Source organism: Takifugu flavidus, chromosome 6, assembly GCF_003711565.1.
Source record: "Takifugu flavidus isolate HTHZ2018 chromosome 6, ASM371156v2, whole genome shotgun sequence".
In the NCBI taxonomy this organism is placed as follows: domain Eukaryota; kingdom Metazoa; phylum Chordata; class Actinopteri; order Tetraodontiformes; family Tetraodontidae; genus Takifugu; species Takifugu flavidus.
The window spans coordinates 5,587,664-5,726,150 of record NC_079525.1 but is presented as its reverse complement, the minus strand read 5'-3'; the positions used below and the strand labels follow the sequence as shown (position 1 = coordinate 5,726,150).

General features: G+C 44.6%; 11 protein-coding genes and 3 long non-coding RNA genes across 18 annotated transcripts; 7 read left to right on the top strand and 7 right to left on the bottom strand.

The window, feature by feature from the left end:
- Positions 1-8,479: 8,479 nt before the first annotated feature.
- LOC130526927 (uncharacterized) lies at positions 8,480-9,662 on the top strand. 2 transcript variants are annotated; one of them, XR_008950893.1, is made up of 4 exons: positions 8,480-8,941; positions 9,092-9,301; positions 9,373-9,439; positions 9,541-9,662. It is a non-coding gene; the product is annotated as an uncharacterized LOC130526927 (long non-coding RNA). The 2 variants fall into 2 exon arrangements; XR_008950892.1 differs by having other exon boundaries at positions 9,092-9,662.
- Positions 9,663-12,631: 2,969 nt separating this feature from the next.
- On the bottom strand, positions 12,632-18,160 carry LOC130526836 (neuropeptide Y receptor type 2-like). Its single transcript, XM_057034806.1, has 3 exons — positions 17,911-18,160; positions 16,292-17,598; positions 12,632-14,236 (listed from the first exon to the last, which is right to left on the bottom strand). Exons 2-3 carry the CDS (start codon positions 17,152-17,154, stop codon positions 13,279-13,281), a joined length of 1,821 nt encoding a protein of 606 aa, XP_056890786.1. The 5' UTR covers positions 17,155-17,598; positions 17,911-18,160; the 3' UTR covers positions 12,632-13,278.
- Positions 18,161-35,666: 17,506 nt separating this feature from the next.
- LOC130526900 (beta-1,3-N-acetylglucosaminyltransferase lunatic fringe-like) lies at positions 35,667-41,204 on the top strand. Its single transcript, XM_057034905.1, has 8 exons — positions 35,667-36,136; positions 38,114-38,162; positions 38,762-38,864; positions 38,943-39,096; positions 39,191-39,270; positions 39,353-39,512; positions 39,590-39,675; positions 40,024-41,204. Exons 2-8 carry the CDS (start codon positions 38,159-38,161, stop codon positions 40,082-40,084), a joined length of 648 nt encoding a protein of 215 aa, XP_056890885.1. The 5' UTR covers positions 35,667-36,136; positions 38,114-38,158; the 3' UTR covers positions 40,085-41,204.
- Positions 41,205-41,968: 764 nt separating this feature from the next.
- On the bottom strand, positions 41,969-58,366 carry ttyh3b (tweety family member 3b). Its single transcript, XM_057034813.1, has 15 exons — positions 57,857-58,366; positions 56,900-57,086; positions 51,977-52,173; positions 50,159-50,270; positions 49,867-50,087; positions 49,688-49,783; positions 49,521-49,593; positions 49,317-49,392; positions 48,828-48,883; positions 48,641-48,733; positions 48,346-48,438; positions 48,133-48,269; positions 46,454-46,627; positions 45,403-45,478; positions 41,969-44,238 (listed from the first exon to the last, which is right to left on the bottom strand). The coding sequence occupies exons 2-15, from the start codon at positions 57,023-57,025 to the stop codon at positions 44,104-44,106; spliced, it is 1,665 nt and encodes a 554-aa protein (XP_056890793.1). The 5' UTR covers positions 57,026-57,086; positions 57,857-58,366; the 3' UTR covers positions 41,969-44,103.
- A 723-nt stretch (positions 58,367-59,089) lies between these two features.
- iqce (IQ motif containing E) lies at positions 59,090-65,813 on the bottom strand. The gene is made up of 20 exons (XM_057034791.1): positions 65,304-65,813; positions 64,873-64,914; positions 64,717-64,771; positions 64,480-64,629; positions 64,053-64,151; positions 63,649-63,719; positions 63,411-63,524; positions 63,294-63,344; positions 63,141-63,211; positions 62,989-63,061; positions 62,823-62,863; positions 62,132-62,283; positions 61,947-62,002; positions 61,622-61,851; positions 61,319-61,426; positions 60,827-61,091; positions 60,660-60,746; positions 60,401-60,516; positions 60,234-60,319; positions 59,090-59,699 (listed from the first exon to the last, which is right to left on the bottom strand). The coding sequence occupies exons 1-20, from the start codon at positions 65,373-65,375 to the stop codon at positions 59,575-59,577; spliced, it is 2,064 nt and encodes a 687-aa protein (XP_056890771.1). The 5' UTR covers positions 65,376-65,813; the 3' UTR covers positions 59,090-59,574.
- A 1,643-nt stretch (positions 65,814-67,456) lies between these two features.
- LOC130526924 (uncharacterized) lies at positions 67,457-68,495 on the bottom strand. The gene is made up of 3 exons (XR_008950889.1): positions 68,356-68,495; positions 68,163-68,214; positions 67,457-67,526 (listed from the first exon to the last, which is right to left on the bottom strand). It is a non-coding gene; the product is annotated as an uncharacterized LOC130526924 (long non-coding RNA).
- LOC130526853 (fascin-like) lies at positions 68,495-72,676 on the top strand. Its single transcript, XM_057034833.1, has 5 exons — positions 68,495-69,478; positions 70,936-71,092; positions 71,186-71,307; positions 71,485-71,655; positions 71,794-72,676. Exons 1-5 carry the CDS (start codon positions 68,647-68,649, stop codon positions 71,997-71,999), a joined length of 1,488 nt encoding a protein of 495 aa, XP_056890813.1. The 5' UTR covers positions 68,495-68,646; the 3' UTR covers positions 72,000-72,676.
- A 50-nt stretch (positions 72,677-72,726) lies between these two features.
- On the top strand, positions 72,727-75,677 carry rasd3 (RASD family member 3). Its single transcript, XM_057034907.1, has one exon. The coding sequence runs from the start codon at positions 74,721-74,723 to the stop codon at positions 75,357-75,359; it is 639 nt and encodes a 212-aa protein (XP_056890887.1). The 5' UTR covers positions 72,727-74,720; the 3' UTR covers positions 75,360-75,677.
- Positions 75,678-76,720: 1,043 nt separating this feature from the next.
- plk1 (polo-like kinase 1 (Drosophila)) lies at positions 76,721-79,937 on the top strand. Of its 2 annotated transcripts, none has more exons than XM_057034811.1 (11): positions 76,721-77,420; positions 77,564-77,732; positions 77,861-78,005; positions 78,094-78,187; positions 78,281-78,506; positions 78,586-78,625; positions 78,727-78,824; positions 78,907-78,984; positions 79,058-79,212; positions 79,283-79,465; positions 79,546-79,937. In XM_057034811.1, exons 1-11 carry the CDS (start codon positions 77,058-77,060, stop codon positions 79,717-79,719), a joined length of 1,725 nt encoding a protein of 574 aa, XP_056890791.1. In that variant the 5' UTR covers positions 76,721-77,057; the 3' UTR covers positions 79,720-79,937. The 2 variants fall into 2 exon arrangements, with proteins under 2 accessions (XP_056890791.1, XP_056890790.1); XM_057034810.1 differs by having other exon boundaries at positions 76,722-77,420; positions 78,583-78,625.
- Positions 79,938-80,816: 879 nt separating this feature from the next.
- Positions 80,817-86,835, bottom strand: palb2 (partner and localizer of BRCA2). Its single transcript, XM_057034742.1, has 13 exons — positions 86,740-86,835; positions 86,374-86,457; positions 86,233-86,292; positions 85,977-86,151; positions 84,253-85,656; positions 82,904-84,075; positions 82,664-82,816; positions 82,469-82,551; positions 82,240-82,389; positions 82,019-82,135; positions 81,844-81,931; positions 81,591-81,769; positions 80,817-81,414 (listed from the first exon to the last, which is right to left on the bottom strand). The coding sequence occupies exons 2-13, from the start codon at positions 86,449-86,451 to the stop codon at positions 81,180-81,182; spliced, it is 3,894 nt and encodes a 1,297-aa protein (XP_056890722.1). The 5' UTR covers positions 86,452-86,457; positions 86,740-86,835; the 3' UTR covers positions 80,817-81,179.
- A 196-nt stretch (positions 86,836-87,031) lies between these two features.
- On the bottom strand, positions 87,032-90,079 carry LOC130526887 (retinol dehydrogenase 8-like). Its single transcript, XM_057034887.1, has 6 exons — positions 89,941-90,079; positions 88,814-88,975; positions 88,555-88,734; positions 88,259-88,352; positions 87,894-88,077; positions 87,032-87,823 (listed from the first exon to the last, which is right to left on the bottom strand). Exons 1-6 carry the CDS (start codon positions 90,044-90,046, stop codon positions 87,596-87,598), a joined length of 954 nt encoding a protein of 317 aa, XP_056890867.1. The 5' UTR covers positions 90,047-90,079; the 3' UTR covers positions 87,032-87,595.
- Positions 90,080-92,156: 2,077 nt separating this feature from the next.
- Positions 92,157-112,173, top strand: LOC130526799 (collagen alpha-1(XI) chain-like). 2 transcript variants are annotated; one of them, XM_057034726.1, is made up of 67 exons: positions 92,157-92,264; positions 92,336-92,538; positions 96,584-96,751; positions 96,841-96,932; positions 97,109-97,230; positions 97,327-97,489; positions 98,355-98,477; positions 99,034-99,153; positions 99,232-99,357; positions 99,443-99,490; positions 99,743-99,784; positions 99,853-99,915; positions 99,998-100,072; positions 100,545-100,628; positions 100,735-100,791; positions 100,923-100,976; positions 101,072-101,125; positions 101,239-101,292; positions 101,387-101,440; positions 101,510-101,563; positions 101,659-101,703; positions 101,850-101,903; positions 102,332-102,376; positions 102,454-102,507; positions 102,584-102,628; positions 102,704-102,757; positions 102,853-102,897; positions 103,047-103,100; positions 103,263-103,307; positions 103,436-103,597; positions 103,792-103,845; positions 103,936-103,989; positions 104,074-104,118; positions 104,413-104,466; positions 104,598-104,642; positions 104,722-104,775; positions 105,018-105,071; positions 105,167-105,220; positions 105,303-105,410; positions 105,504-105,593; positions 105,752-105,805; positions 105,961-106,068; positions 106,177-106,284; positions 106,371-106,424; positions 106,502-106,555; positions 106,738-106,845; positions 106,925-106,978; positions 107,057-107,110; positions 107,192-107,245; positions 107,332-107,385; positions 107,470-107,577; positions 107,747-107,800; positions 107,918-107,971; positions 108,053-108,106; positions 108,251-108,304; positions 108,378-108,485; positions 108,559-108,612; positions 108,814-108,867; positions 108,954-109,061; positions 109,162-109,215; positions 109,310-109,345; positions 109,665-109,718; positions 109,799-110,117; positions 110,248-110,360; positions 110,459-110,527; positions 111,108-111,341; positions 111,424-112,173. In XM_057034726.1, the coding sequence occupies exons 2-67, from the start codon at positions 92,475-92,477 to the stop codon at positions 111,568-111,570; spliced, it is 5,208 nt and encodes a 1,735-aa protein (XP_056890706.1). In that variant the 5' UTR covers positions 92,157-92,264; positions 92,336-92,474; the 3' UTR covers positions 111,571-112,173. The 2 variants fall into 2 exon arrangements, with proteins under 2 accessions (XP_056890706.1, XP_056890705.1); XM_057034725.1 differs by having other exon boundaries at positions 92,161-92,538.
- LOC130526932 (uncharacterized) lies at positions 105,610-108,460 on the bottom strand. Its single transcript, XR_008950897.1, has 3 exons — positions 108,327-108,460; positions 105,942-106,386; positions 105,610-105,826 (listed from the first exon to the last, which is right to left on the bottom strand). It is a non-coding gene; the product is annotated as an uncharacterized LOC130526932 (long non-coding RNA).
- Positions 112,174-114,115: 1,942 nt separating the features above from the next.
- On the top strand, positions 114,116-132,954 carry LOC130526854 (noelin-2-like). Of its 2 annotated transcripts, none has more exons than XM_057034834.1 (8): positions 114,116-114,330; positions 120,648-120,797; positions 122,044-122,199; positions 125,292-125,511; positions 126,427-126,533; positions 130,709-130,885; positions 130,956-131,129; positions 132,140-132,954. In XM_057034834.1, exons 1-8 carry the CDS (start codon positions 114,157-114,159, stop codon positions 132,458-132,460), a joined length of 1,479 nt encoding a protein of 492 aa, XP_056890814.1. In that variant the 5' UTR covers positions 114,116-114,156; the 3' UTR covers positions 132,461-132,954. The 2 variants fall into 2 exon arrangements, with proteins under 2 accessions (XP_056890814.1, XP_056890815.1); XM_057034835.1 differs by lacking the exon at positions 114,116-114,330 and adding an exon at positions 116,687-117,227.
- Positions 132,955-138,487: the final 5,533 nt, after the last annotated feature.

The following is a 138,487-nucleotide window of genomic DNA, read 5'->3' as shown; positions in this document are numbered from 1 at the left end:
CAGGGGACAGGATCTGTATTCCATCCACGCCAGCAAACAGTGGACCAGATCACTGCCTTGGACTCTTTGGCCATAAGTGAAGACCGGATTGTTGTGTAAAGCGTGTGTGTTGGAACCAAAGTTTCAACACACACGCCAGTTCCAGCAGACTGCCTGAATACCAGGATTTTAGCATCTTATAAGTGAACTGCATCACATTTGAGTGCGTGTGTGATGCGTGTGTGTGTGTGTGTGTGTGTGTGTGTGTGTGTGTGCAGGCCGTCAGACGATAAGGCAGCTCAGTAAATGACTTGGCTACATCTCGGCCATGCGGAGGTTGTATTCAGCAAATGTCGGAGCCTTGACCTTTGCAGGCACGTGTCCAGTTGCTGTTCTGAGAGCGTTGATGCTGTTTTCACACTCAGAGACTCACGTGGAACGCAGAAATGATGCTCTGGACGGAGGAATAGTGAACGCTCCTTTACATTGTGTGTGTGTATTAATGAGGTCATTTCTGCTGGGCCTCCACATTCATCACGTGTTTGCTGCCACTTTTGAACAGATGTGATTTATCATAATCCCATATGTGAATATTTAGAAGGCTTTGAAGTGCACGATAACGGAAGAGCCGTATAATTGGTGGCTAATTAGTAGGACAAAGCTTTTCTTGGAATGAGTTGATTGAGAGAGCGGCCATCTTAAACAATGAATTCTGTATTTAGCTTTTTTTTCCTAGCTCAGAAAAAGAAGGGATAAAATCTATGTAGGAGTAGAGTCTTGTTTATGTTCTTCATGCTGTCAAAGATAGAAATTTAAATTTAAATCAGATAAAGCAGGTCAGACTTGCTCAAATCATTGAAGTCCAACTGGGACAGAAAGTGCAGCGTTCTCTGTGCCTCAATAATCACAGACATAAAAGGTGGGACCTTGGGATTGTTGAGAAAAGGATGGAATTAATGTAGCGTAGCAGGAGATGATGGATGGCTTCTCGCTGTGGACTCAGGTCAGATTCACTCCACTGAAAAAGCCCAAAACTCTCGGCTGGAGCCCTAAAACATCTCTCACGCTGTTCCGATGAAAACACCATTTAAAGGTTTTCAGCAAACACGTTTCTGCTGAAGCTTTCGTCTCCAAATAATCAGCCACCTCCGAGGCTGAAAGCTCCCTAAGAGTTGAAAGCAAAATTATCTCCAGATTACAAAAGCTGCGACCGAGGCCCGATTTTGCAGCGTTTCGTCCAAGTCACCACCGAAAGGGACACAGAAAAGTCCCGTTCCTGCTTGCTTTCAAGCGCTGCAGTGCAGGCTGGTGACCCTTTGCAAATATTTAAGTTGCCATACTACTGTGGGTGAGGAGGCAGCAGAGTAAATATGCACAGTATGGCGTGTCCATGCGGAGGCGGTCAGGGGTAAAGACGCTTCCTAACAGGATAATCCAGCCCCACTGACTGACCAGGCTTCAGAGAGGTGAGGCATTCATCCGAACCCTGTCAGAGCAGGTTCAGTGTATAACCAGAAACCCGGATTATTCATTGTCATCGCTGTGTTGCAGGTTATCGCCTCGGCAACAAGAAGCTGCCATGTGTTGGCCGGTAATACATCCCCCCCCCATAGAGCATAAAAGTAATCTATGTGAATTTTGTCCAGAAAAAAGGCCACTTTATCACACTGGAAGGGCCTTAAAGAGAACAATTCATCTTGTTTAGTGAGACCCTGTGTGGCTACTGCAGTATCCACCAGGGCTGGTTGGCAAAGTTTTGTTTCTTTTTCCTCTGATTAGAAGGTTTCTGGTGATAGGAAAACATCCCCAACCCCTAATGTTTCTGCTCACTGCCATCATCGCCTTTTGTTCCCAGCTCCAGCCAAGCAGCCGCTTCCTGTAATCGGGCTCCCAGTTCAAAACACCTGACCCACGGCACAAGAACGGATCCAAGAACAATTCCTGCGCGAGCCGTAAGCCTTAGTTGTTTCCCTCTGAAGCAACACGAGGCGGAATTCTGTCAGGTGTGAGCCGTCCTTTATAGTGCCCAAACGGTTTATTTTCATTGTTCCCTCAGAGATGGGTGATAAATCTTGGGTTATGCCTCAAACCCCGCTGACCCAGTCAACTCCTACACCAGCACTTTGTTATAATTAATGTATTTCCTGATCTCTACCTACTCTCTCCTCTACCTGTCCTGCCCCTTCTCCTCTCTCCCTACCCAGCCGGCCATCAGCAGGAGGGTCCCCCTACATGAGCCTGGTCCTGCTCAAGGTTTCTTCCTGTTAAAGGGGAGTTTTTACTTGCAACTGTTGATTGTTGGGGTTCAGGCCCTGGGATTCTGGAAAGTGCCTAGAAACAATGTTGATTGTAACAGACGCTATATAAATAAAGATTAATTTGATTTGAAACCTCTTTCCTCTCATTCTTTCTTCCTTCCATAAACATTCTGACAGTTGTAGTGCACATCTGTGCTAAAAGAAAATCATAGTGTGTCATTTAATCGCCTAATTTGGGCTCAGTGAGGAAAAGACATGCGGCTGCTGTGATGTGCACTCACGCTGTGATGTCCTGATAGGCGATAATTAAATCTCAAGGTGGGATCCCTGCGTGAAACTGCAGGAACATTCACCTGATGGGGGAACAAAACCATTTTTTGTGTTGTTCAGAACTCAGTAAAACTGTCTCAGAACAGCAAGTTGTTGTGATGATCGCCAAAAGAATAGCCCAGATTCATCAATTTTCCCAACACCACTTCCTCCTAATCAAGGTCACAAAGAGTTCTGGAGTCTATCCCAGATTGCAGACAAACACAAACACACACACACACACACACACCCACTCCCACAGCAGAACAGATGTAACAAAATGTAGGTCCATCCATATAAAACAGCCTCTCCCACTCCAAAAGCTGCTGCTGGTTTCTCCTCCACAGCGCCATAATGGAAATGGTCTCACCTGCTGGGAATACTGGCCCAAGGTGTAAAATAAAGGAGTAAAAGTTGTCTCAGACTGTGATCAAAAAGCTCAGACTGCAGTTCCACCCACACCTACATCAACTTTAATGGTGCTATTTTTGTCCTGGCAGCAGTTCTGGGGAGAAGAGAGGAAGGCCAGAGGGCAGGCAGGGTGTAGACAGCTGTTGTCCCTCACTTCTGCAGCTAACACCAGCATAGGAGTGTGTGTGAAAAGCTTTCCATCAGAGAAAAGGACACATCACATCACATCACATCGCATCACATCACATCGCATAACATCACATAAGATCACATAACATCACATCACATCACATAACATTACATAACATCACATAACATCACATAACATCATATAACATTACATCACATAACATCACATAACATCATTTAACATAATATAGCATCACATAACATCACATCACATAACATCACATAACATCACATAAGATCACATAACATCATATAACATCACATAACATCACATAAGATCACATAACATCATATAACATCACATAACATTACATAACATCACATAACATCACATCGCATAACATCACATTGCATAACATCACATATGATCACATCACATAACATCACATCACGTAACATCATATAACATCACATAACATCACACAACACCACATCACATAATATAACATAACATTACACAATATAATGTCACACAATATAACATCCGTAAAGTCACATAACATCACATAAGATCACATAACATCACATAACATAATATCACATCACATAACAGCACATCACATAACATAATATAACCTAACATATCATAACATCACATAACATCATTTAACATAATATGGCATCACATAACATCACATAGCATAATATAACCTAACATGTCATAATATCACATGACATAATATAACTTAATATAATATAACATCACATAATATAACATAACATCACATCACACAACACCACACAACACAACATCACATAATATAACATAACATAAAATAATATATAATAACATAACATAATATCACATCACACAACACAACATCACATCACAAGATATAACATAACATCACATCACATAAGCATGTTCTCCGATGGATTATAAAGCATTTTTGGCTACATCAATAAGCTAACACCAATGGCCACTTTATCCTTGCTGTATTCGTTTTCCTATGCTTTTAGAAGCAAGAGGATTTGCACAGGAAGTGCAAACATCCATTCTTTTAGCACAGTTTAAACACAAGAGGAAGCAAGAAAGTAAAAGAGGATATAGATTTCTAGCAGCACCCAACGGGAGCCTGGGAATTGTGCCAGTTAGTGTCTCCGTCACTGTGTTTTTCCAATTGTTCCCATTATCAGATGAGGTGCTGAAAGATGTGTTAGCTTAATGAAATAAAAAACTATCAATGAACGGAATATAGGTTACAATTCAATGAGGCCATTTGAATCATGTGACCATGCAGGACGCGTGTTCTGTAATATACAATAAAGCTGCGCGCACATGCTTCGGTGACTGCGACCACGTGAGACGGGGAGGGACCCTTGTGACATCGTGTGATGTCACTGTAACAGGATAAATGGTCACGTCTGATCTGACCAATAAATACTCATAATTGCACGTACAGGCAACCTTGTTAGGGTCCAAATCCAATTGGCGATGGGAGCTCGCATGCCGTTCTCATGGCAACAGGGCTCCCTTGGCAGCCCTGGGAACTTTCATTCTTATTGTCCTACCTTTTAATTAATTTTAAGGTGCAGTTTCCACATGCAAAAACTTTTCTTTTGTGTGTTTGCTGAGGAAGAAAAACCTTTCAACCTGCGTAAGAGAAGCTCCTGAGTGTCACATTTGATTGTGAGCTCTACTGTTATCACGAGTTAGGGTGAAGCGAATCAGGCAGATTGATGACTGATGATGTCCTGGGTGTCTGAAAAGCTGAGCGGAGTTTGTTTGTGCACGACTGAATAATTGAAGGTCCCTAAATGCATCATTATGAAGCCTTTAAAAACAACCCGGTGCTACCACAGCGGAGAGCTCACGTCCCTCATCTGGCAATTAGCAATAAGCCAACAGAAGCTCTGCAATGAGCCACTAAATACAGAGAAATCCTCTGCTAACTGCAGCCATTCATCATTATACATCATTCTTTTCAGAATTGAAAAGTTCTGCAAGGCTCAAGGAGAGGTCCCATTAGATTTTTGTGCAGTTCGGCTCCCAACACTCTCGCGGACACATATATAATATTATATATTACATTTTTTTACACCTAACTTCATCTCAAGGCAAACAGATGGAACAACATGCTGAACGGCAGCACCGCCTGCTTTTGTGCTAATGTTACTCTGCTACAGTTTCTTTTAACCTGTTGCTAATATCTGATATATCGGGTCACGCTAGGGATGAAAGCCTTTATCTCTTATGTTCTCTAAGAACCCTGGAACATTCAAATATTCTACTGCAGAACAACTAATCACACCTGTGAAACTTGCAGGATTACAGTCATTCATCTGCAGCAAAGGGTACTTTATTCAATTTTTACCCAAAGAGAGGAAAAGGCTATTACTGAAGCTCATTAGTCTCTGTTAGCGGTTATATTCTGGGAGCAATTTTGTGACTGAGCCCGTTCCACCAGATTGCCTCCTTCTCTTGGCACAAAGTCAGAAGATACTGTGCTTTCCACTTCACTAGATTTGAACATTCTGCATCGGACATTGTTGATGAGGTGACACGCGGCGATGTTCTGCCAGAGCCTTTGCTGCCATGGGAGCTCTCTCCTCTGCTTCAAGCTAGACTGAGTCCATCAATAAGGAATATTTAAGTTTGCTGTCATCGGACGAGCCGCACACACATTTAACCTTGTGTAGCTATCTTTGTGGGGTCCTGTGATTTAAACAGCCTAAAACTAAAGCAAATTTATTTATGCTAATCCCTTAAACCTCGAATTGTGAGTTAGCTGAATCTTGACTCTGAAAGCTAATGTCTGCATTTTAATTTTGGCCTCACACAAACCAGGAAAAGGCAACATCGCAAACACAAACGTGGATGCAAATTCAGGCGCAAGAAGATTCAGACATTGGGTGAATTTACATTTAGATTTGTGTTCTGACACAGTAATTTCCTGTAGACCCCAAAACCCATAAGGAAAGTTCCTCCCCTAAATGAACCTCACATATGTAGAAAAACAGGCACGCACACACAAACACACACAGACACACATTGATTTTTCTATCTGACAAATGTTCTTACTTCCCAAAAATGGCCCTTCTTTGCTTATGGAAATTAATATTCCAGTACTCACTCTGTTGCATGTGGAAACACACGCACACACACACATACACACATACACATAGACATATACACATACAAAATGTGATAAATGTAGTTCCCATCTCTGCTGTACTGCTTCAGAAAATAAGAAAACCTTATCGGCTGCACCCATGCCTGCATTGAATTTTAGTTTATTTTAAGTGTATGTGTGAGTTTACAAGCTTGGCTGCCTGCTGGAATCATTTCAAATTCAGGAAGTCGACTCCGCGTGTTTTCCAGACTGTAAATGAGACAGATGGGAGGTGATGGTGTACTGATGGAGACAATTATAAAATGCGTGATGCTGCGTTATGCTAACATGTGCAGCTGGGGCCAAAAACAACTCAATTCCACCGTTTCTGGCTCCATCACAGCTTTGTTACCCTTTTTCTTTCCAGACTCACTGAAACTTCTGAATCGGTAACAAAGAGGTTGCTGCTTTAAGGAGTTCTTTGGAATGTTAGCATTCTCAGTGCTAACATTCTAGCTAGCAGGTTACAGTCCCCTGACTGCAGTACAAATCCAGGTTGGGACATTAGCATGTCATTTGCCTTTAATAAAAACTGAAAAAGCCCAAACATAAATCTTAAAAGAGGTTGATTAAAGGTAGCTTTGGCAGCATCATGTTATGCTTCCGTGGCTGCCTTAATTTGACCACTTGAGGCCAGAGGGAATCAGATGAAAGCCCCCTGCGTCTAATAACGGCGCCAAGGCAACGCTCTGCATCAAAACCTGACACCAAAGAGCCCCGATGGAAGTGATGAATCGAGAGTGGTTTTATAGGCTAAGCCTGCCGGCGTAGCTCCAGGCCTCAGGGGGTTTTTTTATTTTTCATTTCCACCTATTTGTTACGCACAGGAGGGATCCACTCTGCCGATTCTTGAGTGGATTAGCATTGGCGGATGCTGACATGGTGGTCCCACACGCTGAGGCTACAGTTCACAAGCTTGATCTAGTCCTTCAAATGAATTCATCTGCTGCCCTCAGGTTCCTCAACGACGAGGATCTGTTCGATAAGGTCAGGCAAGCCGCTGAGGTATAATTTGGAAGATAAATCACTATGACGCTAACGCGGATATTCCTGGAAATAGGACCAAAATCCTAAACAAATGCCCAGAGCTCCTTTAAAAAACAACTCCTAAAGGTAATTTTAGCCCACCTTTGAAAAAGTGGTGAAACGCGCTTCTGCGAGCAGCAGGAGGTTTGGCTCCCGGAGTCAAAACGCTAACCGCCAGGCTCACATTATCATCCTTAATTTAGCAGGATAATCCTGCTGGTTTGTTGAGCTAAATTAAATTTCGGACAATGACGTCCTGCTTGTCTGGTCCGATCTCATCATCTGATGGGGTCATGTTTTTTTTTTTGTTCGTTTGCTTTATTTTTTGCAAGGGAGGATGGGTTTAGGGAAAGTCGGATCGCGATTCTTACGGGAAAATACGAGGAGAAAAAGTCACTTTGCAGTGTCCTGCCAGGTATAATCCTCATAAAAACCCAATTTTTTACATCTGCAATCTCAGCATGGTAGCAGTCAGTGCCGCTGCCCTGAGATCAATATTCAGGGAAACCAGCAGAGCCAAAAGAACCAAACAGTCGGACCGCACTTGCCAGCAGGTCATCCCAACAGAACGCGGCTAGAGCACCAACAAAGCCACACAAAAGGCAAATTTATCATCACATCAAAGGATTCCGAGGAATCGTGGCCATCTCCAGGCCTCAATGCTAACATCAGTCACAATCACCTCCCAGCAGAATAATGAGCCCTAGCAGATGGAGCGTGATGATGATGCTGCATGACAAGTCAGGACTGTGTGGAAAGGGACAGACGCAGGTACTTGCTTTAAATGTTATTGGGTTTGGGTGTTTATTAGCCGTACCAAACTGGTTTTGTTTGTTCCAGATATCTAAAAGCATCCGGGGAACTTGCATTAGCACAGCTGCGGGTGAGGATTTGGGGGATAGCGTAACAAACACTGAGCATTTGGCTGGAATCTTCTAACTGATTAACTGTCCTCACTGATGCTTTGTTTTCTCGCTCAGCATCAACAACATCCACCGCTAATTTAGCATGGAAATGAGCTAGCGGCTATTACGAGCCCCAGATTAGCATCAGACGCGGAGTTTAAATGTCTCTAGGTCACAGTAAGCTGCTCTTACAAATGACCCGTGGTTTATTTTGTTGGCGGTCGGTCGCCACCCGGAGCATTCTGGGATATTTAGCACCATTTTTGTGCTGTGGGGGGGGGTGCGCGTGTATTGTCCCGGCCTTTCCTGCATTCTACAGAATAAAATGGCTCATCTGATGCTGTCAAAGGCTCTTGAAGGGGCTTTAATGCCTTTTTGCCGCCGCCTCCATTCACTGGAGCACTCGAGCAGAGTTTGTCTCTAAGCGTGCGTCATTGTGCTCGATAGTTTAGATCACGAACGGGCGAACTCCCTGAAATCCTGCGAGGAAACCCCAAGGTGAGACGCATCATCACACAGCCTGCAAGTAACGCCTCATTTAAAAACAGTTTGAATCATGTCAGAGGCAGAGGAAAATAAGATGGTACACACGGGTTTGCCAGCGTGTGTCGCATCTTTAACCTTTCGCATCATTTTACACCGCCTGCGTCTGTGCACGGAGCGTGCGCCCCGACCTAATGGTACACGGCCCTCATCTGGTTACCGGGAAACCAAAACAAGCAGGAAGAAGAAGAATATGGAGTGAAAGCAGGTGAAAGTCAGGAAACGAGTCTATAAACTTTAATGTATGATTATTTCTTCACTGGGAGCAAATTTTTGTTGAAAGGGCACTTAAGAACGTGGCCCTGACCTGGATTTCTCTTTGTTTAACTTATAATTGATCGCTTTTTCCACTTTGCAGTCATTGAATTCAGCGGCCTGTCACGTCTGGATTACAAACTCAGCAGAACATCTGCATCGCGAGCTGGCCGACGCGCGCTGGTTTATCTCTTCTGCATTCAGTTGGCGGAAAAATTACTCCCAGGTTTGGTTTAATTATGTCTCAGGAGGACTGTGCAGACGTGCAGAAGGCTGGGGAGCTCCGGAACCCGTGACCTTGAACATTAAAAATGTAGGATTACATTTCCATTTAATGGACCTCGTGCGCGCGTCTTATCTTTACTCGGTTTTCACGTTTTTAAGGGAACTCAGCGGCGTCATTGGCATAAGAAGCAACATGAAGACGGTCAGAAGAACTTGGGTCACATGGGTGGGTTCTGTGGTGGCGGAGCGGAACCTGCACCACTCAGAACTAAATTATTATGTTTACGGCCTGCGCCTCGCCCAGTCACATGACTAATGTGTTTACAGGTTCCCTAAGGACCACTGATTAAACCACCAATACAAATCTGCACCCAGGTAATTGCACATTTTATCAGATATCAAACCGCCTGAGTGGCCTTTAAAATGTGCTAAATAAATAGTAATTACTATTAGTGTTGTGGTGTCATGTTTGTTTACACGCACACACACACACTGTTGCTGTTCTGGCAGAGCTGATGGCAACACAATCCAGGGAGCAGCCAAAGACCTGGTTATATATAAGCGTTTATATAAATTGGCTTTCAATCGGCCAAGCCAAACAGGAAGTGAGGTCGTTGGCACGGGGATTCCCGGGGTGAAAATGGCCGGAGTCGAGGCCGCGAGCCATGACTCAGCCGTGGGCGGCGCCGAAGCCCCAGCATCATGTTCAGGCAGAGCTAATGAAGCCTGTCACGGTATTAAATCCATCGCAGTGAGCCTCGTTTTTGTTCACCATCTGATTACCCGTAATGGAACAGGAGCGACAGCCGGAACAGCTGGCTCAATCCGGCATAAACCGACGGTGGATTACATACCAGTAAAAATGTGCCAATATATTTATTACCATCTGTGCAAATGAGGAGATTTTTTTTGTAAACTAGCTTCATTTACCGTACATTATTTCCAGGCTGTAATAAAATTTCATTTTCATGATTTTTGGAGGGTTTAGCGGGAACATGCCGTTCTACACGGTGCTGCCAAAAGTTTAATATTCTTGGGTAGAAAAATCGGACCCCCGTCAGGGAGAGAGCTGGAACTCATAACTGCTGGACGGGCGGACTTGGAACAAACTTTCGGAGCGGACATGTCTGAAGTGGATCAGGTTCTGTAATCGTGGGTCTACTTGAGAGGACCCGACCGTCTCTGCTTCCTTCAACATTGCCGCAACTTATTCGGATGGGGAACAAGAGCCACTCATAACTTAATTCAAAAACCCCATTATGATTTAATCAGGCCTGAGAGGAGGAAAAAAAGAGGATTAGACAAATGATCCGAGGAGGTGCTGACATTTTCTTTTTCTTTTCCCTTCCTCTGTTCTTTACAACCTCTTTAGCTAAGTGCTTCCTCTATATTTAAAAAAACCTCCTTATTATTCAAGTGATTCTGGTCTTTCATAAGAATCAGGGACATTTTAAAAATGTGAGCAGATCTGACATTTCCTTTTTTTTTCATGAGACAGCAAATGCGATAATTTAAGTGAACGTATTGACTAAAACAGGTAGATGTCATGGAGAAAGCATCCTAGCACGATGATAGCTCGGAGGAGGAGCATTTCCACACATTCAGATGCCTTAAAGTGTTGCACCCTGTTTCATTTCGCTGCTAAAAAAGAGCGTGATTAGCTGCTTGATGTTCACACTGCTCGCCACCTTTGTCTGGTGCACAAGCGGGAGCAGCCCGCACATTAATTAGCACATGTGCACGCTTTAGCTGGTTCGCGCTATGCTGCGCGGTGTCTTTGTCGCCCTGTTTTAACTCAACAAGACGCGCTAATTAACAGGCAGCAATTCTGTCTTCAGATATGAACATTTCTGTGGATATTTTCCATAAATGCCTCAGGGCTCCACCATCCACAAATCAGCAGCTGTCTTCTGCAAATCCATACGTGTCAGGAGTGACATTCTTTGGAGAGAATGTTTGTGAAAAGCATTATTGCGTGCACCTTTAAGCTGAAAGGATTCTGGAGTGACCATGGTCACCATGGTGATGGGGTGGAGTTTGTTTTAAATATCCTTAACTTCACGTTTGTCTCCGCACGCTCCAACTAGCTTAATCTCCACGGCTGCTGTTTAATTGCTTTTACAAAGCAGTCGATGGAGTTTCTCGAGTCGTTCTCTGAGTCGCTCCAGGCAAACCCTGGTGATGTTTTTCTCGTCTGTGACCGAACGCTTCTCTAACCCACCCGAGGCCACGATCTTCACGGGGAATGGCCTGGCTTCTGCCGCCGACTTGGTGACACAAAACCGCCTTGTCTTCCAACTCAACAGGTCAGCCAACGTGCTAAAAAATGTGACCGGAGGGGGGTTTTATTGCTATTTTCCGCATTAATCTTCCCACCCAGGATCCTCCAAATGGGCATTGTTAAAGATATTGGGTAGTAGATGTTCTTGTCAGGAAGGGACAGAGCATCAAGGAAGCAAAGTAGCATTCCTCGTCTGTAGGGCTAGAAGGTCTGTCCTTCGGGCTTGACCTCAGGTGGGTCTGGACAAGAGCTGGAGAAGATGGAATTACTCTGCTAATCCACTTCTTTTTCCCTCTTTCTGTCCATGACATTTGCATTTGAACATACAGGGAGGACTGCAGATGAGAATCTCCACTTGCTTCAGAAGCATGCTCAAACACTCCGTGCCAGCAGGTGGCGCTATCGTAAGAGATTTGCAAACATTCAAAGAAATAAGAGAGGTTAGAGCAGCCTGTTGCTTCTATGCTTTGGATTGGAACATCGAAATGATTAGGGCTGACCTTGAGTCTCAGCAATGCCAGCTGTTTGACTGTCACTTGCTAGCAAACATGATAGTGCGTGCGACTTCCAAATGTTGGGTTAAAACATTCTTGTGTAAATATAAATTGGGCTGCATGTTGGTTCTGTTCTCTATTTCTACAGTTTTCTACATTCAGGTTCAGTTGAATCGGATCAAAACTGCCAGAGTCGCCGATAGCTCCAACTAAAACTGTCTAGCAGTGGTGGGCAAGTCCAATCCTCGAGGGCTAGTGCCGTGCCGTATTTTCTATCCTACAGGCACACAACGCTTCACCTGGGGTTCCGCCTTTGCGGATTGGACTTGCCCATCAGGGGAGGGCAAATCCAGTCCTTGAGGGTTGGATTCAAGCTGGCTTTTCTGTTTTACCAGGCAGAAGGTAAGGTAAATGGAACTCCATCGTCTACCTGGCTTGATTGTAGCCCTCGAGGACTGGATTTGCCCACCCCTGCTCTAGAGGGAAGAATCAGGGGCGGAAGTTTCTGTAAAACTTAACCTGATCTTGTTCAGTCTCTTTTTCATGGAGGTTTCAATGTCCTCAAGAACCAAAAAAAAAAGTGTTTACCAAGTGTAGGAGACACACAGAGTTTGGCGTAAGAATTCTATTGCTACAGAGAAGGTTGTTCATTTGTGTAACTGCTTTAATTTTAGGTTTTCATGACCACCAAAAAAACAACACGTTATTAAAGAACACATCAAGCTGTTAGCAGGGCATTCGGACCCCCTGTAAATTTTTTGTAAACAAACCCTGCTTGTTTTGAGTTTAGGCTAAACGCACCCATTAGCAACATGTGCAACATAAAGCCATTTACTGGATTTCGAGTTTTCTTTGCTGCTTCATATACATACATACAACAAACATTCCCTGATAAGTACCTGCGACTATAAACGCACCATCATTGCCCACATTATTCTGAAAAAGCCAGAACAAAAGGAAAATGAAGAATTTTACAAAGTGACCGAGTTGTCGGTTCAGTGTCTTAAATCGCTCTGTGGGAACAATAACCGGCCCTCTAACCTGGGGAGAAGCAATGTTCACCCCCCACAGGGGCCCACTCCATCAATGCCCCCACCATCTGTCTTGGAAAACCCGATCTTATTGCCGTTCTGGCTCATTTCCATCGCAGCGAGGGAATATCACAAGGACAAAGTCAGACCAGGCCACTTTGGTCCTGGGAAATTAAAAAAAAAACATATGAGTCTGCTGGCTGTGAGGATTTCAGGTTCTTCACGCCACATGAAGGATGTGCTGGTTTGTGTGCCACTCTCACAGGCTGGTCATATCTGTTCCTTCCTTCTGGTCTCCTACCAGTGAGGCTGCTTGTGATGTTTTATTTCTGCTCTGCCCAGAGTAACAGCGAGCATTTTTCCCTACGGTAATGATGTCTCTCTTATCAGCTGTCAGACCATATATCCTGTCCCCTGAATGCCTCCTTAAAGGCAACATGTTCATTTCAACCGACTTGACTCCTAAAAGTACAAAAGTTCTGGTATTGTCATTCACAGAGTGTCTTCTAGTGGGTGGGGCTCGCTTGCCGGACTGGACCGTGCGGAGCTGGCAGGAGAATAAGGTACCGTCACCAACGTTGGGACTGAACTGGCACCAGTCGGAGATGCTGTGGTCAGACCCAGAAGGCCCCACCTTCTGCCCCAGCACCTGACCGCTCGCGAGCCTCAGGAGCCCGGGGACCGTGACCATGGACGTGGACGCAGTGGCAGCGGAGATGTGATGGTGCTTGGCAGGAGTCACTTTGCTGTCCGCGATCACGGCGACTGGAGCAGCTGAGGTGGAAAAAGAGGAGGTGCCAAACAGAGCCGCCACTTTCTGGTAGTACCGCATCCGGATCACCTTCGCCGAGCGGTACAGGTCCCCTATGAAGCAGTAACAAATGGGGTTGAGGCTGGAGTTCGTCAGGCCGAGCCACTGCGCAAAAGGTCGGGTCTGCACGAGCCACGGCTGCGGGATCTGCTCGTGATCGATCCACAGGTCGGCCAGGTACAGAGGCAACCAGGACACGGCAAACAGCACCACCAGGCACACCACCATCTTGGCGATTTTCTGCCGCATCTTGAGGCGGGAGACGTGAAGAGCCTGGCTGCGGGGGTCGAGATCGGCGAAGGTGGATTTCTTTCCACCCCAAAGCCTCCTGCCGGTCAGGAAGCCGATGGTGAGGTTGAAGCTCACTGGTAGGCAGTAGAGCATAACAAAGAGCAGCACGTTATATCTGTGGAAACAGAAAATGTGGCCTGGTTACGTCCTCCAAACACAACTTCACTCAGGACTTTATTCCTCAACTACATCCTCTCTCCTTATTACTCTTTTATCGATTCATAATAGAATCAGGAGGCGAATTGTGTAATAAATAGTCGTCCAAGCTCAGCAATCAGTGCGGCATGTGCATCTTATTAATGTTTTCCCAGCAATCGATGCAGCAACCAGCGTCTAGCTACTCTGCAGCCCCTGATGCTCAGGGCTGATTTCCTGCTTAGTTTTTGTGGACTGTCTCCTAAAAGGCGACCTAAATCAGTCGACCTTGAAGCGACCTAAAGAAGAGCAATAACATCACGTGCAGCGCGGCGTGCAGGCAGAAGTAAACACGGCCGCCACCTCTTTGCGACGAGATGCGCAATGAGGCGTGAAAGTGGGACGAAAAATGGATGCTGTGAAAATGGAAATGCCGGACCTGCGTGGGACTTTTTTTTTTTTTTTTTTATCCGGTCTGAATCACAAACTGGTCAGCACAAACTGGATTCTGTATGGAGTCTAAACCTGTTACAGAACATACGATCTGATGGATTCTCTGGTGAATCGAGCCCGACACAGACAGTGATTGCATCTACGGTGAAGCAATAATGGCGCCATCAGTCACCTCTCAGAGTCCTCTCAGGATAGAAATCCAAGCACAAACCTTCAAGACGTGATATTATTGTATGCCGTTACTGTAGATCCTTGTGATTCATCTGTTACGATGGCTCGCTCTATATTCATAGACTCAAGGTAATAAAATTGGAATGATGCTGTAACATAAAACAAACAAGTGTCTTTTGCCTAAATCTGATGTGCACTTTCAGTTTATACTTTCTTTCATATTTGGGGGGGAGCTGCAAACATCTTTTATATCATCCATCTATAGAATGCAGAAAACAGTGTAAACAGTCGAAAAGGCCGACTGTAAGCTTGGTTTAGGTAAGTGCAAACAGTTGGAATGCCATAAAAAACAGGTTTCACTTGTAAATGGATATTTGTTTGGGATTTATAGCAAATCCGCCGCAGACACCATCTGACTGCAAGTCGTCTGTAGCTGCTCGTGTCCGTCAATGACTGCTGGGAGCTAACGGGCCGTGCGTGAGCTACGTCTGTTCCTGATGAAGAGAGGATATGCCGCCCGCATTTTTATGCTGCTGAAGAAAATCAGTGCTTTGCTGGATTTATTGGTATTTTATGAGAGTTCCTGTTGCTGTTTGTACAGATGAGCTCAAAATCTGCCCACAGGCAAAAGAGCTCCAGTCAAACAGGAGGAAGAGTTTGAACAGAGGGGTGGAACAGTCAAAAATAGACATGTGTGTGCTAAAACAGACCCTAGCCACTAGGGGGCGCCGCTGCAGGAAGCTTGGATGAGGGGTTGTTGAGCGTTTCACCCAGAATCTTCATTAGTTAAGGGCATTTCTTAAGTTCTAATAAGGTTTTAAACATCAACGGACCTGGCCACAGCAGAAATTACAAAATCTGGCAGACCATGGATGAAATCCTGGCTGAGAAATTGCACAACGTGCGGTTCTCCAGGCCATCAGCTGTCTTTGCCATTGCAGGTAGCCTGAAAGCGACCTATGAGTTTGATAGCGTGAACCCAGACGGCTCTGCTTCCATCTCGATCCGAACCAGAAAAACAACCTTCCTGATGTCACACAATCAGATAAATAATCAGATATCTGGCCACACTCCTCCGATCCCCGGGGAAGACTCAGGCCCAGAACGGCTTCAAATCATTCACAGTGCCAGCCTGCAGGTTCTACAAAAAACCAACGAGACGAGCGGTGGCTGCTGCAGTTTGAATTAGCTAATTATTCTGGGATGTAGCGGTGTTGAGAGCAGAATTAAGGGGATGACGGGTAGACGTGTAGGCAAACACTTCATAATTCATTGCAGTCTTTTTCCTTTCTCCTTCTGCCTATTTATGTTTGGAATGTTTGGGCTTTACAATCATGGATTATATGAGGGTTCCAAAAGTCCTGAAGAAGAAAGCAGATTAATGATGTCACACATTGTAGGAAGCGCCTACCCCTGTTTAAGGCGGTTCTGAGGCCACTCCTCCCGACAAACCAAAATGGCGAACGTCCCAAAGCTGATCTCTTGTCTCCGGTTCATCACTGCAATAGGTGCACACATGATGGAAGACACCATCCACACCACCACCACAGTGACCAGGATTCGCCGGCGGGTAAACATGGAGCGAGCTCTCAGCGGCGATCGAACGCTGTAGTAGCGATTCACACTGATCACCGTCAACGTTAGCACACTAGCGGAGACTGATACAGCCTGCGTGAACGGCACCGCCCGGCACAAGAGGTCGCCATACACCCAGGTGGTGTAGATCTGGTTCCCCAGAGTGATGGGCATGCACACGCACACCACAGCCAGGTCACACACCGCCAGGTTCACAAGGAGGTTGCGCGTGGCACTGACGGAGGCTAGTCGACGGCTGCGCCTGTTGGTGAGCACACGAAGGGACATTAGGTTCCCGACAAATCCCAGAATAAAGGATATAGAGTACATGATGGTCAGAGCGATAGTGCTGGGCTCGTGAAGAGTCCAGAGGAGCATGGCCCCAATGCCTGCCAAGTCATTTGGAGAAACGGTAGAGAGGGATAGTGGAGAAGAGGCAGGGGACTGCAAATGGAAGGTGAAGGCAGGTGGTTGTTGGAAAGTCAGGGTGGAGGTGACCAAAGGGGAGGAGATGAGGGAAGAGGGCAGAAGAGAAGGTAGAGGCTGGTTCAGGGAGCCAGTGGGCGAGCTGAAGGTGGAGGGCAGCATCACGGAGCTCTGGAAGCTGTGGTTGAGCCTCAGCTCGGCGTGGTCATTCTGCTGCAGCGGGGAGAAGCTGGCATCAGCTAAGCTCCGGTCCGACAGCTGGGACAGATCCATGCTCTATTCCCAGAGGCAGCAGTGACGATGGGTGAGAAGGTCTCTGGACTGTAACCTTTACTGCACCGGATACCTTTGGTCCTCATCAAAACCCATTCCCGATCCCAGAAAAAAAAAAATTAAAAGCCACAAACTCTGGAAGTCTTTAGCAAAAGCAACACGTTAGGCTCCATGTTCTATCCTTGCGGTCTCCACCTCTGCGCTAAAGTGTGTATACATCAGGGTTGCTCTTCTTCTGGCACATCCCATGAGTCAGCGAGATAATGACGTTGATCAACCTCTTCATGCAACATGGATCTCGTTAGTGCTCCTGGGAGGGACCGCCTATCCGATTATCCACCAGCAGCATTTAACAGACTTTTCCACCTCCAGGGAGAGAAACTAATGCAGACCTTCCTCAACTGTCATCACACCTTCGGTCCTATCGTGGGGGTGCAATTAGCTCTGTTTAAAGAAACACAGTTGACAGATAACATCAGCGAAATCTCTCCCGGGAACAACTGGATCGCAGTTCAGCATTAAAAAAGGTGAGAACTGATTTTCACACTCCAAATTTAAACGTTAAGCAGTTCACGAATCAGACAGTGTTGCTCTGAGCAAAAATAAAAATCAAATCTCATATTTACACGCTACAGAGAGTCATTTGCACCTTTAAAAGCCAAAACACCAAAGATTTACTGTTAAAAAGGAGCAAAGGAAACTTAACAGATCTGACACTCACTGGATAATAAGCTAATGGAGTCATTGTTTACTGACCGTCTCTTTAGTGCTGAAAGGCTGAACATGTTGGTGCTGATCAGCCAAATAAAAAACAGGGGGAAAAAGATGGTGAGGGAGTCAAAGTTGCTTCCAAAACGCCTTTTAAGCAGTTTCAGGGTTTCGTCCATCCACCTTTGTGGGATCTGATGCCGCGGGAGGCTCTTCTGTGTGTCTGTCAGCTTTTCTTTGACTGTAACGCTCCGCAGATGTCTCTGCTCCTGGGAGCGTCGAGAGGATCCACTGCTGCCACTGCAGGACTGGATATTATAGAGGGAGGGGGGCAGAGAGGGAGCGAGAGAGAGAGAGAGAGAGAGAGAGAGAGAGGAGAGAGAGAGAGAGAGAGAGAGAGAGAGAGAGAGAGAGGAGCACGCTCAACCACTCACTACCTATACATGTCGCTCATAAAACCCGCAATCAATCAAAACACATCTTTTATTGATAAACATCACCTTTCCGGAACAAATTCATCGGAAATAAACAATTTTGTCCTCTTCTGATTGATAGCAAGACTGAATGAGGATTCTGTCTGTGTCACTGAAGCTTTTTTTTCCCGACAAGATGCTCTTACAAATAACTCCAATAAAGGCTTCTTTCCCTTTGCTTCAGAGCATCACAGATACAGCTCGACATACAAAAGTGCAGATATTTGTCTTGAAAAGTTGGGGCTGCTTTAGCCTGATCAACTAAAACATACGTCAGCGATGTTTTCTCTAGAATATTCACCTCTGTTTGCTCACCTCTGCTGCTGTGCTATGCTAAAAGGTAAATGGTCGCCTAAAGAGAGGTGCTGAATTCAAGTTTGCAAAAATTAGGTGGGCCAGACAGGCTGTACCGTATCCACCTAAAGCCTGGCGCAAATTTTATTCAGCTGAAAATGTGATTTGATTATGTGTACTTTTCAAGCCAGTTAGCCACTTCAGAGATAATGTTTGCCTGCACCAGTTCGACCAGTGTCTGTACTGAGCTTTCATTTGATTTGAGATGAGTGATTAACAGCATACATGCAGATCGGAGCAAGTAATTAATCTTTGGCTGCTGAGTATAATTTGTCAGGGAAGAAAAATTCATCAGGTAATAATTAAAGCTTAGCAGTATAACCTGCAGAATCCATTTGTGACTAGGATAGAAATGGTGTTTGAATTATTCAGATGGAATGAAATAATTGGCACGGGCACCAGCACTGACCTCATAGGTCTCCCTGGAAATGTAGAAATTAAAATGTAAAGGAATTCCCAACTAATAACCCAACAACATGATAATCCGGATCACTATGTCCCAGCTGGATCCCAGTGAATGAATAATTCCCTGTCATCAAGCATTGTGATCAGATCGATTTGTGCACACCTCGTCATCCTCTCCCGGTGGATGTCAGGTTTAGAGACCGCATCGCTTGTCCGCTGATTAGGAGTGACTTCATGGCCGAAGGCGATGTGGACAGTTCTCACATTTAATGTGGGCAAAGCCAAGCAGCACATTATCTCCAGCCTCACGGGTGATATATTTAACCTCAAAACCATGTTTTTAAATACATGTTGGGAAATATGGTGTTAGCATGAATAATAAACACAAAAACAAGTCTAATTAGTCATACCTGAGACCAGCTAGCCCAGGTCAAAAGGTTAAATGCAGAAGCTCCGCCCACTTCTGCCTTAGCCTTTACACTGCCACCTGCTGGGCAGTCCCTGCCAGACACTTTATCAGCAACACCCAAAAAAAGAGATGTTCTGACTCAGCTCCGAATGTTCAATATTTACCATTCAAGGCGGTTTCTCTCGACCTCTAATCCCCAGGTGGACCTCAGGGGCCACAATCATCAAGACGCTAATATCAGCCAGGAGATTGGAATCCAGGATCAGCAAATCCTCTGACAGGGTCTGTTTGTTTCTTTTTTACTTAACTCATGAGAACCGCCTGAGGAAGCCTAACGGACAAACTCATCACTACCGCTGAAGTGCGATCAAGCCGACATCGGCTGATGAGTTTGGGCGGAGATGATTGGTCCTCAATGCATTCAGTTGTCAGAATAAACTAGTTCCTTCAGTACCGGCGTGTGGAAGGAATAAAACATAAGGAATCGACACAGATGCCAGCGTTGAATGCTCTGCATGTGTGTGTGTGTGTGGTGTGTGTGTGTGTGTGTGTGTGTGTGTGGTTTCTCTCTGAAAGGGCAGCAGCAGCAGTATTCAGCGCCTCATGGAGCCTTTAGAGAGCCCTATAGCTCGCTGTGACACACGTTAAAGTCTCACCTGAGAGAAACGTCGGGGCTCATTATTCCTCAGTGACGTTATATAAATAGAAGAACCACTCACTTCTGCTCTTTTGTTTTTATGCGGTTCTGATGAGTATTTCACAGGCACGACTCCAGCCTACCTGTTTAATGGCCTTAGGCCTTCTGAGACTTCTGGCACTGCACCCAGAATTATTTACGCTCATAAAAATGGAAAGAGGCTCTAAATAAACAGGTTCGGCACTGAAACGTTCGAGCTAGATAAAGTGCCCACTGTGAGAGTGTGTTCTGACTTCAGATTCTTTGCTCGGTTTCTTTTAAACTTCTGGAATGAGGCCTTGGTGACAGCACAAAAGACCATCTGCTTTGGTATTGTCGTTATTTCCTGATGAATCATTTGCTCAGAAAATGTGACATTTGCTCAGACAAAAGTCTGACGTATGTTTGCTTTTGTGTTTGTCTCAGTGGACATTCTGTCGCTGCGAAGGGGACGAATGAAACAACACGGGGCAGCAGCCGGAGGGAAACTGTCCTCTGAGGTGCCCGTGATTGACGGGAGAGACGCACGCGTCCTCCCAGAGGGCTCAAAGACGCCGTCCGCCATGCAAACAAGCTGCCAAACCCTCACAGATGCCGTACGCGCTGGAATGCAGGTCATGGACAAGTTAAACGGGAGGACAAACTGTCCCCTCGGCCCAGATAAATGCATGTTTGATCATACTTGGACACTTTATTGATTGTATTATGACCTTAACTCTTTTAAGCCAGCGCGTCCCTCCAGTCCTGCAGCAGCTTCACTGGCTCCCAGTATACTTCCACATCGATTTTAGCATCTCGCTGTATACATCCACAACCCCCATTCATACCTGCCAGCCCCTCCTGCACCCCTGAGGTCCCTGCACACACCCCACCCCCCCGGAACCAAATCCGCCTGAAATCTCCCTGCTAAAAGCCCATCTGTTCCGGATTTTAACTTGATGAAATCTATAAGAACCGACAAGTTGCTGGAAACAGCAGCAGCCCTGATACAAACTGTCTGGGTTTGGTTGTTTTCGGTAAAAACACAATGTTCACTTGATGGATGGAGGATAAAAGGGAACTTTATCGATCTGTATGTCCGAACGCTGCATCTGCACCACTGTCTCCATGTCTCCAACGCTCTGAGCTCATGCTGAAGCTACACACCCATGTGACACACAGACAGACATATTTCAATACGTAAAATGATTCTGAGGGATTCATTCGACAATGTTTCTTTTTTTCTTTCTTTTTTTTTGAAATCTTATTTCATGGCTCATTAAGAAGCAATTCTGCCACCTTGAATGAGGCGAGCCTCGTCTGCTGACGGACCCATGCAGGAATGAGGAATACTTGAGAACAAGTCTCAGAACAGCATCGCAGTTATTAACATCAGTGTGTCTGTTAAACGGGCATCTTATAGGATAAATAAGGGGGCGGGGCTAAGCACGCTTGATTGGCAGCCAGAGGATGGTCGCTTCTTGTGCAGTAGCAACACGCTAGTGCAAATGGTCAATGATTTCAATCTGCAGTTTGCTTCTTATCTCCATTTGTTCTTGGTGTAAATCAAATATTTAGGAGCCAATTTTTTCATTATTTTGGTTTCATACTCTGTGCAACACCAGGATGAAGCAGCTCGTAAAGCTAATGCTATCTGGGGAACACCATTTGGTCAGTGTTTGGTGGTCCAGGACCTTATGACTACGAAATATCCTATTAAGACTTTAGATTTATATGGAAACTGAAAGAGTGGTCAGTGAAGAAGAGACCTTATATAGTCAGAATTTCGACAAAGTTAGACAGAAACGTACCTTTTCTACAGCCTCGGTTGGATGGTGCATTTTCCTTTCATTTATATCCGGAAAGTTCAGCAAGTTTAAACACTTTCATCAGTCTCAGTCCGGATGACGCTATGATAAAAAAGAATAGTTTTAACGGGAAAGAACCTTAAATCAAGCAAATGGGAGTGGTGGTCAGCGGGATCACATGGTGTCAAGGGTGCTTGATGCACGTTGGTCATCAATGAATTGGTTGGGAGTCACTCTCAGACACTTCTGGACCCACTACTACAGATAACCGACACCTTACGTGCTGATGTAATCTATGATGCCTGAAGGTGCGTCTTTGAGGCCATAATGATCACGTGATCTCTGAATTACATCGACCGCTGTTCCAAGCTCGTTTCTCCTTCCAGATTCTCAGCAGGTTGGTAATCAAACTTTTGGTGTTCACTGATTAAAACAATGATGGGATGCAGCGGCAATCAGAGTCTACAGCGTGGGAGCAGGGAGAGGTGACAGCCAGTACACGCTCGCTAAATTACACTCGTCGGCAAGTTCGGGTCTACGACCCACATTTATCTGCTCTGCGGGACAGTTGGTTCTACTATTATCGCATCCACCATGCTTCTGCCCATGGGCGGCATTCTCGACCCAGGTGGACCTTGGACGCTTCTCACATGACTGGCGCAGCTCCTGCCACTCGGCCCACACTTGCTGGTGCTGAGAGTTTGTCCAGAAAGAGCGTCGCCCCGACAGGTGTGTTTTTATTCTCACTACTGATCCTTCCACCTTTTGTTTCAGATTGGACTGATCTGGTTGTGGGCGGGGCTTAGCTGCCACCCCATCTTTATCTCCATTGATTTTCCTTTTATTTAAGGCTGGACAAATGCCGTCTGTGTGTTTTCTAAAGCTGCGACGGTCAGAAATTTCAGAACATAAAAAGGTGCACCAGTCACCCAGGCTGAGGTCACTTGCCTCTCGCTTTCTTTTTCTGTCCTTCTCTTCCTAACATCATATTTCACGCTGTTCTTCCTTTGGGGACAGGAAGTGATTATCATAAACCATTAGAGCATCTCTCTGTGGTAATGCCGGGATCCCTGCTGAAGGCACACATGAATCATGCCCCCCCAACCCTCCACCACACACACAAACACACACACATACACACACACTCTGATCTCATTTCTATTATTAATTGAAGCTCTCAAATCGTTTAACGAACCATCAGTATGTGTTTATGTGGACGATCAATTCCAGGAGGCATTGATCCTGATCCTGGCACATGCGCACATACACACACACACACACACACAAAAAACCTTTCTCTCTCATCCTCCTATATGTTCCAATGCTCCACTGCTGTTAGGTTGATGTAGGTGTTATTTTCTTTTTCATTTGAATGGATGATGTTTTCTTTGTGCTGAATTTTCTCGATCTTTAAAAAAACAACTTGTTTCCTTTTATTCTCATCTCATCTGGTTCCACGAACTGACAGATGCCTTCAACAAGCTAGGTTCTGTGTTTGGGTCAGGTCTCACCGATGCTTGTTCTTAAGTATTTATACCATTTATGAATTATAAAATAGATGAGCCATCATGCACACTGACAACTATTGGTACCACCGGCCTGGTTTCCAGGAGAATATGAATAAAATCTGTTGAAAGTGGGCAAAAAAACACTGAAAAAGGCACCTTTTCAGTGGAGAATTTCACCGGAAGATCTGAGCACTGCTGACACTGGCTGTGGAGTGGACATGGAGGACAAATTTCTGCTGGAATTATCTTCATCTTGGGTCTATTTGCACAACCGAAGCCATGATAAAAACGTGTTTGTGCAGCTGAATGGCTGCTTAATGAAAGTCTGATGAACAGGGTCGGGATAAACAAGGTCGGGAGCAGCCATGAGAGATGCCTCGTGAGATGCAAAATAGACTCTCGGCTGTTCTGTAGTCTGTTGTGAACATGAAGGAGTCCTGACCTAAGGGTTTCGAAATGTTTCATAAAGCTCCAAGCACATAATATCAATATCTGTCATGTTTCCTTGAATATTTATGACCCGGCCGCAGATATACAACGCGTCCTGACACGGCAGCTGTAATTGCTGCCTTTTTTGTTATTCGGTTTGTTCGGCATCCTGCATTCGCAATAAATGTACATTTTGGCCTGGTTTTCTGCACCGCAAAACCGGAAATTAACCGGTTTCTTCTCACCGTGGTGGAGCCACTCTGTCGTCTCTCAACGTTGTGAAATTAATCAAATTCACTCAAGCTAAGGTCCAGATGTGGCATTGAAGTGTTTGATTGAAAGCATTCGTTTCAATAACAGGTTTTTTCTGACTTTCACCGAGTTACATTTCAGATGTATTTTTGGGCTGCTTCAGAGCAAAATAAGTATATTTTTATTAGATTTATTCATATGAGGTTATTAGGAACTGATGAACAAACAGGGTCTAATGTAAAAAAAAAGCCAGCTTTCCTTGAGATCTTTCTGGAGAGCAGACATCACTGATGTGAACATCGTCTCGGATGAGTGTTTACAGATCAAACTACGGTGATTTAAATTCCACCACCTCCTTTCTGTCTTTGTGTGGTTGCAGTTAAAATGGCAGGAACATCAGGTACTTTGTCTTCCCCAGCCACCTACTCTGCTGTAGACACCTTTCATATTTCTTTGTATTGCCTTTCTTATTCCCCTGGTCTGTGTGCGTGCACGTGGCTAACGCAGGTGTGTTTGGGAAAATTGGACCACAGCTGAGAAGTATTCATGTTTTTCTGATTGTTTCGGTGGAGGGGTCAGAGCTGTTTCCACCAGCTTTTGAAGCTCGAGTTTCAAGGCTACAAGCATTATTTCTTTATTATTTATTAATTCTGGAGTCGCTAAGCTCATCCCTCGGCTGGGCAATCATAGGCTGTTGAACAGATCCAATCACCCGTCCCCCAACGTATAAGTGAAGCCCAGCGCAGCGTGTTGGAATTTAAGGCGACAGGAAAATCATCGGCACCATCTCAGGTATTAATATTCATGATTCAACTCCAGCTCCTGAAACCCCGCTAACGACACCACATCTGATGACTCAGCATGTTTTCAGCGGCACCACGAAGAACATGAACTCAACTACCTTGATTAGCATTAACTTTCTTTTATAACTCTTCTGTAAGTATCATACATTTATTTAAAGGGTTCTGGGCTCCGTTCTGCAGGACCTGAACATAGAACATGGGCATTGCTTTTAATTAGACTATAAATTAATGATGCCCATGGGTGTAAACGGGCAGCAGAAGACCTCGTCATGCCTCTTGTATTAGGACAGCGTCCCCTATCGCCCTGGTCTGGAACTGGCAGCAGGACGGGATAGAACCCATAAACTGATTGAAACTAATGCCGATTAGATTTGAAAGTTTACCTATTTGATTTAAAATTGACATTTATATTATATACAGGTTACTCCGACCTCTGAAAACAGGCTGAAACAAACAGCCAGGGGGCGCCCATACAAGAGAAACGATGGAGGGATGTAAGGGGAGACCTGATGTGCATGTGTTTGTGTGTGCGAGGAGGAAGTGGAGGTATTCAAAAGAGCCTGATGGCACCGCACAGCCTGATTAGAACCTGTTCAATGGGGGGGGGGGGGGGGGTGCTGCAGGGTGAGTAAATCACGCCGCCCGCTGCTTCATGGTCACCAAGGGATAGGAGATAGAAAAATACCAACGTAAACACCTGCGATCATAGTAATAATGTGTATGGTGATCATTCGTGCACGTTTATGTGGCACGTTGGAGACAGAGGCTGCAGCACCCCCTAGTGATAAGAAATCGATATGTCACACGGAAACCTGATTTGTCCCAACGACCCTGACCCTGTTGCCTGAAAATAACTTAGTTTAAACATCTTTATGGTGGGTAAACGACCTCATCATTCATGTATTCCCTCATTATTCATTCATATAGGTGCTTTTATTTTGGAATTCTTTCTGCGGGCCTTTTTCAATTGCTCCCGAACTCACAATTTGACATTTTTAAAGGTCTCAGCATTAAGTGGTGACTTTTAATATGTTGTGTGGAGGCATTTTCCCATTCTACTGCTGGGACTTGATTTTTTTCTGCTTTTTCTGTTGATCAAGGATGAGCCTGAAACTAGTTTTAAGAACATCCTTGAGTAATTCTGCCCATGAGAGAACAGATACCCCTCCTGCAGGAGAATAAAACTAATCAGGAGGCAAGGTAGAAACGTTCTTTGTTCTTCTTCCATGAATTTCATTTGGAGTGCAGCTGTATCTGTTCTCAGTTTCAGACCTCCACGCCTGCTTCTCATTTTTCTGCAACCATTCAGCTTCTCTTTGATGTAAACATGGGATTTTCCTTTTGTTTTTACTGGAGAATCTGAAACAGTGACATCTGATAAAGATGTTTCTGATTGAAAACTGATCTGAGGAGATATTAAACTGATCTTCGTGCAAACTGACCACATCTGAAGCTTTCCCGCTCAGCAGAGCGTCGTCAATCAACCTGAGGAGCTTTAAAGGACGAGCTGCCAGAACAAAAAATGGACCCAACCTTAAAGAGGCTATGTTCGTCTGCTTGGCATTCTGGAAGTTCTGTATTGTGCGATAACATCCCCCCCCGCCCCCGAAGCCTTAATTAAATCACCCGTGGCAGATTTGCTTGGTCGGGAGCTCCACAGGGTTGCTGCACATTTTATGGTCAGCTGAGTCACCAGAGTTGGAGCAGCTCGACAAAAAGAGGAGCTTTACAAATTGCACCACTCGTCCTGCTGATCAATAAGCATTTTCTCTGCTGTGCTTTGAATCCAATCTGCTCACTCAGGCCTCCTGGAATGATAACCAAAAAAAGACTCCAAGTATTTCAGAGGATTAAGGCAGCTTTTGTCTACAGGACTGTAAAGAGATTGAACTCCAGATATGGTCCGGCATTATCTTAATCTGACCACGGAGCGGTCCGCACATCTGCTGTGACACTCCAAGGCTCCTTTTGATCGCCCCCCAACCCCCCACCCCCCTTCTTTGGGCCCGCAGACAACTTTATTTGGAAGGCTTTTGCAACTGGCCGGAGAAACCTCGCTCGCACGCAGAGTCGGGATGGCAGCTGTGCTAAAAATGATTTACAGTACATGTCCCCGGGGCGGTTTGCTTATCAGTGTCAGTGGAAAGTGTTGCACTGTGAGGGCAGAGCCGATGCTGCGTTCACATGTGACCGCGTGAGAGAACGGATCGCAAACAAACTCAAACAAACCCAATCAGTCCTGCAAGGGTCCTCAGCAAGAGGGAAATAGAGTCCTTACACGGGGGTGGCGGGGGAATTAGCAGTCAGGCAACGGCTGCATAATGACAGCATATGGCGTTTCTTTTCAGGATTTTAAGACCTTAACATACACAGCTTGTCTCTGTTTATCATCTGTGAACCAGGCGAATCCGAGCCTGATAGTTATCTCATAGCAGCACTACCTGAATGTGAAAACGCTTCCATTTACACTTGCTTTCGGGTTCCAGGAGTGAAAACACCCCTGCGTTGCACCACAGCAGGCAGCTACCAAGGAGAACTGTATCTCCTCTGAACATCAATAGCATTGGACTCAGTGTAGGTATAGGAAAAATGGGCTGTTTCACCCTCCGATCTGCTGCAGAATGATAAACAGGGAGCAGAACGGCTGCGGAAAATGAAAAGAGGAGCCGGTCGTGACGATAAATCGGATGCTGTCAATATTCTGGGCCCTTAGCAAGAGCGTGTTTGATGAAACTGGCGGCGACGAGAGATTCGTAGGTGTCAGAGCGATGCAACACATGTGCAGCACGCCTGTTTGGAGCAGGGTGATAAGATAGGGCCGTGCCGACGTCGCCAACACGTTCACACAAAAACGGAAAGGTGTCCTTTGATCTCCACAGATGCTGTTTGAAGCCCGATCACAGCCTCACCTCGCATTTCCCCAAATTTGGTGTAGAAGGCCAGCGCTGCCACGGTGCAGCTTCAATGTCCTCGGCATGTCCTCGGTGCCTTAGCAGACGTGTATAAAAGCACATTCTAAACAGGAGCTCGTTCTGAAAAATCTCTCTGTGTTGAATCATGCCTGAATTCCCTCAACTCCACCACTGTCTGGATAGGAATTCGGATCAAACTGGAACAGGCGGATATGAAGAGCGGGGACGTTATGGAGAGCTATCTTAAATGACCGCCTTTAATTAAATAGGATGAAGGAGGAGACACGCAGCAGTAATGGCTGTGGGACACGGACAAATCTGACACTATATATATATATATAATCCCTCCATGCGTTATAGAGATTCATAAATCCAAGGCTATTAAAAGCAAAGGAACTTAATTACAGATTCAACACCTCATTCTTTTGCCTTGTCAATAGCCTTTGATGAGCGGTATAGTGTTATTAACAGCGTAATCCTCACAGCAAACCCAGGTTAGATTACTTTTATTGAACACTAAATGTATCGCCCGTATTAGATTTACTGATTAGAAAAGGTTTTCGACACAACACACGGCTAAATCTTTGTCCCCGCCAGAGCAACGAGTTCTTTTTTTCCCCAAGGTCAAAAAGATTGAAGACGTACAAGCGCACAATTTGCTTTGATTGGTTTTTCATTATTTTTTGGGTTCTACAAAGCGAAATGATTATGAATAGAAAGTTATGTAAGTTCTGCTGTTGAAGGTGTTTGTTGAGACTACATATAAACCAGCCTATTGCAGCAGTCAGGGGGGGCATCAGCAGTAAGGAATTGGGTTCCTTTTCCAATAACTGCAGGAAAGAGGTGAAGGAAGTGGTCTGAGTCTCCGTGTTTTCTCACCTTGAGCTGTTGTTATTGTGCCTGAGTGGCGACAGAACAACAGTTGATGCTCCCATCACTTGTTCTTTTTCATCGTCGCCCAATCAGGCGGTTCCGGCTGACCGCCACTTCATCCAATCACTCGTCTCCTTCCTCACATATGAAGCTTTTATCATTCTGCCCAGCGTGAAACAACCAGTCTCATCATTTCTTCATTTATTGAAAATCATCAACCGCCATCAACGCCAGCGTCACCAGCCAAGGGAAGAATTTCTTGACGGTGTCATCAGGTGGCGACTTGATCAGAACATCACCTTGCAGAGTGATTCTTCTTTTTTTTTTAAAGATTAGACCAAATTCTCTAATAATAAATCCAAACACATCAGAAGTGTCAGCGGAGGTCAGTGGTGAAAGAGAATCTGGTTGTTTAGTTGTACATCTACAGTTAGAAAGAGCTGGATTACACATGCAGAAGCTAGCGTGCTAGCATGTTTTATTGTCTGAGAAAAAGACAAAAAAGAGTGTCCAACACTCTCCTCATCCGCTCTTTTGCTTCACAGTTTTATCAAAGGAGGTCAACTGGCATTTTTCCACCTTCTTCAAGGTGTGAGTGCTTGAAAAATAGCAAGTAAATGAATAATAATAAATAAACTCTAACAGTTAATTCCCTAACTGCCAACGAATGGAAGTGAAAGTGGCGAAGTCATCGAAATGAACAGTTTTCTGCAAATATAATTAGCAGGACACAGCAGTGCATTTAGCCTCATTGTAATTCTATAAATGGTGGCACAATGTTTATCACATTTCACCCTTCACAACCTTTAAATAATTCATGCAGCCTCACACGCGCCAGGTGGGGTTGAGAGTTGATTGAAAACCATTAAATTAGAGGGGTATGCTGGTTTAAAAAGACAAAAGCTGATTTATTTGTCTCTCACGTCCTCACCTCTACTTATAAAATCACGGCACAAGCAAAAATGGCTGTTTTTTTTGTCATAAACACTTCAGTATTTCACCTTAATTTCAGTCAGTTGAGTTTGAAACACACAACTGTGTCGCCAAGGTTGAGAGACGCTTTTATCTGTTTCAATTTCACGTCATTTTAGAAGATTTACTTTTCCTTTTTCAGACCATGTCCTTCCCAGCGTGACCGTTCTGCGTCTCCACTCACAGACCAGTGTCTCTCCTGCATTTGTCACGGCTGAGTGTGAGCGCACATGTGTGTCTGTGTGTGTGTGTGTGTGTGTGTGTGTCTGTGTGTGTGTGTATGGATTTCAGAGAGGTGAAAGGTTAAAGGTGAATCACCAGAGGAGGCAGAACAAATGTCTGGTGGGTCAGTACAGGTTTATGACTTAAAACCAGTACAAAAGCAGTGAGGTGAGCTCTTTGTTCCCTCTTCATCTTTAGCATGCGTGAAGCTTTTGCCTCCAAGTCACAGATGAACACAACAGCTTATTTAAAGCTGCTGCAGGGACACAAATCTGTTTGTTTCGAGAAACCTGCTTGAATAATAGAAATGATCAAAACTAAACGCAAACTAAATCATTTGTGCAGGCAACTCAGTATTTATCACCTCATTTTGGTAAATCTAAAAAAGGTCAGCTCAAATTCTCTAGTGCGCAAATATTGTGCTTGTGTGGACGTTTGTGCTCGAAACCATTTTCCAATGTAAAAAGTTAATTTAAAGATGAATTGATTAACCATGACCCTTAGAGTGCTCACCTTCACATTCATTGGTTTTCATTAATCCTTTTCCTTTTACCTGCAGACCTGTGTGTGTGTGTGTGTGTGTGTGTGTGTGTGTGTGTGTGTGTGTGTGTGTGTGTGTGTGTGTGTGTGTGTGTGTGTGTGGTGTTAATTTAGATTGATTAAATGTCTCTCTGAACTAAATGAAACAGTTAATTTCCTTCATCTTTACTATCGAATTCTATCAAGTCATCGTCTACTGAACCCAAACACAGGTCCAAAACCTCAAACAAACCTCATTTCAAGTTGTGGAGACCAGGGAAAAAATGTGCTCATTTGCCTAATGAAATCAACAGTGAACCTCACAAACACACACACACACACACAGGTCAGGTCCTCGTGGAGAACTGCTCCTCTGTTATCTTTTGATTAAGTGAGCAACTGGTGGGATTTAGGGAGCTTTGGCAGACAGTGCAGATGAGTGTCAGGAAGGAGGAGTGAGTGTTTGCATCAGTGGTTCTAAATGTTCCATCAATCCAAACAGAAGAACAGTCGGAGATCTTCCGTTCTGTATGTTGCAGTTCGCTGTGGGTCGGGACAAATGCGTAATTGGAACCTCAGGTATCTCCACTCCTGAAGTCAGTTGTGGCACCAGATATTGCAATAACAAAGACTAACATATCCTGCGGGTTACCATGGAAACACATCAAATCTCTAACAATTCCAGAAAGGTTTTTTGTTGTGATTTTGAGTGTGTGAACAGGTTAGCGTAATTTTCCATTGGCCGCCTCAGTCAGTGATTTAGCATTTCCTGGAGAAAGTTCTTGTGCGACCGTAAATATTCCAATAATAATCCTTTGCCAGAAAGTGCTGCTAAAACTGTAGGAAATAATCCAAATGAGTCACTTCCTGTTGTGGGGGACAGTCAGTGTTGGCCTCAGAATATCAGCAACTGTTGCTGCTGCTGCTCAGCAAACCATCCAGCCGCACCAAGGGGCCATTTGGACTCTGTAACCTACCTGATGTGTATGGTTCTGAACTGTGGGAGGGAAGTAGAGGGTCCAAGCTGGAGGTAATAAGCGTTTTATAAGGATGCTGCGCTAACCTCTGCAATGCCGTGGCGCCCAGGACCTACATGCTAATGTGACAGCTATACACACGGAAACCTCAATACTCAAGTTTAACAGTTTAAATGTCAAATCTGTCCATCACACACGAAAACACACATACACACACACACACACACACACACACACATACACATACACACACAAACACACACTTATTAAACCAACTACTGTGAAATCTTGTGATCAGGGATTCTGTGCTGAATTCCCCTGGGAATGTACAGTGTCTCCTACTGCCTTTTACACACACACACACACACACACACACACACAGACTCTGGGTGGTATGAGCAGTTGTGATATCACTTAATGGACTCACATGGTCCAAGTTAATCAGCTTTGGCTAAGTAGCTGCTAGGTCATCCATGAAGCTGTATTTCTGTTTTTGATTAATCCTGCGATTATGACTCCCCTTTTTTGCTTTTGTAGCCTGGAAACTTGAGCACCTCCAAACATTTTTACTATCATCATCATCATCATCATCATTATCATCATCATTACCACCACAAGCAGCAGCGGCAGGAACAAACTTTATTTGTAATAACAGACAAAAGATGGTTCAATTACATTCTGATGGTGTTTGTCCTCTTAAAAACTGAGGCCTGAGTATTTTAATGAGAAACACATGACTCTACAGTCCTGGTTAGGATGACAGGCGCTCTTGTTGAGGCAGCGCGCGCACACACACACACACACACACACACACACACACAGGCGCTCGGGTAAACACGCAGGCTTATGATTCGGAGTAAGAATATGAAAAAAGTTCTTTTATTTTGTCCATAGAGGAAAAGCAAAGTGTTGTGGTGATGTTATGACAGACATGTGAAAGAGGAGCGGTGGACAGATAAATCTGGCGAGACCTCACACACGTTCCACTGCTGACCTGAGTGGAAAAACAAGTTGATCGGAGAAGTTTGTCTCCTTTAGACAGCCCATCCTCCCTCTCTGTTGCAGGTTCTTTTTCCATTTACAACTGTCATGAACTGCTAAATTCTCCACAATTGTCAGTGACTCAGCGCTCAAGGTCTGTTTTCTCTGCTGCAGGATTCTGGAATCAATGTTTTGTAATCAGAGCGACAGGTAGAGCGCACCAAGGGGCTTCAGCAGGTCAGATTCCTGCTTTTTAGGTGGCGGAGGGGAGATATTTTTTCTTTCTGAAGCGTTTCAGAAGAACACGTCAAACATGTTGACAGAAGCGAGCTGAAGCTTTATTCTTGAACGCTAAAGAATGCTCTCAAAGCATTCCTGATTCATTCACCTCCATATTCTTACAGCCCTTGGATTCCTTTTGAAGAGAAACCTGCAGCTAAGTCGGTGCTCTGTGGTCATGCTGCAAGGCGGCGAAGCTTTGATCACATAAGACATGAAAGTGTGGTCAGGGGTCAGTGGTGATGAGCGTGAAAGCAGGCACGTGTCCATTCCACGTACAAGAAGGGTCTATAAGCAGGTGGAAGATGAAGAAAAACAAACCGGAGTACAGCAACTTCAGGCAAAAATACTCAATCAACGCCACGTGCACATGTCCCTGCCCTGTAATCAAGTTCACCATTAACTGTAGTTGAAATTTGGAATTGAATTTGCCCCCATGTCTTCAGATTCATTTTAAACCAGCCACCAGAAAGACTGAGCAATGTTTTCCCATATTTCAGATGACAGCTACAGATGTTTCCGTCCTCGAGTGTCGGGAAGAGCTCTTTATTCCAGGACGATGCTGGAAATTATATAGAGTGTGGCAGCTAAGCAGCACATTCTCTTGGCTTTGATTTCCTCACAGCAAATCGGTGCCACCACAGGCCTGAAGTTGAGTATTTATGTGGAGAACACTGTGGTTGGTGGCAGCTGAATAGAAGATGAACGAAGAACCTCTATTTATAGTCTCATCACAAGCTATGTTTATGTGCTCGCTGCTCTTTCCTGCTCTTTTAGCCCGTATGTTTGGCTCTAAACCAACGTTTTCTCTGGGTCAGAGCGAAACAGCAGGTCTCAGCTCCAGGATTTCAGCCCCTCGGACCTCTTTTTTTTTCTCTTTCGTTTTGTTGCTGCAGGAGAGCAAGGTCACAGTTTTCCGACCCTCAAGTTTGGGCTTTTCCTTCTCACTTCCTCTCACCCTTTGAATCACAACAACTAGGGGGGAAAAAAAATCGCCTCCCGAAGTTCCCGAGGTCACTTTCATCTGCAGGTTGAAATTAATAGAGGATCGAGTACTACTTAAATGTGGTTATTCCCTTGAAAGAAGAAACTGCTGCGTGATTGCTGCTGGGACGGAGAACAAACGGGAAGTTCTGCTCCGACCTTTTTTCCAAATATTGGGGAAAGGGGGGGGGGTGTCAGTCATGGGGAAATCTTTATATCAAAAACACTGAAAACTTTTTTTAGCAGCTGTGAAAAGAGGTTTTGTGGCAGGTTTGCCATGAGGAAGAGAGCCTTGTTTTCCATTTGGAGCGAGGGCAGATTCTGATGCAGATCCACATCAAGAGGAACCACATCAGACACAGATATTGGCATCTGCAGGGACGGAGACATTTGCCTCCTGTAACGGGTTATTTGGATTTAAATAAAGCAGCCTATTAGAAGTTTTAAAAAAAAGTGGGCTTCGACCTGAGTCAGTAAGTCAGAACAGATTTTTGTAATTAAGTAGAAAAATAAATTCTCTGGTTATCGACACCAGAGAGGAAGAGTTTATCTTAAACCAGGTTTGAGCTAAAATTGGAATACTGAGGCGAGGCTGAGCAGGTGGCAACAATCTGGAGAGAAAAGCAAGATGACACAGCTACATTCACCAGATGATTTTCACTCGGAAACAGTGCAAATCACAAATGAAGTAAAAAAAGCAGCTCTGACGGTGCTGAAATTAGTTAAATGGACCTGAAACCAAGAAAACCCTGGCACGTAAGCCAGCCGCCTGTCACTGAGCTAGAAAACAAAGAAAAACATTTCTAAATTCCTTCAGAAAGGACGTTTAAGAAAACTGTAAATATATTCTCCTGTGCGTCACATCAGGGCCATCTCAAAAACACCTGTAAATAATGGACAGGAAATTCGTCTGTGTGGCCTGACAGAAACATGTTTACTGGAAGGAATGAACCTTAAGAAAGCCCCGTTTATTTCTTTTTCATTCTTCATCCTGAAAGTTCTGATTCACTTAAACCAAAGGGTGCTTTTAACGTTCTGGGTGAATAACCATCGTCTGTTGTCAGCAAATGCATGTGACCAGCTTGGAATTTTGGGAGGATTTTCTAAACATCTTGTTCTCAGTTGATACATTGTGCAGCCCAGCAGCTCCTTAATGTCTCCTCATCTTCCACACTGCTTCTTTGGTGCACGAAAATATAAACAGTTTAAAACAAAAGAACCACACAAACAGGTTCAAATCTTCACGTACAGCAATAATGACAAAGCTGGATTGCAGTTAAATCCGTTTTTCTCTACGTATAATTTGTTTTTCAGCCTAGTCTTGACTCCTAAATCCAGTTTCACAGTATTTCTGTGTGCTGGACCTTAACTGACGCCGGCTGGTGGCTTAACGGAGCTTAAATAGCAGAGACAAACTGCACATTATTAGAGAGGAGGCATTCCTTACATGTTTGGTGCATCTGGCAGTGTGTGTGTGCGTGTGTGTGTGCGTGTGTGTGCAGTTGGCAGCACTACACACACTCTGATATCACAGCCTACCACATCTGTCCACTTGGAGAGTTCCCCAGCATGCCTCCACACAAGCAGGGCAAGGACGATTTTTACAAAGAAAGCAACACAAACTAAGACACGAACTAAAGACATTTCTTTCATATTTTAAAATCTGAATCACTTTACATACCGATTTCATTCAGAATCTTCGGTAATTGTTGTGACTTTACGACCGTGCGCATTTGGAAATGTTGGAAATTAGATGAAAAGGTGTAAATAATGTGTAAACAAATATATATAATATGTAATACAAATATATACAACTATAAATGACTTTTAGGAATTTTTTATTGTTTGATGCCATGTGGCTCATCGCACCACTTACGTGTTAGAGGTCCCCGCCCACACCAAGGGCGCTCCAAACGCCCATTGGTTGGAGCAGCTGTGGCCCCGCCCACAGACGGACTCCTTAATTTGTTGGAAAGAGCGCAACAGCAGCCCCACTTTGGGAGGTCAGCCGCCGGGGCACACCAATGTGGCAGCTGCGCTGGTGAAAACACTCATTTCCTCTGTCCGTGGATGAATCTGTGAAAGCAGCCCCCCCCGGTCATGGTGTGGAACCCCGCCAGTGGGGCCCCGAGCCCCCGGCCGCTGCTGCTACTGCCGTGGCCACTTGCCTGCTTGTGACCGGGATACTTGTCGCTCATGTTGGGCACCCGAGCCGCGGAGAGCCGAGGGAGCCGCCCGCGGGCGCAGCAGCGAGCGGGAAAGCATTTTCGGCATATTTCAGGAAGCTGACTCGGGAGAGGAGAGCCGTGCGCGTCCCGCCGCGGAGGAGTTCAGCCCCGGAGCCGGTGGAGCATCTGTCCCCGTCCGATGTGTTCATAGCGGTGAAAAGCACCCAGAGATACCACCGGGAGAGGCTGGAGCTGCTGCTGGACACATGGATCTCCAGGAGCGCGCAACAGGTGAGCCTCGAACCAATAGAAAGAACTTCCAAACTACTTTCTTTGAGTCACTGCCCATAAGACCAGTAATCACTTTAAAGAAAAACATGTGCACTTAACGTTCTTCCACATTTTGCCAATCATATGCATCAGATTCAAACTGTTAAATGAATTTATTCCATTGTTGTAAACTAGTTGTTGCATTTGGTAATTGGACGGTAAAGAACACTGCAGAGGTTCCATTTATGACTAAAATAAATACAGCTTATGGCTGTTAACTCAAACATTTTGAATGTTTATTGTTCACGCACACCTTAACACGCACCGAAGGTCAGATGGGCATCATTTTGCCCATCGCTGGAGGGTTATAGGGTTCCTCTCCCCCCCTGTCGCAGTCACATGCGAGTTATAAACCCCCCTTAGAAAACTCTGACTCCCTTTGATCCGCCATCGTAAACCAGAGACCTTTGTAGTGTATGAGGGGGAGATCTGAGGGCCGCCAGGCCCCTGATGTGTTGACACAATACTGGCAGGGGGTAAAGGGGGGGCGGGGCCTCAGCCCAGGGTGGCTCAGAAGACCCCTGGACAAGGGGGTCACACATATGCCCTGATGGACCTGATGTACACGTCAGAAGCTCCTCGCCCGTCGGCATGAGATCCATTTTTTCCGGGGCCTGATCTGTCTGGATCGTGGTGAACTGCAGCCGCCGGCTTCAAAGGCTCCCTGATCCGCTCCACACCCGCCCGTGGGAGGTCCAACAGCGGCTCCGATCCTCCGGAGGTCTCTTTTCGCGTCTCTGTTGACGCGTAAACAAAGCTCAGCTGATGCGTGTCAGCGGGCCGCCGCTCTCACGCTCAGGTGGGGGAAACCTTACCTGTTTCCCAGACACGCCTCCGCGCCGCCAGACTGCTGAGTAATGGAAAACACACAGGTTCTCACCGTTGAACCGAGGCCCTGGGAGCTCGCCAGATTTCTCACGGGAAGCTAAAAAAAGGAGCAAACACACGCCGGCGCTCCGACACAGACCCCCCCCCCCTGCCTCAGGTGTGTTGTCCTGAGATACCTTCATCCATCAGGCAGATCTTTTTCCTTCTCTTTGACCTCTACCCTCCCCCCCCCCCAGCTCAAGTGTACTTTGGTAAACGACACACACTCCTCCAACAGCCCAGCTGCTCTCTGGAGACTTAAGAGGCGGAAAAAGAAAAAAAAAATGCTGACAAAACCTCACAGCTGGCTGGCTGGTTTTTGTTCGGCCCCTTTTTTCCAACCCCCGGGCTGCGCAGCGGCCAGAGGTTATTTCAGGTTTGCGCTGCTCAGCAGGATGTTCCCTCCGACTTTCCCTCAGATCAGCTGACGGCCTCTAAGATCCTTGAAGTATTGATCCGTTGACGTGCAGGAGGACTCCAGAGACGTACACGTTTCTCAGTATTGTTTAAAATGGCAGCTCGGGCGTCTTCATCGGGGCAACAACTCTCTTCACCAGCGGGTGGCAGACATGGGGTCAAGAGGGGAAATGGGCAACGTCACTGAATATTAGCTCACATACACGAATGGTGCTAATGCTAATTCACCCAGTCGGAGAATAAGCCTCACTGAGGGGACCTGATCTTGGGTCTATTCAACATGACTCCATGTTGTGGTGGGTTTAATTTCAGAGCCATGAGACAATATTTACACGCTGCTCTCAGGCTGCACCCAGGGAGCGTGTCTACTTCCAGTGGAAAGTTGAGGGGTCTGCACACACACACACACACACACACACACACACAATCACTCATCGCACAAACACTCATGGACACAAACCCGAATCCAGCTGCCCCGCTGTTGATAGACAAGAGGCTGACCTTTGTCCTGGCCTTCATCCAACATCGTTTGTGTGTGTATGTGTGTGTGTGTGTGTGTGTAACAGTCACCCATGAACAATGATGGCCAGAGCTTCTGTGTGTGTCTGTTTCCCTGCTGAGATAACACGAACTGTTTGTGTTTTTTTCCCACAGACGTACGTGTTCAGCGATGGAGAGGACGAGCAGCTGAGGAAAAGGATGGGTGAGCTGCACACACACACACACACACACACACACACACACACACACACACACACACACAAACCAGGAAGCAGCGGTGTTATCTGGAACGTGTAGACAGGAAGTCAGTCCAGGCTGCTGAGTGGGCAACCCCATGTTTCCATGGAGTGCAGGAAGTTGCTGTACTTCAGTTGGATCAACAGCCTCACTAATAAAACTCTTCCTTTCTGTCATTATTCTCACTTTATGACCAAGAAACAACAGCAAATATGATCCAGTCGTCTTGAACCCGGCTGCTGCTGGTTGTCTTCCCCCTTCGAGACGCGGCGTTAGCTTGTTGTCAGCCACCAGCACTTTCAGATGTAAATGGGACACATATTACAGGCACGCCCGAGAGTTGTCGGGTCACCTCAGGGTCACTTTTAAAATTCCACAGCCTTGTTTAGCTTTTAAAAACTTTAACTGGCCTGTTAGCGGTGTGGCTAAGAGGCTAAGACACTGCTAACAGGCTAACCACCTCACAAAAAGCAGTGAGAAACGTTCTTTTTGGATACAGGAAAATCTTTTTCCTGTTGGTTCTGTGTTTGATTTGTGGTTGTTGTTGTTTGTGTTGATGACCAGGAGAGCACCTGATCAACACCAACTGCTCAGCAGCTCATAACCGCCAGGCTCTGTCCTGCAAGATGGCGCTGGAGTATGAAACCTTCATCAACTCTGGCAAGAAGTGAGCAAAACACACACACAGACACACACACATACACACTCAGGCCCTTTTGCTGACTCGGTGTTGTGAACCTCGCAGGTGGTTCTGTCACGTTGACGATGACAACTACCTGAACGTCGGGCCGCTCCTCAGCCTCCTGTCCCAGCACAGCCACACCCAGGACGTCTACATCGGCCGTCCCAGCCTGGAGCGGCCGATTGAAGCCCCGGAGAACCCCGGAACACCTGGAACGGTAGCTCCGTTTACTCCTGTCTGGTATATCTGAACACTTCCGCTCCGCCCAGAGCGTTGACGTGGCCTGGCGTGTGTTTTGCGTTCCGGCGCAGGTGCGTTTCTGGTTCGCCACGGGCGGAGCGGGATTCTGCCTGAGTCGAGGCCTCGCTCTAAAGATGAAACCCTGGGCCAGGTGAGCCGCCTCCGCCGCACGCGGACAGTCCCGCCGTGTCCGCGGCGCCCTAAATGCCCCCTCTGTCGTATCCCTGCTGCAGTGGCGGCGTTTTCATGGAGACGGCCGAGCGGATCAGCCTCCCGGACGATTGCACCGTCGGCTACATCGTCAACGCGCTGCTCGGCGCCAGCCTCATCCGCTCGCCACTCTTCCACTCGCATTTGGAGAACCTGGGACTGGTGTCAGACATCCACAGTCAGGTACACACCCGTATACAGCGCTGGTACAGCGGGACCAGTGTCTCCAGTATCTCCTGACGCTCTCTGAACTCCTTTAGGTAACGCTCAGCTACGGAACGGCGGAGAACAGGAGGAACACGGTCAACCTGAAAGGGCCGTTTTCAGTGAAGGAAGATCCTACGAGGTAAAACATCCATGAGTCCAACATCCAGACGTTCCCAGAAATATACATCTATTGTTTACGTTCTGGTCCTGTTTCCTGTGGCCGAGCAAATATAAAAGGCAAAGTGATTGTATTTGAAGTCTTCCTGGTATTAAAGTCTGTTTTTTTTTAAATTTTCCCCTCATTTTCATATTTGTTCACGTATCTATGACGCTATTGTCTTTTGTACCACTTCTCTCTTTTATGCTGTGGGAGGTTTCCCGTCTTTGTTCATTGTCTCTGACCGATTGTGTCTTATTTTGAAATGCTCAGTCGGCAGCTTCCAGGCATTGTGACTATTATTCCGTATTCATTCCGTCTCTCTCTCAGATTCAGGTCGGTCCATTGTCTGCTGTACCCAGACACCCCCTGGTGCCCCCGGCGGCTTTAACGCCCACCTTGACGGAACGTTGCCTCATACAAGTTTTTCGCTCTTCTCGGGAGGACCAATAATTTCATCCAGGACCAAAGAGATGAGGCCCCTGTGGTGCCCCACAGCTGAGGAGTCTCTGATTGTGTGTGGAAATGCTGGATCTCCTTTTGACTTCTTCGGAAAGTCAACTGTACAAGATGTCACAGGGCCAAAGGCTTGAGATGAAGACTCAAGTTTCTGGATTCAAAATGAAGGACAAAGGCTATTCTATCTCTTTGGCCGGTTAGGTCTCAAACCTGCTGCGACAAACTCTCCACCATGTAAATACACCTGTAAATTTGTTTCAGCTGCTTTATATGAAGGCAAATATTTGCTCGGAAAGTAGCAACACAAGGCCGAACTCAACCAAGCAAGAAACTTCAGAGTTAGCTGCGGCTAGCAGATTGTCATCGCTTTGGGTCAATTTTGGAGAAGAAGCAGAATATTGAACATGTTGCTAGTGCATGTAAACCCACTGGGAACTGTGAATGTACAGCCTACTGCAAACCTTTGAGCGTTTATCTCCAGTACCAAACCAGAAGTTTTGTCATCCTCAGCAATATAATTTGTACATACGATGAATACATGAAGGTCGTTAGCATGAGGAGACTCAAAACACATCAATACTCAGCACTTTGTCTCAGTTGCAGCAGCAAGGGAGTTTAACGAGATGGTTTAAGCTGACGTTAAACTGCACTGTTTAGCTCGGCTAAACCAATGAGGAGGGTTGAGCTAATTTCGGTACCCCAAAGAGCCGTCGGAGGCAGTGCAGATGCACTGACCTCGCATTTTTTTGGGCTCTGAAGTCCGATCTGTGCAGATTACTAATGTATAATTGATTGTGTTCTTCCAAAAATGAAGTACCTGTAAGTTTAAAAGGTGGGTTACATGAGCGATGTGTCCCCTTTGATACGCCGTTGACTCATGTTGGGTCGTTGTCTTTCTGCGCTTAACATCAATAAGTCATATATATAAAAAAAATCTGTCCCCTTTTCTTAATGAATGTGTGAAGCATCTTTGCATTGAAACACACCTTTTCCTCTCCAGTATCTGGACTAAATGAAGACATTGATTGAATAAAAGATCTGTGTTAAATGCATGAGTGTGTCTGAGTGAGTGAGTGTAAAGCAGAACGAGAACTCTTGACCTCTGATCACACGCAAGCATGTTATCTGATGGAGCTTTACACATGGAACGTCAGAGATAAAGGAACAGAGGGCTGTTCGTGTGTGCTTCTGTGGACTGGAGAGACGGCGGAAAAAAAAGAAACGGTTGTCCGGGTTCAGTATATTAAGCTGATTCTGACATCTGATGGCTGCGTTTGGTACTGCAAACGTATTTGAATTAAAATTGAGTTAAAGAACTGTTGGAACATTCAAAAATGTTGCAATTTCTGTTGCTACTTCACAGGTTTTAATTTTTTTTAGGATTCGGGGAGGTTGGGGGTTGTTAAAACTATAAAGCATCCCAGATTAGTCTTGACTTTTAGCGCACACACGTCACACTTGTGTTCCTGGTTATCTATTGAAAATGCTGCTGCTGATGGAAAAAAGGAATCTCAAAAACTAATGCTACAATAATTATCTCAGGGAAGAAGTGCTTCAGAGTGCTGCACTAAATTCTAGAGCATTTTCATGCCCAGGCCTTTGAGGGCATAAAAAACGCATTCTTACTGATATTTTTTGGTCCACATGTGCAACCTTCAGCGCAGCTGTTACCTGCCTGCTTTAAAATGGCAGCGCGTTCATGGTCCAGACCTATTTATAAGAGGAAACGCTGAAGCTGCTGGTTTTTGCACATTGGTGAGACGGACAGTAAATGTGTCATTGTAAGAACAAACCACTAGAGGGAGACAGACGCCTCTGTACGTTAAAGTTGCTTTAATTTCTTTTAAAACATTGATTCCAGGTTGAATGATATCTTTACCACAGTTGACATGTACACCATTAATATCTTAGTTAAACCATCAGAAAATCAAAAACAGCCATTAGAAAAACAAGCCCGTCACTTCTGGGCAGAGGTGTAATTGAAGTCCTGCCAATGCAATACACACACACACACACACACACACACACACACAAACACACACGTGCGTTCCACTGCACAGGAACTCAAATACACCTTAATGTCAGGCGTGCAGACGACACTGGAATATTTTTATTAAATCCTTGCAAGACAGGAAGTCATTCACCATTAATAAGAGAAGAAAAATGCTGCTCTTGCTTTTTTCCTCCTACAAAACAGCTAGCTATTGTTTTTAACTTTGATATTTACAAGACAGAAGAATTTTTTTAAAAAACAAGTTGTGATATGAAGACTGCTGTAAGGATTTACAAACATTATGAAAGGCCATTAATCGTCAGTGCCTAGTCGCACAGGTCATACTGTTTTTGCATCAATGGCCATGAAAATCATTATCACCAGAACATTTTGCTTCCTAGTAAAACCACGCGTTAAAGATTGTCTCACTAACACGAGAGGTGGTCGGCGGTTAATAATCACACGTTAAAATGCTGTACAGGAAGGTCGGCTCTAACGTTAGGCTTCTAAACTACATCACCCATGATGCAAATGGTGAGGATGCCACAGGGAGCGTGGGTACTGACAACAGAACAGGTAGGGGATGTAGACAGGAGCTATCTGGATTTATGTACAGCATGAATTTGAGCGTGTGTGTGTGTGTGTGTGTGTGTGTGTATGGAGATGACTTGTGTCAGTCTCTGTAACAGAGTAGCAATCGACCATCTGCAAGTGTGTCACACACGCATGGGTTCACGAACACGGTTTTTACTGGCTGTACAGAGTTTGAGGGCGGGAGGAATAAACACTGGCAGTATTCCAGGCAGTTTTGCTTCTCCATCTCGCCTCCAAGACAACTTGTGCTTGTGGGTAGAAAAAAAAAGACTGCCAAAGTTCGGCCAAAGTCAACACAATAAAAGCACGGGAAAGAAAAAGAGTCGTTGGTCACAGTATCAATTTTGAAATTTGCAGCTTAAGATAAAACACAAAAAACGCTGACGTTCCTCGATCTGAAACATTTCTTTGTAACATAACAAGAAGACGAGAAGTTGTTACTGCTTTTATATTCCAATCACGTCCCTGAATTAAAAAAAAAAAAGCTCATCCATCTCTCTTTAGTCACAGCCGCCTGCTGTAGCACCTGGCAGATGTGTGGTCACATTTTTCCCTCCGTATGTGTTTTTCAAGTGTCTTTCCATGTTCCCTAATTATTTACAGTCTGAGGGAAAACATTCCACTTTCTTTCCCCTTTTCTCTCCTTTGAGACCTCTGGAGGCAGTAGAATAGGACAGAGTCAGGCATCCCTCATGATTCAGTTTATTTGGCACAGGTTGAGCCGTCTTCCATCACTCGTCCCTCGCTCCACCTCCCAAAAATGTCCAGATCCAAGACGAGATTTCGAAGCCACCGGCACGTGTAATGTATGTGCGCGTAAACATACAGGGAGAGAGGCGGTTTTCAAGCTCACGATTCAAGTCTCGGTTAGACGTTAATTTAAAGATAAAGAGGACGCTGCGTCCACCTAAACATGGCTTTTCCGGTTCACAGGTTGGTTATGCGTCGGCTTGTCTGTGCGGATACGAGATACAGCGAGAATATCCACGATAAACACGCAGCACACCACGTTACCAGCAATGATGCAACAGTCATCAGATCTGAGTAAAGCGCATGTTTACTATTTACACGTCTGTACAGGCTATGGATGTGTGTGTGTCTGTGTGGGTGGGTGGATGTGTGTGGGTGTAGTGAGAGCTGCCTCCACTAGAGGGCAGTGTACGGGGCACTGTGGAAGGAGGAAGTGCTTTAACCGCTGTGCATTGTGGGTTCTGATTTAGACCATGAGCTTTCGGACCTTTGTGGTGCAATCCTTTGCTGAGGTGCTTGGTTGATGAGTCCTGGCATGTGTGGTGTTGGCGCTCGGCTCGGGTCAGGCCCTTGCTGGGTGCCTCGGGGCAACTGGGTTGGGCTGGATCTAGTCCCTAGTGGACTGAAGACTGTGGTCGGGCGGTGGGGTGAGGCCGGCTGGCCGGGTCCAGTTGGTCATTGGGGACGGAGCGTCGGTTCTGGTCTGGTCGGTTGGTGGCCAGGTACTTTGCTCTCATACTGGAGGTGTACTGCGGCGAGTGGGGAGTGGGCGGGGCAAAAAGAAGGAAACACAGGACGGGTTAATGTTGGAAAAGAAAAGTAAGGAGGGGGAGAAAAGATGACAAGATGAAGATGACAAGTATAAATAAGCATCATAGATAGATAGATAGATAGATAGATAGATAGATAGATAGATAGATAGATAGATAGATAGATAGATAGATAGATAGATAGATAGATAGATAGATAGATAGATAGATAGATAGATAGATAGATAGATAGATAGATAGATAGATGTTTGAACACACAGATACACAGAGTATGAGCAGTCATTTGGACAGCCAGGGGATTGATTACAGACTATATCACATGATCAAGTCGGGATGGTGTTATTGTAAATTAGCGGATGTGGGCCGTAGTTAGTGCTCTAGTTCTGATGTAGTTTGTTAGCCTGCTATGAGTTAGTGGTCTCTTGCCAGCGGCCTATGAGTTGGAAATTTCAGCCGGGTGGTCCGGCGGGGAGAGAGCGGGCCGGGTCGGGGCCCCCCCGCGATGGTACGGCTGCGGTCCGACAGCAGCGGTCATGGGGGGGGCGGGGAGACGCGTGCTCCTGTGATGGTTTAATGGTGGGTGAGGGGGCACAGAAACAGAGGACGGACACACCTTAACAGAGAGAATGCACACAGACACAGTGTGGGGACAGAGGGGTGGGGGGGCAGGAAGATTTGGGCTCGTCTGTTTGGTGTTTCAGTAAAAAAAAAAAAAAAAAAAAGCCAGATTGACTTTGCTGCGCAGCATTTAGCCCCAGAACTGTGACACCGTGTGGAACAACGGCTACAGACCCAGCAGCACCTTTGTTTCTGTTTTAATCCAGACATCCTCTCGTCAACCAGCCACACTTTTGACATGACAAATACATCAGAAATAGAGTGCAACTGTGGGTGGAACCACGCCGTTCTGTGATCCCAGGCTGCCAAAATGACCTTTACAAAGACGGTGCATCATCACGCTCTAGTTTAAGAACACAGTACACTGACAGTGGTGTAGGAATGGGAGGCTATCTTCCAATATCCACACTAGCATCCGGCACAAAAGGCGCCCAAACATCCTCTTAAAGCGTCGCGATTTCCAGCTGCATTGTGGGTACGGGAAGATAGCGGAGGGAGAGTGTGTTCTAGAAAGTGTGCACTTACAGAGGGTGGAGGGGACTCCCTGCCAATCAGGGGGGTGTTCTCACACCGAGGGTTCTGAAAGTTTGCGTTCTGGCTCCTGCATTATAGAATAAGAGGTTACTGTATGCGATCAACGCGCAGCTGGTGCTCAGCAGCCCAGCAGCCGATCTGTGGTCTGCTTGTGTTTATGGCTAAGTGGCCTAAAGGTGTAATCAACAGAGAGGGGGTTAAAAGTCTCTGCTACATCATCCTTCATTACGCTTCACTGGCTCTTTATCATCTGAATTATTTAAGTAGGTATTCAAAATGATGTTTTTCATACAGTAAGGGCACTAAAATGTTTACTCTAATGTCACATCATAAATGGCTGAACTCTAACTGAAACATGCAGTCCAAAGGTATTCAAATGGCGAATATCTACACACTGGCCATCACGGCTTCCTGTCTTGCTGTTGCCAACTCCTTAATATACAACTGTATCATGCAGTGGCAGCTGCTCAGTTTCCTCACATGCAAGCATCTGGAATATATATTTGATTGTTGGAAATACACCAGTAGTATTCTACACGACTACAAAGGCATGTTGCATTTTGAGTTTATCTTAATCACTGAAAAGGGGCATTTAAATGCCTAAATAGGTAAAACTGCCACATGATTCTCAGAATAATGCTCTTATTTCCTGTAAGCAAGCAGTTGCAGGCTAAATGCTCTTTTATTCAGATAGAAGCATTCTTGTGGCAAACTGTAGCAAGCAGGGCATTATTATTACAGGTTGCTATGGTGAGTGCACATCTGATGTGTTTTTGTAGAGAGAAATGTTTTCTGTGGACTGATACAGGCAGGCTGATGGGAACAGCAGGCAGCCACTCTTCTATCAGCAAAAGGAAGCTGGTGAAGGTTCTAACGTAGCTGACAGTGCGTCACAGAGGACATGCGAGTCGTACATACAAAACCTAATGAGCGCTCACTAGTGCTGCGCTAGTCTGGGTCATGAGGGGGGCAAGCATCATCTACCTAAGGCAGGCAGTGTATAGATCCTGCTAGCCTTTAGCTAGCGGTGGTGCTAACTCACATGTATTCAGTGACGGGGGCATTGCTGACAGTGTGGGCTGTCGCAGGCAGGCTAGCTTCGCTACCGTAGCTGGAGCCACAGCTGTAGAGACTGGGCATGTGAACGCGGTACAGGTTATCGTGTATGCCTCCCCGCGAGGCGCCCGACTCATCCTCTCCATCTTCCTCATCCGTCCTTCAGTCGGTCAAGGAAAGGGCGGGGCACGAGAGGGCGTGATGAACAGGAGGTGGGAAGGCAGAGGGGGAGAAATGAGATCCGAGAGAGACAAGAGAGTGTAAACATGTGGTTGAAGAGGCGGTCAGGAGAGGGGCAGATGTTCTGGTACAATGATTCGTGTCCTGATACAAACACACGCAGTAAGATCATGTTTTTCAGGCTCAAAGCAGCAGAAAAGGAGGGAAAAGAGCAGGAAGACATCTGAAAAATCAGGTTACAAGTGTTGCACAAGGCTGTGATATTACCACACAACATCCTTGAGCAACACTGTAGACCCAACAAGCTGCTTTCTCACTGCATCATATGAAAATAAAGTCAGACATGCAGCCGTTTTCTTCATGCATCCTTCCAATAACGAGTCACGATATTCACCGTCAATTTGCATTTTTCAAATGTTTTCTTCCTTTAAAGTGCTTCATGCATCACTGAGTGCTCCATGAAACTTAAAGCAAAACATCAAGAGGGTGGAACAGAAGATAATATGGCCAGTTTGGGCAAACTGTCTCTCAGACAAAAAGGTCAAAAATACAAATTTAAAAAAAAAAAAGTCCGGCAACAGAAGAGAATGAGGCATTAAATAACGAGCGTGCTGATTTGGAAGTTCTACCTCTGGCAACAGAAAAATGTATGAGTACAAATGCAGACCCTGTTATTGAGAGCAGATCTTACAGGAGGAGTTGATCAGTGCACAGGTTGATCATCGTGGAAAGGCACAAAGGCTGACTGGCTCATCCGCTACTAGATGGGAGTGTTTCACTCTCAACCTTTTACACTTATAAATATAGAAAACATCTCCGATATCGATCACTCGGAACTGCACGAGCCATCAGACGGACCACAGATTTAACACAGTCACACTCAGAGCACGTCTGCTCTCTCCACACGTTACAGAGGAATATTTGATACGTGCTGGGCCGGATTCTCCCACTTCTGCTGATTCAGGTTACACAAGCTTTGCTCAATTTAATCACCGAACCCCAACAACCGCTTGGTTGTTCTAATGGTTTCTCTAAGGGGATCACATGTTTGACCAGTGATTTGATTTTGTCGATATCCACCATAATTCACTGAAGCCCAAAGCATTTCCAAATCAGGACAGGGAGAGGAGAGGAAGGGACAGAACAGAGGGAGGAAACACAATCAAACCCAACTGTGAGGCTCTGCAGTGGAACAAACAAAGAGTTATGGAAGGAGAAGCCAGACTGGCCATCTCTGACAAGAAAAGAAACAGAAATTCGCAGATGAAAGTAGAAGGGTGCGAATACAGGCAGGGGGGGGCGCGATGGACACACGTAAACAACCACATGCATATTCAAGGGGCCTTTCTACTCTTAACAGGACACAGACTTGATTTAAATCAAATGATGTTAGAAGGCTTTGTTATTATGTTATCGGTTAGTTGGATCGTTGAGTCTCGCGCGTTTGATGGTGCGTGCGCTGGCGTGTGCGTGTTTGTGTGTCACCTCTTGCCGGGCCAGGTATGCGGCACGCTGCAGACAATGGAGGAGAACATCAGGGCGGTGACAAAGGAGAAGAGGACCAGGTAAATGAGGCCCTCCACCCCGTCATAGCACAGCCCGGTCAGCGCCTGAACGTAGTCCTGTGAGGCCATGAGAACAGCGGGTTGAGCCGACCCGAGAGGGAGGAAAGTTCGGACGCCGCGTGCCGCGACTCACCATGTGCAGGCTGCGGCAGTCCACTAGCGCGGTCAGCTGGTGGAGCCCCACCTCGGTGGAGTTCAGCACTGACTGGATTTGCTCAAGGTTGGCCTGCACACAGGAAGCAGAGAGGCTGCAGCTACATGCTAGCAAACGGAGGCACGCCTGCACAGTCGCACATGCAGACGGCAGATGAAAAACACACGTGCACGGCTTTCTTTAACCACAGCTGAGACACGCGGGCCTGCTAATGGAAAGCCACTGATCCATGGAAATATAAAGGAGGACCTACGCACCGCAGCGGCGCACGAACCTTGGTGTTGGCGTGGTCACGTGTTGCTGATCTCAGTAGCTCTGCCACATCATCCTGCATCTCCACCAACGCTTTGTGACTCCCTGACAGCCTCTAAAATAACACGCAGTGACACATAAACAAGACACCAGTGTGAAGGAGGGTTCTTTTTAAATCAAAAGGACACTTTTTAAAGGCTTCTGGTTACCTGCTGGAATGGGTTGAGTTGGCCGGAGCTGCACCTCAGATAATACTGCAGGATATCTGGAAATGTCATTAAAGGATATTCAGTGTATGAGGGAGAGAAGGATAAAGAGAAGGGCAGCAACTCCTGGTAAATGGGTTATAAAAACACAAAGATTGCACTTTTTTATTCATTTTATTTTTTTATATCTCAGACAGGCAGCAAAGGAGCAAACCGTGGCTTTACGCTGGACTGCTGATGCGTTAAAATCAGCAGACACGGCGCTAGAAGAGCTTTTATAAAGCAGAGTGTCATTCTACCGCAGTCCCTTTGGAGATAGAGTCAGCCGCGCAAACACACACTCGGTTCTTAAAATAGAAGCGTGGTGTCAGGGTGGGAATCAACTGTCAGTGTTGAAACGTGGATCTTTTTAAGATGTTTCAGGTTTTCATGAATGTATGTGGAATCTAGATTCTGCCACATCACCGCCTGCCTGTTTTCCTGTCTGCATACCTTGGTTGATGACAGCATTTTCCTTTGTTACCCTGGTGACGTAGGTATCCGGGGAAGCGCAGAAGTCGCTGGCCGACTGTAGGATGACAGAGCACACGTCAGGCTACAGCAGCACCCACACTGAACGCACCAGCTCGAGCTGTGAAGGGATTACATCACTGCGGAGGAAAAGGGCCTCAGCAGTATTGCCATGGCGACACTTACACCAGCAACCGCAAGTTCCAGGCCGAGAGAACCCCAGCTGATGATGAGAGTAAGAACCCCAAGCAGACAGACGCTAGAGAACAAGCAGAAAACCCAGTTTTAATCTTAGAAGCAGAAATGACGTCCGGAATCGACGTGATTGGTCTGGATGGAGCGGAGCGCCGTACCCAATCAGAGTGCTTCTGGAGTTACGGATCAGGCCAAACAGAACAAGGAGGCAGATGAGGACATCAAACAGCAGTAGGCCGAGGTACCCCAACCACCTGTAAAAGGACCACATTTGTCCCCCACTCAGTCCCGAGTCACCCTCTAAGACTTGTGCATCACGACTCCAAACATCCCCAACCTGTAGAAATCAAATGTCTCCATCTTCTGAGCCAGGTCCTCCAGGGAAACAGCAGTGTTGGACCAGAAGGGCACGTCCGCTATGAGTCTCACCAGCTCGTCCAGTTGTCCCTGCAGCTTTTGGACGATGGACACGTAATCCGTCTGCTCTTTGAAGGCCGTCTCCAACTGGACCAGGTTCTCCTCTACAGTCTGGTTTAAGGCTAAGGAGCTGTCTGACACCTGGAGGGGTTAAATACCGCAATTACACACATTTCATTGGAATGTGACAGCAAAATCTGCAAGAAAATCACCAGTTTCTCAACACCGGATATGGTGTGGTTGGCATGACGGAGGGAGTACACCACACGACTGGCCCCATCGCTTGACTCCCCGTTTCCATAGAACCCTACAGCAATGCCAGCGCTGGGAGGCAGGAAACAGGAAGTGCCATGTGTTAACACAATGATTAATTCAGCCATCAGATGGCATTCATTTAATCAATATGGATGAATGAGCTCAATCATCCCCCTCTTTCACTCTCTCTCTATCTCTCTCTCTCTGTCTCACACGTGCCAAAACTGCAGCAAAGGCAGTTATTGTGTGCAGTTCCGCTTTTAACCAACAGTAGGCATCAGTGAGCTCGGCCCCGCTTTGGCATCGTTGTCAGACTTGAGGCAACCACAGCGTGTGTGTGCGTGTGTGTGTATGTGTGTGAGAGAGAGAGGGAAAGGGGGGGGACTACACAATAATTAGGTCAGCAGACTGAACATAATGTGATCCTTCTGCAGCGCTGCATCCACTTTCACACACAGCACATGCAACAATATCGAAGCTTCTTTGTCCCGACGCCCTTTCTTTCTTCAAAACACTCACGCTTGTGTTAACCAAACACTCAGCAACCACACGACTCTAAAAATATCTCCCTTTACACTGCACCACATCTAAAACTCTTTCCCCCACACAGCCGCTGCTTTACCCCCTGTACTGTAAAGCTCTTGCTGCCTCCTTCTTTCCCTTTGTGTACTGTACAGTATGCGCGTGCGCGTGTGTCTGCGAGTGCACCCTTTGTTCTGATGATGTCTGAACAGTAGCACCAGGCATGATGAGTGGTTTTTATAGCCGTCGTTATGGCGATTAATTCTAGTCCATTAGATCTTGAGTATCCTACCACACACATGCACTTTAGGAGTGTGTTGGACATAAAACAGGAAGTGTTTACAACACAACATTAGTAACAGAAAATCAAAGCAATGAATATTTCTACATCCATCCTTTCTTCCTCTTATGTGTTGGCAGCCTCCATTTAATCTACATTTGAGCTGTGAATCCTCTCCTCCCTGTCCTGGTTGCTCATCCTCTCCTCCATCTCAACCTTTCCTCTCTCCTCTCCCGTGCTTCACCCACCCAGCCTGTCCAGCTCTCTCACTGGTCGAGAGACATCACCACTTCAGGATGTGCCGTGAAAAGTTGGATAAGTTCTCTGACTGACAGCAAACATGCTGCACCTGCACTGGACAAAAGGAGGGAGTCCACATGAGCCAGAAATAACATATGATGTCATGGTTTGGTTTTGATCACATGACTGCCCCAGAGAGAGAGGGGGCATAGCAAACATTCAAAATGAAATATTATAGCCAATCATAAAATATTAATTCGAGCCAAAAACCCTCTTCAGCACTGAGTCCCACTCAAACACAGATGTAGCTCCCCTTGACTGTATTATTCATTCCTCATCTCCGCATCAAATCTGCTTCTGTCTCCATGGCAACATTTCTAGGCCGGGAAGAAGATGAACATGGAGACGTAATAAATAACAGAGTGGAGATGAAGAGAAAAGGAAGAGGGGTGAGAAATGTCAGGAGAGGGGAAGAAGTTAGTGTGTCTCTGTGTCTGCTGCCGGGAGGAAGGGGGGGGGGGGTCACATGACCGAAAGATCTGAGCTCTCAGCGGCAGAAAAACACAAGCTGAGAGTAGCAAACTGGCTGGTTTCCACAACAGCAGAGCTGGGACATTTCAGGACAACTCAACAGATCTGGGTACAGTTGCTATGGTGACAGAAACAGGAGCGACCCTGTCACCGACTGGTTGAATCAAAGCGTCGTCTGCTTTATCTGAGGAGACGCTCTCACCTGCAGACGAGCGTGGCGATGATGACGCACCAGGCGGTGCAGCAGCAGTCGGCGCTGGGCTGCTGCGAGTGTGAATGGGAGTGCGTGGAGTCATCGCCTTTGCGTCGCCGGCAGCAAAGCCAGAAGGAGTAGAACAGGAGGAAGAGGAGGTCCAGGGCCAGACACAGCAGCGCCACGGCGCTCAGCAGCAAAATGGACTGTCCAGAAACAAAAGGCACAACACCATTTAAACAGTGTCAGGATGTAGATACACCATGTTAAAGAGCTGTGATCATCACGGGGTAGAGGGCAATTAAGGAAGTGGGCTCAATATACAGGAAGTCAAGGAGCAGAAACCCTTTACCTACACACACCACATGAGCTGCCTTTTCCTCTGCAGACAGATGGATGCACGCAGACACAACCGTTACCTGATACCAGCAAACAGCGTTTGTCTGACTGTTTGATGGATCACATGAACGACACATTTGTACAGCATTTCGCTCTCTCGCAAACACACGCACAAAGGAGATGCTGCTGATGGGGAGCTCTATGCTGCGCACCCACCAGACAGCTCAGACGCCCTTTAACAGCTTTGAAGTGTACAAGAAGGAAGGGGTGGGGGGGCAGACAGAAGGAGGGCTGGGGGGAAGGTGGGGGTGCAGCTGTGGCAATGAGAGAGAGAAAAAGGGAGAAAACTAAAATGAATAAACACAGAGATGGGGGCTGTTAGAGAAATCACACACACACACGCAGCAATGCTATTTTTGTCCCTCGAGGGTCGACTGGAAAAGCCATCACACTGCAGGACTTTACAGAGACAAAGGCACGTTTCTGGAGCGCAGGCATCTACAGCGCCTGCTAAAAGACTTACAAACACATGTTCTGCTCTGTAACAGCGAGCGGCTGACATCAGAGATGATAACAAAACCTCCCCCCTCAGATTCTTCCTGCCTTCTCCGGCTTCTGAACTGCTGGTTTCTGCACTGACCTCAATTTTCCCCAACTGGCAGCCAGCTATTTCCTCAGCCTGCGGCGGTTTTTGAACTTCGACTACGAGGGCTGTATGCTCAGATGCAAAGTAAAACTATCGATTTCCTTTCCTTTAATATATTTATGGATGAACCATCATAAGGTTGCGTAAAAATTCAGTTGGTGCTGCTCAGCTGGTGACCTGATTCGTTGCGCAGCTTTGTCATTTGACTGCTTCTTTTACCTTAAAATTGTCACGGTAACGACAATCTGATCCATCCTGTCATGTCAGAGGAATGACGGGAAAATGTCAGTTCTTTTTAGAAGCAAACATTAAAGGTCCACAATCTTCAAGCAGACGCGTGATGATTATGTTGATCTTGTTCCCCAACTCGACTTGCACATTAACTCAAGACCCATCAATAAGCAATGAGGGTAGCATATCAACAACTGTTCACTCTTTATGCATCTCACAGTATTACTTTATCATTAAACCCTTTTAAGCAGTCAGAACGATGTGATATGTCGTCTTTCTGTCCAACAGGTTAACAAAGATTTAGATCAATCCTATAGATTTATGGCCTCTGGTATTAGCGTGTTATTATCTGCAGGCTTACTGGTAAAGAGCTATAGTAAGCGCACATCTTAGGCACTTTCAATTTATGCACAGGCTTAAATAATAAAGAGTAAAATGCATTAAGCTGTACAGAATAAAGAGTGTTGTAATGACACCCATCCATCCATCCATCATAAATCAGGACACAATGACAGGATGACACAGATACAGTCGTGACACATTAGCGTCAGTGACTCAAAGTCTTAATTTATTACTCATTTCAGCATAAATTTGTGTAAAATGCCAATAGATGGTACCAGAACTGACGAAATGAACAGTTGAATTAACATTACTTTTTTACATTTTTTGGTCATTAATCTTAAACTCAACAGCTGTTGATCAGCACAAACAGGTTACAGTTGAGAAGACTACGAATGCAGGTGAAAGCGGATGAGTTGCTTGCACGAATGCGCATATCCTTCAACAATGGCCGGGCCGAGACTGTTGATGTTTGCCAATGTCTGCCATATGGCTTACAGTTAAACTTCAAATCAGATTGAGGGCCTCCAACCTCTTCACCCTCCCCTTCACCGCGTGTATGATGGCCACAGGATTATCGGTTGGGCTGACAAACCATCAGCAGATTAAGCGTGGATCAATTAGCCACTAATAAACACGGTGAGCCTGGTCGAGTCTGTGTGTGTGTGTGTGTGTGTGTGTGTGTGTGTGCGCACGCATCTCTGCTGCTGGATCAGCTTACAGTCTGGAGGAGGGGCTGTGTGTTAAATGCCCAGGCACAGTGATCTACTTTCAATCTGTCCATTTAGGTGTGTGTACATGTGTGCCCATGTGTGTGTCTGTGTGTGTGTGTGTGTGCATGTGTGTGTTTGCACTGCCAGGATCAATCATTTCCTACTACAATGAGTTGTCCTTGGACTCTCCCTCTCAATGGCAGGAGCTGACTGACCCGGAGTTCATTCTCTTCTTGTTCACCTGGACTATTGGCCTGAAGAGCGACTGACACACCACCAGCCGAACGCCGACCGCTGTTGTTTCTTGGTTAAGCACGTCAACAGATGAAACCTCTACTGCAGCACGCGGCTGAAAGAAGTAATTAAAGCCTTCTTTTCTGCAGCTGGAAACACACACATGTTCCTGCAGGTCACATGTTTCCTCTAATATTCTGCAGCTGTGAAGCTGTGGCTGGCCGCTGACAATGCAAGTTTACTGGAGAGGAAGGAGACCAAACTGCGCACACACACACACACACACAAGCTAGACCAAAGTCTCGCAAAATGTTAGGGGGGAAAAAGGCTCTTTTTCAGCAAAAGAGCAAAAAAAACTCTGCAGAGTCAGCATCCTCTGTCACATCAGCAAAGCAACGGCATGAATGCTAAAGAGTTAAGTGAGTGAGTGAGTGAGTGAGTGAGTGAGTGAGTGAGTGAGAGTGAGTGAGTGAGTGAGTGAGTGAGTGAGTGAGTGAGTGAGTGAGTGAGTGAGTGAGTGAGTGAGTGAGTTTTGAGCAACTCTAAAGCCTACTGACTGAATACCTGATCCGAATCACATCTGAAAAACAAACACCATAGGGAAGTGTGTAAGTCGCTGGACTCGTTGCACTGACGGATGGGTTGGGGGAGTGGGGGTGGGGGTTTCTCAGCTGGATGAGTGGATGCATGAAAGCCTTTGGGACACACACACTGAATGATCTAAAGAGAAGCTTCAGTGAAAGAAAGAAAGAAAGCATTCTTTCAGCAGGGGACAGACCGCCCCTTCCTTCACCCACCTCCTCCCCAACAAGTCCCCCCATCCAATTCAACCTCCTTCGCACCCTCTTCTCACCCCATATGTCTCCCCCTCACTCCCCCGTCTAGCCAGAATTAATGATTTCACCCTGAATGGGACCCCCTTTACCCTTTATCTATCGCTCTCTCTTTCTCTTACACACACACATTCGCGCGCGCACACACACAAACCCTGAGGAAGATCTGTGACCTCACATCGACAAATAAATCTAAGTGCTAAAAATGCACTGACACAGAAAGTGCATGTGACATATATAAATACAGCTCAACTCCCGTACACACCGTCCATGTGCAGACAAACATATGATATTATATGGACACGCAGGTCTGCCGGGATGTAAAAGAGGTCTTTAAAATTCCAGCAGTCACACACAAACACACAAAGAGCCTCAGTCAAACACTGAATAGTTGCAGGAAGTAGCTGTTTGGCAATTTAAAACCACCTCCCGTGGCTCCTCTCTCTTGCCTCCCATCAGTCCCTCTTTATCTGTCTCCCTCCTCCTCCTCCTCCTCTCCACAGTGGCGTCTCCCTCCCTTCTCCGCGGCCGCGGGTGTCTTCCCACGCTCAGCTCTTGCCCTCCAATCCTCCTAAGTCAGCGACTGACACTGAGGGGCGAACACGCTGCAGCGAAATAAATCTGGGATTCAGAACGATGGTTCTTGGCTGGGCGCTCGCTGGCAGCTGCTTGTGTTTTCTGGTGCAGAGACCCCAAAGTCACCTTGTTAGAGGATTCAAATGAAATGCAGCAAAACCTCCCTTTTTTGGGAGGGGAGTTTCACACTAAAGCAGAGATCCCTGAAGCCACGCATCAACTACATACACTGCATCAGAGAAGAGGATGAATCTGAAGTAATTGTTCCATTAACGCGTGTCATGAATCAGAGCCCCGACGGCTCCGACCTTCTGTTCCTGTAATGGTCTGCTCCAAATCCAGCTCCTGGAGAAGGAGCAGTGGCAAGGAGAAGGTCCAGGCTCATTTACAGAAACTGTAATACAGAGCACCAAGTGCACACAATAAGAAATTCAACTCACAATTCTTCCAATTTATCCCTGAAAATCTGGGATATGGAGTTGCTATGATTCCATCAGAAGCCAGATCCTGATTCTGAAGACATCCAGAAGGTCTGGGACTCGTCAGACCCGATAAGTGGCAGCTGAAAAAGTTCTATGCAGAAATATTGACGGCCAACGTTGAATATTTGACGGCTTAAAGCTTTGACTCATCCACGCGTACGCCAACGTCGCAACTGTGCAGACGAGTTGGTCTCTTGGGTGCACACTTCTCAACAGCGATTCTTCGTTCATCTACGGTTCCTAAAGCTGTTCTGGTCTTTCCCCCATCACTGAACCACATTTATTTCTGCAATATGTGAGCAGGACGGGGATCGGCATTGTGACTGAAGGATGTTTTAGGCCTCAGAGACCATCAGTGCAGGGAGACACGCGACAACTTTGTGGTTTCGGGACAGCTTTCGCCACCATTTGGCCACTCTGCTGGGAAAACAACAGTGTGGGCAGGCGGCGGGAGGTGTGATAAGGTGATGCCGAACGATGCACAAGATGACACATTCCGAGTGGGAGGTAATTATTCCCCCCACCGCTGCCTGTTTTACCTTCTGGTACTCCGAGTCCTCCGGCCTGAAGTCGCTGCTCACAATCTGGAATTCCATGTTGAAATGGGGCAGCCGGTGAAGCAGGTTGACCCACCACGGCGGGGAGTAATTCACCACGGCAGCCATCTTCGCCCACCTAGCTGTCAGCGGTCACGCCGCTCTCGGGTCCAAAATTCTCACGCGGAGACTGTGGAGAGATGCAGGAACATTAGGTTGTCTGGTTATTACTGGTGACTAACATGGATATAACAGGAAGTTGGCACAGGAAAATATAAACCAGAATATGTAGCTTTGCCTCTTTCAGTATAATAATATTGATTTTCACAATAATGGCTAAAAATAAGTGTCCTTCAACTCTTTTGTACTTTTTCTTCCTTCTATAAAATCTTCATTGGCAGTGCAGACATGCATGTGTTCAATCCATTTGTCGTGTGCACTGTCTCTTTATGATTGTTGGAGCCATCAAAGGCTTTAATTCACTTACTTCGACTATTTTCCGTTTTTCCTTGAAACTTGAAAAACAGCATTTTTCAACGCATTCGTTTTAACTGGACTGCATGTAAGGTCATGCGGTATCTATACATATATACGGCATACTGGGCAGTGCTTGCCATCCCATTTACGCCCATAACACCAAACGCTGGTTTTCGTGATTTAAAAAATGTTATGAGAGCAATGAAATGGCCGTTTTATCTAATCCCAGACAGGCACGACTCGGATATGGCAGTTAAATCGACACTATTCCAGAACACTGCAGCCAAGGAGAATCGTTTATATTGCATGCTGGGGGACATAAATTGTTAGCGAGATGCGGATTAGTTGGCATTAACCAGCTTTGTTCGTTAAAACTACCGCAGTCTCCGTGTAGTCAAGGCAACGGGGGTGGAAAAGGAAAGAATTCACTTAATGTCTGCGGGCACAAAAAGATTCGGTGCTGGAGAAATGATTGAAACTCACCGAGCGAAGCCAAAGCGGATGCAAACTCTGGGTTTATGCGGTCCCGACGGCCCAGGCCGGTGTGGATTTCGCCTATTGTCTCGGCTGATCCGGCGGTGAATGCGAACGTCGCAGCCGCTGCATCAACGCGACCGCCGCACCGAGCGAGCTGCAAGCACCGAGTCGGCTGCAGTCCCAACCGCATCGAACACAGCCCAGCCGCGGTCACATTTCACCGAGGCGCCGTGCGACGGTGACCCCCTCCTGCGAGGGGAGACGATGCAGCTGCGGCGGAATAAGGGTTAAACTCGCTGACCCTCAGCCCGGGATCTGCTCTTTAAATCGCGCTTTTTCACCGCTGCTCCTTCCGCCGTAGTCTCTCGCCGGAATTTCTGCACCGCGCTGTCCCCACGCTTTGACCGCGGCTCTTTAATTAGCTGATATTGGTGAAGCGTGAAGCAAACACGGTGTTTAAAAAGCCCTGGAGGACGGGGCTTTGCGGCAGCTCTGTGAGTGCGTGCGGGTGCGGGTGCGTGTGCGAAAGAGAGAGAGGCAGAGATGCGCGAGAGCGCAGGGAACGCCCCCTACCGTCGGAACAGAGACAGTACTAGTTAATAAATTATACTTTTGTGAACCGAAGATTTTTATGTCATTGTTCGATTTGATTTTTTTTTTGTATCTGTCAGACGTTCTTAAGAGCTTTTAAACTTCAATTTTTTATATGAGAAATGTAATATTTATATTATGGTCTGTTTTTTGGCTAAAATCCTAATTGGCCCTTGAGTAAGACACATTTTTAATTGTGTTGGCTTCTCCGTCATTACGCTTGATAACCCAGTCTCTGTTTAAATATGAAGGTATGGCGAGGAGGCAAAAACATAAACAGTAGAAGTGAGACAGTATTCTGTAAACGAACAAACGCACCTAAAACAACCTGAAGAACAAATCAACAAAAAATCATTTCTACACACTGCTAAAGAGTGTGTTAATAGTAATAACAAAAAATATTACAATATTACAAGTTTAAAGAAAACGGAAATAAAAGCAAGAAAGCAGAAAGAAAAGCCAAACACTGATCCCCGTCGGACATTTGAAAGTGTGACACTTAGCGGAAGTAGCGAACAGGATTTCCAGAATTAGGAGTTAATAATTATTTTGACAGCTGTCGGTAAACTAGAGTGCTGTGGAAGTAGACTGGGAATCAAAGTAAATTGGTTTCACCATATAATAACTTTTCATTTGCGGTTTTGGCAGTTTTTTCTATGAATCAAACTTTTATTTCATCTTTCAGAAATATTAATCCATCTTAAGCGGCAGCCCAGCCAGTGATGAATGTGTGTCATCTGTTTTATTGTGTTTAGTGTTGCGGCAGAATGATTCATAATTTATTCACAGTTTGTTACAACAGTGCATCTGTTGATCATAATTTATGAAGTACATATATATGATTTTACATTATGGACTAACAATAATTTGTGCATTTACAAAGATGTAGTTGAATTAGATCACAAAAAAAACCCAAAAGTAAAACCAATTTGTGTTTTGATGGTATTAGGCACTTGAAATTTGGCTGAAATGTAAAAACCAAGGCATGGAAACTGAGTATAAAAGTATCCCAAAGTTCAGCATGACTTCTGTAAAGAAAACATTCATTCCACAGGAAACAGATCCAAGAAGAGTCTGAACCATAAATATGTGCACATAAGGAGGACGATGTTGCCAAACAGTTGAGAGAGGATCTATAACATCAAGACCTCTCGGCTCCTCAGAGGACGTGACGGAGACACAATGATGTCATCGGAGTCATCGGAGTCAAGTGCAGCGGCTCCACTGGATTCGGCTGTGGTTCGAAGTTCCATTTGGTCTAGAAGATGTGTAGTATGTGCACAATAACTCAAATACGGAAAATCACGGAGTATTCATAATAGCATCTTATTCAAAAGGTCTTCTGAGCTTTTTGAAAAAGAGCAGTGCACCATCTCTCTCTAACCATTTCTGGATTTTGTCCTGGAGGGGTACAAACTAGAGGACAGCCATGGCTTTTCTCCCTCACCATCTTCCCAGATGTATTTATCAGCTTGGCAACAACATAATGTATACAGCAACTAGTCATTCAAACCTCCTTTGCTTCCAGTGGAAAGTATTTAATTTGGCTCCATTTCTATGTAAATTTAAGCCTCTGTTTTGTTTTGAACAACAAAATTCAGTGTGTCTTATAAAAAATGAATGGATGATGAATAGATTAAAAGCAGGAGGGTGTAATGGAGGTCCAGTCAAACATCAAGACCTATCATTGACGGACACCTTAACGTGGCTGAATAAACAGTGTATTTACTCTACGTTCTTTCTAAAACAAGGGGATCACGTGATACTACTAATAATTAACAATAATTTTCACCTGTTCTGTCAGCATGATGTACAGATTGAGCTCCTCTCTGCACTGGTGAGGCATTTCCCATCAGAGGAGGCACTGAGGACCCAAAGCTGAGGCACAAATAATCACACACATGATGCATGGCCACATACAGTATGAGTGTGTTCGTTTCAAATCTCTCAGGTCTGTACCTCTTCATTTCGGGTGTGCAACGGGCTAGGTGGCCCCGAAAAGCCGACTGGATCAACGTCAGGGTGACCCCATCCAGCTGCCCCTCCACCGTGTTGGTGTTTGTCGCTTCTACAGCCTGCAAAGGAGGAAACAAAGAGAAGGGAACAAAAGAAAAGGAAATACTCTTCAGAAGAGTTAGAATACACCGTGAGCAGGAATGATGGCTGTGTACGTTTATGTGATTTAGTGTGTGCGTGTGTGCGTGTGTGTGGATGAAACCTTGTTCTGCAGATCTTCCAGCAGATGCTTGAGCAGTGCCTCTCTGCTGAGGTGGCCTCTGAATGCTGACTGCAGCATCGCCATGTCCTTCACATTGAGTGCAGACACAGATTAAAAGAGACCAAACTCATTTTGTCTCTTTATTTCTTGATCTTTTAGCAACATACCCTTTCTCTGTGTTCCCTCCAGTTTCTCTGAATCACTACCGATGCGCCCTCTCTTTTGCTCCACTCTGCATGCAAACCTTCACCTACTCCCTCCTCTTCTGTACCGCCAACATCCTTCTCTTCTCTCTCTTCCAGCCCTGTTCCAGCCTGTGTGATGTCATCGTTCTTTGGTGATGCAGCTAAGTCAGAAGAGAGCTCAGCCTGTGCAGGTTTTATTCTCTCTTCTAGAGTTTGGATCTGTGCCATCAGCTGCTCTAACTCCATCCTGGTAAACACAAACACAAATACAACCAGCTGCCTTTTCTGAAATTCTTTCATTGTGAGATAAACTAAAAGCAGCATATGTTCACATTAGCAAGCTGCTCTTTATTATGGTGCCAAATATGTGAGCAGAGTCACTTTTGATATTTCTTTTTAGCAGCTTTGCAACACCTTCCCTGTGAAACTGGGAAGATATGGATAGAACAAATGTCTAGAATCAGCTGAACGCACTTATGCTGCTGTCGCTCTTCGTCCCGCTCTTTTATCTGTTCAGCTTTCCAACGTTCTGTTTCCTTATGTAAGTCTTCTTTTTCAGTCCTCAGACGTCTCAGTTCATCACTAAAAAACAGATTCAGAAGGTGTAAAAATATAGTGCAGTGTGTGTATACATTATATATAGTAGATGTGTGTGTGTAAACAGTAACTGTTGTCCTCTGGCCCCAGAAATAAAAAAGTAGGCATTTAACATTTATTATAGTCTGAAAATAAACTTAATTATTTAAATTATAACTATTAAAGTTGCTGCTTGCTCACTCTTTATGAGACAGTGTTTGTTGAAGCTCCGCCCTCATCTTCTCCAGTTGGCTAAGAAGGTCTTTCAGGCCAGAGATCTCCTCTTCTTCCTCAGTCATCGTTCCCACGGAGAACACTGCCTCTGTTGCCATGGTAAACCCCTGCATCTCAGTGGGCATGGTCTGGACCCCCTGCTCCAATTGGCCTCTGCGTTTGGCTGTGTGGGTGTGTCTTCTGCTGTCCTCCAGCCTCTGATAGGAGGAGAGAGGAGTCGTCACGGTCGCGATAATTCTTTAAAATCTGACAGTCGGTGTTTACATGGACAGTTAGTCACGATTTCTCTCACCGTCTCGACTTCCAGCAGCCTTCTCAGCAGCCTCTGTTTACTCCATTCTCTGTAACCTAGGAGACAGCTCAGGGTTCAGCATCTCAATGGTGCATCACTCCTTATTGCAGCACGTGTGTTTATTTGAAGGATTGTTTGAAGGAAAATAATCAGTGTTTGAGAGCGTGTAAAGTTAAGGAACGCACCTTTGAGTCCTCCTGCAGGACTCTCCGTGTTGAGCTCCTCTCTGAGTATCGAGTTCTCCTGCTGCAGCTCCTTCAGGTTCTCGGACAGACGATGAAGCGCAGAGTTCAGCACTTTCTGCTGCCTTTGGGAGCATCGACTCTCTGCTCGACTACTGCAAACGAGGTTTAAGACGCAGACAACAAAGGACAATGTTGTACACCATGACGTGAGGAGAAATTAAAGCACCTTAAATACAAATGTCCTGTTTGAATTAAGTTAACAAACAGAACACAAATTTTAGTTGTGCATGTTAGAAATCTACATGCACCCAGGATGTTTAAAGGAAAAGTGTCTGCTCTTGTGTGTTAGTTTTGATAGGACTGGTTTCAGGAACACATTGGAAGAGGCTTCACAGAAACACGTATGGCTTTCATGAAACTCTTAATGTGTCTGGGGATCAATTGTACGGCATCCTCGATTGCCATGAGTTTATTTTGTCATATAATCTTTAAAGCTGAAATCCATGTTTGGGTTTTTTTTCTTTATAAAAGAACGGAAGAAGACAAATTACATTAATTCAAAGTTCACTTCATATTAAATAAACCAGTGTTGGAACATCTGACGACTAATTTAGATCCAGTTATCTTACCCTGATCCTTTTATAATGCAACAAAATAACACAGATAGTGAAACTGATGGGCAGAAACATACTTCTTTTCTGCAGCCTCCAGAAGAATCCTCAGTCTCTGGATCTGAAATATGAGATGCAAAGATTTTCTTAGCTTTTTTCCCCTGTCTTGTGTTTTGGAAAACCTGGACATGTTAACACATTTACTGCAGATGTAGGCAGCAGCATTCTTTAAGGGAGACATTCTACCTCTTGAAAGTAGGTTTCAACTGTGATCTTCAGCTCATCCAGGCTGGTGGTTCTGAGCTCACTTTGTAGTTTACTGTGGAAAACAGAAAACAACCTTTATCAACTTCATGCTCATGTTAAAATCAATTAAAGCTGGGTGAGGGTAGTCATACCTCAAAGCATTTTCTTTTTCTCGACACTGCTGTTCCAGCTTCAAAATCCTCTGTTTCAGCCCATTTACAACCTGGACCACATTTAAAAGCACACACAATATGGATTTTTTTTTTTAATCTGTGTATATTAATGTGGAGGATGAGCGTACTCACCACACTTCCATCTTTTTTCTTGTCCACTAAACTACGAGTATACTCAGATCCCTGAAGACAAAAGAAGTTAAAAACCTTTAACATTTTTATCCATGAAAATTTACAGCATACTCTTACTTTTGTAGGATCCAACAGTTCTTCTATCTGTTTCTCTCTTTTGGCGTTATCCTCCTCCAGGCGGCGTAGTTTGACTTTCAGTTGCTGGTTGTCAGACTTGTGGGCCTGAAGACTCTGCAGAGAGTGATCAAAAACTTGCTCACACTCAAACATGCAAGTATATAGAGTACATAAATAAATAATCACAAACAGAAACTGTCAATAATCCTCCTTTAGTTTATCTGTGTATGACTCTGACCTTCTTGAGGCGAATAATCTCATCGTACATGTCCTCCTTCTCTCTGTAGTCATCTGCGCTGAGGGTGACGCCTGCAAAATGAAGCAACAAATGAGCAAAGGTTTTTCAAAAAATACACACACTCTCACACGCACACACAAAGAGAGTCAGAGCAATCTAACCTTCCAAATGTGAAAAACTGAAGGGTGTTTGACAAATTAACAGATTAGTCTGTTATGTCTCATTTCAGTTTTTACTATTACAAGCTTGTTCTTTCAGCTTTTCTAGGTGGATCGTGGTGATAACATACTCAATAGGGAGTTGAAATATAATTTTTATAAAAATTTAAGTTGGCTATATTGTTCTGAGAATCTTTTAATTCATTTCAGTTTTTCATTCTGACAGATCTACACTTTCAGTCTCACCGTTGGAGCCAGAGTGATTTTTGGGTTTCCTCAGGCTCGAGGTCTGTTTGAAAAGCTCTGGTGTAGCATTGTACTCTGACCGGAGCGTCTGGGATGGTTCTGAAGATGATAATAAAGGCAAACATAGTATTCGTGTTGTATACAAAAAACTAGTCACACGTCAGTCACGAGAGCCACTTTCACAGAGGTGGCCATTGGGGGAGTTTGTATTTTTTGTTTGCTTTCAGTTAATGGCTTTTTATGTTAAAGCAATGATGTACTTCTCCTCACACAAAGCAGTTTTGATGGGAACAAAATTAGTCTGGATTTCTCACTTTGCTCTCTTCACCTGAACTCCATCCTCCTGAGAGCAGATACTGATATCTGCTGTGTGTGTGTGTGTGTGTGTGTGTGTGTGTGTGTGTGTGTGTGTGTGTGTGTGTCTTACTGTGGCCGTTGCTGGGGAATGTGAGGCGAGTCAGGCTGCTCTCTCCAGGTGTGGCCCCTCTGGAGTCCCCCAGAGAAGACCTTGGTAGTCTCCAGGCTGCCACTGCAACTCTTCTAGGTTTCCTATTCAGACTAGAGCAGTATGGAGATCCTGCAGAGGTTCAAATTAAATGTAAACCAACTTGTGATGTGAGATTTTCCTAGAAAAACCACCAAAGAGCAGTGGAGTAGGTCTTACTTGGAGGAGGCGGCTTGCCAGAAGAATGTTTCCATCTAGTTCTCTGGTCTCTGATCTTAATATGACAATAATGGAGAATATTAATAATATAATGAAGAGTTAAAACATTGCTGTATTAAAAAAAATAACATGTAATTTGATTTTAATTTTTTTTACCTTATCTGAAACATCAGCTGAGAAACAGAATCCATCGTCCACCTATATAGTCGACAAAATAGTTGTCAGCATGACTACAATTAAAAAGATTTTTCTAAAAAACAAAAACAAAACAATGTCAATGCTCAATGAAGCATTCAATTATTCATGTTTTAGTAACAACACAGTACAGAAAGTTATTCTTATAAACGGAATTTTAGCTTTTCCTGTTTATTATGGGTGATTTTTAAAAATATATATTATTAATTTTTTTGTGCTCTGATTCCAACCAAATAAAACGGTAATTTATCAGAGATTAATGGTCACTGTCATCATAAACGGCCGCCTTTTTGCACCGACAGAAGATAAATGTGTTGTTTAAAGACAGGGTCTGCAGAACCGAGGACAAAGTCAGCAGCTGTGGTGAAAAGGGAACATGGATCGGGACCTACCAGCTCGTCGCAGTCCTCATCCGTCTGAACATCACTCACCTCCAGGGACAGCTTGGCAGTCGAGACGGACATTGCTGGCGAACAAACGTTACGTTAAGTTGGAAAACTTGGCTTTTACAGTGTGTAAACCTCTCATCTTCTGTCCCCACGCCAAACGCGCACTTCAGGTTGCCCAACCTCTTGCTAATAGTAAAAACATGAGCTACTAAGATGTTAGCTTTGCTACAACTCCAGTTTGTTGTCTCCAACACTGTGGATTTTCCGCATGATCCGCTGCTGACGGACAATGGCGGTCATAGCTGGTAAAAGACAAGGTAAAATGTTGAAGATGATTGTTTTGGCTTCAGTGTTGCAGATAGAGTCGTCTGAGCAACCAGGCAGCTGTTGTGATCTGTGGAACTAGCTAATAAAGCTCGAGCTACACCGGAAACTGCGGAAGACGCCTTCAAATTAAGAGACCAACAAATAAACTAGGACGGTTTCCACGGAAATGGGAGTAAAAGTGCCGCAAAATACGATAAATTATTTCAATTCTGTCAAATTCAATTTGAGGTAGCGAGACAAATTAAATACTATGTGTTATAATACGGTGTAAGAAAACGACAAACTTTGTGTTGAAATCTTAAGCCGCATACACAATTAGCTGTGATTAGCTTGACGAAGCTAAAACCCCAAACCACGTTGCGGCCAACCCCCTGACTCATTTCTTTCCGTAGACCATTGGTCAAAGGGTATTAACAGGATCAATTAGTCCCACGCAATCATAGTACTACCTGCAAAAAATAGATGTTATTATTATTATGTAATTATTTTTATTTAATTTTCATTTCTGCTTCATTGTTCATAAAGATGCAAATACTGTCATGCCTTTCTGCAAAAAGGTGCATTCAGGGAGAATCTCAGGGAGAAAGTTTCTCAATTTTTATCTCAACTCTTCATCTCAAAGCAACTCTATTATCCTGAGTCTACGTTAAGTGCATAACATGTTAATCGAATATCTGCCTTGAGAAAAAGTGTGCATAACGAGTTTTTAGTAAGTCTGTTTTCGATTTAAAGTCTAAAATTTCGGCAAATTATATTGGGGTTGAATTCCCCATGAGACACTTTCACAGAAAGTTAATATTTTCTTTCTCTTATGCAGTATGCAATTGCTGCATAGACACAGAACACAGTATGCAAAGAGATAAAATATTAATGATACAAGTACATTTCTTTCAGACCATTTTCTCTGCTTCTGTTTTCTTTGTTTCTTTCCATGTTCACTATTGCCTGAGAGTCTGTCGAGAAAACTGACCTGTTGGTACTGTATCATGTTCTCAATCCAAGTGTTTACACAGGTGGTGGAGACCCACACAGTCAGGCATCACAAGGATATTTTTGCATTGCTGGACAAACAAATCCCTTGAAAGCTCAAGAACAGTGACTTGGGCAATTTACTTGGAAGAGTGCTGTCAGTTCAATATATTTAAGAAATTATTCTAAAAAGTCATTTTTTTCCTTCTCTAACTTTAATAAAGCTCATCAATTTCAATACACCAACTGGTTTGATGTACTGGTTGATTCTGAAGGTGTTAAATGTACTAAAAAATTTTGAAGTAATGTGTCATGCACCTAAGTTCTGCCCATGTTATTTAGCTTATTTTGTGTGGGGGAAAAATGCTCGTTCACATGCAGCATCTCTCCCACCTAGTGGGCGTCATACTATACTGCACGTACATTGCTGTTTTTAAAAAAGTGTTAAGATAGATTGAAATGTGCATATATTAAACGTTATTAATAAATACAAAAAACTATGGCTCAGATTAATCAGAAAACTGTAAAAAATGTGTGCCTATTTAATCTGTATTGTAACAATGTTAGTTGTGACAGAAAATTTTGAATGACTGACTTCTGCTTGGATGGATGGATGGATTCAATTCAATTCAATCTTTATTTATATGGCACTTTTCATACACTGGGCAGCACAAAGTGCCTCACAAAGGATAAAAACAACAAAGAGAAACAAGAGAATCAAGAAAAAGAACACACACACAGATACACACACACATGCATTCTCAATGGTTCTCAGAAGGGGGCGCTCTTGTCTGCATCGGAGCAGGCGGAACTTTTCCAAATCCGCCACCCGTGGCGGGTGGCGGATTTGGCATGTGTGGCATGTGCCGTCCAACTCCAGATTTTCCAAATGGTATCCAGATTTTCCTTACTCCAACCCAGTTTTGATCCCTACACATGACAGTTAGACAAGCACCTATTTTAAGATGCGCTATTTGTTTTATCATGCAGCAGTTTTGTGAATTCCGCAACACAGAAACATGAACTGGTTTGCATAAATGTTAACACCTTCACGAAAGCTAAGACATGTATGCAAATGCCCTTCGAGCTCTAAACCTTTCACTATGACAGGAGTTCCTCAAATTGCAGGTCTGTCGAGGTCTGAACCTACTGGTCCAAGGTCTGATTGTATAGAGTCAAATACAGTTAACATTCACAGGATTGTGCTGGTGGTTTAGGTTTGCTGTTTAGCTGAAGATTAATGGCACCAACTTTGATTGTATTAAAGGAAAAGAGGAAGACACACCCACTCCCCCATGGGCCCAGAGAGGAAGCGTAAGTTTGTCCACACAGGTGAAACCACAAGATCAGGAAACAACTGACACTGACAAAGGAAACTGACACCATTTCCTTGTCTGATTCCAGAAATGCAGCTTTGTTCAATGCCGCAGCCCTGATGTTAACATTTCTGACACAAACGACTTTAGCCTTTCTCCCACCTCCCATTTAGTCACATTAGGTTGAGTTCTGTCCACTATTATAGTCAGATTATTCTTAAATGTCATGCGCATGAGAAAAGATGTTCACCTTTTAGCTCGTCACCAAACTTTACATCAGGGTCTTCAGCACGCAGAAGGGCCTGAAGACAAACAGTGTTCTGTCAGAGAATGAATGGGTCAATCCATGTGGAACTGATGGTGAGCAGACTTCAATTAGAGGCGGTGTGTGTGTGGGTGTGGGTGTGTGGGTGGATGGGTGGAAAAAACAATAGTTGTTGGACCTGGATTGGATTATTCTTGCATTTTTGTGTTTGTATTTATGGCAGCAGGCTGGTTTTAGTTGACGGATCCTTTTATTGGGTGCGGGAAAAGCCCCGGTTCTTCGCCCCCTGCAACTCCAGCGTGGTGGGCTGGATCTGCAGTCAGGGGACGCTCATCATCATCAGTCATCACAGAGCAGCTCTCCCTCTCTGCCTCCCTCTTCAGACACCTCCACACGCACTCCCTGTCTGTCCGCTCTCTCCAATCCTCCGCAGCCTCTCTTTTCTTTTCTGACACCTTCGACAGCCATCATGTCTGCAAACGGCGCCGACGGGGACCTGCTGCAGATCCCTCTGGGGCTCATCAACAGCGCGGGGAAGTATCTGACGGCGGAGACTTTCGGCTTTAAGATCAACGCCTCAGCCAGCAGCCTGAAAAAGAAACAGACCTGGACCCTGGAGCAGACCGCCGAGGACGGCAACGCCGTGTTCCTCCTCTCCCACCTGGGCCGCTACCTCGCCACGGACAAAGACGGCAACGTGACTGCGGACAGCGAGACGCGCGGCCGGGACTGCCGCTTCGTTATCACTGCGCACGAAGACGGGCGGTGGTCTCTGCAGTCGGAGCCCCATGGCCGGTACCTCGGTGGCAGCGAGGACCGGATTACCTGCTTCGCGCAGGCTGTCTCGCCTGCAGAGAAATGGAGCGTGCACCTGGCCGTGCACCCGCAGGTTAACCTTTACAGCTTTGCGCGCAAGCGTTTCGCCCACTTGAGCGCGCAAGGGGAGCGGCAGGAGGTGTCAGTAAACCGCGACATTCCCTGGGGGGTCGATTCTCTTATAACCCTGGTGTACCGTGATCAGCGTTACCACCTGGAAACCTCTGATAACCGCTTCCTGCGCAATGACGGGACCCTGGCCACCAAGACGGACAAGGACACCAGCTTCATGCTGGAGTTCCTCTCCGGAAAAGTGGCATTCCGCGACTGCAACGGCCGCTACTTGGCGCCTGTGGGACCAACCGGCACGCTGAAGTCTGGGAAAAGCAGTCGGGTGGGGAAGGATGAACTGTTTGGCCTGGAGCGCAGCCACGCACAGGTCGTGCTGACTGCAGGTAACGAGAGAAACGTCTCCACCAGACAAGGTGAGGCTCCCAGACACACGGGGACCGTTTCACTCTTCACATGAAGTCACCGCATAGCTGGGCATGTTTAACATGCAGCTGTTGCCTGATGTGCTTATGCGCTTTGCAGGCTGGACTTATAGTCTTTATTTTCCTCACCATGTGTTCTTCATTATCGTGCCCTCACTCCTCTCCCCTCCCTTTTTTTTGGCCAAGCTTAACATTTTTCTGCAGTAATTCTAGCCCCGCATTGGGGCTTCTGGTCCGGTCGAACCCTGCGCTTATGCATCTTTCTTTAACACAGAATGATGTGAAAATATAGACAGAAAATAGGCAGGGTGTTTTTGTGTGAACACAAAGGCAGAAAATGGAGGGGGACAGTGAGAGCGAGGAGGAATGACTCAGGCTGAATCTGAATTTTTTTTTTGGCCACATGAAACCTCTTTGTCTGGATGACCTCAGTGACTCTGTGCTGCCACCATGACCCATTATTGAGAGTATAGTTACCCCTGTAGTCAATACACAGCAAATGCATGCAGAAAAACAGAGAGAGGGAGAGTGTGCATGTGCGTGTGGGTGTGTGTGTGTGTGTGTGTGTGTGTGTGTGTGTGTGGGTGCATGTGTGGGGGGTCTGTGTCCGAGTGTACATTCCAGGAGAGATGGATTGTGGGAGAAGTAAGCTAATCTTTGTTTGAATTGGGCCTTTGTAGGTCAGTAACTTGGTGACTTGTGACAAGGTCTTTTATTTAAAATTCACCCTAATGTAACACACACACACACACATACTCGCACATGGCCAAAATAAATCAATAACGCACATCATTTTTGGAGGACAACCCACAGGCATTTTGTTCACCAGTATTAGAAGGGAAAACAGTTTATTGTGTCAGCCAGTGAAGAGCCGTCTCACCCTGATCCACACCAGTTTATCCAAGTCCAGTTTCAGGCCTTTATAAGGATCTAGTTCGTCAGAGCTCTATCAAACCTGCCCTATATAGAAGTCTGATGAGTCCATCTATCATAGCATGAACTGTGTCACTCAAAGTGAGGAAGTCAGAGAATTATTAGATAATTAAAGATTTCATTTTAGCCTGGAGGGTCTTACTTGGTGCGCTGTTTTCACTTATCCTGCACCAGTTTCAGCAAGATTATTTTGAAGAAATGCACAAATCATTATTATGGCATTGTGTGTCTGATTACATGACAGAGACCCACAAATGTACACATCTAATACAAACTAGCTGTCCCACTGTTATCACTGTCATACCAGTAAAGCAGAAACATTTGAGGATGCCTCTGTCCTGCTGCCTGGGGTCAAAGGTCTCAGGCTCTTTATCAGGATCCTTGAGAGATTTGTCTGGTGGAGGCCTGGTTCATCAGTGGGAGCAGCAATTCCCTGGAGAACATTGGTGACATCACTCCGTCAACAGCTGGACAAGCAGAGGTTCACGGTGCTCCGTCTCTCTAACCTTTTCCAGGTATTGACCTGTCAGCCAATCAGGATGAGGAAGGGGACCAAGAAGTCTTCCAGATGGAGATGAGCCGCGAGGACAGGAAGTGTGCCTTCAGAACTGCTGCTGGAAAATACTGGACTCTGACAGCCAGTGGAGGACTGCAGTGTACTGCCTCCACCAAGTAACCACACACATGCACACACTTGTAATCCTTGGACGCTGCCACATTGAAAACCGAAATGCTGATATCTTCAATGGGGGGTTTTCGTTGCAGGTCAAGCAATGGCTTATTTGAACTGGAATGGCGTGATGGTCAAGTGTGCGTGCGTGCAGCTAATGGGAAATACGTGGTGGCTAAGAAGAATGGTCAACTGGCTGCTACTGTTGATAATGCAGGTGAGATGATGCTCTCAGAGTGCCAGGAAATACTCACCCACCCTCAAAGAGAAGAGAGTAAACACAGAATTAGGAGCAGCACATCATTTTTGTCTCTTCGTGTTTGACGATCAAACATAACTCCTTCGGGAAACAAGGGGGGCATGTTTCATTATCCCATTCATCCCTTCTGCACAGCGGAGGCTGAGCAGTTCCTGATGAAACTCATCAACCGTCCAATCATCGTCCTCCGTGGAGAGCACGGATTCATCGGAGCTCGTAAGGCCGGAATGGCGAGTCTGGACTCCAACCGAGCATCGTATGACGTTTTCCAGCTGGAGTTCCACAATGGAGCTTATTCCCTTAAAGGTTCGCCATCTTGAGACACACAAAATCGAATACAAATCAATGGTGCCGATGGTCCCTGTTAAAATGTGTCAAGTGCGTTCTGTTCTTCCTGTTGGTGTGCTTGAGTGCTAAGCATCATATGATTGGTGCTTGTTGCAGACTCCCAGGGGAAGTACTGGTGTGTTGGAGACGACACAGCAGTGGTGTGCAGCAACTCCACTCCTGTCCAGTTCCTCTTCCAGTTCTGCGACCTCAACAAGGTGGCCATACGGGCACTGGGGGGAAAGTACCTCAAAGGAGACCATGCTGGAGGTCTTAAGGCCAGTGCTGACTCCCTGGAGAGCGCCACACTCTGGGAATATTAAGAAAGCACAGTTGGACTTTCCTGCTGTGTGAGGGATTGTGTGTGTGTTCGTGTGAGTGTGTGTGCTTGTGTGTTTAGTGTGAAATGAAGTAGGTAAACTGGACATCATGGCAGCAAAGCACCATGGGTGTTGTTGTTTTTATTTGTGGCACTACTGGTGTAGTAACTTACAGTACTCACAATATCTAAACCTGCTCCTATTGAACCCCGGCTGTGTTTAACTCCTCTCCTTCAAACTTTAAAGCACAACATACATTAGATAAAGGCTGTCCCTGCTCCACATTTCTGCTGTAAATAAAGCTTTCTTTGTCAGTACTCCAAAATTGTAGTCATGGGAACTTTAGTACGAATTTGTGTTAATGATTGCTGCAACTCTCCAGCTTTCCTCTCTTGATGGATTTGATTTACCTCTGTGTGTTCTCCCAACTTCCTGAAATTAGTGCATTTTTTCAGTTGTTTTATAAAGAATTTAAGCACATGTGTACGCATTCTAATGCAGAAAACATCTTTGTCCAACTTGGATTCTGTAAACTTGCACAAATCTGAAAGAACTCTGTTGCGATAAAATTTCCAACTGAGGACGAGTGGTCTTGCCTGTGCCTTCCATGTCAATTCTTTTTTGCGTGTTACCTTTTAAATTTTGAACTCCCAAATAAAGATTTTTTTCCATCTCATGGACCTTCTGATTGTTCTGGGTGCGTTGTTTAAACACTAATGAATGGTTTCTCTTTTGTACCTCCATTTTGCTGAGTCATGTTGTCTCAGAGTTAATTGCAGTCACTTATCAGATCCTCTGTTATGTCAATCAGCACCAGCCTTTCTTTCTCAAATGTTCAGCACCTGCACATTTACAACATCATCACCATCAATTCCCTTTGCAAGTGCATCAGCATGCTGGCATTACCTCAGATTCTGAAAGTCTGGATGTTTCCAATTAAGCACAAGACATTTGCAGACAAGCTGAAATGCTCAAAAATGCTGAGGATACTCCTTTCACATTGGCTTCACCTTGATGCCGCCCTTTGTTCTTTCATGGCCCCTTTATTTCCAACCTCAATCAAACATAATCTTAATTTAGAGTCAGGCTTTATTTAGAGTCTTAATTTAGAGTTCCGAATGAAAAAAATCATTGTCATGCTTTGTTAGGGACTATAGTGTGTAGGACACAGACTGAGAGGTCTGTATCATGTCTCCTGAGGCTTCCATGAGCCAAGAAAAGGAATTTGAAGCAGGGTAGAAGAGGAGGGAAGCAACCTACTCCACTTTCACTGTCCTCATGCAGAGATAGTTATTCATAATGTCATCGCTCAGATGTGTATTTTTATCAACACGCATCCTTTATCTCCGTTACCCGGTCTTGTTGTCATGGTAACAAAAATGGCAAGGATGGAGCTCGAAGAAGAGCAATGTTCTGAGATGTGACTGGCATTGATCAATAATCCTAAACCTCCAATACACTGATTAGCATAAAAAGGCAATATGAAATAATAATTCATCATACATACATGTTGACACCTAGTCTGTGTAAACAAACCATCAGTATCAATGAGAAAACTCACAGCAATCAGATTTCACCACTAGAAATTGCTAATATTGCACCGCAGCAGAGGAAAGGAGAAGTTGTCAAAAACAAAAAGACTTAAGAAAGAATTTATTCTGAGATCATGAAACCTCTGCATATACAGTACCAATTTAAAGGAATTTGAAACATGATCCTTGACAGTTTATCATCTTATATGAAATCCAAGCAGTCTACAACTTGATCTCTTAAACGTTATTGGCAAAATACGCTGGTTAAAGGTGGTTCCTGATCAATAATCTCATCCATTCCTGTTGTTTGCTGCCACCTATTGTTGATAATGTGAACTGAATTTCCCATTGACTTTTTAAAATGTTCATAATTACGTGTCAAAAAAGTTCAAATTGAAGGAAAAGAGACGCATGTGGATGGATAATTTTATGTCAAAATATTATTGATTGTTCTTTTAAATGTTGGCATTACTCATTCATAATATACAGAAATTATTAACCTTCAAGGAAAGTGATAAGTTATCAAACACACTAAACAGACACCTGAATGTAAACAATGACAAATCGTCAGTTTCTACTTATGTCCACGTGAAGAAACACGTGCAGGACATTGTTTTCTCTCCTTAATAGACAGTGAAATCTATAAAACACAGCAAAATATTTGTCCAACTTTTATACAACACATCCCGGTGCTCGGGTGCTGCGTGACTTGGTTTTGTGATTATAAAAGAGAAAACCTTCCATGATTCATACCTGTTGCACGTGGCTGCATGTTTATGTTTGACAACAGCAGCAGGTTTATGGCTGTGAGGCTTCTGGCTGTTATTTATTCCGACAGATACACTAACAAAGCAATATTAAAATCAACGAGTGGTTTCTACCCCGATTACTGGCACCGTGGACATGAGTTCCGTCTGCTGATTGATATCCGGCAATAAAATTGTTGCTCAAATTTACAGGTTGTTGTTTCATCGGAAGGTGTGAGTAGTAGTTGTTATATGTTTGCTTGGTTTTTGTTTTTATTAAATGAACTGCATCTTGTTAAGGGCATATTCATTTCAGCGTCACTTAGATAGGTGGGTGGTACCGGCCAGATGTGGCCAGCTGTGGCCAGCCTTTAAGGCCTGTTGCGTTTTCAAGGGGAACAACATCCAGCTGGAGAGAACAGCTGTTCACACCGGCTCACACCATCATGTCTCCACCTGCGCGCACGAACACGGTCCGGCTGGTGTTCCTCGGGGCGGCAGGGGTCGGAAAGTCTGCGCTCATCCACCGTTTCCTCCACGACAGCTTCGAGCGCAAATACACGCGCACCGTGGATGAGCTTCACGTGCTGGAGTATGCGGTGACGGGGTCCGGTGGTAAGGTGCGCCTGGAGATCCTGGACACGAGTGGCAGCTACTCGTTCCCGGCCATGCGGGAGCTGTGCATCCGGCACAGTGACGCGTTCGCCCTCGTGTACGCGGTGGATGACCCGGGCTCCCTGGCGGAGGTGCAACGGCTGCGCGACGAGATTCTGCAGCTGCGGGGCGGTAAAGGCGCGCCGATCGTCGTGGTGGGCAGCAAGGCGGACCTAAGCGAGCTCGAGGGTCGCGTGCTGCCGGCGGCCGACGTCATGGCCACCGTGGAGGATCAGTGGGACGCCGACTTCGTGGAGGCATCCGCGCGCACCGGTGGAAACGCGGTCGGTGTGTTCCGGGCGCTGCTGCAACGGGTGAAATCGACAGAGCGATTGAGCCCTGCTGTGTGGAGGCGCAGAGGAAGACAGTGCACGACATCTGTCACGAAAAGACCACCACTGAAGAAGAATAGCAGCTGTATCCTGTCATAAGAACACTGGACAGCTGGACTACGCGTAATGTGGTACATGCACCGCGCCCGCATGTAGTCTGTTTGTACTTTTAAAAGGACTTGGGACTCTTAAAGGTGTTGAGGCATCATAAACTAAGAGAGTAAATTTTGTTTCCAATAAATGCAGTCATGAAATTATAATAATGCCCCTAATGTATATTTTGATATTATTGGTTTGTGATGTACTGCACTTGTTCATTTTGTGTTTGGTCGCAGTAAAGCTACATTAATTGACAAAAGTAAATAGTGCTGACCTCAAATCCACTATTATCACAAGTCAATAAATGGGTGTGAGAGATCCAAAGTATGTTTGACCTTAACTGAGAACAGCAGGGAGTAAATTTATTGGTTCCTGGTCACTTAGAGCTATGTTTAAGAGCGCTTTTAGTAAAATAAATAATTATGTATTCATTGTAGTCCCAATGGAGCCAAACATTGTGCTTAAAATAGCAATATCCACACAAATTTGAAATTCTAATATTTGAATCATGAATAAATTGACAGAACATGAGCCTTTAATTTCCTTCCTCTTCAGTCCTATAATAGCAAACATCATCCATTGTTTACATGCAGGGGGAATATTTAGATCAGAAAATGGCCCTCCATTTGAATTAATCCAAATGGTTTCATTTGAGATGATACTGTACATACACATGCACATGCACAATCACACACACACACACACACACACACACACACACACACACACACACACACACACAGAAAGACACTAGATTCAAGCTACTGTTATATTCTGCTGTTGTTAGCTCTACAATGTAATTGAATACAGGTAGATAATGCATCTGTATTGCATGAAATCAACAAAAAGGAAGTGATGCATTTAAAAAAAACACCTGTTTTTATGCCTCAACTTTAAAGAGGAGAGATATATAGAAGTGAAAAATGGGATCATATTAATGCTGTTTCTGGAAGCCTCTTCTGTGTGCCCATTATGGTATGGTATGGTATGGTATGGTATGGTATGGTATGGTATGGTATGGTATGTATGGTATGGTATGGTATGATTCTTTCAGTATTGTTACTTTCAATCATTCGTAAAGTTCTGACACATTTACGTTTGTAAATTGTTTTAAAAATGTCTCCTCTACAAACTTAAAATTCCAAAATAACTCATAACATCGGGTTATGACAAACAGCGATTTAAATGTTTAAAATCCACTCTAACTACATTTCCCAAGCACAAAGAATTTGACGAATCAAACCATGGAATGTGCCCTTCTGGCTCAATGATTGGCTGATTCCATGACGAGTTTCCCACGATGCTTTGCCGCCTCTGAATTCAAATCAGACCAGCCAATCAGAGAGGACTCTAACGACCGTGGCAGCATTTTAAACTTCTTTCAGAAGCTGTTGACGCAGCCCACAACGCTACAACCACCGAGGGATAAGTCTGCGATTAGTTTCATGTCTTGTTTGTTTTTTTAAATCTGGAACTTGCACGTTCTATTTTTTAATCGTTTAGTCAAATTTTGAGTAACTTTGGTGTTTAATTTTAATATATGGGATCAAGCTAGCTTGCAGCTAAACTAACGTCAGCATCGAGGGAGTTAGCGGTAGTTTCAACCATTAAGATATATATATATATATATTTTTTAGAAAACACTGAGGATTTTTTTCCTGTCGTTTCTATTAGAGCCGAGTTGTGATTAAGTCTAAAATGAGTGCAGGCATTGCGAAGCCGACGAACCCGTCGGCACATGTCGACCCCAAATCGGCTCCTCTCAAAGAAATCCCAGATGTTCTGGTAGATCCACGCACCATGAGAAGATACGCAAGGGGACGGTTCCTGGGGAAAGGTGGTTTCGCCAAATGCTACGAAATCACCGACCTGGAGACGAAGCAGACGTTCGCCGGGAAGATTGTGCCAAAGTCCCTGATCCTGAAGCAACACCAGAGGGAGAAGATGACTTCCGAAATCGCCATTCACAAAAGTCTCGACCATGCCAACATCGTGGGGTTTCACGGCTTTTTCGAGGACGACGACTTCGTGTTTGTCGTCCTGGAGATCTGCAGGAGAAGGGTGAGCGAGCATTCATGTTATCTTTCCTTTCAAAGGGCCGTTGGCCCTGATGGTCCTCAAAGAAAATCAAATGACGTTTCCCCCCCAAATTTACTTAATAATTAAATGATCACTCCTTTAATTGAAATAATCATCTCTCCCAGTCCTTGTTGGAGCTGCACAAGCGTCGCAAAGCTGTGACGGAGCCTGAAGCCCGCTACTACATGACCCAGCTTCTGAAGGGAGTCCATTACCTGCACAACAACAGAGTCATTCACAGAGACCTGAAGCTGGGGAACATCTTCCTCAATGACGACATGGAGGTCAAGATCGGTAAGATCGAGAGTATTTGGACACACGTACACAAACAATATGGCGTCTGCAGTGGAAATAGTCTTTTGTTTTTTAAGGAATGTAGACAACCTGTTGTCCAGCTTTACTAATGTGTTTCTCTTGATTAGGGGATTTTGGTTTGGCCACCAGGATTGAGTTCGATGGTGAGAGGAAGAAGACTCTGTGTGGCACGCCCAACTACATTGCACCGGAGGTGCTCTGCAAGAAAGGCCACAGCTATGAAGTGGACATTTGGTCTCTTGGATGTATATTGTAAGTCACAATACGCAGTCAAAAACAAAGCAAACTCATGATTTTTCGACCAACCAGCTCAAAATGGTCACCGTCTTTACTCCACCAGGTATACATTGTTGGTGGGTAAGCCCCCCTTTGAGACTTCCTGTCTGAAGGAGACCTACAATCGCATAAAGAAGAACAGCTACACCATCCCCTGGGTGAGATGGCCTGCCTGTATTTCTGTGAATAGCATGCAAATCATATATTCTTTGCAGACTCCTCTTAACCTGGATTTACAACTATCTCTGCAGCACATCAACCCAGCGGCAACGTCCCTCATCAAGAGGATGTTGCATGCCGACCCGACTCAGAGGCCGACCATTTGTGACGTGCAGGCAGATGAGTTCTTTGCATCGGGCTACGTCCCCTCACGCCTGCCCACTACTTGCCTCACGGTGCCGCCTCGTTTTTCAATGGGGCCGTCCGCCGCGGCAGAGCTGAATCAGAGACGCCCTCTCGCCGCCATTAACAACAAGGGTAATGATCTCGAGACACTAAATGTATCCAGATATTCAGTATCCACAGGATTTGATGGTGAAGCTCTTCTTTCCAGCAGGCACAGAAAAGGTGGACGTGAAGGAGGAGCCCATGCAAAGGTAAGAGACGTCTTAAACTCTCTCCCGCTATTGACACCAGCGTCCATATTTGCTTCAGTTAATCAAGGATTCTTAAATGAGGGGTTGTCTTTTCTCTCCAGGGAGCCCGAGCCAGCAGAAAACCACCTGAAGGACATGTTGCAGCAGCTGAACGTTCTCATTGCAGCCAAACCCTCCGAGAAGGCCGTCGTCTGCCAAGGTGACGGACTCCCCTTGGCTCCTCTTTTTGGGCGATAGTCTTTGCATTTCAGTACTAATTGCATTTTTGTGTTTCTTTCCAGAAGAGGCAGAGGACCCCGCCTGTATTCCCATCTTCTGGATCAGCAAATGGGTCGACTACTCTGATAAATATGGTTTAGGTAAGCACTTCAGACTAAGTACATGAAGATCTCAAAGTTCCAAGGCTGTTATGGTAACGTGTCTGTATTTCAGGCTACCAGCTGTGTGACAACAGCGTAGGCGTCCTGTTTAACGACTACACGCGTCTCATCATGTACGCCGATGGAGACAGTCTGCAGTACATTGACAAGATGGCTGCTGAATCCTACCTCAACGTCCGCTCGTACCCTCCAACTCTCAACAAGAAGGTGGGAAATCTTGTTTTTAGCTTCATCACAGGAAATCATCCGGTGTACTCATTTCCTTTTTGGCCTGCAGATAACGCTGCTGAAATATTTCCGCAATTACATGAGCGAGCACCTGCTGAAGGCCGGCGCCAACATCGCACGGCGGGAAGGAGACGAGCTGGCGAGGCTGCCCTATCTGTCCCTCTGGTTCAGAACCAAGAGCGCCATTGTCCTGCACCTGAGCAACGGCACCGTCCAGATCAACTTCTTCCAGGTGAGTTATCTATTCAAACCCTTTGCTTGTCGAGGTTTTGGTTGAAAGAGAAAAAACGCTCTGGCTGTCCCACCCGTCAGGACCACACCAAGCTCATCCTGTGCCCCCTCATGGCTGCGGTGACCTACATTGACGAGAAACGAGACTTCCGCACCTACAAACTGTCTCTGCTGGAGGAGTTTGGCTGCAGTAAGGAGCTGGCCAGCCGCCTTCGCTACGCCAAGCTGATGGTGGAGAAGCTGCTGGACAGATAATCCTACCCGGCTGTGTTAGACCGACTCGTACCACTCGTTCACTCTGGTCTTTAATCACTGACTGCTTCTTCCTGTCTGCCTCCCAGAGTCCAGACCCTGTAAATGCTCTTTTACTTTAGGATTATTGTGGGATGATCTGCCAGTAGTTTTAATACTGTACAAAAGCATTTTAATGTTCTTGCTGGAATAAAATCAGACAACGTAGTAGAAATAGGAAACGCCTGGAATCATCTTGTCCTTCAAAATATGTTCATGGTTCTTTGTATTCTAAACTAAACACGACTGAGGTTTGCAACTTGGAGATTGTGTGGGTGAGAAATGATCTTTTTCTGCTGTTTTGTCTGTTTTTATGTGTTTGTCTTTGTGGAGAACCATGTAATGTCTTCATCATGTACATTGTTTCCAGTTTTACTTTACTCTTATATGTACAAGATGCCCAAATGTGTACATACCACTAAATATATGTACATGTTAAAGATTTTAATTCTTTAATTCCCAAGTTCAAATAAACTTTCTCAAAGGAGTTGCTTTTCCCTTTTTATTAAAAAGACCTAAAGATTTAAAATATATCTGCTTGTTTTAAATGGACATAGCATTGAACAGAAGTAACCTGTAAATGATTTAAACCAAGAAAATTGGAAATAAGAGTCCATGTTTCCTGATAACCCATTACAGTATAGTTAATATTTGGAATAACAAAGTTATTCATATACCCTGAAATATAGTCATTTATGTCACTGCTAATTGTTCCAAAGTGGAGATTAAAGTTAAATAAGACTGCTTTTTCCATTCAGATCCCCAAAACAGTAAAACCAGCCTGAGAAGAAAAGTCACTTTTCTTCCTTGAGGACACTTTAACAGACAGAAATATAATTGACTACAATCACAGTTGAAGTATTTTGGAGTTTTTAAAAGGGTTAATAATTTCAATACTGGTATGAAATTTCAGACACTAGAATTTTTAGCAATGCAATCATCAAGATGCAAATGTTTAGCCTTATCCATAAAATGCATTTCATAAATGTGCATCTCCTAAAATGGCCCGACAATATTTAAGAGAAAATTCGCTTAGGTAGCATGAAAAAGGTAAAAAAATACAGTGTATTTCACACATATTTAATGCAAACAATTAAAAGAAACTCTGTAAACCTTTTTTTTCTTTAAATATACAAACTCTATACTTAAGTAACAACGAAGCAGTGATAAAAGTTCATTTCAAACTATTTTAAAAGCCAAACATCTCGAAACACAGCAGGCCAGTGTGTTTTCATGCCGTTTCATGAAAGAGTAACGGAGGTTTAGTCTGGAGTAATGTCAGTATGAATCCAGAATTTGTCAGCTTAAAACCTCAAATCAGTTCAAGTGAAGGAAGAACGGCGGCTCACCTTAAAAAGCATCTCTAAATCAATTAAAATCGCCATTTGAACATTGTCACAGGGACAGAAAAACACTGGTTTTGATTAAAGTGTTTGTACTCCAATCAGATTCTTCCTGCAGCAGTGTAAAGTCACATCACCGTTGTGGTGTCCAGTTAACAGCGTCCCTCCTCCCCCCCAGCGAGCCAGCTGCCAGCCTTCACTCTCGGGAGCCCTCACCGTCCTTGGGACCCCTCTGCGCCCAAGCTCCCACACGCAGACACAGCCGTTCTGACTTAAACCCACCACGCTGCGGTCGTCGACATCCACATCAGACAGCCTGAAGAACACAAGGGAGTGTAGCGGTAACACAGCACACGCAGCAAAGTACATAAGTCTGACTGGCAAAGTGATTAAGACGTTTTGGATGAAGAGCTGGATGTCAACCGAGGAGTGACCTAACGCCATGAAGGCAACAACGCTGCAGGCATGAGCCTTCGATGGCCCTCAACTCACCGGCTGGACCAGGTGCTGGGTGGGTACAACCGAGTAGCCAGGACGGACTTCCCACTGAGAGGGTTGACGGCCACCAAGGAGAGCAGGCCCATATTCGTCCTTTTCTTCACTGGAACCTCTCCTCCTCCTTCCTGGTGGGAGCTGAGGAACTGATGCTGCAGCAGGACAAATAATACTCCCTGTGCAACACAGGCAAATAAAAATCCTCCAAACTGCCAGCAGATCATCTCATCAGCCCCTCACACACACTCACGCTGTACGAGTATCCTCTGAGACAGGCTACGTGGGAGAAACCATCTCCAAGGAGAACTTTCTGCAGCAGCTGCCCAGTATCTAAATTCCTGTGATTTCCAAATAGACATGTTTTTAAATACTCGTTCAACCCGATTCTACAATAACGAAAACCTGTCAGTTACGATCTTGCCTACCAGATGAAGAGTCGTTCGCTGTCATCTGTGCCAATCAGAGCATCTGGAAGCCCGTGGACCGGGGAGAGAGCACCAACACAAATGCCAGGAGACACAAGAGGCTGAGAGCTTGATGTGCTGATGGGTGGAGAGACACAGAGAGAGAGAGAGAGAGAGAGAGACGGCAGTGTGATGCAGCCACAGTGCAATACAAGAAACATCACCAACATTCTACGTGTTACCTGCCGCTTTCTGACAGCGTAAACACCCGCAATGCAGAGCCAGATGCTGAATGTGTTGAGGTCACGACTCTGGATTTGGACAGAGCCGCGACAGTTTGTACCAAACCGTCACAGAGCGACACTTGTGAGAGACTGGAGCACGACAGCACCCTGTTGACACGGACATGTATCTTTATTTCTGCGTTTTTCGGCTGGTAACGTTTTAGCTTAGCGTGTTGCATTCACTTACCTCACTTCTCTGATTTCTAACTGGCCCAGAGTCACACAAATCAGCCCAGCAGCATCAGCAACAGGAAAGATATTGATCACCATCTGCAGACAGAAAATAAGCATTAAAACTTGTCAGATACAGATTAAAAATCAGCAAAACCAGCACATATGACTCAAAAAACACACATCTGTGCAAACATGCCCACACACTCACCTCATTAAAGGACCAGGTGTGCACTAAGCTCCAATCAGAATCTGAAGTTTGGGTCCAGAGGCACACAGCCCACTTTCCAGCTGCTGCCACGTGCAAATGACCCAAAGATCCAGGAAGGCAGCATGCGTCGACCAGGCAGCCGCCCGATGGAGACTGTACGCAAACATGCACACAAAAATCACCATGTTGTTGTTTTATCTGCTTGAACTGCATTCTAACTACAACATATAAACCTGGTACCTTTAAAGTTTGCGTGCAGCTCTTGAAGTCTTCATCTTCTGCCTCTGTCTTAAAGCCTCGATTTCCCTCAGGACCCTCAGATTGGATGTTTGAGCCGTGCGTCTCGTTTGCAGGTTCAGCCAGGTGAACGGGCCGAGACGAGGCCTGGACCTGACTGGCTATGCATGTGGGAGGCTGGCTGGGGGGGATGTATGGGCGGGGTGACAGAGGCGGAGGGGGGAGGGCCTGAGTGGAGGGGCTATGAGGGGGAGGCGGGATGAGGTTTGGAGCAGAGGGCGACGATGCGAAAGGAAGGGCATCGGCCTCGGTCTGGGGGGTAACTCCTAGTGATGGTAGTGTGGGGCTGGAGGAGAGGATGGAGGAGTGAAGGTGCGCGGTTGTGGAGAGAGTTGATGCCAGAAGAGGACTCAGCAGTAGCTGTGACCGGAGGGAAGAGCTCTGATTCTTATTGTCCATGCAGGGACTCGTGTGTGGGTCACAGCATTTATTTGTCTCTTTGGTGTCAGGAGGTTCCTTGACAGTTCTCTCCGACTGGCAACTAAAAGAGGGGGTTTTGGGAAGAGCTCCGTCGTCTGTGAGGTTTGTAAAGCCCTGCGTCTCCTCGGGATGGAATTTCCCAGGACGATGTGTCAGTTCAGCATCTTGCTCCTGACACTGATCGACACGGTCAGCAGCGCGTCCTCCCATCGCTGACACAGATTCTGGCGAGGCAGCGAGACCCCAGCTCTCAGTCTGGGACCCTTCTGTCTTCTCTTGGTCAAATCCCTGTGTAGTATCAGGCGCCATCAGTGCGTTCTGGACTCCTACAGATGGAGTAGAGAAGGGGCTTGCTTTATTTGTATCGGGTGAAGATGGGAGAGTGGGCGTGGAGCCGCACGGGACCGGAAGTGGCGTGATTGCATCGCCGCCGCTGTGATTTAACACAAACTGCCGGACGCTCCTCCGTGTGCAATAAGATGGTGATGAAAAGTGTTCAACTCCTGTTTCCACGGCAACTTGATGGAGCTTGTGTAGCTTCAGGGAGGCAAACTGGTCATCAGGAAGATGGAAATCTTGCTGAACATCAAACTTAATCAGGTCTTTAAGCAATGAGCCTAGGGACAGAGAGGGCAGAGGAAGAGCTGTTGCAGCAGGCGGAGAGGGCATGGTGAAAGAATGACAGCTCTCTTGACCTGCAGGGCATAAAGTAAAACAAAATTAGTACCTTTATTTTTAAAAGTACCTTTACTTTTATAACAGGAACAACTGAGTATAGCTTCAAACAAGCTGGACCTATAATATTCACTGTAGCTCATGTAGAAGGAAATTGCGTTTAACTGAATAACAATCTGTATTAAAACAAGTCTTACTTCCACTCAGCTGGGAGGATCTGTTCCTCCTGTTCTGTCCAGATGCAGGGCTGTTTTTAGTTCCAGTCATACCAGCCACATGTTCAGAAGCAGAGCTGGGTGTGATCAAGTGTTGCTTATCGTCTGGTACTGGACCAGTTAAAAAAGACTTTGATTCATCAGCTGAACAGGGCAAAGGACAAGGCAAGACTGTGGTTCTGTAAGGTGAAGGAGAAAGTAAGACCGGGCTGTTTGTGAGTTGGGGATTATCTGAGGTATGTTCAAGTCCTTGTGGCCTGGTGACTGGGCTAAAAGAGCACCGAGGGGTGTGAGGCCGCCCCCTGCCTCTCCCTCTCCTCCTCTTCTGTCCTCTCGCCGGACGAGAAGTAGAATCTGCTGCAGAAAAACAAGCATCTGTTTTAATTTGGCCATCTGGGACTCGACCTGAATTCTCACTGGAGCTTTGACGGTTTGTCTCGTCAGACATGTCAGCCTCCTTGGATTTGCTACAAGGTCCGACTGAATCAGATGTTTGGCTATTTGACCCCCCGCTGTGTGCGAGTCTTCTTCCATTGCCCCGTCTTCTACGATGTCGTCCAATGTTCAGCTGAGAGAGTATGACGGCCTGCATGTCAGGCTGACTCTGTGAAGACGTCATGCGTCTCGTGGTACGCACGTAGTACTCTGCAGGAAAAAGTAGTCCCTCCACCAAAGTACACGACTCCAGAAGACCAACTCCCTTTGTAACAGAGTCTCCCTGATCTATGTTTATTTTATCTTCTTTAACACCTTTTTCACATTCTTTTCCATCTTCTACAACCATATCAACATTTCTGGCGCCTCTCTGCAGACATCCATCCCTCTGTCCATCCTCGCTTTGCTCTAATCCCACCTTCTTCCTTTCAGTTTGTTTTCCCTCTTGTTCACTTTCTTCCCTGCGTAATGCAGATTTACATGCTAACAGTAATGGCTGTGTTTCTTGTTGTGCTTCTATAGACAGCTTGATCTCTTTGTCCGTTTGCTCAGGTCCTACTTGTATGACTTTTCCCTCTACATCTCTCTCTTCATTTTGGCCAACAGCACTCGAGTGTGTATGGAGCAGGGAAGGAGACTCCTCACCAGAAAACAGCTCTTCACTTTCTTTAAAAACCTCTGTCGGCTTTGTTTTATCTCCTTTGGTCGTCTGTGTTGCAGCAGCCTCCATCCTTTCATTAGGCTCTTGCCCATTCTGACTGCCATCTGTGCTCACACCCACTAATGAACTCTGCCTTTCCCAACGCATTCGACTGCGTCGAGAGCGCAGGCGCAGGGAGGGACTAGGCCTTTCGTCGGTAGTGGATTCATGAATGGAAATTGGAGTTTGTGGACAAGCTGCATCCAGAGGAGGGAGAAATCCGACAACTCGGCTCCTGAGTTTCTCAAAATCTGTTGGATATCGTAAAATATTAAAACATGCAAAGTGTATTTATTAAGTAATGTAATCATTCATTTGCAAAGATCCCTATCTCACCCTTTCACATTGGTAAATAATAATAATTATGCTAACTGCTTTATTAGGTTTACAACACCACTTCTAAGAGAAAGCACAGCATTCACATTTAAGATTATACACATATACTGTTCACACTTACAACTTATATCATCTGGTAGCTAGTAACTCTGTTGCTTGAAAGGTAATTTCTATCTAATTGTCAGTTTGACCATGTACTGCAAGAGAAACCACCAGTGTAGTTAATTAAAATGACCTCCAGCGTGTCCATTCCATTGTGCATCTTGAGCAGGAGTGGTGGTTGAGATCAGCACAGAGGGGTCATCAGGAGGATTGTCTGTGGCCTCTCGTCCCTCCTGGTTCTTATGATTGCATTGCTGTGTAATCCTGCTCCTCACACACCTCTGCACGGCTTCTGAACGCTCAGCTCGCTGTCAGGAGAACCACATCAATAGAACGCAGAGAACTTTCTAACTGTAATGGTCGATGCAAGCTGAAAGAAAGTCTCTAACCTGTAGTCTCTGGGCGGTCCTGTGGTACTCTCTTTGTAAATATAACAATTTCCTGCGAAGCTGTAATGATAATATTCAGTCACAACACACAGGATTAAAGGCAGTCTGTACGGTTAAAGTGTGTAATTTGGTGGGCAGAACCTTGTCCTTGTCTTCGCAGTGAAGCGTAGTCCTCAGCTGCTCTTCACACTGGAGAATGTCGGTCACAGTGTCGTCCATCCTGCACTTTTGGACATGACACACGCACGGCAGAATGAATATGCATCTCAGACATAATAGTACTTTCACTTTGTTGTTTAGTGTAATGTTAATGGAGCTTTTCGGAAGGTTAGCTCAACATAGCAAGAAAGCTAACCTGTCCAGAAAGCATGTCTTGGCGAGCTCTTAAGGCAAAAAACACGAAACTACTATGGATTGTGAGTCGACAGTTACACTCTCTCACATAAATGTTTTGTATGATTAAATGTCAACCCTTGCTTAAATGTAAAACACAAGAACTGGACTTACAACGGCATCACGTTTGCTTTATTTTGATGGTCGATGATGCTGATGTCGATTTAGTTTTAATTTCCCGCGAGTCCCACAAACAGGCCTGAGCAGTAGAATACCGATAACTGGATCAGCTCGTTAAATCTAGTTAAAGAGTAAATAAAATAATCAAAACTAACGTCACATTTGAAAGAAAAAGAAATCGGTTTATTGAGCTATGATATTTTACATATTTACATTTGACAGTAAAATGTCCTACACTTTAATTACTATCTAAAATAGCTTTGACACCTTTTCAAGGAAACAATCATTTTTGGATATTATTTTTAATTTACATACTGTTCTAAATACAGCCTAGTACTTTCTTCTATTTACTTCCATTTATACAAGTAGACGCAACAAATGAATGATGTATGTAATGAACAACAGAGACAGCATCACTACACCATAAGAACATTGAATGAAAATGCATGTGGTTAAGATGCACAATACAGAACCTGTGATATGAAGGTGACCACAGTTTAGTGAAAAGCATAAATTATTCTGAGGTTTTGACAGATCTCATATAATCTGTACATCAATGTAATTACAATGACTTAAAAAGAACAATTTGCAGTACTATAATCCACTACTTTTTCCAAATAATGAAAGGAAACAGAAGCCTGACAGACATTATACACTTAAAACACCTATTTTTGGCACTCTGGACAGACTCCACAGAATTCCAGATAATGTATATTTGTTTTTTGTTTTTTAATTTTCAATAGACAGCTACACTTCTAGTAGAGGAGAAAATAGGATTTCATTACAGTATGAACCATACATTGGTCATTAACGGTGTTCTCAGGCATACAGAAAGTACTGTAGGCTGTTTCTAGTTTGGTGAAATTGTCCTGCTCCTCAGACATCCACAGGTGAGATACTTCATGACAGTCATGCTCACGTGCATGACGGAGCCCATATTAAATAGCATATGGTAGAAGGCACGAACAGACAGGTTCCCAGTGTCATCGGCGTATTTCAGGGCAACGATGGGACTGTACAAGGGGTTGGTCAGGTTGCGGAATCGCGGTCTGCTCGACTCAACAACCTTTACGGTGCACTGCAAAGAGCCAGAGGTGGGATGGAATAAGACATGAAGCTTTCAGTCAGGAAGAATGAGACGGACTTACTCTGGCAATGTCGTCGGGAGTTTGTCCAAACATCTCAAAGATGTCGATTGCAGAAGGAAGATACACATTCTTGAAGTAATGCATCGTTTCAGGGTCAGTCCCGGGAAAATCCTTTTGTCTGACATCCTGCATCATCTTCGCCTCAAACTCTGTGTGGACCGGACCCGGCTCTATCAGGGACAAGCTGTGGAGCGACAAACCACCAGTTTGAGAGGATAAAAGGCAGCTACAGAGCGTGATTGATGTACTATTTAAGCAAGATTTCACCGAACAAACAACATCCTGTCGTGTTTTCTCCAATGGTGCTGGAATAATATGGATTTTGACCCTATTTAGCGGAATGCTTCAGTGGATTTGGCACTCACTTGACATTAAACTTAAAGAGCTGCACAGCCAAACTCTCACAGAAACCCTCCATGGCAAACTTGGAGGCCGCGTAGACGTCGTTGAACACCACACCTGCAAAAAAGTGCACGCGTTATCAGTTTTGGATGGCCCACGTCAAACCCTGTCCTCCAGCCATTCACACCTTTGTTCATCCTTCCATCCACACCTGTCGCATCCATCAGGCCTAAGCTGGTGTGTCTGTCATTTATCTCTTAACACCCACTCCACCACACCTCCATCACTCCTCTAAAATGTCTCTGTACAGTTTGCTAACCTTGTAGGCCCATCACACTGCTGACCACGATGATGTGGCCTCCTCTACGTTTCTTCATGTCAGGCATCACCTCCTTGATCATGCGGATCACCCCGAAGAAGTTGGTCTCAAACACTTTCTTCATTTCCTCGATGGAGATGCTCTCCACTGGGCCCACAAGGCCGATACCTGCGTTGTTGACTGGGCAGGAGAAGGAAGCAACGGTGAGTTTGAGCTGAAAGCTTTGTGGAGCAGCGTGACGAAGAGGTGATTTACTCACTGAGGACGTCCACGTGGCGATCTTTGATGCCGTTGATGCACTGCTTCACCGACTCGTCGCTGCAGACGTCCAGAACAGCCAAAGAAAGGGTTTTCTCGTATGTGTCCCCTGCAGCTTCCAGCAGCTTGTCCTTCCGTTTCAGATCACGCATCGTTGCGATGACTGAGAAGCAGGGGTTCATCGAGTAAAAGGAATGAAGCTTTTTCAATACCAATAATAGTAAAAGTCAAATCAATGCACTTAGTATTAGTCCCTCTAGAAGAGGTCTTGGGATGCTTGTTGAATGGTGGTAAGACCTCTGAAGAGCTCTAGTAAATTATAATGCCGATAGCATTAATTTAGTAAAGACGTCTTTGCAAACAAGTATTAGTGGTCCTGTTATAGTGGCTGCCACCTGCCCTTTCCAGAAATAGGCATTCCAAATGCTCTGTGAGCCAGGCGATAATCAGTCTGATGCTGCGGCGTTCTTTAGTTATTGTCTGTGTTTATTTTAAAAGCTATGAAAGATTGATTTTGGGTCAGAGGCCAAACTGTGTGACTTTCACCCAGTTAAACAGTGAGAATATCTGTGCTTATTGCGCCTGTTAGCGTGATTTTAACTCTTCATTCTGCTGCAAATTTTTAGTCTGGATCAAATCCGATCAAATGCTTCTTTGACATTATTTTGGTCAGTGGGAAAAAGAGCAACATTTGGTTGTTTAAGAGTTTACCCGTTCAGTTTGGATCTGAGCTGATTCATTTAGGCCAGTAAATGCAGTTCATTAAAGAATTTAAGGAGAAATTCATAAAATATTAGGTTCAGTATTTGTTGTTACATTGCTACAGTAATTGTTGTAACACGCTAAATTTATGTCTTATTTTCTGCTGTTTTAGGCTGTTCATAAGCACAGAAATATCTGTGGCTTTAGGGACATAATACCACTTTTACAAATACTTATGATTTAAGCATCTTATGTTCAAAGCCAACTAGAGCCTTGCTGGTGTAAGAGTTTAACATAATGTCAGCAGGTAAAAAAAACATTTTAAAAATTTTTTTAGTCATTTTTGTTGCAGTTGTATAGTTGCAAAGAGTCCAGGGAGACGAACCCACAACATTTTTCCGTGCAGTCTGTTTTCGAAGCACCCACCGTGAAAGCGCTTCTGCGGATCCTTGGCCAGCATCACGGCCATCCTCAGGCCGATCCCGGAGGAACAGCCTGTGATCAGCACCACTTTCTGCCCTGGACTCGCCATAACAACGTTGCTCGGCTTGCAGAGTGGTTGTTACCTCACGGCTAAACTGAGAGACAATAAGAGGATAAGGGAGAAAGACAGGGTCACAAGGGTCACATGGACTACCAGATTACAGAACAGCCTGGTCCTCTCTGTGCTCTCATTCATTTATTCATTTATTTCCTCCTGGGACAAAATTGTTTGTCTTAAGCCACCTACTAAATATTATTTGTTTTCTGACAACCGGTTTTCTAACCGGTTGTGTCTGTCTATTCGGTGCAGCTTTAGCGCCACCAAGTGGTCACTAGTATAATGCAGACAATTTTCATGTATAGCATATGTTCATTAATCGGAACTTCAAAAATAGAAAATTAATATGAACATGGATAAAACAATAAAAAACATACAAAGCAATACTAAAGGTGCAATTAGTATAAAAAATTTGAATGGATTTTCATAGAGGAATTTTCTTCAAAGCAAAAAAGAAAAAGCCTGGGGATGTTTTACGACTTGATCTTGTGAAAGTATTTTTTTCTTTATGTCAGTTTTCAGACTCATGTAAAAAAAAGTAATAAAACATGCAACTGTAAACAATGAACACAAGATAATGCACACATTAAACCAAACCAAATGCTTTAAGGTTGTAAATTAGATTAAATAAAATGACATAATTCTTTATTGAAGCACAGAACCTAAACCAAATTTGACAGATACACAAATATTTCCATATTCTTTGTTGTTTTTGTTTTCTGCAGTGGAACATATTTTACACAAAAATACACACACACGTACAAATCTTGGTCACACACATGCTTGAACAAAAGGGAAGGGCATTTAAAAACATGCCTGGAATCTTTTTTCCCCCTTAAAAAGGCACCATGGATGTTCACCTGACTACAGATTTCTTCTGTTACTAAAACAAACCTGTCAAACACGATCATCCATCAAAGGAGATTAAATCTTAATCCATTACATTCTTCTGGATGAAGACAAAATAATATTTACATGCTTCGTTGACAGCGGCCATAATACACAATCAAATGTCACAGAAACAAACTAAACCAATTTAAATGTAGAATACTTCACAACGTGGATATTATTATTTATGGTCATTGTTTTCTCCTAAAATATCCAATATCTTCTCCCAGACAGTCTGGGACAGCAGCAGGTGAGTCTTGAGCTTCCTATAGGCATTCATGCATGTGTGTGCAAGTAAGCACTAAACTCCAACACCAGCAACCTATTTGCCCCATAAAGTTTTTTGTAGAAAAAACTAGTTCATGAAACATGCGTCTACATTGCTGATTATCCATAGTTAGTCTTTCTTTCTATACATTACAGCTAAAACAGGACATATACCCCTGAAGGGAAGAAAGGCGTTGGCTACTTGTGTCTATAAGCCGAACATGGGGCATTTATGTTTTAAGTGTGTGTGGTGGGCAAAGACAGACAGGCAGTGGAATTTGGAATCTGTAGCAGCATATTTTTATTAGTTGGGCAGCAATGTTGTCCTGTTCTAGCATGCCGTGTGTGTGTGTGTGTGTGTGTGTGTGTGTGTGTGTGTGTCTGTGTGTGTGTGTGTGTGTGTGTGTGTGTGTGTGTGTGTGTGTGTGTGTGTGTGTGTGTGTGTGTGTGTGTGGAGAGAGAGAGAAGGAAGAGAGAGAGAGCAAGGGAAAACAATGGGAATAACTTTTCACTGTATATGTTGGGCTGGTTTACATTTGGATCTGATACTTTTGACAAAAAACCCTTCCTTAATGTGGAAGCATTAACTGGCTGCACATGTTCATTGTTACCGTGCGTGCGTTTGTGCCAATGTTACAGCGATCTTTGTAAAAATGTGCACATACTTATGTACATACAGCACTACATACAGTAATGATGCAGACGAGCAGGCCCACCCACAGTCCTGAAAAAGTCCAGTACCCCCCCCCCCCCCCCAAAAAAAATTGATTTGTTCTGTATAAGATTCAGTGACCTGAAATTTGATTTAAAAGATCGAAATGTAAAAAGATTTATTTGTATGTTACATGTAAGGCTTTATTGATACCATATACAGTCTGCACAGCTTCATATAGAGGGAGGGGTCGCCGAGGAGGAGAGAGGGGTGGGGGTGGGGGTGAGGTGGAGGAGGGAAGAGAAGGCGTGAGGAAGGCTCTCTGCGGACGGAGGAGACCTTCCATGATTTAGACTTTGTTTCCCCGTGACCGCGGTCCTTTCTCCATCCGTCCTCAGCCAGGTCAGGAGCTCACTTATGTGGCAGCGCGCTGTCATTCAGAACCGTTAAAACCCACCTCTCTGCACGCGCAGGTTTGAGTCCCCACCTGGCACGGGGTGTGCGCGTGGCGGCAGACTCGAGGCAGGCGTTCGTCAGGTGTCCCGCGGAGCTCCCGGGCGCCACGAGGGGAATTACTGGGAGCGCGAGATCGATAACTTCTGATGCGCCGTGATGGATCGATGGGACCGGACGTGGCTGCTCGCGCTGCTCTTTGCGGTGATTCACACGGGGAAAGGTAGGGGGAAAACCTCAGCATAATTTAAAAAATATACTTTATACGGTTCCGAGGCACGATTTCAGGGAGGAATAAGAGCTTACTAGGAAGGTGCTAAATTAATGTGCCTCCTAATTGATGGATTTTAAGTCAATTGTAATAATAAAATATAATAATTAACGTAAAAGCAGGTTAAATCTGCAAAGCAAGGCAGTAATGTGATTTCCATTGAGAAAAAGTGCGTTTATATCGTCTTTATTGCCCTCTGGTAGCAGGCTGCAGTAGAACATAACCCACACCTCTTCTTAAACTTTTTCCTCAAATATTGCCTTTATTGAACTAATTTCCTATTTCAAAACAAACTCTGTCCTTTCTCTGCTGTCCCTACATCAGGTCTCCACATGGGAAGCAAATGAACTCATATGGGTCCATGGTTGCAGTTTATTTACCAGTTTTTGTTTAGCTAAGCAAACATGAAATTAAAGATCAGTGAGTGCCCATAACTGCAAAATACATGGTATAAAGTGCTGTTAGAGCAACACACAACCTCATCACAATGTAGCCCCACACCCTTAACCTATGTTCTGCTAATGCTAGCAGACTAACATTATGCTCATCTGTGCCGGTAACTCGCCAAATTACCTTTTTTTTAAATGCTGAAATGTAAAAACAATCACATTGATTTATACTTTAACCCTTGTTTTAGTTGTAATGATTCAGCAGAAACCTCCCCAGATTGCCTCCACCTGAGGTTGCTGGGACAAAAAAAAGTTGTTTTTATAGGTCCAGTAAACCTGTAGTCACCATTAGTGCTTAGCCCTGAGTGGAGATCAAGGGAATCTCTCTGTTTATTTAAACAAGTCTCATAATAAATCAAAATGACATAAAAAGTAAGACATTTAAGTTGTCTAGCATCTTTTTGAGCAACTTAAAATAACTTTAATGGTAAAGCTCATTTCGGTCTGTGAAGGTCATTACTGAAGTGAATCATTTGACCTGCAGTCCTTAAGGGTCATCTGAAGTCAAACTAGGTCAGGTTGTGGACACCATTAACATGTCACACCTGGTGCTCATTGGAGGCATCCTGGTAAACAGGAATGTAACAATTAAACACATTTCTCTCTCTCACTCTCTCTTCTTTTTAAAAAAAAATCACTTTTCTGACAAATGAATGATGCATGGAGTCGGGTCAAACGGCATCTATTATTCACCTCCCTCGGAGGTCACTGTGGTTGTGTTCTGGCCTTCTTTCAGATGAGAGGTGTCATACCTGCTGGCCTGTTTGACTGTGAATTATCCTCACCTGAGCTCAAGTTACGGTCCTGCTGGTTTGGCCTCAGGTGTTTCACCCTCTTACCTTTATCGACTGTACACAACGTGTGCTTTCAGGTGCTGTCTCAGCAAGGCACAGCACTGTTATTTATTGATTGTGTTGAGTGGTTGCTTGGATAGTTTTTTAGCACGGACATGCTATTTGTTGACCAAAGATCTGTGTGTACATCACATCTGGGCAGGTGTGTGGCACATGTGAAGCCCTGTGCAGCATGTGCACATGAAGATCTTCCTCCTCTCCCCACATCTTGCTTATATTTCATCGGCTGTTCCATTTCAGTCCTTCGTGGGATTGCAGACAGTAGTTTGACAATTAGCGGCCTGTTAGCTGTTGATCAGACAGACATCTGCTGGGACATCACAAACTGGAATATTGCTACAGGCACCACTGTTGTGGAAAGATGTTCACCACATGCTAGCAGAGATCAGAATCAGTTTTGCCCACACTTTGGTGAAGTTTAAACTGCAACTTTGTTCATCTGAACACTTTAATTTGCCGTTTTGACCCAAATATGTTGTAATAGCCCATCATTTGTCCTCCGAACCTCTCGGCCCAACAGTAAAAAGGATACAAAAGATGTTGTGTGAGAAGAGTTGGAATCCTGCGGCGAACGATTATTGCTGGATTATGCCTGAGTGGTACGATGACCTTGTTCTGTTAGAATGAGACAAGGCTGATGTGGTGACACCACTGATTTTGTGATGGAGACGCTGAGTGTTTGTGGCTCTTACCACCTTGCAGCGTTGCATGTGTTTGATTATAGCCAGCTGAAAGGAAAAGAACCATATGGTCTATCCGGCTCGCTCTGCACTTTATAGTCTTTTGTGTGCTTTGTTTCATTCTTCTTTTGATTATGAGCCATAAAAGGATTCAAGTTTTTGTAGAAATGGTTGGAGACTGAGCCGTGTACAGTGAATGTGGTGAAATGCTAACGACGCCCTGTGCAACATCTGCCTCTCTGCGTGGTTTGTGCATGCGTGCATCCTGTGCATCTGCTCCAGTAAGCATTTTTGTACACTGGTGTAGAAGTGCAACCCGAGAGGTCAATCTCTAGTAACAGGTGATGACCTCCACTTGACTGCAACACCGCCTTCGCTTTTTAAGAGCAGGTCTGGAACGGTTATCGCTGTGAGGGGTTAAAAAAAGTAAAATGTGTAGGTCAAAGTCTGCACTCAGGAATGTAAAAGTACATATGCAAGGAAAATACTTAAATGAGGAGTTAGCAGAAGGCGTCCGATAGATCTCCATCCCGCTGCCATCTGCCTGACTGTAGACAGCGTCTCTAATCCTCGTTTGATCTGGTTTCGGTGATATATATGAACAATTCCGAACGGGTGGAGTTTCCTTTTGAGACCCCGCTGAAGCATACATCTGACATCTCAGCGTGTGTGTGCATGTCGATCAGAGTCCCTCTCGTACCACAGCTCAGAGCCTCGGGATAGCGGCAGCCACTGATGGACACCAGAACGTACACACACACACTTACACACAAACACACACACACACATCAAATACATTTTTGTACTTAACATAACCAAAATTGATTGACTGAAGAGCACAGGGTGATGCTGTCCTGGCTGTTTCTTTATATACAAGGATCAGTAAAAGTGTTACCAGCGAGTTGTGCTAATGAGTGATTAGAACACAAAATACTGTGTGATCCAAAACAGGGAGGAACTGCACAACAACAGCATTTTGGGGAAAAAAAGAGGTGAAACAGCTAATGAATGCATCCGACAGATTTACAAGCTGTGCCAGCAGGCGGACAGACAAACAGACATACAAAAATGAGCACCAAATACATCTGGCACTCAGACGCCTGCGTGTGTGTGTGTGTGTGTGTGTGTGTGTGTTGTGTGTGTGTGTGTGGTGTGTGTGTGTGTGGTGTGTGTGTGTGTGTGTGTGTGTGTGTGTGTTTGTGTGTGTTTATGTGTGTGAGGCAGGTCGAGGCTTCACATAAGCCCCAGAAATACGTGAGAAAAGAAGCTGTACCAGTAGAGGCATGTCCTCCTCTCCCCCACTGTCTACTATTTCCTCCTTTTTAACCCGTTTCCCTCACCTCTTCACGGTCTGTAAGCCACACATTTCTGCCCCCCCAATCCACCCAACCATCTTTTTCTCCTCAGTCCATCTCGCAGATTTCCAGGGTTGTGCGAGGAGGGATGTCCATACGCGTTCCTCTCTCCGGTCACATCTTGAACATTTCAGTCGTCTCCTGCTTCATGTGGTTGATCTGATTCTTGGTTATTTTTAGCACACCTGGGTTTTCCTCACACTTGCCAGAGAAATGCTTGTTCTTCATCTCTCTGCTGTTTGGGGACAAATATCTCCTTCTATCATGATCAGAGAACCCCAGCTGGATCCTTTGATCCAGGGCGGTCTCACTCGTTGGTAGAGTAAAATGATGACTGGACCCCCTGAGCTTCATTGTGGCTACCTGATTAGTGCAAATGCAGAAAAAAAACAAAGAAAGCAGCTAATCCTAAAATGAATGTGCGTGCTCTAAATTGTACAGCACAAGCCTCTTATCATCACCCTTATCCTTTACTTTACTTTAAACAGAAAGTAATACTCGCCCACAGACTGTTATCATTACGCTCTTGTATGAACTCTGTGTTATTGGCACTTTGGCGACTTAAAGAAACAATAAGAGCACTTTAGTCACCTCTGGTGAGGGGTAGATTCTGTGGCATTTTGAAGTTGAAAGCTCAGCACCTCCCGTTTCCTCGGCAGGTGAACTTATCGATGTGCTGAAGGTGCTGGAGCTGTCGGAGGACATGGAGGGCGTGTCGTTGGAGGCAGGACTGTGCACCAGCAGAGAAGGACAGGAGCTGTCAGATCTGGCCTTCAAGATTGACAAGAAGATTCAGCTGAGCGCGCCCACCAGACAGTTCTTCCCCGGTAGGTTTTTGTCAAAACTGGTGGAAATCTGTAAATGAAATGCAGCAATGAATCCGTTTGATTGCTGTTTATGGATTCCTGTCCCCCAGATTCCTCCTTCCCCATGAATTTCTCCGTGATGACAACAGTGAGAGCCGTGAAAGACTCGCAGGTCTTTTTGCTCTCCTTATACGACTCACAGGTATGAATCCATGAAAGAAGGCTCCTCTGAATCCTGTCCCAATAAAGACATGCTTATATTGGTTTTATCCCACTAAACTCTAAAACGATGTGATGTTGATATTCTATTAATGTCTGATGGCAGGATGCCACGCATGATTATTATTAGAAATAAATAGTATGTATTATTTATTTCAGGGAACACAACAGTTGGGTGTGGAAATTGGTCGTTCTCCTGTTTTCCTCTACGAGGACCACGAGGGTCAGCCATCTCCAGAGCTTTACCCCACCTTTAGGAAGATCAACCTGGCTGATGGCAAGTGGGTAAACACTCAAGAACCTGGTGTTTATCTCTTCCTGTATTTAAAGTTGCACAAAGACAGAAATATGGAATATTTTCCTCTCCTTCCTGCCAGGTGGCACAGAATAGCCTACGGCGTGGAGGGCCAGTCAGTGACTCTCTACCTAGACTGCGTCAAACTGGACACCCTGGACTTGCTCAGAGGTTTTGACCCCCAGGTCAGCACTGAGGGGGTGACTGTATTTGGAATGAGACTTCTGGATGAAGGCGTGTTTGAGGTGAGTGTGTTATATGTTCGTTGTGGGCCACGATAATTTACATGGAGACATTGTTTTTGAGTACAATATTTCAGTCTGCCCTCTGAAGCATGAACCCATTTAGGATTGGCAAAATATTCAATCATACAAATCCCACAATAACCTATTGAAATGATATTTGTGTTTGTGTTTGTTTTTTGATCTGATAAGATCACATCTATATTTACAGGCTCGTCTTTCTAGACTGCCCCCCAGTGTTTGTAAATACGTACTACACATTCTAATCGTCGTCAGTTTTATTTAATTGTAGTTTTATCCCATATTAAATCAAAGAGAAGTAATAGGCAGTCATTCATTAAATGTTGTTGATACAATTTCTTCCATTCTGTGTTTTGACCATGTAAACTTAAACTTTTTCTTAACCCAGTTCTAATTTCCTTGATTTCATCCCCAACCATCTCAGATCAGGGACTTTATCATTGATGGGATTAAAACCTCAAATGATCAGCGCTCGAGACATTTTGCGATTTGCCATCGGGGTGTTTTACTTGCAGGTGTTGACGTGTGCTGTAAATGGGGTAGTTTTCAGGGGTTTCAGGTGGTCCAGCTGTTAAACTGACCTCCCACGGTACTCTGAGCCTGGCTCTACTTCCATGTGTGGATGTATACTGTATCTAGAAAGAGAGCGTCCTCTCTGATCTTAACTCTCAGACTCAAGACTGAGGATCTGGAGATGATTAAGCACAGACCAGCAGTAAAAAGAACTTGTTAAATAACTTGAGTCTGACTACAACAACAGATGTGCCCAGGCAAAACAGCAATGTTTTCTTTTGATGTCGACAATCAGTGTCCTAAAGATTTCTCTCTGTGCCATATCGTGACATAGGGCGATATCCAGCAGCTGCTAATCATCGACGACCCCAGATCTGCAGAGACGTACTGCCAGGACTACATTCCAGACTGTGACGCACCTTTGCCATACAACAACATCCTGACAGAGGCCAAGGAGGTAAAAAACTGATGGGAACCATCGTTTTGTTGCAGCTCAGGTATAGAAAGCTGGAATTCTAGGACCCCTTAAGCTTTAATTTGATAGAGCAGTTATTGGTTGAAAGCCTATAAGGCAAATATGTTTACAATTTAGCATCAATTACATCCTCAGTATTACATCTAACTTGCTGTTTCTATCCCACTACATGCTTTTGCGGTCCAGTACTCTTTGCCAAGGTTCTTGGTCCTTGCCAAACTCTCCGCACTCCTGGGAAACTATTCAAGTCCCTTTCCGCTGCCGCTGATTTATCATCTGGCCTACAGCTCAAAGCTCAAGTGTTGCGCTATTTTATTGCTGCTGCAGCAGAAATACAGACGGCAGGGAGAAGCCAAGATTGGGCAGGAAATTTCATGGAAATTTGCTGGCTTGTTCAGTCCGATCCTCGGGGAAGTCTTTCTCAGCAGGAACTATTTATGTGCTAACAGTTGGCAACCTCAGTTCTGTACCAGTTATGATCAATCAGATCAATATTATGCAAATGCCAAATGTCTTAACATGTTGTTTGTGGTTTCAGGTGGAGGGAACACCGAAGAAACATGTGGCTGAGGAGTTTGAGGAGTTTGACTACAGTGACCTGTATGAGGACTTGTCCATTTCCACTGTGACTACAAGTCCCAATGTCACAGATTATGAGGTGAGACTGACCATCAGTGGTTGTTTATCATTATCTCTGCACCTTTTGTCATTTCCTATGTCTTGTTTAACCCACAAGATCATAGAGTATGAAGATTACGACAACACGACAGACTTAGCCCTTCTAAACGAGTACGAATATGAAGAAGAGGAGGAACGTTATGGGCCAGCTGAAAGGGAACAGGAGGTCCTCTTCAACACACAGGTAACGGTCCAGATATTGCTCAGAGGACCATTTTTATTCATTTAGTCTTTGCCAACTAATGGATACATTTGTTTTCTATCCTTAGAATTTACCGGAGAAAGGAGAAAAAGGAGAACCAGGATATTATGGAACGGTAATAAAAGGTTTAAAAACATGCACTGTGTAAATAAAGAAAGGCTTCAGAGGAGTAACATTTTACAAGAGGCAGCATTTTAACATCTTTGTGTGTGAATTAAGATGTACTGTTTCCAGACAAATTGATGCAGGTAGCCATCATGATTATGTTAAGAAACACTCTATTCTGGTCAGGTTTCAGGTAGATGACTGTTGGCAATATAGAAGATCAAATATAGACTTGATGTCATAAACTGTTATACTTCTGCAGGGAACTCAGATCGTTGGACCCTACGGCCCAGAGGGACCTGAGGTTAGTACACGTTCTTCAGAATAAGATGCTAAATACCACAGCAGTGAGTTTTAATTGCCTGTGTTCAGGGTGAAAGAGGGCCTCCTGGGGTAATAGGACCAATAGGACCTCAAGGAGACCCCGGAGAGCTGGTGAGGACAGCTCGCTGCATGCTTGATGAGTCCATGGCATATTTGGCCTTTTACATAAGTGTCCTCCTCTGACTCTTCTCAGGGCCCTCCAGGGCGACCGGGCCTTAACGGAGCTGATGGAGTAGCTGGTCCCCCAGGAAACGTCATACTCATACCGGTAACAACACTATTTCTGAGCTGCCCGAGGCCGCGCATGCTGAAGTCACGTTGCTATGGCAGTCATTTGGTCCTAATAAACCTCAGAGGAGCCGCTGGCAGAGTGCAAATACTCTAACTGAGAGATGATAGGAAGCGTTACGTAACTTTTTAAGCAAGTAAAACTATCACCTGCTGGTGACTAAACTTGAACTTAAAAGAGACACAGATTCTATAAAGCAGTCAGTCAGAGTTACGAGCCAACCAAAGCTGTGACCAGGTGGATTTTTTCCCGCTTTTTCTAGATGATTGTTGGCAATACAGCTGAATAATCACCTTCAAAGTCTAAAATTGCTTCTGAGCACTGATGTTGGTGCTTTTGGACGACACTTAAAGTTTTATTGCAATACTGTGACTGCCGTGAGTGCAATTCAAGAGAGTGGCCACAGGGTGGAGTACTGAGTTTGACATAAAATGTGTGTGCGTGTGTGCAGTTCCAGGCTGGCGGTGATCCAAAGACAGGTATGGGGCGATCTGCACAGGAAGCTCAGGCCCAGGCGATCCTGCAGCAGACCACGGTACTCAAACGCCTTAAATATAATTTATGAAATCTGAAATGCACAGGCACTAACAGCTGGTGTGGAGCTGCTGCAGTTTGATTCTGATTTTTATATGCTCTGCTAGCTGGCCCTGAAGGGCCCACCAGGTCCGCTGGGCCTTAGAGGAAGACCTGGACCACTGGTGCGTGATGTCACATTATTCTAAAATAAGAGGCCCAACAACTTTCTTGGGCTTCTCTTTATTTTTAATTTTTAAAAGCAACCTGAACAGTGTTTTGACTGCTGCTGTTTTCATGATTCTTATTTGTTCAGGGTGTTCCAGGACCTTCTGGCCTGAAGGGAAGCAGAGGAGAGATGGGCCTGGCGGTGAGTCTGCTGGACTCAACCTCTAAAAAAATCTGGAACTCATCTCAGAACCATTTCTACTGTCCTCTGTTGTCTTTCCTCGTGTTTTCACTCAGGGTCCTCCAGGACTGCCAGGTAGCCCCGGTCGGAACGGACAAATCGGGAAAAGGGTGAGTTTACTCATTTATCCTGTAGCCGAATCTGTATGATGTTTTTATGTTCTGCTGTTTATCTCGGATATCAACAACATCGGTCTGAACGGCTTGTGTTCCGTGTGTGTTAGGGTCAACACGGAGCAGACGGTGGCCGTGGAGAAGTTGGAGATGCGGGACCAAAGGTGAGGAAGAGCTGACCTCACAGGTCTAAAGCTCACTTCGCAACTCTTCTTCTTCCTCTTGACGTCCCTTCTTCTGTTGGCACCTTTTCCTCAGGGCGATAGAGGCTTTGATGGCTTGCCAGGGCTTCCTGGACACAAAGGACACAAGGTGAGTTGTTTAGCTAAATGAGTGAATGCAGAACTATCCCAATGCCAACATCAGTGTTTGTTTTGTTAGGGGGACAGGGGTAAACCAGGACCACCAGGGCCTCCTGGAGAGACAGGAGAAAGGGTGAGTGTCTACTGTTTGCATGAGGGCTCACAGCAAGTTGGTTCTATACAGCTATTATGTGGTCATATTTGAATTTTGAAAAAATATTTCTTCAGGGATCTGAAGGGCCACTGGGTCCAAGAGGGCAAGCAGGTGAAGCTGTAAGTGCCAACGCACAATACATCCAAATTACTGTTGTTTGTATATGATAATCTAGACTATAAAAGCTTTCACTACTGTGCATATGGATCCTGATGCCACAGACTTCCTGGGATGATTAAACTGATGTAACTGATGCCTGCTTTAGGGTTCCAGAGGTCTACCTGGCTCCAGAGGTCGCCCTGGTCCACCGGGCCTGACTGTGAGTGAGATTTCTATACTTTTTGCTCCGAGTGCCGACCTAACTCACTAATCCGGGTCGCTTAAGTGATGCTCTTCCTACGCACATGAGTAAAACACTGGCTTTAAAAGCCTTTCTTAAAAGTTTAATTGGCGTGTTATTTTAGTCGTACATCTGCTAACACAAGGTCGGGTCATTCTTTGCTGAGCGGAGAAAATGTCTTTCTTGGAGCACATCATCACCTCCCTAAAACACCTCAAGCACTCCCTTTGTTGTACAACTCTGTTTGTTTTAGGTTTGGGGGCTGCAAGTCGTAACTTGTGAGGTGCAGAAGTGCGTTAATTATTGGCTTGTTTAAGGAATAAATGCTTTCCACGATAGTCCAGGATACTTCAGGATACAGAACAACATGACCCTTTTATTTGCTCTCTTCCTTTTTGTCCTCACAGGGCATTACAGGAGTAGACGGTGTTCAAGGTTCTAAAGGAAACATAGTGAGTATGGGGAGGTAGGAGACGGTAGACCCTACTAACAAGGTTCCTCCCATGACACCATTGCCTGTCTGTAACAGGGTCCCCCGGGAGAAGTCGGAGCACCCGGTCAGCAGGGAAACCCAGGAATTGTGGTATGAGCAGAGGAGAGTTAAAATGCTGAAAGAATTTTTTTCACACTGAAATAATGAAGATCTACCTGTCCTACAGGGTTTTCCTGGTCCTCAGGGCTTAGTTGGGCTGCCAGGAGAGAAGGTAAAACCTCCATTTTTCACTTTTGTAAGCAGCTCTTATTATTACCTGACTGACTGCCTGACCTTCCTCTTAAAGGGGCCTCAAGGGAAGAAAGGAACGCAGGGGTTACCTGGAAATGATGGCCCTCCTGTACGTACATGAATACCTAATGTGCTGACTAATTAACACAACTGATGTTAAAGAACTCCCCAGACTTTAATCTGATATTTTCCTGCTCTGATCAGGGTCACCCAGGAAGAGAGGGAACTCCGGGAGAAAAAGGTCTGCCGGTAAGTCTAAATTTAAGTTTGTAAGTATGTTTCAGGCTTAGCTACTCTTTCAAATGAAAGCTACATGATCATGCATGGTTAGGTATGCTGTTGGAATGACCTCATCAGTCATGAAATTGTGCATTTAATGAGAGCGTATCCATTTTCAGGGTCCTCAAGGAGTGCAGGGGCCTGTGGGATATCCTGGACAGCGAGGAGTTAAGGTGGAATAAAGAGAAATTTCAATTGATTGAGGAAATCACAGTCACGCACACTTAATTTCACTGTTCCAACCAAATCTGCTTATTTTTAGGTACTGTATCTATTAAATGCGAACATCAGAGGAACCAGTGATGATTCAGCTTCTGTTGTCTCATGTTTTACAGGGAGCAGATGGAATCAGAGGATTTAAGGGAAGCAAAGGTGAAAAGGTGAGTGAGGCGAAAAAAACAGGGTTTTGTCCCCCCCCCCCTTCTAAAAATAGCACAGGATGGGACTTTATAATGTCCTGTAAACTGGATTTTGTGTCTTACTGCCTCACAAACTATCCTGAGAACAGGGAGAGGATGGATTTCCGGGTGCCAAAGGAGAGATGGGAGAGAGGGGAGACTCTGGAGAAAATGGTGCTCCAGGTACCCGTGGAGAAGATGGACCTGAGGGCCTCAAAGGCCAGTTGGGTCCTAAGGGAGAACTCGGTCCTGCTGGTCATACAGGAGAGAAGGCATGTAGCATAAAACTGATTCAAATGAAGCTAATGTATTAACTTCAATGATTAATGATGGAATGATGATCAGCCTCTGTGATCATCAAACAATAAGCACTTGGTTGGAACTCAGATAAAGGCAACTTACTACAGTAAAGTCAGTAAAGTAAACCCCATCAAAATCAATGAAGGCTTTCATTGTGTGTTTTTAGGGAAGATTGGGAGTTCCTGGGCTGCCAGGATATCCAGGAAGACTGGGACCGAAGGTAAAATAATCCACAGCTGACTGTCTGAATGTCAGATGCTATTGGCATTATTGATGTGACGTGTAACATGGGTTCTTCATTCTTCCCCAGGGTGGTGATGGGTTTCCTGGTGGACTGGGACCAGGGGGAGAAAAGGGGAAGAAAGTGAGTACATGGTGTGGAATAATGGCAACAATAAAGATAATCAGAATTTTCCACTTACGTCCCATCTCCTGTGGTGCTACTCAGGGTCCCGGTGGGCAACCAGGAGGGGTCGGCCAGAGGGGTCCAAATGTGAGTGCTGTTACTCAGAACTAGACATGGTTCTACCCTAAGTTAAAGTTCTGGTGTAAAGTCGAGTCCAATTTTAAAAAGCAGTTTTAGAAAGAAGTCTGTCCAACATCCCGGTGGATTGAGTGGCGAGTGAACATCAGGGCTGTTGTGGGAACATGGCTGCTCCGTACAGATGTGTCATTGATGCTCACAGCATCACAGATCTCATCACTGTGTTTACTGACCCAGGAATCTAATAAAACCCTGAAAATGTAAGCCTTTGTCCACTGCTGTCATCTCTGTCTTCTGAAACAGGGAGCACGAGGTGGCAGAGGGGCAAAAGGACCCACAGGAAAACCCGGAGAAAAGGTCAGCTGACTTTCCTATCTGCCAGTGGGAACACCTCATGAGTTAGCATTGATGGGTGGATTCCCTTACATGATCAGCTTCGCTTCATCAGTTTCTGTCCATGACTGCCTCCGTTCTTCATCTCATCATAGGGAGTCTCAGGGAGTGATGGGCCCCCAGGTTCTCCCGGAGAGAGGGTAAAAAAAAGCTTTGTAAATACACAGTATGCTATTGATTGATGATTTGATTGACTGACATGTGATTATGTCATTTTAGGGTCCCCAAGGGCCACAAGGAAGGAATGGAGAGCCTGGACCTAAAGGATCAAATGTGAGTTGTGAGGTCTTTAGGTCAGATGAGCTATTTTGTGACGCACTTGTGAGCCATGGCTACAACTACCGCCACCCAGTGGCAGGGCTGAGAGCTTACAGCTCCTGAAGAACCTGAAATTTAGCCCTAGCATTTAGCATATTGGTTTAATTTCCTGTAAAAATAACCACCTCTCTGCACCTAAGAATATTTGAAATGGCTTATTATGTGAACAGTTGACAGTTGAGTTGATTTGTTGTCAGGGGCCTGCTGGGAAGGATGGACTTCCAGGTCACCCAGGTCAAAGAGGAGAGGCGGTGAGTTAGGTCACCTCTGGTGTCAGTGGGTTTAAAAGTCTGTCTACATGCAGCAGAAAGTTTCTTTTTCCTATCCTTCCTTTTTGTGAGTGCAGGGATTCCAAGGAAAAACGGGGCCGCCGGGACCAACAGGTGTTGTGGGGCCACAGGTGATCTCAACTGAGACCTTTTGAGCCCATGTTTCTCATACCTCGTCTGTGCTAGTGTAATCAAGACTTTTGTGGGTTTCAGGGGAAATCAGGTGAGCCTGGTCCTACTGGGGATCGTGGCCACCCGGGGGCTCCAGGTGTACCTGGTGAGCAGGGTTTACCTGGGTCTGCTGGGAAGGAAGGTGGAAAGGTGCGAACATATCTTCCTCACACAGTAATCATTAATAGCAGGGATGCAGCACTATCAGAGTCTCTTTGACTTGATGTGTGTTTTATTTCTCAGGGTGATCCAGGTTTACCAGGAACTCCTGGAAAGAATGGTCCATCGGGAATGAAAGGATTTAGAGGGAACAGAGGAGCCCCTGGAGTCATGGTAACAGACAGACACAGACAACATGCAGTTTATTGTTGAGCAGAAAATGGCATTGCGATGCTAGGCTATATTTACTCAGATCCATTCACAAAATCCACATTCGTAGATGATCCAGTTGTTACTGAGTTGTTTAATCAGCTCTTTGTGCTTTTTTCCAGGGACCCCATGGCTTGAAAGGAGCACTGGGACCTGCTGGATCTCCAGGAGTCATAGTGAGTCCCATCATATCTCTTCTGATGAAATAAAAAGAATCAAAATCATACAATGTGTTTCATGTAATCGAGGTTAATCACAGTCAGATAGTTCAGTACTGCTTTATTGACAGTTCAATTGTAGGAATGATCAAACCATCATATTCTGTCTGCAGGGACCGACTGGTGAGAGAGGCCCCTCGGGGCCTGCAGGCGCCATTGGACAACCGGGTCGGGCAGGATCACTGGGAGGGGCTGGACCAATGGGAGAGAAGGGCGAGCCTGTAAGTCAGCAATCATAACCAACTAGAACTATTCTGGATTCATATCTGTGTTTATTGACTTGTGGAAGCATGATGAGACTTCATAAACTAGAATGAAATGTTTCTCAGGGAGACAAGGGCCCGATCGGACCTGCAGGTCAGGATGGAGAGCAGGGTCCTTTAGGAGCTCTGGGACCTACAGGTCCTGCTGGACTTCCAGGAGACGACGGAGATAAGGTGGAGTGCATGATTCATCATCAGATAGCGGAGCGTTCGCGTTCACGGCTTCTCTATAACGGTTTCTGTCTGGTTTGTCCTCACAGGGAGAACAGGGAGAACCTGGACAGAAGGGCAGCAAAGGAGACAAAGGGGAAGGAGTAAGTGGGAAGATGGAGAACACCCTGAACACGGAGTACCGTACCGAAGCAGTTTCTGATTACTTTTCTCTTTTCAGGGACCGCCGGGCCCAACTGGACCACAGGGACCAGCCGGTCAACTAGGAGTTCCGGTGTGTCTTTTACAACATGAGAGTTGAACTGCTTTTTTCCCCCCAAGCTTTATTAAACCTGTCTGGATCATTTACTTGCCTTCTGCTAGCTTAAATAACTAATGATGCCTCATCATCACTAATTAAAAGTCATTTAAGTGCTGCGCTGTGATTGATGAATGAGGGTGTCCCGCGTGTACCAGGGCGCAGATGGACTGGTGGGTCCTCGGGGACAGCAGGGAATGTACGGTCCAAAGGGGGATGAGGGATTCCGAGGCTTTAAAGGCTCTCCAGGACCATTAGGACTACAGGTGTGACCCATATGGCAGGTGGTGTAGAGGTGAGATGTTTGAAACATACCCACGGCTTTAATGGTCTGTCTTTCCTTAGGGCATGCCGGGCCTGTCGGGAGAGAAGGGGGAGAGTGGACACGTGGGACTGATGGTGAGCTTATCTCGGACTCCTCTTAGATGGTTATATTTTATGGTTTTAGTTAACAAATGTGCTTCTTCCTGGTTTTAGGGTCCTCCTGGTCAACTAGGCCCTACTGGTGCTCAGGGACCCATTGGAGGACAGGTAAGACTCAGAAGTTAGCATTCTCACTGATCCCAGCAGTGGATCCAAGCAGATTCCTAAAGATATCTGTTTGATTTTCAGGGTCCAAACGGTCGTCTTGGCATGATTGGACAGCCAGGTCTCGTTGGAGAAAAGGTAAAGACAGCAGTAACGCCTGATAATGATGACTCAACGTGATTATCTTTCTGGATGTTTGACATATTCATCCTTGCGTCTCTAAGGGCGAGGACGGCGAGGCGGGTAACCCAGGTCCTGCCGGATTTTCGGGAATGATCGTGAGTTCTCATTTTCTGCAGCCACATTTCTATCATCAGAACATCGACAGATGCCACTTTTCTAATTTTCTCCTTTGCTTTCAGGGAGAAAAAGGAGACCAAGGCGAGAAGGGAGACATGGGCCTTGCAGGAGCCCCTGGACCTCCAGGAGCCAGGGGCCTCCAAGGAGAGGATGGACCCAAGGGCAGTATGGTAAGAGAAATCTTATCTTTCTGCTCCTTCGTGCTTGTATCAAAAGTATTAAACAGTAGAAACACCCTGTGTGTGTGTGTGTGTGTGTGTGTGTGTGTGTGTGTGTGTGTGTGTGTGTGTGTGTGTGTACATGAAAAACAAGATGAACGACGCTCTTTTTGTCTGATAGGGGCCTATTGGTGCCACTGGAGACTTTGGACAGCAGGGGGAAGCTGGACCCAACGTGAGTGTCTAATCATCTTTCTTTCTTTTGTTCCTTTTCTTCTTCTCCCAACAAACACATGTTTTGGGGGTTGTTTTCAAATGTTCCTCATTTCCCATATGGGATTTCTGACCTCAGGGTGTGGAGGGTTTGCCTGGAGTTAAAGGAGACAGCGGAGATCCTGGGAAATCTGTGAGCCTCTCCATCCTCCACGATGTTCTTTCATGATGTGCTTCACTAATTATTGCCAGTTATTGATCATTGTTTTTTTAGGGACTTCCAGGAGCAACTGGAGAACCGGGACCACCTGGACCTCCAGGACGAAGGGTCTGTGTGTTTTTGTCTCCCACATGACCTGTTAGAGTTAGATAGATTTTTTCTGCTACTTTAGGGTTTTTTTTCTGCATGTGTCCATCACTGCACCCGTGTGATGGATTCAGGCTGAAAGGTTTTCGAAATTGTGTCCTTCAGGGTCACTTGGGAAAACCAGGCAAGGGAGGAAAAGAAGGTTTGAAAGGAGCAAAGGTGAGAAAGAAACCTAACTCACTCTGAAGAGTCGCAGCCTCAGATGGTCACATTGAGCGCCGTCTGGTTTCAGGGCGCTCCTGGTTTGGAGGGTCTCATGGGAAAGACAGGACCAGTAGGTCCCCAGGGACACCCTGGGAAGTCTGGCCCCCAGGGTCTCAGAGGCATTCCTGGTCCTGCGGTAAGTGAGAGAAGACCATAGTGAAATCTTAAAAAATGATGGTGAATCACCTGTTTTGTCTGTCTTCTCTCAGGGTGAGCAGGGCTTGAATGGACCACCTGGCCAGGCGGGGCCCCCAGGTCCTATGGTAGGATCTATCAACATTAGTGTGTTTTAATGTAGGATGTTTAACAATCAGCAAAGAGAAAATAGAGGCAATAAAATATGAAGCCACAATATTTAAAACACAATATATGTCTACACTTTGTCTGCTGAAATAAAGTCAGAGACAAATGAATTGCTTTTTATCCAAAGTCAATACATTTAAACTTACCTTTGACCTTCACAGGGTCCGCCGGGATTATTAGGATTCAAGGGAGACCACGGCAAGAGGGGTGATAAGGTGCCTACATGTGCTCTTATACTCATGACTAGCATTATTGTACATGCTCATCGTGGTTTTTAGCCTCAACTCTAATCATTCTGCAGGGTCACGGTGGATTAATCGGTCTGATAGGGCCACCGGGAGACATCGGCGAAAAAGGGGACCGAGGGCTACCAGGAAACCAGGGGCTACCGGGTCCAAAAGGAGATGAGGTGCTGAAAATGACCAGTCAGAAAAATAGTAAAGTTGTCAATAACTTAGTTATTGACAATATAAACACCACTTTTTCATCTTGTTTTTGTTTAATATCAGGGTCCGTTTGGTCCACCTGGTCCATATGGTCCCCCCGGCCCAACAGGTGTTTCTGTGAGTATACAACTTAACTTTACATACATGAATGTTCATCCCCTTCCATTGGCATCAGAATCACTCTGGTCAATTTCTTTAACCTGTCCCACAGGGTGCCATGGGCATCAAGGGTTCAAAAGGCAACCAGGTAACTATGAGCTTTCGGACAATCCAACTAAGTTTCTGCAGAATTTCTCGTACAGATATGCAGAACAGAAATATTCCCTTTATGTAACAATGAACCACAGATGCTCACACATGTGTAGAAATCAGCTGTAATCATTGAAAAGATATATAAAACACAGCCCACACCTACATCCAGCTAAGGCAATAAAAAACAATCCAAAACTCCAACTGAACTCTGAAGACCTGATAATAACTGGGTTTATCCACAGGAGTGTGGTTGGAGAACGTCAAACAGATAGACAAGCTGCTTATATATGATGTGTTTTTCCCTCTATGTTTAGGGTCCAATTGGTCCCAGAGGAGACACTGGTCCCGCTGGAGAACCAGGACCCCCCGTGAGTGATACTTCCTGAGAACTGAGTACATACCCTCTGAAGTAATAGAAAGGTTTCACAGCGCTCTCTCCCATTTTCAGGGCCCACCAGCAGCTGGGGTTTCTCCCTTCCCACAGCTGGGGTACAGAAGGAGAACCTACAACATGGTGGATGGTGCTGCCTTTGAGGAGGAGGAGGAGGGCAGGGAGGGATACGGTGGGAACGAGGATGAGTGGATGCAGGGGGACCAGGCTGAACACAATGGATGGATAAAGGAGGGCCAAGAAATGGAGGAAGTGTTCGCGTCTCTCTCTTCCATGAAAGTAGAAGTGGAAGGTTTGCGGAACCCTCTAGGGACGTACCACAGCCCGGCCCGCACCTGTAAGGAGCTGTGGCTCCTCCACCCGGAGCTCCCCAACGGTATGTTAATGAGTTTTTCCCTGCATGAGTTCAAAACGGCTGCCTGCATGTACAGATCTGCCACGCTCGCCTTTTTAGCTCATGTTTCTTAAGCCTCTGTGTCTCACTTACCCTTTCCCTCTCTTTCCAGGTGATTACTGGATAGATCCAAACCAGGGTTGCCATAGAGATTCATTCAAGGTGTTCTGCAACTTCACAGCACAAGGAGAGACTTGCCTGTACCCCGACAAGAAGTTCCAGTCGGTTAGTTTCACATGGATAATGCACATTTTTGTTTTATAAAAACATTCTAATTGGCATTTTAAGGAGGGATTTGCTGAATTTGCTTTGTTTTCCATCAGGTGAAGTTAGCAGGCTGGAAGGGTGAAAAGCCGGGTACCTGGTACAGTGACTTCAGGAAAGGAAAACAGGTGGAGTGTGACGAGCGTTCTCCTTTACACACCAAAAAATGCGAGACATAATATGCTGGATACTGTGTGGCCATTCTCAAATGCCACTCAGCATTACTGCAGTTGAGTTTCCGTAGCAACATTTCTACTGGTATGAAAAACTTAACAGGGAATGAGCTTCAAGATTTGTGTCAGTTGATGTATTTGTACACTGGCGCTGTATTTTTTTCGATTTATTTAACACTCATATTCAGTCTTCTAAGGATAAATCCGGCTGTTTGGATAACCCTCTTTCTCTGTCGAGGACTAAAGGACAAATTAATAACACATAAGGCCACAGATGTGTGTGCGAAGAAACAGAAGCGACTGCGATCTAGTTTCTATGTTTTCAATACCGAATCCTCAAGAATAATAACAAGTAAAAGCACAAAAATTGCAGTAGAATGGGCAAATATTACAGTAAATCACCTTTGGTACCTAAATCAAAGTCATTGCGATCCTCAGGCGTTTAAAACTTTATTAGCTGGATTTACAAAGTGAACTATTTGGCTTGTCACATTAGATTTATGTGTATACTTATATTTGCTCGATTCTTGCGCAGTTTTCCTACTCTGGGTCAGAGGGCATTCCCGTCCATGTGGTCCAGCTGACCTTCCTGCAGCTGCTGAGCGCAACAGCCAAGCAGACCTTTACCTACAACTGCCTCAACTCTGCCGCCTGGCTGCACAGCGCCCCCCAGAGCTACGAGCTTGCACTGCGCTTCAAAGGCGCCAACGGGGAGGAGCTGACGCACGAGAACACGCACTACATCAGCGCGCTGTACGACGGGTGTCAGGTAGGAGACGCGCAATTAATTGTAAGTGCAAACCATTTATTCAGTCAGCCGATCAACCTGATGGATTGTGTTCCCCCCGTAGTCGCGCTCAGGGCAGGAGAGGACTGTGCTGGAATTTGACGCCCCGCTGTCCAACACACTCCCCATCCTCGATGTCGCCGTGTCTGATTTTGGGAACGGGAACCAGAAATTCGGTTTCCAGGTCGGCCCGGTTTGCTACAACGGTTAACCGGGCTGGGAGCTATTTCAGCTGGAGTAATTTAATAAAAAAAAGAGCCATGGACACTTTTTTTTTTACACGCAGGGAAAAACACAAGACTTATGTGATGCTGAATATTTAAAAATTGGTTTTAAAACAGTTTTCTTTGAATGCCATCTGTTCTTATGTCTGTCTGTATGATAGATTTTATTCAAGTCTCCCATGAATTAAACTATCCTCAAACGTACAAACTACCGTAAACGTCTGGCATTGATGTCAGTTTACTGTGGTTTTATTTGTCTGTCTGTAGCGTCGTGTCATCAGTTGCTGTAATAATTTTGTTGTTGTGAAATGTATATTAGTTTGTAATTAATCATGGTGCTATTATGTGGTTCCTTACAGAGTACGTGACTAAGGAGACCTGGGGCCTTGCATTTTTTGTAATTTGTAAAGCCGTGTTTCATGTGTTTAAACATAAGGAACCTAAGAAATCAAGTTGTGGTCCAAATTTGAAGCGCGGTTTTTATATGAATATTGGGGAAGTGACTGATTAAGATATTGGAATAAAAGTATGTAGTGTACGTGTTTGTGGATATGAATTGTAGATAAAATGTCTCTACTCCTTTCCATCTACTCCTGTATGCTCTTTTCAAACTGCACATGGATCTGTTTTGTCACGCTTTCAGAGCCTTTTTTCACATTCCGTGTGGTTGCAGGGTGCTCGGAGCGAGGCAGTCTGCATTTTTATTTATATCAGTGGCCTCTAACTGTCATTCATGGGTTTGGGTCTCATTTTTGGCTCTTGAAGTAAAGAGACTTGGCCTCTGTGTTGTAAACATCAGCCAGACATTGAGATGACTCTGGCTGGCTTATGGATTTTGGTACAGGTGTTCGCAGCATCATCTCGTCCTGCCTTGCGGCTATTGTTTTTGTGTTACCTAAATCTGAGTTGAAATCTATTTAGTTCTGTCAAGGTCAAACGTGGACCCCTAATATCAGCATTTTTCCTCGTTTTATCACTCCAGCCAGGTAAAATGCACAAAAAAAAAGGAATATATGACACCATCCTCCAGTTAATGGTTTCTTGAGCACTCTATCGTTTCTTGAGCGCCCTATCGTCCTGGAAGGTTAGAAAATAACACTATAACAAGGCCAAAGCCATTTAATGCCTGTTAATTAATGTGTAAAATTGTTTCAAAGCCATTGGAACCCGAGAGATGGATGACCAAATGTACAGAATCGCTCTGGGTTCCATTTGAACGAAGCCTAAAGTGCTTTTAAGGGGTTGTTCAGAATGTGCTTGGATGAAAATAAAGCCATTCATTAATCTCTTTTGATCAGCAGCATGCATAATTTCAAGCTTAAATACATTAGAACAAAAGATGTATGAATTCATTTTCATTTGAACCCTCCCGGCTGCATATAGTTATTTAAATAAAATGAAATAAAAGCTTTACAGACAGGGAATAAGGATTATGTATAAATTGGTGTGTTTGTACACTGCAGCTGTATTTATTTGATTTAAACTCGATTGTGGTTTTCTGAGATATAAACCAATTGCAGGTAAATGCTGCTTTGGATTTTGGTTCAGTATTATCTTTGACATGTGTGCGACGGGTAGCAAAGACATTCTCGGATATCCTGAAACATTTAGGAGGTGAAGCAGCAGAACTCAGCTCACCAAGAAGGATTTGGACGCTAATTTTCAGGAATGAAATATAGATGGAAGCATGAAAGTCTGATAAGTCACCCTCACGCACGGGGCCTTGGCTATTTGGAGCCTCAACATCCCCCTGAACCTGCCAGAACTATCTAATTCTGTTTAACTATTTATTCCACTTTAGTCTGTCTATTGAAGGCAGATGTGATGTTCTTCGAGTAATTTTAAAGAGAAAAAAAAAGGTAAAAGCATTGTTCGACATTTTTATTAGGCCTCATTAGCTTTAGCGTAGCTCATTAATTGGAAAGAATTTCCACATTTTCTCCAAGTTACCATCATTCAAGTTGAATCATACTTAGCATTATATATTATTATATCACTCAAATTATGAATGCATTAACATTTATTTTGGCGATCCTAAAGAGCATTATTTAGCTAGGGGCTAATTTTGCTAAAAACTAATTTACGTTAGCGTAAGTAGAACAAAAGTTCGAACAGTAGAGTTGCAGGTGACAAAACTGAATAAAGTACTTAAGATTTTGATATTTATTTTATTAAAGCATACAGCAATGTATTCAAGACTCATTTTGGCCACAATTTATGACCATAAACATTTCGTTTTTGTTTTATGTTGGGTATTTTATAACTAATAAGGCACTTTACCATACCAGAATATTTATTATTGTTTTTAAATGAATAAATACAGTATTAGTTAAAAAAGCTTCAAACGTGTTGTTTATTTATTTCCTGGATCTCACTAATTTATCACTAATTTACAAAATCATGAAAGCATCATCTTGGCTGTGTTTGCAGCTGAAGAGTTGTCCTTTTCCCAACTCCTCCTTCTCTCCGCTCCCTTTTTTTCACCCATTCTGTGACTATTGTTCGTTGCAATTGGGGTCTGTGTGTCTCCTCAGCATGCCGACAACATCACGGCTGTGTTCCTCCACGTGTGTATGGAATCTTTACCCTCTGGTCCACTTGAGAAATCCCTGACCCCAAGGTTAAAGAGGAGCAGGATCTACTGTAGCAGTCCACAGCGACTTGATCCAGAGGAGATGTTGATGGTAATGGCTTCACCTGCTGCCTCCTGGGTGCTGATGTTGCTCTTCACACTTCAGTCAGCTACGGTAAGAACTTGAAATGGATAGAGGTGGATATGCAAGGATAAACTGTAAAAGGTATTGTACTTGATAAAGTCTCTTTTTTCTGTTATTTGTTGAATGGCTTGAATGTGAAGGGTCTCACAACTACCACTTTTTTCTGCAGTTTCAGCAATAAGAGTGAGTGTTTGTATTTTATATGTATAAATATCACCCAGAACACCGACAAGTGGAAAATTTAGATTAGCTTCACGGACATGAACTCAGTGGGCAAAAAAAGGACTAGATAAAAATGAAATCTGCTACCAGAGGAGTTCCTGGCAGAATCAGGAGAGCCTGATTCTCTCTGAGTCACCTTTTTTATAAATTCACTTTTCTGTGTTGTACTTGGGTTCTTGACATCTTCTCTTGGTTGGTTTTTCTTAAGATGATCCAGATTTTTTTCATGCACACTTTATATTTCCCACTTTTGCACATCCGCCCTTAAAAAAGACTTGGCTTTTACAGCTGATAAATATATATAATAAATACCCAGAACGTGTCACGCTGCTCAGTTGTCATGTTGACACCATCCGTCTCCTTGACAACCGTTTTACTGCTAAGTGCTCCTGATTGAAATATTCATGTCAGTTCAGCGTATTCGCTGAAGGGTGTTTTATGTATTATCCATGCTCATCCTGGGGGCTCGATTCTCCGACGAGAAAGGGCGAGCGTGTAACTGCCGATGAGAACAAAGGCTCCATCAAACATTTAGTGTTGTTTAGTTAAATTACCGAAACATCACCGCTGCAGGCGTGATCCGCAGGACAGCTGTGCTCTTTTGCAGCTGCGCGGCAGCAGAGATGCTGATCTCATTCTTTTTCCAGGTCTCATTCAGCTACTGTGAGGGTGTAATTTCATTTGGTTTCATACCCTCCTGAATTTAGCTGTAGAGCCAAATCAAGGTTATCGGCATTGGCTTTATGAAAAATCCCATAGTCACATGAAAATATGTTGTTTTAGTTTCAAAACAAGGTATCAACTTAATATTCTTCAATCCAATTCCTCTAAAACAGCATTATGTTTTTTGTTGTTATTTATTCGAGTAAGAAACTGCTCATAAAGCTGCACCTTGCAGCATGTATATTCACCTGTAAATGTTATTTACTCTATGTCTGTGTAAATTCTCAGTCATCCAGGTCTTGTATCCAAGTTTTCTCTGTCAACTGGAAGAAACCCAGTTTGACAGAGAAAACTCCTTGGTTATTACTCAAAATAATGCTCTATTAAAGTAATATTTATATAGAACTTTAAAATAGTTGACAAAATAATACAATTTAGAAATGCTTGACAACAAACCTAGGTTTATTTAAATGTATAGAAACGTCTTTAACTGCATGTACAAATGAATATTGCAGACAGTAATGAACTGGGCCGTCCACCATAGGCTGGACTGAGGGGGGGTTACAGTATTTTGCACTCTGCTGGAGCTTGATTAATGGATGAGTTAATGTGCAGGATGCCAACAGCTGGCGGTAACAACGCAGAGGGACAGACAGCTACTACTCATGGTGAAACATGTGCCTCTCCCCAGCAGAGAATGCATGAAAATGGGAACAAACAACAGCATCATCAACATTATAGCTGGAGTAATGGATGTGGTTCCATTTCAGTCAGTGTCCACAGTTTTGGGGTGTCATTGACACACACAAACACACTGCATGCCAGATTTCCTTCTTTGTGGTGTTGGAATGAACCAGCGGCAGGGGTGCAGAGTTTTTATAGAGAACGTACAAGGCAGGAAAATTAATGATTGAAGATTTTGTAAAGCAGAGACGTCTGCACCAAATACTATTTTTTTAATTAAATTTTCTTAGTTTTAGCCAAGTGTAAGTCAACCTCCAGAGATTTAGTGTTACGCAACTTTGCCTCATTTAAGATGTGCAGAATAATCAATGAGTTGGATTGTAAAGTGATTGAACATTTTCGACCACTAGGGGGCAGTAACGCACTGGTATGCCTACATGAATGTTTGTGTATCCTCTGTCTTGCACACACACAAACACACACATCAGAGAAAGGTCAATTTTTCTGTGCTGTGGTCATGGAAGTGTTTTTCGTTATTCAATATAAAGGAAAATTTCAGCGAACGGACTGAGCAGACAACAAAGGGAGGGATATAATAAAAAGAAACCAGTGGAAAATAGACAATACTAATATTACATAACCATTCAAATTTAAATATAGAATGTCTTCATTGCTCAAGTAATTTAAGCAAATTTTATAGCGCAACATTGCTCATTTGATGAATGAGCCACCAGAGCAAGGGTGAGGGAGAGATGGAATCTGAAAGGGATGCAGGGTGGGGAGGGAGGGAGAGAAGCAGAGAGTTAGTGGATAAATGAGAGCGCAGTGCTGGCTCAGCCACAGATTCTTACTGCCAGGCAAAGGAAGGAGTCCAGGAAGCACACGGCGCGGTAGGACTTTACCAGCTGTTTGAGCCACATCTCCTGCAGCCTGAGCTGAGGAGTGGATGTTTGGATTTAACGCCTCTTCCCATGGGGGCATCTGAAACGGTTGCTCCAGGATTCCTCTAACCAGAGACAGTGTGCTGTAGGAGTGCAGACATCAGCAGCAGAGCAAAGTCACAGCTGAGGGTTGAGCCAAAAACTCTTGAGCATGCACTTCTTCTACCTGTAACGATGGTTTTGGCATGACTGCTGTCAACAGTTTGGACTGTGCGTGAGAGACAGCCTCAGTTTTTGTTTTTCTGCGCTGCCTGTGAATGTGTGCACGTCAGGATGAGCGTTCCCATGTTAAAGATCGGTGCGGTGCTCAGCACCATGGCTATGGTCACTAACTGGATGTCTCAGACTCTGCCGTCGCTGGTCGGACTCAATGGAACCATCGTCTCCCCCGACGGCACACACGAGCGGATCGTTAGTGTATGTATCCTGCACACACAGAAACACACACACACAGTACAGGAGAGTTAATTTTATACTCAATGTGATTCATCAGCCAGTAGGTTGTTTTAGAAGTAGAATATTATTTGCAAGAATAAAGCCTCAGTGATGATTTTATCTATGGATTGTTTCAATTTTCTTTGTATACTTCCTCTCTCATCACTTGTTTAGTGTCACTCATGGAAAATTTAAGCTCTGATGTGAAATGGTTGTATTTGCATTGATTACACTACAACTCTCACTAAACGCAGAGGGTCATCTTGGAATTAAGTCCTATGGCGATCGACCTTTTTGTGAAGATTCATCTGTGCATGAAGCAGCCAGTTGATCTGCTCAGTGGGGCTTGCAAACGGGAGGAACAAGCAGCACAAATACGGCATATGAATAAATAAATAGTTGTTGACAGGAGTCATAAAGCGCACATGCGTTATGCGGCCACTGCTACACATATATGCAAAGATGTAATGACATCACTCTTTGTCTTTCTCTGAATTACTGGAGTGATATTTCTCATGGGGGAGGCTGACTCACTTGTGGGACAGCCAGCAATTTGTTGCCTTAGGAACACCCTGGAAAAACAGACATATTTGCTGGATTGCTGCACATACAGTTCACATTAATGTATTTGTGCCCCACGTGTATTTAGTTGTGTCTTTATCTTGGACTTGTGTGATTTGGCTCCCTGTCTCGTGGCAGCTGCTTTGTGGCAGCTCTTTGCAAGTTCAGCAGAGTGCAGGAGGTCTCGTGTTACTGACCGCCTACGCACAAGAAGAGGATGCAGAGAGGCGCCATGCATCTTATAGGAGATAGTGATAGCAATCATTTTATTGTATATGTAGTATTCATCAGTCATACTGAAGTCCCTTCAGGCAGAGATGAGGAAAACTGACATTTACTGCTGAGACAAAGACATTGCTTTGTGTGTATGACTGCATCAGAATGTTGTGTTTTTGAGTTGTGTATGCAGAATGAGCTAAATGAAAGCACAATATCTTAAGATACCTTGACGATGTTGTTTTAAGCACAGTGACATTGCCATTGGCCTCCAGACTGGCTGTATAAGGACCCCACTATTTGGGAAGCACTCAAAAAATTCCAATCTTTAGACGTGTCCCCTGGACAAGTACTATGCCCTCTGCCACGATAAATGGATATTTAGACATAAAGGTCTTTGAATCGTGAAACTGTTTAGAGTATTCGATTATCCTCTGCCCGTGTGAATCTTGCAGGGATTTAGCTCTGTTGACTGTCTCTATTTGCTCTGATCACTATCAGCTAAGATGCCCGAGTAGATTTTTATCATTTCTTCCCCCTGTGTGAAATGAGCCCTCAGGAGCCGTATGTCGCGTTCTGTTTAATTACATCAAACAGCCCCTGCTCATACTCTCATCCCATCGTGTCCCCTGCCTCGCTCAGCTTCATTTTAAATGAGACTTCAATGTTACCACACCCAAAACAGCACATTGATTTATCAGTTTCTTTCCTCCGCGTCTTATCTCCCCTTCGCACGCCTCGTTTTCCTCTTCCCCTTCTGTCTCTGACTTGGTGACAAGCAGATGTGTGATGGCATGTTCTACATATTTATACCTCTTAATATTGAATAAACTGACTCACAGAGCTGGTGAAACATCACTAAAGGAGCTTATGTGCTCTACTTTAATGCGTCATGACACATTTGGACCCCAAGGAAAAAAACACTGTCACCTGAGCACCCGAAAATATTAAAAACAGAAAGATGAACACTATGTAAGCACGTTTTGAAATTAAACAGGCTTGAGCGTTAAACCTAATTTGTGTGGTTGAAGTGCAGCTAATGAGGTGATCTCTATTCTTTCGAGGTAATTACTCAAGAATCTGATTTTCTAGATTTTTATTTTTATAACTACTTATTAAGACCCAATAATCTCAAATGAGAATTTCAGCCGCTTGCTAATTTCCATCTGCAGCCCTTGAGCAGGTACCCACTCAGTCTTATAATTGCACAAAATATTAAAGCATTCATTTGCATGCAACACTGAAATAGACTTTTCTGTGTGTGATATAGTAAAGCTATCACATCAGATGCATTTATGATTAAATCTGTGACCTGTACTGAACCAGATTTTAAGATTTATCAGTTGAATTTTGGGATTTTTTTTTTTTGTTTGACCTTGTGTTTGGGTCAGAAATCAAGAAATGTACCAACCCAGGATATTACCCTTATAACACTTGTGACTAGAGTTAAAAATGTCACCAGAAGAAAACACATGTAAACGTGAGAAAAAAGACTTTGGGGCAGATTTCTGTGTGTTTGGTAAAGCCGGTGACTTTGCCAGAAAGAACAGCTGCTCTAGATGCAGCTGGAGATGGTGGGAAACTCTCCAGCTGCAATCTTTTGTGGCCACAGACAGGGATTACATGTCACGGCTTATTTTAAGCCAAAAAAAAGAGATTTAGTCAAGACATGGATCCACTTTTTTCTGCCATAACCAAAATCTGTTCTGAGGATTCACCAGAACCCAGAATTAGACATTTAAAAGAAAATGTATTTGTCTAAAATAAGAAAATAATTTGTCTAATAATAAGAAAATGAATTTGTCTCATACTTTGACCTACATAATATGCTGAGACAAAGGGAAAGTGTGACCTGGTAAAAGAAAATTCAAAACCAGAAGATGTTTTTCTGCTATGAATCATTAGGCTTCTTTGAACAACAGTTCACAAAAACATATTCGCAGGATAGTAATCAATAAAACATGCACTTCAGGGATTTTGACAGCCAAATGTTGCTCGTAGAAAAACACAGCAATATTTTGGCATTGATTTCTTCTCCAAAATCTGGTTTGCAGTTTCCTCCTATATAACACGCTGATGTTTTGATGCCGTCAACAAAAGGCAAACTTCAGGTCACGCTTGTAGGAGTTAGCCTTTCTGAGTCATATTTGTTCCCAGCTTCATTATGTCAGCCTCAGATCGGTTATTGATGTGGTGTGGTCCAGCATACAGCTCCCCACATATATGTCAATATGTAGGCCATGAGGGAGCACCGGAAGGGAGTCATTAATTTAACCAGGTAACACTTTTGTGACTCTAAATTGCCCCTCGGCACGTGAATGTGCACTCTGGGTTGGAGTGGTGACCTGCTCAGGCTGTGTTCGTGTGACGGTGACAAGGAAATTGGGCTTAAGGTGATTTTGGTATTTAGAAGAGGAAGACAATTGGTTCAAAAAACTGAAAGCAACCGCATTTGAATCAGGTGAATAGAAAAGCACTCAACATTCACAGATTGTGACCTCGCGAAAGGCAAACGCACCCAGTAAATAACCCCGATTTACTCTGAACCACTGGTTTTCCTGTTGAAAGCAAGGCTGATGTAACATTCCTGGGGATTCCCTTAACACGGCTGCTGCTTGTGTCCAGGGTTTGTACCCAGGCTCAGAAGAGGGTTGGCAGGTGTACAGCACGGCTTCAGACCCTGACGGGAGGTGTGTCTGCACGGTGGTCGCACCAGCAAGGAACCTGTGCAAACGGGACCCTCGCAGCCGACAACTGCGCCTGCTGACCGAACAGGTGCGCGTGTGTGTGTTTGTGTGTGCATGTTCCAGTGGTCAGCATTGTGATGCGGTGCAGATAGGAAGCAGTGTAGTGGAATAAAATATTCACTGAACTGTCTCTTTGTTTTGACACTCACAGAAAAAACACGCGCACACGCCTGCACTCGAGCGTGCACATTTGCCCCCTGCCCCACACACACAAGTTTTTTACTGACAGATCAGTAGATTTATCCTCCAGTGTCTTCATTTCAGTCACATCAAAAGTTTGAAATGTACGGTAAGGGTTTTTATTTTCTAAAGGCATGACTGACAAATGGAGGAGAATGACAACTTCTCATCATCAAGTCTAAACCGGAACAGCTTGATCCACATTCTTGACCAAAAGTGCACGTGTGCCTCACTATGGGTGCAGCTGCATTTGCAGTGCGTTGCTCTCACTGTGGACAGGTGTCCTGAGATACAAATAAAAGTGATATGTTCCAGAAGTCGATGCATTATTGAACACCACGACACCAGCAAACATTTCTCACACTGTGCAACTCTCAGCCAACATATACATATTGTATAGCCTGTATGCTCACACACAGTCAATTGCATGAGGAGTGCACGAGGAGCTCATCACTTGCTCCTCACAGGAAGGTTCTGTCTTTATGAATATTAATTATCTCACTGTTTGTCTGGAATTGCCACCCAGATCCTGCTGTGCTGTAACAGGGCGTGTTTGTGTATCACTGCTGCTATCTGGGTTGTTTCTTTCGTAACGGTTTCTTTTATAATATGCAGCTATTTAACCTTCATTATGGAATATGATTAAAGTGTGTTTCCACACAGGAGTTAGGGGAGAGGTGATTGCTGCTGGATGTAAATGAAATATCAAGAGATTAAAGAATAAAGCGTGGGACTGATCTTAACAGGAACATTTAAAAAAAAAATGCCATCAATGCAAGTTACACACACAAAATAGAATTTTTCAAAGCCTCTGTTGTAGTAGCATGGAAGCAAAAGACTCACAGATGGCTCTCTCCCGGGAAGATAAAACTACATCTGTGTATGCTGCTAGGTGCCAAATAAAGTAAATACTAAACAAGAGCTCAGGTGAAGTCACCATTTAAACCCTACGTAACTGTAAAACACAGTTGTCATGCAGACAACAGGACGAAAATAAAAGAAAAATCAAGCAAAAGCACAGTACACAGAAATACTTCAGGAAATTGAGTTGGAATGTGCTTTAGCGTGATCTGCGTCGCTGTGAATGTTTGCAGGTACAGAATGTGAGTCAGTCCTTGGAGGTGGTAGACCTTCGGACAGCCCGGGACCTGCAGTATGTCCGTGACTCTGAGCCACTGCTGAGAGGAGTGGACGGACGCTTACACACTTATGTGGCCAACCCACGCACTCTGACGGCCAAGAGCCTGCAGGTACCCACACACACACAGAGTTAAAGATGGTTGCCTCGGGGTAAACATATCCTTTGGTGTGAAAACATTGATTTTACGCATGCCAAGCTTAAGTTTCTTGTCAGATAGGCAACTATTTGTCACAAAGGGGACGGAATTTGTCTCGGAGCTCTTGTGCTGGCACAACTGCGGCATCGCTGCATCCGGTCTGACTTCAGCCTGGTGGAGTCTGACACTTTTATATTAATGATCACATTCCCAGAATACTGATGCACATGCAGGTGGCCAGAGAACCGGTGGCGTGCGCTTTAATCAATTTCTATTCTTCAGATTTGCAGGGAAGATAAGATTACTTTGGTGGGAAGGTAGAATAAATAGATGTGTTTGACTCCTGAGCACTAATCTCATCAGGTATGGAATTGTCTGGCATGATGCTGCTGCCAGGCGTCGGTGCCAATAACAAACAGGCAGGCAAGGAGAAGATTAACTGACAAGAATAAAAGGCTTGTGTATCTGAGGAGCAAATGATCAATGATATTTTAATCAGCTGTGAAACCAGCGGCTGTCTAAATGTAAAACAGTTTAACAGTATAAAACACATTTCTAATAACACCATATGAAACCAAAATAAAAGCCACTTAGTCCGGCGTGAAATGTTACCCGCTGATGTGAGGATTTACTGTATATTGCCTGCCTGAAAGATGGGACTATTACTACGGTAGATGTCCAGGACATACCATCATTTCAAGACACGCTTCTTTTCTTTGAAGTATAAATCAGCAGCTCAAAGGCCTTTTAGCCGTTCAACATTTTATATAGCAAATATTTTCATGCTGACATATCTGGAACAAACCCAAACCTGCTTCCTGCCAATATCACACATTAGATTGTCTAAAGTCTAAGAAATGCATGTGCGAAAGCCTTAAGTGCAAGGACAATGTTAATGGCGCTGTATATAAAGTTTTTAATGACACACTGTATAATTTACACACTGATGTCTGCTTTCCGTGTTATGCAGGTCTTAAAACTTTTAACCATCAAATGAGGTTTTATGTCTCAAATATGAATAAGGAGTCTCTCCCACTGCATTTTTTTATTGCACAGTTTTTGAGACATACATTTAATTGCTTTGTTTATATAATTTATGTAATGCATGAGATTAGCTGGAAGCAACACTGATTTTCCACTCACATTTGTTTATGTGAATTGTTAAGAACCTTAAAGCTATAAGCACTATTTACTGTATTTATTTTTTGTTAGACATCACAAAGTTAATAATAGTGAATATCTTTATATCAATACGAATTTTAAAAAGAAACACATTTCATTCCTTTAAAAATCAACACAACAAAGATGGAGGGCATTAGAAATTCAGGCTCATCCAAATTAAATTATAGTACAATATAACCACTCTTTAACAGCTTAGTGCGCTAAATGAACGCGCACACCCAGCCTGACAGTCCTGAATACTTCCCAGTCCTGAATACTTCCAGTCTTCCTTTCATCTATTGGCGAGAATCTTCTTAACAACATCGAAGGGCTCTGGGGTCTGTTTTTAAGTTTTTATGCTGTTAGTTCAAGTGTGTGTGGGTACACACTTCTTGGGTCCTTGTGGGTTTTCCAGGCACATGCACTTGCCACTGCACCGAGAAGCGGGACTGGTGAATATTTATACAACATGGTGCTACAGGGAAGTTATCAATAACTAAAGACAGGCATTTGTCCAGTGGGGGTGGAGGAACTGGGATGACAGAAGCAGGGGTCAGAGTTAGGGATGAGTAGTAACGTTGTTGGCCCTCCCCTCCACCCCTCCACCCCTCCACCCTATCTGCATGTTTTCATCCCTCATTCAGACGCACACATTGGGCTTATTGGAGCTTATTTGCCCAGTGGCACGGGTGTGTGTGTGAAGGGCATGTGTGCCCTGCTGAGCTCCGGTCTCTCACCTGGTGCCCGCTGACACAGGCTCCAGTTACACCCTGATTAGGAATAATGGCTTAATTTATTTTTCTTTTAAATGTTGGGAAAGGTCAGGGAGAAAGGGTGGGGCCAGAGACGCATGAGTAAAACTGGAGCAAAGAGATTAGAAAGATGAAGATGAAGCAGGAGAAAAAGGCAGGGGAGGGATTAGCTGGGCAAAGTGTGCACTATTAAACAGACTGAGGTTTATGGGATTTTGTCAAGATCGGTTTTAATGCGTGTTAATAAACTTCGGTGTATCTGCAGCTTAGATGCCAACCTAAGTGAGGGTGAAAGACCCCCATACGTGCAAAATGTTTCATGAAACAGCTCCAGAGATGTGGATGCTGTGCTTGAAAGGTCATGATTTTAGGAGAGCAAGAGAAGGTGTAGTCTTTGAGCGACTGCCAAGCCTATTTCCTCAACACTGTGTCATGTTTGTGTGCAGAGGTAAGAGATATCCGGGGAGGTGATGAGTCATCTTTTTGTCTGCATTTTTGACACTTCTTTTCATCTCTTTGTCTTTTTTTCCTGATATCAAGTGCAGCTCTGCACTGGATACATTTTTGGAGATGGTAACTGAAGCTAAAATGGTTAATTGTCAACCTGATAACCCAGAAATTGACTATATTCTTTAATTCTCCTGCTGCGACAAACATCTCTGTCCCCAAAAATCAGTGTCTGTATTTAACAGAGCAGCAGTTCTTGTTGTAGTGCAAACTGAGAGAAGCATCTTTCTATAAATTTTAGCTTAACTGGGTTCCAGCACCAGTCGAGTATGTAATTTCCTCAAGCCACATCATGTTTGTCCTCCTGTGGGATCAAAAGGCTTTCTCGGGCCAGATGGACTATATGTAGGCCCTTCAGCAGGTCCTGGAGGTATTTTCCATTTTTGTCCTTCCTCTGTTCCATTTTTGTCTTACCTCTTTGCTTCTTCTCTCCTCTGTGCATAAGCAGGAGAAAAGTGTGAATAAGAAAGATGAAGTCTAATTGTTGGATTCAGACCCAGGTTGAGTAGCGATTGTAGATCCATGCTCAACTTGCTTTAGACCCCCCCCCCCCCCCCCCCCCCGAAGTGCCTTTTTCTTCCTGTCCCTGTAAAGATAAAAAAATAAGATGTTTATTAAAATTTAAAAGATTTTTTGCTCCTACAGGAGCTGAAGGGCCAAATGTCTCAGCTACGACCCCTCCTGTCAGTGGTGGAGCAGTACAGATTAGACCTGCAGATGCTGATCACCCTGCGAATGGAGCTTTCCAACCTGTCCTTCATCCTGACCTCCATCCAGGAAGAGATCGGAGCGTACGACTACGAGGAGCTTCAGCAGAGGGTTTTACTGCTGGAGACCAGACTGCACAGCTGCATGAACAAACTCGGTACTAAACAGAATAAAATTAAGGTTTGAGTTTGTAGCTTGATGTATATTTACATGGTGAGTTAGGGACACTGCAAATGCTGCAAAAGTGAGTCTCTAATAAGCAAACGAGCCTACAATCCTGCCTCCCCAACTTACCCTAAATGTTGCCACTCAGGTGAACGTTTCTCTTCTCCCTTAATTTTACTCACTTTATTTTGTGGAAAAATGCTTCACGTAAATGTCATGACCAGAATCAAACCCCTTCCATCAGGTGAACTACAGAGCTTGGAAAGTCAGTCACAGAGGTTCACCCCCCTCCCCCAAAAAAAAGCTCATCGGAAAGCTTTATAGCTCACTGAATAATGAGATCCTTAAGACACGATGGCTTAGGTTGTTACTTGGAAACACTGGACCATATAGGTTGGTCGGTGTAGGTGTTATGGTCTTTGAAATGAAAAATTGTCACCACTGAAATGAGCTTTAAGTGATGCGACAGCAGAAGTTTCACAGCTTCTTCAAAGAGCCGCAGGAGGTGAGTGCTTCGTGTTTAAACCACTTCAGTGATTTGGCAGTTGCAACTAATGAAAATTTTAAACCTCGCTCATGACTAAAAAGGATTTTTCTTTATTTATTTTGCGGTTACAGAGAAGCTTTATTAAACCTCCATTCAGCCTTCGCTCTCCAGATATACCGGTATATATATTTTTTTGCTCACATATGCGTCTGCTTCGACGTCGGTAAACTGCAAGAAGAAAATCCATTTATAAGTTAAATGAGTTGTTGCGTCTGGCAGCTGCCCATCACTGACATCACTTTAAATAACCGATGATAGAAACGTCGCTCTGTCGAACCAGCAACTGTAAACACACAGTTGGTTTTTTAAACAAAATCCTTCTTTTAGATTTAACCTGATGCAATCGCCCTTTGTTAACAGGTTGTGGTCGTCTGACTGCAGTTAGCACCCCGATCACCGTAAGAGCCTCGGGGTCCCGCTTTGGCTCCTGGATGACTGATGCCATGATACCCAGCTCCGATAGTAGGGTAAGTGGACTCTGTGTGTAAGAAACCAACGGAATTCATTTTTGCTCTTGTGTAATTAGTCTGTCTTCCTGCTGTAGTAAACAGAATTCTGTCTGCACTCTGCTTGAACTACCTACAAACCATTTCCTGCACACACGCATGCACATGCCGTGTTCAGGCACATTAAGCTAGTTGTCAAGGCGACTGTCTCCCAGTTGCCAGGTATGATTTATATCACCATGGTGACCCTTGCCTGTTCCCCATTAGAGCTTCTCCCCAGTGATGAGCGGGAGCGACGCAGCATTTGTATCACATTTATGGCTTCTGTTTCCCAGTTGATACTGGGAATGTTGTTCTGGGTGGAGGCTTTTTCTCATCTACCAAATGTGCATCAGATCAGAAGCCTGTTTTTCTATCGTAACCACTCACAGCCTTTTTCCTGAGTCCAACTTGTTCCAGAATATAACCCCTTGTTAAGTTTTTCCATTAAAAGGTTATTCTCTCATATTTACATTTTGCGCGCATAAACAGAATTCCCTTTGCATATCCTTTGGGGCCCAGCAAAGGAAATGTATTCATGTTCTTTATCAAATATCTCCAGGATTTGAGATATGATAGAGTAAACTGTGGGTGTATGAAGGGTAAGTACTTTCAAATACTGTTTGATATGAATGTTGCTTACATTCATAGAAATAACAGTAATTCACTGCAATTGTGCCTGGAGAAATAGTGTTCCAATGCTTTATTTCATAAAAAGCTCACGCATCCAAAAAGCCCAGTGTTCATAAATGTGTGATGTGGAAACCTCCAGAGTCTGTTGAGTTTGGATGTTTTTGTCATTCCAGAGAAATGTGAAATCTCTTTAATTGAAAATAGAAAAATCGACTCCATCTAAGATGTCAGAAGTAACAGGTGCCATTTCATTGATTTCATGTGGTAATTTCACTGTCTTTTTCCCTCCACAAGCACCTGCAACAAACACTATAGGTAGAGTCCCTCTCATCAGTCCTTTGGTATCCATGACTACAGCGTTCGGTACAGGGTCCCAGTCTGGCATTTATGAACTGTTTATTTGCCACAAGTGTGTGAACTCATGTTTATGCATTATATTTTACGCTCTCACTCTACTAACAGTAGCGCGCACATGCTCGCACCTGTCGCTGTATTTGGGAACAGCTGTTGAGGTGTGGATATTCCCTGATCTGTCAAGCCGCGATGCGTGAGGGGGAGATTGGGAGAGATGCAGCACTGCAGCAGGAGAGCGAGAGAAAAGGCTGGCTGTGTTTTCAGAGGGGTAATTCAGGGACAAAAAAAAGCGGGTCTGGAAAGAGACAGAATAACGGAAGTAGATGCAGATCAAATAGAGACACAACTGTGACACGATGAGAGCAGCATGGGAGGCGATGACAAAAACCAGGGGGGGGGGGGGGGCGTTGAATTTTTAAAGGGTCATCTGTAATCATTCCTCTCCTCCCCACTGACCGTGAAGTGTCTCCTTCTTAGCATGACAAATAAGGACAAACACACACTCACACTTACTTAGTTCAGTTGCAGCTGGTTTGAAGCCTGGGGAGTTTAAGTCTCCTTCCTGTTTGCTGGTAGAATGTTTTAGAAAATAGAAGCATGGACTTGTCTGCAGTGAGTAACTGTGTTGTTATGACTACATATGATGATGGCGGTTGCTTGCTGCTATGATTCCTTTCATTCCTTTATTGCTATATCCCTTCCAGGGTTATGGGGACGGGGGACGGGGGGTGGGGGGGGGTGGTGCTGGAGGCTATTCCAGCTGCATATGGGTGAAGGCAGGGCCCTATGTAAGCATTTGGGGGTACAGCACCCTGATCAAGGCTACCTCAGCAGTGTTTTAAAGGGTGTCCTGGCACCTCCCCTTGCTATCAGAACACCTCCAGGTTTGGGGGCTTGAACCAAGAACCCTCCACCACCTCCAGTCCCCTACAGACTGAGCTGCCACCGCCCACTGCAGTGATTTTCTAAACCCTTAAAAATGAATTAATGTTTACAAATGACTTCGATTTTATTTACTGTGGGGGAAAGATCCAAGCGTGAGCTTGCTCTCTATTGATTTTATATCTTGTAATGAAAGTGATTACTTTAATCATTTCCACATTTAAATTGTTTACAACATAAATGATAAATAATAAAACATCACTATAGCTGGTTGATGTGCTATATTATACCACCGTGTCTGACCATTAGTCAAAAAGGGAAGTGGTATACATTTATTATCTATCATCTCATTTAATGAATTACCTCAGAATTACCTTCGTAAACAGTACGAATCAGGAGTACAGGAGTCATTTGTGTGACTAACCTCTAGCTGCACACATGGCAATTATAACCAGCACTTCATTAAAACGTGCCTCTTCAACTGCAGCCGGCAGCACACCAGAGTCGCCCGCATGCTCTGATCCAGCGGAACATACACACCTTCATAAATCACACCCTTTGTCCTGGTAGTCTCATGGAGAGGAAGGCTTGAAGACGGTTCTGGGCCACTAGTGAAGGTCTTTTTCTGTCCCTTGCCAGAAAATATTATTTAAACTCTTTACCTTGAGGCTTAAATATACCTCTGGCTCTTCATAAACTGGTATTCAAATCAACAAATAAGCAACATTTATTACTTGGAACATTTTCTATTGCAAACCTGCATTTAGCCACTGATGCAGGCAATGTGTCGCGGTCTGCTCATTAACACAGCACCATCGGCTCTGTTGCTACATGGCTGCTTCTGTGGGCCCACTGGTTTGTGCATCATTATATGCTGCTTCTCTACGATGCTTGTCTGCTTTTATACACTTGGACATGTGGGGCGTCAGCATCAAATTATAACATCATATGCTGTATATGGGACTGGTACAACAGTATACGTCCTGATTCTGAGATGATCAGCCTGAATTTATTATCAGATACAATATTTATCACAAGCTATCTTTCCCTTTGAGAGCATTAGATCAGTCATCGCTGATCCTGTCTCACATCTCAGTGGAGCACAGATAATACCCGCTTCTCTGTAGCGAGCAGAAAAGGAAGCTTTCTCCCTTTGATCTGTTTGGAAAAGCAGTGTGAGGTTAGGATAGACACACAGTGTAACACAGGCAGCGATTTAACACTTAATTTCAGCCCAAATATTTGCACAGAACAAGAACTGTGGATTTTAGAGCGTGGGCTGGGATCACTAAGTGACCCGTGAGGATTTTGTTAAGCTTTAAACCCAGAATCTCTCTGTCAGTAAGCACGAAGGGAGAGAGGCTGGGAGGATGTTTGTTTTACACCCTATCTGTGCACCATGTGTTGTTTGGAAGTTTTTTATAAAGAGCTAATTGTGCAGTAATGCCAGAAGGGTACAGCTGTCAGCACACAAAGTGCTTTCCTTTCAAAACACTATTTAAATATAATTTATACAAGATGTCTTGCCAGACAATCTGGTGATCCGGAGTAAAAATAGAGAAGGATTGGATGGCAGCAGAAAAGAGAAGAATGTTTGTAGTCAAAAAGAAAGCAGGCCGGTCCTTTCATTGCTTTAATGAACCACATGCTCCTACTCCAAAATGTATTTCATAGCTCCTGAGAAGCACCGTAATCAGTTACTTTTATCCGGACTTGAATAATTCTGTGATTATTTCACACAAATTATCCAAAATTTAAATATTTCTGCCACAGCAGGAGAGCTTCACTTATTCTTTGATGTTAAAAAATGAAATCCCTTTTCTCTGTACCCTGCTGTCTACCCTGCCTAGCTTTCTGTTATTTTGTGAAGAAATAATCCTTTTCATTAATAATTCCCTCCAATGTGGGGGCTGCCTTTTCTTTTATTTCATTTCTCGTCTCACATTATTCTTTGGGTAATTCTTTTATACTGTTCAGATTTACAGGAGGTTTCATTCTCAGTGAAACACAGCAAAAAGAAACATTGCAGGCTATAAGCTTGCGAGCTTGTGAATTAATGTTAACGGTGTGTGACGCAAGATCTTTAGAATTTCCCCTGTCTTCTGGTTAAGGCAAGGCCCAAACAAAGCTCCAATTTGACACTTGAAGGATCCGTGTGTACTATTGTGATGACCGAAGTTTCAGAAATCATTCTGACCAGTCTCTTGTTGGATGTATTTACCTCTGTAGGTGTTCCGATGGTCTTCGTACGCACTCAATCTTTCTGTTTCTCATTGTTCCTCCATTAGGTGTGGTCAATGGACGGCTACTACAAAGGCAGGCGCGTGTTGGAATACAGAACCATGGGAGATTTTGCAAAGGGACAGAACTTCGTGCAGCACCTGTTGCCCCACGCCTGGGCTGGAACCGGCCATGTGGTTTACAACGGGTCCCTGTACTACAACAAGCACCAAAGCAACATCCTGGTAGGGCCTGGACTGGGACAGGAAAAGGGCAGAAATAAGAGAATGATAAACACGCGATATGTCTCTCCAGGTGCAGTATCATTTCCGCTCACGCAGCGTGCTACTTCAAAGGAGTCTGAGCGGCGCCGGGTACAACAACACGTTTCCCTACAGCTGGGGTGGCTCCTCTGACATCGACCTCATGGCTGATGAGATGGGACTCTGGGCTGTGTATACCTCCATTCCAAATGCTGGAAACATTATGGTACCACCCTTCTGCACGCTCGCGATAACATAATACCAATCACAAGAGGAGAAAAAGCCTGAAAGGGATTAATGTGATTATTAACCAAATCTTAACTATTCCATATGTTTGTTCTAAGTAGAGATTGTGATGCCAGCCAATTTATCTTCCAGCAGTCTTGAAAAAGTTGAAATCCATTACCTTTTCCGTCAGAGACACATTGCTTCTTTGAGTATAGCAATTCATCATAATGAAAAGCAAGAGCGTTGCGTTTCCCTACAAGATTTCTTCAAAATTTTCCCTTTCACACTGCACTTAGGCTTGAAATGCAAAGTTGAAATACTAAAGAAAAATCTGAACACATTTTCAAACGCTCATTTAAGCATATACTTAATAAACGTACAGCTGGTTTGGCGGACCTGCATTTATTGAGTCTTGACGGTATGTCTTCAATCGCTTGTGATAATGACATGCAAGATAAAATAGCCAAATATTGGACCCCAGCACAGCTGAAAAAGGGACTTTTAATGTGTTTTGACACACAGTTGTTGAAATATTGTGACAGGAATAGCACAAAAGAAGCAGAACCTGTGCTGAAATATTAAAAAGTTGGTTTGAAAAGGTTATTATGGAGCAGTCAGTCAAATTCAGGCAACCCCCCCCCCCAGAATGTATTGAAGAAAAGCCTGAGTGACAGAAGGGGACAATGGTAACCCAGAATATGGAAATGCACCAGATTAAGATTGACAGCAGCAGGAAGAGGAAGGACATAAATATTACTGTAGTGCAAAGTAATGCACTGTACATTATGAGTCACTACACTTTCAGCACATCTTTCTTTATTGCAATGCATTTCTTTTTTATTATTCACCTCAGTCTATTTAATTTTCAGTGGGAGAACTCGCACATAATATATGTGACTGAGCAGTGAAAAGACGCTTTGGGAAAACTTGTGTGTGTGTTTTTTACAGGAAAGTCAGGTGAACTGCACACCTGTACTGTCTCATGGAAAGCTCTCCTCTGTTCTCCAGGTGAGTCGTCTGGACTCTAACACGCTGGAAGTCCTGCAGAGCTGGGACACAGGGTTTCCCAAGCGCAGCGCAGGGGAGGCGTTTATGATCTGTGGCACCCTGTATGTCACCAACTCCCACCTGGCCGGAGCCAAGGTCCACTTTGCCTACCACACCAACTCCTCCACGTACGAGTACACTGACATTCCTTTCCACAACCAGTATTCCCACATCAGTATGATGGATTACAACCCCAGAGAGCGAGCCCTGTTCACCTGGAACAACGGGCACCAGGTGCTATACAACATCACGCTGTTTCATGTCATCCGGAGCGACGGCTAGAACCACGCACGGTACAACCGAGGGAAGTATTATAGTTTGTCCCTGAAAGGTAGTGCAACTAACAACACACATACACTCGCTCACACAATGCTACAATCAGTTCAGAATTTGAGTGACTGCTGGGGTAATAACTACACACGATACATGGTTGTCAGGCATATGTTTAAAGGTCACAGGCGAAAATCCATCACTGTGAAGACGAAAATTAACTGCCTCTGCTACAAGGACACTGATGGAAAAAAAGGGGAATCGGACAGCTTGAGCTCATTCATATTCTATTGCGTTTCACTCCATTTACATCCCAAGAAGTTATTTTGGAATTTAGGTTCCAATTTTAAAAAAAAGGAGGGGAAAAAAAATGCAACGAAGATCACGAGCTGAATTTTGACCTCGGACTTTGGGCGACGGTGACGGAGATGCTCTGGGTTTGTCATGTGATTGTGGATGTGTTCAGTCAGCATGGTTGTTTAATCATTAAATCTTTGTCAAAGTTTGCCAAGACTCTTGTCTTCTCTGTTTTGGTGCAGAGTTTGAGAGGTGAGAGCAGCCGTCCGTGCACATCTGCATGTCTGTCTACGTACATGTTTACTCAAAATGAAGGTATGGTTTCATCATGGCACACAGATATAAATAACACGGCAAGAGCAGTGCTGTACGTCTTCTTAACTGGAACAAATGTGAAACCAGGAGCAACCTGAAGCATGACAGAGGAGCTTTGCACTTTCTCTCATCTCCCCTCTGTCCTCCGAAGACCCATCAAGTATTAATGAGCTCAGGTGGGTTTTTATTGTCTGCCGGGATCGAGAGAAATGAGGGAAGAGAAAGAAAAATCTCAGCAGTAACAAAAGCGATGAGGTGATGATCTGGAGATAATAGGAACAAAGCTAATAAAACTCAACTCTTTGATTAGCTCTTATAAAGGTTACTGTCCAATAAATGATAGATATCTTATTTATGCTTAGACTAAATAGTGAGGCTACCAGTCTGATACAGTTCAGCGCAAACTGATTGACTGCAGTGCAAAGAAATTATAGCCCATAACTGAATTATTTTCCACAGTTTTTAATAAACCTCGCAACCTGTGAGAAATGTCCTGTAATATTGGCAGTGACAGGCTCCTCCAAACATGCAAACTGTCAAGGCTAATGCCTGTATTCTAGTCGAGCCGTCCGCCATCTGGAGCGATACTTTACTCCCGTCTGTCAGCAGCTCCACACCAGTTATAGCCCACACTTTTGAGATCTAACATTGGCCTAACTCAGCCAGATCAAGCAGATTGTAGAGGATGAGGAAAGGTTGTTAAAGTTGATCCATCGGAGGGGTGAGTCTAAAGTTTCAGAAGGGAATCCTTGATGTTATTGATTTTTCCAGCACATATACATAGATATTGCTTTTGTTTTTTGGACATGAAAACACTGGATGTTAGAAATTTACTTTCAGTTCGTTACACACTGTAAACTGTTCAACTAAACGAAAAATAAAATAGAACTGATTTGAGGCGAGATGCTACCAAAGGGGCCACGCTGATGAGATGAGACATCGATGCAAAGCGATGAAGGTCAGTTAAGAGGCCCATATATACAGTATATATAGCTAATTGTGGCAACATATGGCTGTACCACTGTCATAATGATGGTGGTGATGTCATCACATCTGTGTGGGTCACTGCCTTGGAAACCAGACAGGCTTTTGCATCCCCCACTGACTTTCTGTGAAATTTCTTTCATTTATGACATTTCTTTAATGTGGCGATGACATTTGGCAGCAAAGACGAACGTTCTCCAAAGAAGCATTCCTTAGCAATCCTTTGAAGTCCACATTTGGGAAATAACGGGTGACAACTTGCTGCACCTGTGATGCCATGAACGACACGGCTTCCTGCAGGTATCTGATGTCGAAACAATGCCTGAGTCTTTCAGCTGTGTTGCGTCTTCGCTCTAACGGAACCCATCTAATGCAGAGAACATGCATGACGAGCTCCCTAATCTGCGTCATGAGTGCAGCGGCCTCGTGCTATTAATAAAGCATATGCATATAATTCTATTTTATGTTAATCAGATTAGATATTCAGAGGAACATCACCAAGCGTTTGTTTTTATTCCGGCTTGATTAATGAGCTAAATCTGCTAAACCGTGTATGCACCTTGCTATTGGTGCTGTCTCTGCCATTTTCACAGTGCTGAGTTAATTGCTCCGATGAGATTATTGATGATGAGAATGACCAAAAACAGCTCAGCAAGAACTTAAAAACCTACAAAGAGATTGCTATGAGCAAACAAATAAATTCACTGGGTTCAAAACCAAACGAGTTGCTTCACTTTAGCAATTCTTTAATTTGTTTTTATTAAAATCACCACATCCCTTAATGTCCCCACCTTCAATATATTCCATTCTAGGCAGTAAAAACTCTGAAGTCTTAGATTTCCCAGGCTAGGGTGTTATTTTTCAGGAAGCCTCCTGGGGAATTGTGGGATTTTTACAGTTTTTATTACAATATTTAATGTCATTAACACCTTTATTGTTTTAAATCTCAGTTTGCATTTGCCAAGAAACACGAGGAACAATCCCACATCCAACCATGTGCTCAACAATCATGAAACCACCTCTGATGCGCCACAATTTCACATGATATTCGTGCACATTTCTGGAAGTATTCCTGCTTCAGGATTGTTGCACGTTACCGTGTTGCAGTGTGTGTCGCTACCGTTGCAGACGCATTACATAACGCACTGGCAGGCACCTCAAGTCTGCTTTCTGATGCAAGATATTTGGCTGGATTGATTTTGCAGTAACAGACGGTATACATTTAGTTTGATTCCCCTCCATCTCCCTCGCTCCTCGGCCTTCATTTCTCTCTCCCACGTCTTTATTTGCTCTTCTCCCTGCTGTCTTTGGCTGCGAACCAGTTGCTTTGGCACAGGCTATGCTGCAAGGTTCCCTTCCCTCCATTTAGAGCCACTGTTGGCTCAAATTCTGTGTGCGTCGTGAAAGTGCCTCTCAGGAAGTCCCAGTTGATTTTCATACATACACACATACTGTACGTTCCATCAGAGACAAAATTTTGACATAAATCTCAGATATATCTATTTTACCTTTTAATTTATTCATCACAGTCCACCCATTTATTTATTGGTTTTCCCTCCTTGGCAGATACCATAAATAATTAACTGCTGTTAAATTGAGCCACTGGTGGGGGGAAGGGCATTGAACCATTGACAAGTAGCAGAGGTATAGTCAGCTACAGCAGTTAAGACAAAAATAAGCCTGTGCGGCCTTTAATTGAGCCGAAAATCCCAATATGAGTGAGAAGGGAGAGCATTACCTCACTTAGCTTGTGATCATGTTTAATTAATGAGGAGGGATCAGTCAGTTAAACAAGAACACACGCTGAAATGCTAGCCTGGGAGGAAAACATGGGCACGGAGGTCAGGGAGGCTGATAGTTTGTACTTCTCCCATGCGTGGAGATTAAAAAAAATCTTAAATGTGTGCCAGAGTGGATGTGGCGTACTGAGAGAGGGAAGAGAAACATCAGGTCTGTTACTGCTACTATTAATAGCTGCACAACAGCGAGACAGAATTCTACCAATTAGAGTCACAATGCACTGCCACAACTAAGTCATCAGTCAGTCAGACCACTCATAACCAGCCCCAAAGTTGGGCTGCTAATAGACACCCAGGTGGACGTTTGCTCTGGCACATTCACTTCTCCGAGTTCTTATCTCTCAGGGATGTAGCCGAGCTGTGAATCCGAAATGCTGCTGCGTCCATAGGTTCTGAGCCCAGCTGTGGAGCTGCTCCAGCAGAGACCAGCCGACGCCCGCTGCCATTAAGAAGCTGCAGGTTTCTCATCAGCAAGTCGTCAAATGCGGGGATACTTTTGGAGGGAGCGTAATTCAAAGGGTTTCAAATGCAATTGAATCATCAGCTTTTGTTTTTTTCATCGCTGCAGAAGCAACGCGAAAAGGTCCTGATCCATAAAACATGCCTGACTGAAATGCTCCAGTGACGGAGGGAGTAACGCTCCAGTGGCGAGCGCAGGGCAGAACGAAGGGGTCTAAACTGTTACGGCCGAGCAATTTTTAGGTCACGCGGGGGATTGTTGAATCATCCCAAAATCAATATTAGCACTTTCACAGACATCAACGCATATTAAGCGTCTAATTTATGGCAGGATCTGGACCTTAACTTCACCTACCAGCCCCAGTAATGGCAGACCCATCGAATCAATCCCTCCTTCCTCTCGCTGACTGTAGTTGTTGCCCTAAATGACATTGCTAAGATTCTGTGGTCTCTTATTCAGGCTACTCGTGTTTGTCATTGCTCTAAAGTTCAATATATGTCCCTCCTCCCAACTACTTTTCATTCAGGTCAAACACGAGGCTGGAGAAGATTACTCCCATCGGATATATTTACGACAAGCGGAGGTCAAGGTTGGATTTATTATGTTATAATTCCCTTCGTATAGAAGCTGCAATGTGTGCTGCCTTTCTGTCACAATATATTCAGCATAATGAATCAGGAAAAAGCATGTATATTTGAAGTCATATTTAGTTTGCGCGAATTCAGATTCAACTTGACGTACGCATCAGACAAAACTGGCCTTTAAATGCAATAAAACATAAAAGGCAATGTAAACAGTATTTACACATAAAACAAATGCCTCTAAGATTTACCACAGGCACTATTCAGATGACCGACGATGATGCTTTATTATTATGCTGCGCACATAAATAGTTAGTACTGACGGGTTTGTGAGCTCTTAAAATGCCAAAGACGCAGGTAACCCAGTCCCAGACTGAGATTTAACATTTTCCAGTGTTTATAAGTCAAAAAGCAGCATAGTTAAGACGGTGAATAAGCACTGTTAACCAGGACTGAGCATTTTTCTGCCTTTTCTGTGCCTCCCAGTGTTAAGTCGTGCCTCTGGGGGAGGGAGGGGGGTAAATAACGGATTGCAATGTCTGTGACTGAAGGTTAAGTGAACATGTTTGCAGCACACCGGACACGATCAACTTTACCGTGAATGAAATGCTGAGGCCTTTGTTCTGGACACGTTATTGATTCTCTGCATTGCACCGTCCCCTCTACCGTCCCTCTGCCCGCCCCCCCCCCCCCCACCCCCTTCTATCCTCTAATTTGATCTCTTTACCTACCTCAGAGTCTCTCCTCATTGAGATGCTACCCCCGCCATACATCCATCAGAGCACCGTCTCCCTCTCCTACTCCTCTTATCTCATTACTCTCCCTAATTAGCCCCAAACGAGCCCATAAGACACGCCTTCTCACATGCATATCAATTAGGTGAACAATTTCTCACAAGCAAGCACCTCGGATCATGTCTGAACCGTGTGTGTGTGTGTGTGTGTGTGTTTTGGTGTGGGCGTGGCGTGTATCATTCTGCATACACAAGAATGAATGAATGTCAGTGTCAACGTGTGTGTGCCCGCGCACCCACGCACGTGTGTGTAATTGTGTGTCCTCTTGGCGCCAGCTTGTGTCTCAGTTTGACACAGGAAATGTGTGGTTGGTCAGGAACAGGTGATGGTGAAGTATAGCGTCCAAGAAAGACCTTAGAGTCACAGGGGGGTCCACACACACACACCTTTAAAAAATCTTTTGCTACAAATAGAACTCAGAAGATCAAAGCAGGAAAAGTTTGCTCAGGGGATTTGAACCTGCATCCTTCTCGCTGTGAAGACAGAAGATAGTGCTATCCACTGCACCACTGCCATAATTATCAATAATGATTAAAAATTAAGTCTCGGGACTGATTCAAACATAGATTTGCAGGATTTTTTGGGTTCCTGTGGAGATGCTGACCAGTGGAGGAACTCAGCAGCTCCTGCTCGGAGTGTCCCTCCTGCTGGCGTCTCTGCACCTCCTCCGTCACGTCCTCTGACTCTCCGATGAGCGCCTTTTTGACTCGTTCCTCACCGCCGAGCTCGGCGCGGTGCTTGCAGCCTCTTTTGGGACACCAATTCTCAGCGAAAAAGGACGATTTTAAACCGCAATGTCACAAAAGTTT

What these genes read in the sequence shown, in the direction of transcription:
- LOC130526836 (XM_057034806.1), bottom strand. Translation starts at nt 17,154, where the DNA reads ATGGATCTGTCCCAGCTGTCGGACCGGAGCTTAGCTGATGCCAGCTTC. An exon ending in CAGAACCGCCTTAAACAGGG is followed by an intron (nt 14,237 to 16,291) that starts GTAGGCGCTTCC and finishes CTGTTTCCACAG; the next exon opens with ATATAACGTGCTGCTCTTTG.
- LOC130526900 (XM_057034905.1), top strand. An exon ending in TGTCAGACATCCACAGTCAG is followed by an intron (nt 39,513 to 39,589) that starts GTACACACCCGT and finishes GAACTCCTTTAG; the next exon opens with GTAACGCTCAGCTACGGAAC. An exon ending in GTGAAGGAAGATCCTACGAG is followed by an intron (nt 39,676 to 40,023) that starts GTAAAACATCCA and finishes TCTCTCTCTCAG; the next exon opens with ATTCAGGTCGGTCCATTGTC.
- ttyh3b (XM_057034813.1), bottom strand. Translation starts at nt 57,025, where the DNA reads ATGGCTGCCGTGGTGAATTACTCCCCGCCGTGGTGGGTCAACCTGCTT. An exon ending in GAGACATTTGATTTCTACAG is followed by an intron (nt 49,784 to 49,866) that starts GTTGGGGATGTT and finishes GTCCTTTTACAG; the next exon opens with GTGGTTGGGGTACCTCGGCC. An exon ending in CATACCTGGCCCGGCAAGAG is followed by an intron (nt 46,628 to 48,132) that starts GTGACACACAAA and finishes GACCGACTGAAG; the next exon opens with GACGGATGAGGAAGATGGAG.
- iqce (XM_057034791.1), bottom strand. Translation starts at nt 65,375, where the DNA reads ATGTCCGTCTCGACTGCCAAGCTGTCCCTGGAGGTGAGTGATGTTCAG. An exon ending in TCCTGCAGGAGGACTCAAAG is followed by an intron (nt 62,003 to 62,131) that starts GTGCGTTCCTTA and finishes GCTGTCTCCTAG; the next exon opens with GTTACAGAGAATGGAGTAAA. An exon ending in TGGAAGATCTGCAGAACAAG is followed by an intron (nt 60,517 to 60,659) that starts GTTTCATCCACA and finishes CCTCCTTTGCAG; the next exon opens with GCTGTAGAAGCGACAAACAC.
- LOC130526853 (XM_057034833.1), top strand. Translation starts at nt 68,647, where the DNA reads ATGTCTGCAAACGGCGCCGACGGGGACCTGCTGCAGATCCCTCTGGGG. An exon ending in CAGTGTACTGCCTCCACCAA is followed by an intron (nt 71,093 to 71,185) that starts GTAACCACACAC and finishes TTTTCGTTGCAG; the next exon opens with GTCAAGCAATGGCTTATTTG. An exon ending in TGGAGCTTATTCCCTTAAAG is followed by an intron (nt 71,656 to 71,793) that starts GTTCGCCATCTT and finishes TGCTTGTTGCAG; the next exon opens with ACTCCCAGGGGAAGTACTGG.
- rasd3 (XM_057034907.1), top strand. Translation starts at nt 74,721, where the DNA reads ATGTCTCCACCTGCGCGCACGAACACGGTCCGGCTGGTGTTCCTCGGG.
- plk1 (XM_057034810.1), top strand. Translation starts at nt 77,058, where the DNA reads ATGAGTGCAGGCATTGCGAAGCCGACGAACCCGTCGGCACATGTCGAC. An exon ending in CGCCGCCATTAACAACAAGG is followed by an intron (nt 78,507 to 78,582) that starts GTAATGATCTCG and finishes TCTTCTTTCCAG; the next exon opens with CAGGCACAGAAAAGGTGGAC. An exon ending in CTCCAACTCTCAACAAGAAG is followed by an intron (nt 79,213 to 79,282) that starts GTGGGAAATCTT and finishes TTTGGCCTGCAG; the next exon opens with ATAACGCTGCTGAAATATTT.
- palb2 (XM_057034742.1), bottom strand. Translation starts at nt 86,451, where the DNA reads ATGGACGACACTGTGACCGACATTCTCCAGTGTGAAGAGCAGCTGAGG. An exon ending in GCTGCACGCAAACTTTAAAG is followed by an intron (nt 82,817 to 82,903) that starts GTACCAGGTTTA and finishes GTTTGCGTACAG; the next exon opens with TCTCCATCGGGCGGCTGCCT. An exon ending in TTAGAAATCAGAGAAGTGAG is followed by an intron (nt 82,390 to 82,468) that starts GTAAGTGAATGC and finishes CCGTGTCAACAG; the next exon opens with GGTGCTGTCGTGCTCCAGTC.
- LOC130526887 (XM_057034887.1), bottom strand. Translation starts at nt 90,046, where the DNA reads ATGGCGAGTCCAGGGCAGAAAGTGGTGCTGATCACAGGCTGTTCCTCC. An exon ending in TCCGCAGAAGCGCTTTCACG is followed by an intron (nt 88,976 to 89,940) that starts GTGGGTGCTTCG and finishes CCTGCTTCTCAG; the next exon opens with TCATCGCAACGATGCGTGAT. An exon ending in CTCCCGACGACATTGCCAGA is followed by an intron (nt 87,824 to 87,893) that starts GTAAGTCCGTCT and finishes GGCTCTTTGCAG; the next exon opens with TGCACCGTAAAGGTTGTTGA.
- LOC130526799 (XM_057034726.1), top strand. Translation starts at nt 92,475, where the DNA reads ATGGATCGATGGGACCGGACGTGGCTGCTCGCGCTGCTCTTTGCGGTG. An exon ending in CAGGAGACGACGGAGATAAG is followed by an intron (nt 106,285 to 106,370) that starts GTGGAGTGCATG and finishes TTGTCCTCACAG; the next exon opens with GGAGAACAGGGAGAACCTGG. An exon ending in CAGGTCTCGTTGGAGAAAAG is followed by an intron (nt 107,246 to 107,331) that starts GTAAAGACAGCA and finishes TGCGTCTCTAAG; the next exon opens with GGCGAGGACGGCGAGGCGGG.
- LOC130526854 (XM_057034834.1), top strand. Translation starts at nt 114,157, where the DNA reads ATGGAATCTTTACCCTCTGGTCCACTTGAGAAATCCCTGACCCCAAGG. An exon ending in TGACGGCCAAGAGCCTGCAG is followed by an intron (nt 122,200 to 125,291) that starts GTACCCACACAC and finishes TTGCTCCTACAG; the next exon opens with GAGCTGAAGGGCCAAATGTC. An exon ending in AGCACCAAAGCAACATCCTG is followed by an intron (nt 130,886 to 130,955) that starts GTAGGGCCTGGA and finishes ATGTCTCTCCAG; the next exon opens with GTGCAGTATCATTTCCGCTC.